This window comes from Prinia subflava, chromosome 2 (assembly GCF_021018805.1).
Source record: "Prinia subflava isolate CZ2003 ecotype Zambia chromosome 2, Cam_Psub_1.2, whole genome shotgun sequence".
Lineage (NCBI taxonomy): Eukaryota > Metazoa > Chordata > Aves > Passeriformes > Cisticolidae > Prinia > Prinia subflava.
This window is the reverse complement of record NC_086248.1, coordinates 63,460,309-63,583,229: the sequence shown is the minus strand read 5'-3', so window position 1 is coordinate 63,583,229 and position 122,921 is coordinate 63,460,309. Positions and strand designations below refer to the sequence as shown.

The following is a 122,921-nucleotide window of genomic DNA, read 5'->3' as shown; positions in this document are numbered from 1 at the left end:
TATTTTGACCCATGCACTTTGACTAGATTTCCAGAGCACAAATAGCTCAGGCATGATCTTGTCCTCTCAGCCACAGACAGCCACAGACCAGTAACATGACTGCTCAATTTCTTGCATGCCTGTGTACTTCTTCCTTAAGGGAGACATGGAAACCTAATCTCCAGGACCTGGATGTGAAGGAAAAAAATGTTTAAGTGCAAGGAAAAGCTTGCCAAGCTCAGAATAACAGCTCATCCAGGGAGCTTGTGCAATGTTCTTATGACAGGCTGCATTTTTTTATTCCCAAATTGGATAAGTTGGTAGGTACACCGTGAGCACACGGGCAGGTGACACCTATGAGCAGCGAGCGGCTGCTGGTCAGCCAGGAGAAGGCATGTCACGGGTGCTGCTGTTTTGTAGCTGACGGGCAGCATCTCGCGTCCCTGGCTGCAGGAACCCCGCGATTAGCGTCTACCAATTTTCCGCAGTGCCCCCCACCGAGCCAGGACTCCTGGAGAATGTGAGGCTGCTGCCCCTCGACAACGCCTCTATCGAGGCACGGTGCTTCCATCTCTGCTCCAGAGGACCAGTTTGAGTCTTCCTATAACTCATATCCTAAAGGTTCTTCCCTGCTGTCTGTCACCCACGGAGCTACCCCTATCAGGAACCACACGAGCTGTGAAATCCAAAGTCAGGGCTGTGCTGCTGTAATGCTTTGTGATCCCTAGCCCGCCCCTCCCTCCCCCACGAGGCCGCATTGTTTTGGTTTCCTTCATCCCCTTTTTATTTCTGCACGTTCAGGTGACATTTTCCAATGTTCCTCGCCGTTTGGATATTCACAGTGCCACAGACGCCGCGGCGGGAGCGCGGCCCTCGGCTCACGGCCGGGGCGAGGGGCGCGCACGGAGCCCCCGCCGCGGCTGCGGGGATACCGGCTGCGGCCCCCGTTCCCACTCCGGCTCCCGGCGGCAGAACCGAACCGCCCGTGCCAGCGGCAGCGGGGCTTTCCCTCTCGCGACAAGCCCTCCCGGCCCAGCCTCCCCCTCCTCCCAGCACACGCCGCTTCCCGCTGCCGCCCGCGCTTGCTCCGGCAGGAACAGGGGAGGCGGTAGCGGGCGGCCGAGAAGGGCCCCGCCTTTCACCCTCCCGGCCCGGCCCCCCGGGCCCCGCCGCCCAACGCGGGCGCGGCGCAGAGCAGCGCGGCCGCCGCCGCCCCGCCATGAGCCGGAGGTAGCGGCGGCGGCGCCTTCCGCAGCCGCCGCCGCCCGCCCGCCCCGCCGCGGCGGCGGCCGGGCCCGCGATGCCGAACCAGAAGGGCGGCAAGGGCAAGAAGAACAAGCGCGCCAACAGCAGCGGCGACGAGCAGGAGAACGGGGCGGCGGCGGGCGGCGGAGCCGCGGCGGCGGCGGGCGGCGGTGCCGCGGGTGGCGGCGGAGCCGGAGCGGCGGCCGCGGGCGGCGGCGGCGGAGCGGGCGGCGGAGCGGGCGGCGCGGCGGCCGCGGGCGGCTCGGCGCCCGGAGACGTCAAGAGCGGTGAGCGGCGGGCCGGGCCCCGCGGCCTCCCGCGGTGGCGCAGGCGGCGGCGGAGCCCGGGGGGGCGGCGCGGGGGGACCCGCGGGGCGGGGGCGCGCCCGGAGAGAGGGGCCGTGCGGGCGGGTGCCGGGGCGGCGGGTGCGTGTCGCCTGGGCCCTGCGCCGGCGGGATCTCCCCGAAACGCCCGGCGGGGCGGGGGCTGCGCGCCGGGGTGTCCCCGCCCGGTGACCCGCCGGAGGGCGGGGGCCGCCCGGCGGCGGTGCCGAGAGCGGCGGGAGCCCGCGGCAGCCGGTGCCGTGGCGGCGGGCGGCCCCGGAGCGCGGTCCGCGGGCAGAGCGCATCCCCGGCGGGCGGGAAGCGCAGCGCTCGCCGGCAGCGGCGGATTCGGAGCTCCGGTGAAAAATCCCCACTTTATTCCGTCACGAATAAAAATGGAGTCCTGCTTTTGGGTCAGTTTTGTTTGCCGTTGTACAGCAGTTGGGCTTGTCAGGGTAACGCGCTCACTTCGCATCAACCATTTTATGCTGCCTTTGGTCGGTGGGCTGGATTTTGGTTCGGAGCGGTTTTGGTAAGGTGGTGTCTTGCAGAAACTTGCATTGCTATTCGTGTTTGTTTTGCTGCAAAAGGATGTGTCAGGCTAAAACTAAAGGAAGGCAAAGACTTCATTACAGGTTTGCTAAGTCGAAAAGCCCCACCTGTTAGGTCTGCTGCTAGGTTTACTAACTGCGGTGCAGAGTCCCTACTCTTCATTTTTTTCCTCTCCCAAGTTGGATTTCAGCTTTTTACTCTCCGTGCTTTTCAAGAAGCAGGAGGGTGGCTTCTACTGCTGTTATGCTTTGTGGGGGTTGTTTTGCCTACTGATGTTGTAAAGGTAGTTCCAAGTGTCTTAGTTTGGTTTTCAAGATGTCTGATTACCATGCATTATTTAAAGAAAACTTTTCTTTGGAAATATCACCAATTAATTACGAATCACTTTAGCTCACAAGGTCTTTGCCAGACTGCTTTTCTAAGAGTATTACTCCAGAGAATCATGGAGAATGACTAGAATTTCCTTTCTGGGCTTATTTTGGGTTTTTTCTTTACTATTTGCTTTGAGTGAGTGAACAAGGGGAAAAAATAGAGGTTAACAGGAGTTAGAAATTGCTAGAGTATTTTTATCATGACTTCAGTATGGTAATGTAATAGCTCCAACAGCCACGTTGCAGTTGGCTTTTCTTTGGTTGAGGAGAAACAATATTTTGAATTTTTTCTTTTTGCTCAGGGACAAGTGGCAGCAGTGGTGCATTTCTGGTGTGGCTGTATTTCCTGTGGATGATGAGGTGGTGTTCCATCTGCAGATGCCACAGGAGGTGGTGCCAGGGAATATTGGTAGTGGTACAGCTCACTAGCCAGACAGGTTGTCAGTCTTCTTCAGCTGTGAGACTGTGCTTGACATACCCCTGCCCTGTGCTGGCCAGCTTCCTCAGAAGTTGCAGCTGCCTTTCTGACTTTCTGCCTTTCTAACCTGAGGTGCTCCTTTATTCCCTTTCTCTCTGCTTCCACATGACTTCAGTGGTCAGAAACATCCCTTGACTCTTTCACCAAATCCCTCACTTCCCCCTTTCTTACCCCTTCACAACAGAGGTACAACCTTGGCTTCAACATTTGCTGTACGGTGCCTGCTCAGCACACATGATCTTTGCCTTGACGGGATCATTGCATCTCGTCATACCTTTCTTTTCAGATGATTATAAAGGCTGGGGGGTAGCTGTGGTTGCTAGCTTTATTTTACACTGGCTACTGCCCATCAGATAATCCTGAGCTGTAAGTTTTTAAAATTGTATTCTCACTGGTAAGTGCAAAGCTTTCAACGGTTTTGGTTCAGGTTGTGCTGCAGAATTGGGAATCCGGCTCATGTGCAGGGAGAAGATTAGACCATGATAATAGATTCCCTCAGGTCTTCAAACCCAGTGAATCTGAAATGAAGCTCTGTAGTGTAGCCACGGCCCTGGAGGCAACTAGCCCATTACTAGACTCCAGACCTTTGTGAGAGGCTGTGCACTTGAGGGTTGCTTGATCACTAAGCAGTTTATGGAGGATGTGGCCTGCTGCAGTGGGCGGTGGGGTTAATAGAGTTCTGCTGTGCACAGTCAAGTCTTGACTGTTTGTGGGAGCCTATCTGGGTTGTGGATTGAGCCTGCTGGGTTGTGGGGAAGCTCCTAGCAGTGCTGCCTTTGGACTGTGCAGCCGCATGCCGTGACTCGTGCTGCCCGGGCTCACTGGTCCTGTGGGACCCGGGGCTCGCTGTTCTCCTCTGCGTTGTCACCATGTGCTGCCGTAGTGTAGTTTGTGTGTGTGTGCTATCACTGCTCTCCTACTGCACCTGTACCCTGGAAAAGCGGTGGATGATCCTAATGACATAACCTGCTTTCTTTCATTCATGTGACAGGACAGAAGTGTGCAGAGATGAAAGCAGCAGATTTAACAGTTGAAAATGTCTTTGCAGAGCCTGGCTTTGCATCATGATGTCAGTGTGATGGTCTAACTACACAGTCACATCAGGACCCTGCTTCACTCATGAAGAGATAGTGATTCAGATATGGGGGTTTTTTAAGTCTTCACAGTTTGTTGTGTGGGCCATATATTGTTTTTGCCTCTCATCCATGTGCCATAATGAAACAATTTTTAATTTCCTCTGGGCTTCTCTGTGCAGCCCTGACTAGCTGTTTTATTGGGAACTGCCATTACAGCATCCCTTTATTGCAGAAAGTTCTTGTTCACTTTTACATTTTGATAAATTTTGCCTCAATCCCTGCACAATTTTCCCTTTAAACAATCAGTCAGTTTTCAGCATGATGACTGAGAAATGTCAGCATGCTTTTCTCCTGCTCCAAGAGGGCATTTCTTTATGATTTTTTTTTGGTGGTGTTTCAGTTTTTGCATGTTCAGAGCTCAGACTGCTTGAATTGTTCTAGACTCCCACGGGGGAATAGGGAAGGCAGAGAACATAACCACTGACCAGATGTGGTGGCTTTTCTCACCTTGCACTCTCAGTTTCTCAGCAGGTACCGGGATGATGCCTACAAGGGTGATTCACATTCTCTAGCTGTGTCCTCCATTCCTATATCTTCCATCAGACCATATGATAGATAAATCTTTCTTGACCAAAGTGCATCCATTTTCTGCACTAAGTGATGCACAAGTCATGGAGAGGGGGTTATGGGAGGTGGGTGGACTAGTTTAACAGTATCACAGTGCACAGGAAAACTGAGATGTGCTGTCACAGAAAGGCTGATTTCTTAGATTACCTGTCTTCAGAGCGATTGAATGATGTTTCTTAAAAATTTTTATTTTCTAGCTAGTTTTCTGGGTTACTTTTCATAAAATCTGAGCTGTCATTAAGTAAAATTACACCAGCAACTGCATGGGATTCTGCATTTACCCCATTGGTGGCAGTGTTCCTGATGGCAGTAGTTGGTTATCTTCATCTAAAGACATAAACAAGTGTAACATTTTGTGGATACTTTGCCCCAATCATCAGAAGAGAAAATCCATGGGGTTTACTTTCTGAGGTTTGGAGGAACAAATCCCTATTCTGTCTCTGCCTTGCTGAGGCTGGACACTTTCAGACTCTCTGCTCCAGCTGTTTTATCCCATTATCTGCTAAACATCTTGCTCTAGTCTTGACATACAATTGTTTCTGACCATAATATTCTTTATTCTATCAATTTTCTTTGCCTTGTTTCCATTCTTCATCTCATTGTCCAGTAGAGCCAAGTCCTCTTCTTTGGCTTGGTGGTCCCTATCTTAACATCTTGCTGCTTCATCCCCTTGTCATTGTCACTCTGTTCTCTCCAGCACCAGTGCTGTGAGAAGACTAGGGAAAAGAAGAAGCTGTGTCTCCTTAGCTGTGCTTTTTGTCTTTACTATGGAATTCATTAAAGCTAGCCAAATTAAACTAAAAAACCCCCACAGCATAACTGTCTTTAAATCGCTGTCCTACAGTGTACTGGCCACATGTTTTAAGATCTTTTTTTTTCTCCCCATGCCATAGGTGAGCCCTTAAACTGCACAAGTGGCAGAGCTGGTGGGTTGGCAGGTGGAGCTGCTGACAGATTTGTGTGCTTTTGAACACTTCATCTGGGTTTCACAAATTTGTAAGACTGATTTACTTTCAAATAAAAATGTTAATGTAGGAAAAGAGAGGGAAATCACTTAGCACAGCAGTGACTAATGCGTTGAATGCTGTGACTGGCCAACAATTATAATTCACTAAAAAAAAATAATTATATCCTGGATGTGGGATAGTTAGAGGGACAGAATCAATCAATTGCTGTTTAATTTAAAAATATGCTTTCAGAGAATGAATTGTTGTAGTATTTAAGCCCGGATTAATATTTGCTGTCAAATGTTCCCTGCTGCATATAACATCCAGTTCCAGTTTGGCACTCTAGTCATGTTCAGTATTGGCATCTTCTGATCATCTAGCCTGAGGGAGTCCCATTGGTATCAGTGAGACCACCTGGAAAATTAAGTTTCTATTCTGTTGCAGTGACTACAAAATTTAATATCTGTTAATTTACTAAAGGGAAATCATCTTGCCTCATAATACCATAGTGTTCTTCTAACTGCAGAAATCAATTGAATGCAAATTTCGCTGTCTCTGTCAATGCAAATCAGGTTCAAAAGGGCTTTGATGTTAGTTTTAGGATTTTTAAAATGATGAAATTACATACTGTGGTAGCAAATGCAGTTCATGTTCTGCAAATCTTTGCAGACAGAATCATGTTTATGGTGTTACTGAGTAAAATAAATATTATCCATTCATGCAGATGAGCCCACACCCATTTAAGTTTGGGTTTAAGTTATTTGCTATCAAAATGGTTATCAGAGCCTGGACAGCATTCTATGTTCCTATGATGAGTTTTTGCTCAAGTGTAATGCTTTCATGTGTAAGGTTTAGGCTTGATGTTTGCTCTGTTTCAGACAAGGAAATGCAGTTTTTGAACCGATTGCTTTGCTTTTTCAGTACTCATCCCATATCTTACTACTGATCTAACAAGTAGCGACAAAATGATTTCTAGCCCTTGGAGACATTTGTAAATTTTCTTCAGCCTTGCTTACAGCCTTGCATATTGAGACATCCTTTGATATTAAAGTAGTCATGGCTGGCAGATGTCCATCCTTCTCTGCTTTTCTTCCTGCAGCATGTGTAAGGGAAAAAAAAAACAGAGGAAAACTGTGCATTCAGCTCAGATTAAAATACTACAGCTAATCTTCAAGGTGTCTAAATTATAACAGGATTAGTAGGGCATGGGTTTTCTTTAAACTGTTTTGATAGAAATCCAAATAATTTCAAAGAGGCCTCTTGAAGCAGTAATCTAGTCACTGGAGTGGGTAATTCCATTTTGAAAGCTTGTGGGATTTCGAGTGGAGTACTGGCATTTCCTGGTAGGCTTCAGTGACATTTATCTTGAGAGCATTCACTTCAGCCTTTATGTCTTTCCTCTGTCTCTCGCAGTCTGTCAGTCCTCCTTCCTGGGCTCGAGAGGGATGAGAGGGATGTCGTTCTGTCTCGGATGCCTGCTGGCAGAGGAGGTAGCTGCTGTGGGAGCCTGGCTATTGAGTGTGCCTGGCAGTCCCCATTTCCACTCCCGTGCTGCCGGTACCCGTGACAGGAGCGGTGTACAGCAGAGATCTGTGTGCCACACGGACGGTACATGACAGGGCTGGGAGCCATCGTGAGGGGCATGTCTGTGGGAACCAACAAATCCACATCAGGAGCAGCTGTCTTGAAGAGATGCTGGGTACTGCATCTCCTGTTTCCCACTGAGTTTCTACCAGTTTCTTTAGCCTTTAGCATGGAAAATAAAATACAGTCTGTTGCACTGAAACGTGGGAAGGATAGACCAATGGCACAAATATCCCTAGGTCTGAAAATATAAGAGGTGCTGATACCACTTGATTCAACCTGCTTTCCTTTCTCTCTTGCCTTCTTGCGCTTTTGGACTGGGTGTGGTGACTGGCTGGCCCTCAGTCTGAGCAAGTCCAGCCTGCAGTGTTTACATCTGTGCTTGGCATTAGGGCATCTACTGCATGCCACAGTTATCTCTCTTTCCAGCATGAGTTGGAGTTTGCCACTCAAAACTTGCTCGGGCAGGTGCAGTAGAGTCTGCTTTAGTTATTATTAGAATGACTGTTTCTTGAAGCACCAAAGTTAGTTCTCTGTAGCAGTTCAAGTTATTAAAAGATCTTGGAAGGCAAAAGTGAGAGAGTTTAATGGTGCAAGTGCTTTTCTATGGGGACAATGCATGTGCAGACTAAGCAACAGCCAATGTTCAAAACACATTAAGCCTCACCAGTCTTGAGATAGTCACTAATCTCTGCATTCACCATGATAGAATTGATCAGAAAGAGCATCACACGATGCTGAGGAGTCTTCCTAGCTGGGGCATGATTGCTTATGGCACAGGAAACCAATTGTCTTCTGACCTGGTTCAACCAATTCAGAGTCCACGTAACAGTATTGGGGTTGCATAGTTGTCCTGGTACGGATGCAGGTAGAGGCTTAGGAGTTTTCTCTGGGGATATTTCTAGTTAGATTCAGGTGTTACTGCACAAGCCAGGGCAAGATTTCTCCTATACAGAGAGGGTCTATACATCCCAAGCAAAAGCCAAAGCTTTTGTTTGTGATTGTTTTTCGTATTTGGACAACACATATTAAATGGAAAGAAACTGGCTAAGTTGGCTAGATGATAATTGTGCAGATTATGGTGTGATTTATGATTTCTACAAGACCATATTAATTCTTATGTTGGGTTTCAGCAGCGTAGGCAGTAGGTTCAGCTTGGAGCACAGATGGCTGTGTAAACAAGCTACAAAATTATTGTGCACATATAAGTCCCTGTCTTTCGTAGCTTGTATAGTTTCAGTCTTGATTTTCTGCCTTACTTTAGTGAGGTGATGGTTGAGCTGGGAGTGGGTGGTTGAATGAGAGCTGCAGATAACTGTATCACATGCTAGTTGCTGATTTCATAAACAGGCATTAGCTCAGACTGTGCTGTTATTTAGAAGGTGTTAATGTGGCAGGTATGAGTTAAGCCTTCATGATTTCCGTGATATTTTCCTGCTGCTGTGAAGTTGCTAGGTGGTTTTTTTTTAATTTATTTTTTTGTTGTTAAGAGATTGCCTTGGAGGTCAAGGTGTGAAGTGCGTAAGTGAAGTGCATGGAGATGCTTCTAGCAGCTACTGAGCCCTCTGGGAGTCCCATCACCTAAATTCTCAGCTGAACCAGGGTTTAGTGGCTCCAAATTACCTGAAAACTTTTCTAGGGGAAGGTGATCACTTCATGTTACTACTCACTTAATAGAACTAGTGACATCTTGCACATGGGGTAAAGCATGAAGGAGCCAGGCTGCTTATGGCTTTGTTCTCCTTAAATCCCTTCTGAGAGTAGGTGTTGCCTGCAACTGTGGGGTGCTTGGGGGCAGGATTGAGCTCTGGGTTGGCACCTACTGACAATGTCAGTATGTACGGGGCTAATAGACATAAAGCTATCAGCCAGACTGACTCCAGACAGCTCCTCATTGCAGTGGCAGAGGTTCTGTGTGTTGCTCACTGGGAATGGACTGCTGGCCTTGGCTTCTCTTTCCAAGAGCGTGAGGGAGTCCTGTGGCACAGAAGAAAGCCTGTGTTAAAAGTGGCTTACCAGGTACTGCGGGCTTGTTTTTGTCCCTTCCCTGCTGGAGAATCCTCCTGGAAGCTTTCATCGTGATCATTTGGCAAAGATAGTTTAAGAAGTTTTGAAGAGATATCAGTGATCATCACTGAGTGTTACCAGCGAAAGACCCGAGCTGAGCTGTTTTGAAAGACTTCTCTTACTGTTTGTCAGCTGTTTGTTGTTGTTGCTGCACTGAAGATCCAAGCCTGCCTTTTGGATCAACTTGTGAAACATTTTTTTCTCACTGCATTCTTCTGCTGCACTTACGGTCTTAGGAAAGTGGCCAATCATTTCTCTATTGCCATATTTTTTGTACTGTTTAACCAGTTCTATTTCGTCTCACCTTGGTAATCTTTGGAATATTAGATTTTATTACAAGGTTCAACAAAGCAATACATCAGACACTTAATTCAAATTTTCTCTTTCTGTCTGTTTTGTTGTGGTGGTAGTGGTTTATTTTCTACAGCTGCATTACGGTATTAGTGCAGTAATATTGTATCACTTCAATTAAAGTAAAGCTATGCTGATGGCAGAGGAAATTGAGAAGATTCATGCAGATGGTTGGTAGGGAGTGGCCTTCCCCAGGAATGACTCAGCTCTGCTTCAGGCTGGCAGAGTGAACAGTTCCTAGCTGTGTAAGGTTGTGAAGAGAGCAGCGTGTGGGGGAAAGCAGGGTAGAGGTTAAAGTGCCTGGTTTGCAAGGTATGTGTCCCACAGGAACCCTTCTGGCCTGGGTAATGGCAACTAGTGTGTCCTTGGCATAGATGGAGAGATGCTAGAGTAACAGTAGACCAAGAGCAAGCCATAGTAAGCGTCTTGCAATCAATCCGGTGCTAAGACCTTTCCCTTTTTTGTGGGATAATTTCTTTTTCCAGATCCATAACAACCTACTGTTGCCTGACAGTTTTTTAAGATGACAGTAGGGCCGTCTCGTCCAGCCGCCACCGCACTTCCCTCTCCCTCTGCCCCCAGCCTCACATGTTTAACACCTCCCTTGAGTTCTACCAGAGATGGCAAATCTGTGCAGTGAGCTGAAACCTGTGCCGACGAGTATGGGAAATAATTATCTGTTTCTGTTCACTGACTGAAAAATTCTGGTGCTTAACACAATGGATAATGTGGGAGCATAGCAGGGGAAGAGCGAATTTTGCTTTAGGCATCTGCATTGAGGACTTGGAACAAATGAGAGCAGTCACGAAACTGAAGCCATGGAATCATTGCATTTGGCTTGCTGGGTGCATCTTTGGTTTTATGATGGGTGTGTAAACACAAGTAAACAACATTCTCCTTAATATACTTCACCAGAGGGAAGTTCCTCAGGCAGCTGTTGTTCTGCTGCTTTCATTTGGGTCATAAAATGGGAAGGGTGGTCTTCATTTACTGCCTTTTTTATTAAAAGGTAGAACCACTTCACATGGGAGGATGTTTTTTTTGTTGAAAGAGGTATTTCTCAGATGTTCTGTTTCTATTCCTATTCCTGGCTTTTATGGATGTTTAAAAACCTGAACAGAAAAAATGAGAAAAAGCCAAACAAACCAATCCAGCTTCCTTGCAGTCTTCTGTCATATTCTCATTTTTGAAAGAAAAGTAATTTTATGGTGGCTCTGTCAAACATAAAACACAACCTTGTTTAAACAGTGAGCTATCTTTGCACAAATGTATGCGTGTTTGGAATACTGTATATTATTTCTGTTTCAGAAGACATTTATGTACTGCTTCTTCCAACTATTTTCAAAATCACTGTTCCAAATCACTACAGAGGAATGTAAGAAAACATTTATTTTTTTATGTGGAAACATAACATCTTGAAAGAAGCAGCATGCACTTGTAGTTGCAACTTGACAGCCTACGTTGAAGCTGTTCTGCCACACAGAACTGCACGCTGTCTTGTTTTGTTCTCTTAGGCTGTGAAACCTATCTTGAAACTGAGAGTTAAATAGAAATTCTTTTATCGTTATTTTGCCATTCTTTTGGAAGGGGCTGCTGAGAGATTGGATGTTGCTCTGATACCATGTAATCTTTCATTTTCTGAAGTTCAGTTCCATAGCTTTGAAAACCAGAAACTTGTTGAGCTGTTAGCTACTTGGAAGCAAATTATGTTTGGGTGACAAACCAGTTTGGGGCTATAGGTGTGGATGGGCAGTTTGGCCATGTAATTTCTATTTACTTCCCATCATAATCTCTCTTGGCAGTAATCATTAACACTGTCATCATAAAATGTTAGGACAATGATTCTAGCTCTGACTTCTTGAAGAATATCTCAAAATTTATTTCGAATTATGGGAAGTACAAGGGCTTGATAACAAGATTTTTTAAAGTTTTGTAATACTGAAAAAAGTGCTCTGTCTCATATACAGAATGGTGATTAAATAATCCAGACCACTTTTAAGGATGAGAATTGATGGGAAGAGCTCTTCACATTACCTAAAATGTAGCTCCCATACTGATCTGAATGAATCTCTTTTGCTTCTAAGGCATATCTGTTGCCATGAACTGCCATGAACTGGGAACATTGCACAGAAATGGCTGTTTTCTGTTTCTCATTTATTCTTTATGCAGGAACATGTGGCATGGTTATGTTTGGCAGCAGGCATGGGTACAGGGAAGTCTGCAAGGGATGTTTGGTCCTGTACAATCTGTTTTGTACAGATGCACCTGCTGGAACTTGAAATGTGTGGCAAACCCAAATGTTGGCTTAAGGATTTTGCATGCTTTTCAGGTAGTGGAATTTCTTAAATACTGAAGAACTACAGAAAGCAGTAGAACTTTCTACTGAGACCACTTAAATTAGCCATGCTGGGCTTCTCAGTTTCTATTGTGGAAATACTGCAGCAGTTTAATCAAGGCCTTCTCCAGACCAGCAGACTTGATAAAAACAAATCTGTGTCAAGGAAAGCAGGTGCATCGACTAGCTTGGCATGACCTGTGCTGTGAAGCACGGCAACATGGCAGAGAGACCTGTTTGTTTTCTGGAGTAGTTCCTCTGCAGCTGCAGTGACAGTAGTGAAATGTCAGATGAGTCCCCAGAAGAGGTGAGCAGAGACCGGCTTCTCCTCTTAGCAATGATGTTTTCCAAAGCCATCTCAGTGCTGCCATTTAACAGTTCATTGGAGTTTTTTGCATGATGGAAGGCTTTTGTTAATTCTGTTGTTGTCTTCCAGCTGCTCTACACCTGCTTTTGCTGTGGTGATTATGTGACCGGTCAATTCACACTGTGTAGATTGCAGATTAGATGAGGGAATGTGTGAAAACTCCGGAATCATCCACTTAGCTTAAATGTTGAAGAAGACATCGCTGTCCAGAACTTGCAGCTTTGCCTTTTCTTGCCTGTAGTTATGCTGTGTGGGAAGTTCCTCAGGTAATCTGGCATTTGTAAGTTCTTAAGGAGAAACTGGAGAAGATCTCATTCCACAGAACTTCCATTGACTGACTAGGAAAAGGGGAAAAAAAGTCTGTTGAAAGTTGCCTTTATTTTAGCCTCTAGACACCCAGTACATGATCATCATTAAGTAATTGCAGATGTATTCTTTGGAGTACATGGGCTGTGGTGATGGTTTTTGTATTTCAGTCACTTATTTTATTAATTTCATTTTTTGTCCACATAGTGAAGAGTCTGTAAACTTCTCAGGGAGCTAGAGATCATATGTTTTTGCATACAAACTCAAAAACGTGTTCAAAGGCTAATCAAGGAAACACTTTCCTTTTTTAGTCAGTTAACTATGCTGGTATGGATGAACAAACAAGTATAGTGTCTATATTCCATTCTAGACTTGTCTGTGGAGTACTTTCTCAGCTGTCAGCTATAATTATACCTGGAACTGTTAGAACATTTACTCTCTGAAACACAGTGAGAGCATAAGTGGATTTGTGGCATGTTCTTTTTTTTGCTGCCTTCTTGCTATGGTGGAAAGGAATGTGTACCAAAATGGACGCATAAAGGAAATGCATAGGTGAGAATTGTTCATACTGGTGCCTCCAGTACCTTGCCTCACATTTGACTTCTGATGATTTGCCTCTTGTGTGTTCAGTTTAACTGGCTTCTCTGAGGTCAACTGCACAAGGATGCTGTAACTCTGAACTGTACTTTCAGACCTTAAATATGATAAAGAAAGACTGGCAACAAAGAAAAGCGTTGCAGAGATGCTTGCTGTGGTAGTGTGACTTGAATCGAAGTCTGGGAGAATAGGTGGGAAAACTCTATGAAGTGGTAAACTGACAGATTTTGTTTCAGGGCAGGTAAGTTATCACTCACTTCTGGCTCTTGGCCAGCAACATTATAGTAAATAATAGCAACATTATACTTAATAACACACAGTAAAAGAGTGGACAAAAATTAGTCACTGGTAGCCAGTAAAATTGTTGCTTCTCAAAGACATCTCCAGACTTGTATGTTCTTAGTGGGCTTTTCAGAGATGCGAGACAACCAATAAAATATTTGTCACGTGTATAGAAGGAACTTCCACAGAGTCTCTAGGGAAAGCCTCTCTTGTCTCTGTTCTCTCCAGTTTACTGATTTGTTTTTAATGACCGAAAAGTCCATATTTTGAAATGAAATACGCTTTTTCTTCTTTAAAGGAAAGCTTTTGGGAATGTGTTTTACTTGCAATTTATAGGCCATTCCCTGAAGGAAAGGCATTGCAGAAGAGCTCTTCTTGCAAGTGTGCCACTTCTGGTATTAGAAACAGAGAAATTAAGTGAAGGTTGTGGCATCTTCCAGGGAATGGCTCAGGAAAGTTTTTCTGTGCTATTTGTGCCTCTTTCTTCAGTGTGAGTTTGTTTGAACAACTACAGTAATCTCAAATTACTGAAGGTAGCCTTGAACATTTTGTTTGTTTATAGCCTTTTCCAAAAACTTGCTGGGACCACTAGCACTGCAAAGATCTTGTTGTAGAGCATCTGATTTGTCTATTACTGCTGTAGGACAGGTGATGATGGATAGTGTGTCTCTTACTGAGAGTGGGAGTCAAAGTACAGCTAGCAGCATAAAACCTCTCATTCTGCTGCAAGTTATGTTGTGTTATTTGTGCAAGCAATGATAAGAATGGGATTAAAAACAATGCAACAGTGTGGGGTTTTATTTACCTGTTCATCAGATAGAAATTTTAGGTACTAAAAGACTTCAGTCATGGCAGTCTCTCTCCTCAAGCTCTGTGCGCCTCTGCCATAAGTCCTGGGGCTGTGGCTGAGACTTTAAGGGAACCTCAGGAAACCACCACACCTGCTGTGTTTTAGACAGAATGGGGCAGTGCTTGACCATGGAGGGCCCTGAAGAAGCCTGCTAATATTTGAAAGCAGCCATACAGAGGTTAAAAGGTGGCCTGACAGCTCTGTTGGAGCAGTACTTTCTGATGAAGTGGAAGAGTTAGGAAGACAGAAATACAGAGAAGAAATATTTGTAATACTTGAGTGGTGGAAGTCAACCCACTACAGCATCTAAAAAGTTCTTACAAGAACTCCAGTTGAGAATTTCCAATCCCTTTTGAGCCTCCCAGCTGCAACAGAGGATCCAGCATTGGGAGTCATATGTAGTCTGTGGTACTTTGGTGAGGAACTGGAAAACGTAATTGGTTCATAAATGCAGAACATTTTATTGTAGAGCATTTTTTTGTGTAGAAGCTGATATTGTTGCCATGAGATAATTGAAGTAAACTGTTCTTTGCTCAAGGATATAGCAAAGCTGCTACTTTGCTGAAAAAATACTGTGTTGCATTTGGATATTTTCACCTGTCTGTGCTGCAGAACTGTTTAGTTTGTGAAATTTAGCTATCCAGAAGGTGAGTGGTGGTGATATAGTCTGTATTTGCCTAAGCAATGTAATGAAGGCCCTCCTTTCTGTACTAGGAACGTAAGCTCTTTGTCTTGCTTTTCAAAGTTCTCTTCCTCCTCCTTGTCTCCCTAGGTGTTGTCTCTTACTTAGTCCCAAAAAAAAAGAATCAATTCCTGCCTCTCCCCATGATTGCGAAGATGAGCTTACTTGCTTACTTAGTTGTATTGCTTACTTGTTTTTCAAACAGACATCTCTGTGTGTTCTCTCCATGTTCTCAGACTTCAAAGCAGCCCTCCAGAAACATTCACAACACTTTCTCCTTGCTTCTTAAGGCCTTGCAGTGGTATCCACAAATGCTTGAGGAGGGCTAATGCTTCTGAGGTGCTTTGGTTGTGAATATTAAACAGACTGTAGTGTAATTTTGTTTCTTTATTCGTACATTTCCTTATCTCCTTTCACATGGTTACCTCTTTTTGGCAAATACTGCTCTTTGCACTGACCCAGAGCTAGTGCTTGTGGCCCTTTAATAATACAGGTTGCTAGTAAGAGCTTGCGTGTGTTTGTCACCGTGTTTAAAGAAAGTACTGCAATAAATGGGGTCATTAAGTTATTAATGTATCTGTTTTACCTTCCACAGAAGCCCCTTGTGCTACTCCACTGATCTGTAGCTTTGGAAGGCCAGTGGACCTGGAGAAGGATGACTACCAGAAGGTTATATGCAACAATGAGCATTGTCCCTACAGCACTTGGATGCACCTTCAGTGCTTCTACGAGTGGGAAAGCAGCATCCTCGTCCAGTTCAACTGCATTGGCAGAGCCCGGAGCTGGAACGAAAAGCAGTGTCGCCAGAACATGTGGACCAAGAAGGGATACGACCTGGCTTTTCGGTTTTGCTCCTGTCGGTGTGGGCAGGGTCATTTGAAGAAGGACACGGACTGGTACCAGGTGAAGCGAATGCAGGATGACAAGAAGAAGAAATCAGTGTTGGAGAAGAGTACGGGAAGGTCCGTGACAGAGTCAGCAGAGGAGGCCAAAAAAGGCAGGCCGGCCAACAAGCCGCAGAAAGGCTTGAGCAATGACGTCCAGCGGAGGCACTCCATGGACAGGCAGAACTCCCAGGAGAAGGGTGTCATGGGTGGCAGCTACGCCGTTCGCTCGCCTTGTGTCTCTCCTGGCCAGTCCCCGCCCACCGGCTACTCCATCCTCGCGCCCACGCATTTCAGCGGCCCTCGTTCCTCACGGTACTTGGGAGAGTTCTTGAAGAATGCCATTCACCTGGAGCCCCATAAGAAGAACATGGCTGGTGGGGGCATGTTCAGGAATGCACATTTTGATTACGGGGCAGCTGGCTTGCAAGCACATAGAGCGGGACACTTTGATAGCCCCGTGCAGTTCCTGAGAAGGCTCGATCTGTCTGAGCTGCTCACTCACATCCCCAGGCATAAGCTGAATACTTTCCACGTGCGGATGGAAGACGATGCCCAGGTGGGCCAGGGGGAGGACCTTCGGAAGTTCATCCTCGCTGCTCTCAGTGCCAGCCACAGGAACGTTGTAAACTGTGCTCTGTGCCACAGGGCGCTGCCCGTGTTTGAACAGTTTCCGCTGGTGGACGGGACGCTGTTCCTTAGCCCATCGAGACATGATGAGATTGAATATGATGTTCCCTGTCACCTTCAAGGTACAGGTTGTCTGTCAGTCATGCTAGGTTTCATTAAATGGTGGAACTGCCTTCTGTGCCCTGTCCCTGCCATTACAGGTTTTCATGCCGATTCTGCATTTTTAAGCAGTTCTGTAAAGCTTGAAGTAATGTCCAAAATACTCACGTGGATCAGATTGAAACACTTAGAAGGAATTACAAAAAGGTGCTGCATGGAAAGATCCATGCCTTATGTTTGGGCTTACAACTAAACAAGTTCTGATCTGATTTCTAGGTAGACCATGGGAAGGTTTTCCAGACAATCTGTTCTGGAGCCTATGCATGCTCGTTTATCTCTTGGAAACTTTACTCCAAGATGCACATCAACCTTTTAAACAACCTTTTCAATTTAAGCATGCTGTGCTGCAGCCTGGGTGAAAGTTGTACCACTGATGAGGGTGAGGTACCTCTCATCTGCTTCCAGGCTGGAGAGTATCAGTTTTGTTTTATAGCAAAGTATTATTTCTTTAGTATATTTTATTTCTTTAGGGAAAGGCTGCGTTAACACCAGCCTGGAGAGGTTGGATGTAGTACAAGTAAGCTTTTAATATGGTGTGTTAAAGCAGCAGTGTAGTAGTGAAGGTTTTAGACTTAATTTGGACTTTTGGATTTATTTCCAAACTTGCACATGCTTTGATTATGTCCTGGCTCTCAGATGAGTTGAGACCATAGCACGTGTTTCTTTTTTCCTCCTAGGGAAACAAATGAATGTGGGCCAGCATGAGCTTTAGCTCTGCCTGGAAGCTGTGGCCCAGATTTAAGTGATCATGGTGGTACATGGCTAGATGTGCCTGTCCTGCAGCCTGCTGGCAGCAAGCATGGCTAAAATAAGTCAGAGAAAGTATTCCTAGTCTGGTGGTCAAAAGCATAGAATTATTTGTTGAAAAGTGTGTTGGTAAGGGATTAACCAGAGGTGTTATAACATTAAAGTTTCTCACCTTTCAATAAAATACATCGTATCCCATGCATGGTCATAATATGTGTTATATAACATACCTTTGCTCGGTAAACTCTGTATTTTTTTTTTTTTCTTTCCTTAAATCACTAAGTCACTAAACTGTATTAATGCTAACATTATTGTTTCTGTCTTGCCTGATGTACTTTAAGGAGAAAAAGTGGTAGGAAAATATACAAGCCAGAAAAGTTCCAGGATAAGCAGAATATATGTATGTGAGATAACTGTGCTTATTTGCTTTGGTGGGGAGTCACACAATATGCTTGTAGTTTTATCAACACAAAAAGTAAAATTCAGTAATAGTGAAACTCATTGTTCTTTAACATTTGTCACTACAAATGAAACGGTGAAATTACTTTTTTTTACCTTAATTATTTCTTAACTGTTGGACAGTATATCTGAAAAACTTTTTCAGACAAGTTGCTGTGAATAATTAATTGTTAAAATTTTTGCTTCCTTGTCCTGGGTAAAATGGTTTATTACCAGAAGTACTCTTTGAAGCTTTGAAATTAAGCTGTAAGGTGCTATTTGAGGCTGTTATTTTCTTTTCAGTACATAAAATCACTTACTTTACTTCAAGGATGTTTAAGATACCAGGTGCCTCATTTCCTATGGAAGAAGTATCCTGAAAATTAAGTGGTGGGGGAATGTAGTATTTTGAAGTGCAGAAATACTGCAGAACGTCATGTGGGGATTATCGTCCTGCTCAACACAACTGCTTTCTGTGGAGTTGTTTGAACATCACCAATCTCAAGTGTTCACTTTAGGAACAGAGTTAATTATATATATTATCTGTATATTATATACACTTTAGTTTCATCCCATCATGTTTTCTAGAGCTGAACATGCCAGTGTAGAATAACTCAATTTTTACCAGCTCACACTAGCAAGTCTATTTTGTATTTATATTTTAAGAAGCATCTGTTTTTTCTTGTTTTTCTAAAATAGTTGGCTTAAAAACCAAAACAAGTAAAACCACAGACTATTAATTTTCAAAGTGTCTGGTATAGACTAATCATAAATTATTAATATTTTGTTCCCATTTTTGTAGAACAGTTACAAGATGTGTGTCTGTTGAATTAGTTGTGATGTGTTCAGTGCTTTGATGCTAAAGAGCACAAATTGCAATCCAAGGGGAACACATGTCCTGTTTCACTGCTGATCTGTAACTTCACTACTGCTTTGCTCTGTCTTACATAGCAGTGCTAAAATCTGATATGTTACAGGATTAGTACTCAGTGTCAGGCCACTTCCAATAGCCAACTATTAAATTGCAAATAAATTTAGTCACTACGAGTCAGGCATAATCTAGGTGCCAGATCTTTATTATTTATGTAGAAATTTTGTTTCTTTGTGAAAGTCGGTCTTAGATTTTGCATTGGTTAGTTTAATCATGTGTATGTAGTGAAAATACTTGATTTCCAAGTCTGAGCCACTTGTTTTTTATGGAAATAAATGTAACTCAGGTTTTGAAAGTCATTGTGCATACAGAGTCTAAGGTCATGATAGAGCTCAATATATTCTGAGTTTCTGAGTGATATGTTTAAGTCTTTGTGTGTGCAATGTATAATGTAAATATACTTGTTAATGAACAGTCAGAAGAAAGTACGTGAAAAAGTTTTGCTCTTCTGACTGTTGTTTTTTTCCTTTGGGGAATATTAGGTTGTTGGTTCCCTCTTTGCTGGAAGATACTGGCAAGTTGTTAAACGCATCTGTGCCAAGTTTGCTAATAAGCTTCAGCACTTCTCTACTTCTTACGTCAGGTGGGGATGAAGCTAGGACAATATTCTGGTTTTGGAAAAACAGCAGATGATCTTACAGCTTAACCTGGCATCTCTTCTTGGAGGTTTAGCAACTCCTTTTACAAAATATTTTGCTAAGACCTACCAGCGAATGATGTAAGGGAGAGTGGGCAGGGTGCTGACTAATTCCTGAGTTCTGCATAGCTTCAGTCAAGCCCTGTGTATTTCCTATAGAGAGGTATTTTTTGCTTTAACTTTCACTCTTTATAAAGAACAAAAAAACCCAAGATGTGATTTGTATCACTAAAGGTCAGATACCACATTGCAGAAAATGTCTGTTTTAATCTTCTCTTTTTGTCTCCTTAAGATGTGTCTTTTCTGTCCACAGGAAGGCTTATGCACCTCTATGCTGTTTGTGTAGACTGCTTAGAAGGGGTTCACAAAATTATCTGCATTAAGTGCAAGTCCCGATGGGATGGAAGCTGGCATCAGCTGGGAACTATGTATACCTACGATATTCTGGCAGCATCTCCTTGTTGTCAGGTTAGTACCACACATAAGACTCATAAGGTGAATTTCCAACTGATTAGATGAAGTCAAGGCTGTGTATCTTTTTTCCCTTTCCTCCTTCTGTCCTTCTTTTCCGGCCTGTACCTATGAGTACAATACAAGAGGGTTGATGGGTGTCTGTCCCTTTGTCTTAAGAGGTGTAATGGCCTCTAGCTCGACTAAAGTCATTGCAAGGGTCAGTGGTTAATACACTTCTGTTTTTAAATAAAGCCCCCTTTAAATTAATTGATAATTAAATCTGATGCTTCATCACTAGCTTCACTAGTGGCAGGTATAATTCCACATTTTGAGCCGATGTTTCATGTTTCCATTTTTTTTTAGTTCATAAATTGTGTTTTATCATAGTTGTAGTGAAAAGGCACCAAGGGAACAGAGAGATACAAAGTGTCTTTGTATCTCTTGGAAATTAGTCATCTCTCCTTAATCTTTGTTGTGGCTGACCCTGGTGATGGTACTGACCCACCACAGCCTGAAGCAACTTTGTGTTCATGCTCACCTAATCTGTGCCTTGAGAGAGGAAGATCCAAGGCCTGGGGCTTCTCCAGAGTAGACAGCAGGATTGTTTGCATTCCAGAGAATGGATTGTCCTTGTGATGGACAGAGCACTTCTGCTGTGCCAGGTAGGGGTAGGAGGCTGTGAAAAAAACATCTGTTTGGGAGTGACTCAGTGCTCGCTTCAGATGCTTGTATGCACAGGAGCATGCAGAGATGCACCCATGCAAACTGGGATCACTGCATGGTAATGTGCAAACTTTAAAGCCATCTGAGTACAAATACCATTTTGTCAATATGCAAAGTGACAGTTTATTTTAAATTTAACATATTTACCAAAACGTGTTGCTCAAAAGACAAGTGGTATTGCTGCTGGTGGTTAAGGTGACATTGGTAGCAATTATAACTACAGGCTGATTGATATATTACCTCCAAATTTAGTGTCTCTTGAGGCTGTACCTCTTTTTTTAAAATAGGAACTTCTAAAGGTAAAGAAAGCACTGATACTGACTTTTACTACCTTTGTAAAAGTCAGCAGCTCTAAATCTGAATTGCTTCTTTTGAATGTACAAAAAAAGATTTAAGAGCTCATTATACAAGAGCCTGAATTAGATGATTAATGGACAGTGTGACAGTACATGGTTTAAGAACTGACTACAAAAGCATTAGCTGCAGTGACTGTGATTGCCAGATAAGAAGCATTATTGTTTCACCATGATTGTTACAGATGATTCTTTGCATACAGAAGAATGACATTTAAATATGGTATATAATATAATTCCAAATTGACTTTCTGGATTTATTTTGAGTAATTTCGTGCCTTACTTCAAAATATTTAATTCTACATCACAAATTTGCATATAGAATAATGAACTGCAACCATTGTCACATTACTAATTCCTGGCTGATATGCTGGACAGTAGTAAAGGAGAAAATACTTTGGTTATGAATTCCATAAAAATTCATAACCTAGTAGATTGTATTTCTTAAAATTTCTGCTTTTCAAGCAGAGCAGATAGCAGTGAAGCTGTTGATTTGTTTCTTTTTGAGTGTGATCTCAACAGGGATAGTACTTTAATAATTTCCTACTCTCCTCATCCAGGAAAATCCCTTAAATCAAGATGGCTTGGACAATACTTTCTGTTCTTTTCAGTGGAGAGCTGAAGCTTTCATTAGTGTACTGGGCTGTGAAGTTAAACTACACTGCAGCTCAGGCCCTCGCTGCTCATTTGCCCTCCTTAACTTCTTTACAGTCTCAAATCCTTTGTGCTTCTCTTGAGTATTCCAGAGAGCTTGCTGAGCTTTCATGCTGCCTGTTGCTTTCTTTGTATCAGATAGGCTGTGTTTCTCAGCTAGATTTCTCCTGTAGTCTCACTTTTTTCTAACAGCTGAATATTAATATCTATGTCCTTCCTCACCTATGACCTTGAATTATTTGTCATATCCACCCAGTTGATATTGTTCCTTTCTCAGTTGGGTTTTGTAGAATAGTTTGTGTGTTGAAGTGATATTTAGTTTGTATAACCTGATATGTGCCATAAATGTTTAAATAGACACTTAAAGGGACACAATACTGTATTGTGCTGATAAAGTAGATCAAGTTATACATTTGTTAAGGCAAAAGATTAAAATGCTGATATATTTCATAGATGATGTTCAAACGTCAGCCTAAACATTGAATTGCATGGCGTAAAAATGAAATTTCTCTCATCACTTCAATACTTCATTAATGATTTATTGAGACAGCACTTCTTGTGCTGGAGATTGAGGAATTGATTCAGAGATTAAGCATCACAAAATAAACCTTGATATTCTCTCCTTCCGTCAGTCAAAGTGGGAGGTGACCCACTCCCCAGAATTTGGTGGTGGTCTTTAATCTGGAAGGCACGGTGTGTGCCTGCGAGTTCCCAGTCCAGGACTGTCCTTAGCAGCACATCCCATTACTGCTATTTTCCTGACTGACGCCTTCTCCTGCTTGGCAGGACAGGGGACTGCCTCTGGCACCTTCTTTTCCACAGGTGAGAAACTGAGGGGAGTGTGGTTATTTCAAAAAGGTTTTTTTGTTTGTTTCTTTGTTTTTCGCAGGCTCGACTGAACTGTAAGCACTGTGGGAAGCCAGTAATAGATGTGCGGATTGGCATGCAGTATTTCTCTGAATACAGCAACGTCCAGCAGTGTCCTCACTGTGGAAATCTAGACTACCACTTCGTGAAGCCATTTTCTTCATTTAAAGTTTTGGAGGCTTATTGACGAAAGCTTTGCTTTAGTAATAGCTATTTTATGGGTATTTCAACTTTATTACATATCTTTTTATAGGATTCATTCTGTGATGAAATCTAATTTCTTTTCTAACTGAAAGAGCAGCTTCTTTGTCAGTGTACATATTAATATGTATATATACATGTTGTTAAAACCAGAATCCTCCTGACAAGATCTCTGTGAAGGTTGGAGGCAAGCCAATTTAATGGCCTTTCAATATATCCCATGTGTGGGGTAAAGTTCAGCTAAAAATGATTTGGGTTTATTTTTTGTATAGTTGTAATACAGTTTATAGGAAGGGTGTGGGGAGACATAAAGGACAGAGAAATATGTCCAGTTGGAAAATGGGTAATTGCATAGGGTTGTTCCTCCAGCTTGGTGGAAATGGGAAATCCGTGGAAAGAAATTATTCTGTTACTGTTGAATTCATTCAGCCTTTTGCATTGGTTCCCAGTGGTGCAGGAGCTGGCCCTGTGTTGCCAGTCCCCTCAGCAAGCTTTCTTTCAGATTTCCCACGACCAGGGTAAACTAAGGTATCATGACAAGTGAATGTAAATGTGTGCCAGAAAATGCAATCTTGAATGAATTCTTTTGGCATCGCGTCTTCCTGCCATGTGTGTCTGATGTGCATTGCCCTCACTGAGTTATGGTGCAGGCAATAGTGCTGCTTCCAACAGGGCTGTCATGTGCCATCTGGGTCATCTGCTCATACCAAAACAAGCTGGAGATCTTAAAATGCTTTAAATAAAGGTGTTTCTTCACAGACGTTTTAGAGAAGGAGCTGGCTGAGCTGAGCGGGGGTGTTATTGTATGTGCCTGCTGGGACTGAGGCTTTGCTGCCTGCTGCAGGCTGGTGTGGAAGGAGAACCATGAAGTGGGATCTGGGCCCTCAGACCTGTATGAGCTGAGAGGTACTGAGTACAAAACATGTCATCACCTTTTAAAACAATTAATTGCTGCACCTTCATCTCACAAAATTGTGTTCAGTCTAGGATCTAAAAACAAGATGTTTTACGACAGCAAACTTAGTATATTTACTTTCTACATGCCTCTGTGCTGTACATAATAGACTGCATTAAGCAGTGAATTTGTATCAGAGCTTGGCCCTGTAGACTCTGCAGTTGTTTCTTGACTCCCATTTCTCCCTTCCTTAAATAAATTTTTTAAAATAGGTCATTAATCTTTTGCTTGGTTTCTCAAATCAATTGAGATTTAAGGGACATTTTGGTTTTTTTTCCTTTTCTCAATAGTGTATTTATGAAGTGTTTGTCCACTGGAGAAGTGTGGGTTTTGTTTCTGTTTACATGGTGGGATTATTTTTTGTTTCTTCTGAAGTCTTTTTTTTTTTTTCCAAACTAGAATCTTTTTAGAGTGTATCTGTTGAAATGGCAGTCTTGAAGATGACCCTGGTAGTCTGCCACCCTGGGAGAGAAAACAAAAAAGTCAGAAGCCAAACGAGTGGTTGGTCTCTGTTGGTCTGAGAATTACATTTTCTGCTGAATTAAGAAATTATCGTGCACATATAACTTAAGCTGAATATCCATGTTTCTTTGGGTGTAAAAATGCCGAGCTCAGAGTTTTATTTCCTGGCTGTCTCCACTGCAGAATTAACTCCTTTTAGCATTAGCTACCCTTCAGGTAACACCCAGGCCGCAGAGAGTGCTTGTGTTGGCACAGTTTGAGTGGCAGTGTCCTCAGGTGCCACCCAGCTCGTGTGGTCCAGCGCTGGTCCGAGCAGCCGTGTTAGCGGGCCGTGGTGGCCTTCACCACTGGGGCTCCTCTCCTTCTCTGCGAGTTCCTGGCTTGGTTTGGAGTCTGCAGCACGTTCTTGGTGTTTGGTGCAGTTGTCCCGTTTGCAACAGTTTTGGGAAAACCTATTTCTTCTTCTGGGAGAATTATGAGAAAGACATTGAGAGCCTTCCAAGACTTCCAAAGGTAGTCCTTTCATGGCTACCACAAAGTCACACCAAGCCCAGCTGCAGTGGGACCAACACTGCACGCGTTGTCCATAGGAGCAGGACCTAGCCTGGGCATGCCTGCAAGGAAGAGGGTTTCTAGCAGATAAAACCTAATTAGCTGTGCAGTGCAGACTTCCCTTGTGAAGAGCAATCAAATAATTTAGATTAACTCCCCCAGAAGGATGAGCCTTTCAGCTTTCATGATGTGTTGAGCAACCTGCTGCTGGTTAGGGTGGCAAACAAGGTTGGAGTTGTGTTGCCTGGCAGTACCATGAGAACCAAAGCAGACAGAAAACGGCGGCTGTTGCAGCGGCCTGAAGTCATGCAGCAAAGACAAAGCTCCTGTAATTAATTCAAGAGAGCAATAAAAGCATACATCTCTTACTGTAGGCTCGGTCTTGAGTGCCAGTCACACGTCATGAGTCTGGGGTGTCAATTGTCACATAGGATACATGGCATTGTGTGCCCACTTTTTTGTGCAGTGGTGGCAGGAGGTGTCACTGTACAATGCACATGGCAGAGGAGAAGAGGGATCTGGAGTTGTCCTAGATACTTGTTTGCTTGCTTCCCTTAGAGTAGCTTAGTTTATAATTCTGCCCTTTAAGTTCTTGGATGCCTCTCTAGACCCATATGTGTGACAATCAAAAATGAGTAGACATGCAATAAAGCAAATATGGTCAGCTTTAAAAACAAGTGTATGAGAGTGGATAATATATCCAAGTCAAAACCAGGAATGGAGCAGACTGAGAAAATGGGAAGGGATAAGCACATTTAAAGTCTTCACACTGACAAGGAATTACATACAAATCTATCTAAGAAAACACTTTAGTTCTTTGCCAGCTTTTCGTTTTAATTGTGTTGTTAAGTGAGTCTTATCTACTGCTTGAAGAAATGCCTTTTTTCTTGTAAAACACAACTCTCAACTGGAGTCTAGCAGCACATATAGCACTGTAAAAATGATCCTCTGTGGCAACCAGCTGAGCTACAGAAAGAACTTTCACTCCAAAGTTAATTATCCCTAATTTGTAGTGGCTTTCCCTGCTTCTTGTTGGTACTAAAAGCTGCTATTGGGTTCTGCAAAATGCGCGATTTTCTGTAACATGCAGATTCCAGTCAAGCAGTCAGCCCTCACCTTTGGCCATGACAGTTTCCTGGGCTCTGCAGAAGTAGAAGCGCAAATGCAACTTTTTTGGGACCTATGGTTACTTTGGAGGTTAAACTAGACCAACAGTTGCTCTGCTTTCTGTCTTGACAAGCACTGGAAGTAGTTATGAGCTTACAAATGCATCATAAGGGAAACTATCTCCCTAGCTAGGGAGCTGCTTGCTTTGCTTATTTGGCTAGTTTATTCTTCATTACCTTTCATATTTCTTGTGCTGTGTGTTCTTTTTAAGCTGGCCCATGGTCAGATTAAATCTGCCTGAAATATGTTTTATAAATGAGAATGCAGTCCTCTGAATTTGGAGGTTCATTCTACTCTTCTGAAGTGCACGATACTCCTTGTGATAATAATAGGAGTTGCATGTGCAAATGCTTTTCTTTCCAGTAGTTAACTCTCCTTTCCATAGGAGAGACTTGCATTTAGGTAGACTTCATATTTTGGGTGTATAAAACTGATTTCATCCATCAGTAAGATGTCTACAAAATAACCATAACTAACAAAATGGATGTCTTTTATATGCTGATGTGTAATTTGACATCTACCAACGTGAACAGCTTGAAATTGTTGTTCTGTCTAATGCTGCAGAGTCATTAAAACTACAGAGTTTTATAGCCAGACCATAGACTATCCTATAGTCTATTTACATTAACATCTCCAGTAATGAGCAGTGTATTCATAATGAGTTTAATTGGAAAAATAAGGAATATTCCTACAAGGGAGGCATCTAGCCCAATATTTTTCTTTTTTCCTTTTTTCCCCCCTTCCCATGTATTCCTCATTTTGCTGTACCAAGTAACCAAGGACAAACATGTTGTAAGGCCACTGGTGAGAAAACCCCTCAAAAATATATTTGTCCATAAAGGTTTCTTGTCGAGACATTCTTGGATTGCACTTTTGCAGATGGAAGAATATGTACATAGCAAATGAATGTTGATGAAATTAAAATAATGGGTTATGATATCATTTATGTGTGTTGTTAGAGAATATTTCGTTGTGAGTTCTCTGTATTAAAAAGTAATAAATACCAGACAGCTAATGGTGTGGGTTCTTTTTTCCCCATTCTCCGGAGTAGTTTCTTACACCTGCTCCTTATAGGATTACTCCAGTTGCCTGAACTTTAAAGGGCACAGTAAAGCCAGGTTTTGGTATCAGTTAAAAGGAAGCTTTGTTGTTGTTTTGAAGACTGTTGTACTGCAGGGGTAATGGTGGGGGGTATGTGATGTGTCACCTTGCCAAACTGAAGTCCTGTTCACTCCGTTGATGTCAGAAATGCTCCTGTAGCGCAGTCAGTCCTGCAGGAGCAGTTTTGGGAATGCCAGTCTGCTGTGCCAGCTGCTGCCAGTGGGGCTGAGTGGAGGACAGAGTGCTGAATCCTTCACTTCTGTTCGAGTCTGTTAATGGAAATGCACCCTCTGATGCCTGTGAAGTACCAGAAGAGCTTCTGGAGGGAAGAACACAACAGGGTAGCACCTAGGGCAAAAGGGTTTCCCACATTATGACAACACTTCATCACTGAAACCTGGCTGCAAATCTTTGCTTCCTGGCTAAGGCTTTTCAGCAGTCTAACTAATCATGAAATCATCCATTTTAGCAAACCTTGCTCCATATGCTTATAGCATGATTTTTCAGCCATTATATATTACCATAGAGAAGTTCTGGAAGGATGCAAGTGATCAAGGCCATCTGGACATATAAAGGGTAAAGCAAATACTGCTGGGAGGGAAGGAGTGCTTCAGTTCCAGAGGTGTAGGATGGGATTTGGAGGTTTGGGAACTCTCTGAAGAGCCCGCTGTAGCTGTGCAGGTTTAATTTTGGAAGCGAAGCAGATACTACGGCTGGTTTGAATAACCTTGGAACTGACAAGGTGTGTGTTAATGAGGAGCCTGCTGGATAGCTGCAGCATAAAATACGAGGATCTGCTCATAGGATGGGAATGTCAATAAGCTGCCATCAGCTAATTGCAAGTGACTGCAGTGATTCCATATTGATACTTTGCTGAAAAGATCTTAGGTCATGGTTTAAGCCTTAAGCCAATGTGGGAAGCTGAAATAAGACCTAGTATTTTGAAGAGACTAAACATAATTACTGCAGTATTTGGTACTGTGCACTAAACTGCAGAATTTGAGGTTTGATCTGCTGTGTTACTGTGTTGCTAAAAGAAACTGACTAGCATTGTGAGAATGTGGAGGAAGGAAAACATCACGGAAATAAAAAGCTTTTCAAGCCATTACATGATACAGTACGTAGTTAAAATAGGGGTGGCACAGGCAGAGTGGGTTAGGAGGGTGCCTGGGCTCATTTTCCTCTTGAAGGCATCCCTGATGGTGTCAGGGGACGGGAATGAACTATTCAGACTGCATATGTGTGTGGGTGTGTGCACCTAAAAATACATGCCCAGGTTTCACACAGATACATTTGTATTTGATTCCTATTCTGACAGTATTCTGTGAAACAATTTCTGTTCCTTGTGAACCTGGGTATATAAAACAAAACCTGCTTTCCAAAACAGCTGCTGCTGCAGTATTTTGTCATTGACTTGGTACGTGAATATTTTTTGGCCTTAAATACATCTGTAAGTTACTGAGCTTCCTGCATGTTTGCTTTTCATTCAGTAATGTCCAGCCAACATCAGTGGGATGGGAGGAGAAGCTAAAGCAGCTGGTTTAGCTCCTTAATCCACAGACTACCTGACCCGAAACACATGGGCTAGTTAGCAGAGCCAAACCAGCTGTGGTGGCATCCAGGAGGGACTCTCAAGTCATGTTTAAAGAAGAAATTTTCTCCTTCTTCACATGAAGAAAATACTTAACTTTTGTACCTTTCCTTATGTACCTCCCTGAGGTGCTGTGTATTCAAGAGTTTGCATTCAGCTCCATTATATAATGTAACCCTGAAGCTACTCCCTTTTGTTAAACATGCTCTGTGCTTGTTTTCTTGTGAGAAAAACACGTGTGCAGATCACATCCATCTTACAGTTTCTGTGTCCCATTTTCCTGGCTATGTACTCATTTAATAGGCAGCTGAAAAAAAGTAAAAGGCTCTGGCTGAGTCTTTTCAAAATAAATTCTCCCTGCTTATTTAGATAGAGTTACAGGATAACAAATCAATGCTGCCTTTGTGTGATGTCTGCATGCTCTTACTAATACAAGAGTCATAACTGTGGAATGGAGTCCGTGGAGATAGAAGATAATCCAGCCATAATATCAAGGGAACTTAATGTATATTGCCAGTTGCCAAATACTTCAGCCTTTTCCCCCTTATTTTCTTTTTTTTTTTTCAGTGCCTGAGCTTTTAAAGGAGTCTGGCTCCAACTGAAGTAATACTCTGTGTTTGCAATGTAATTAATGTGGGCTCAGTTTAATTGCCTGAGACTTGTTCTGAGAAACATCCCTGCTAGCTGATTACTTGTATCATGTTTGCAAACCTCCCAATCCCCACATGACAACCTGATCCTTTTGTATTTGTATATTTAGGAAGCATCATTCTATTGGCACAAGCTGAGGATACTTGGTGTCTCTGAGCCGAGCTCTTCCTATTCCATGTGTTTTACAAGACCTGGAGGCAGACAGCACCTCTGAGATCAGAAACGAGGAAGACTGAGAAACTGAGTCAGAGTCTAGAATCAATATTTTAATAACGAGGGAATATTTTCTTTAAAGCCTTGTTTAAGTGATTGCTATGGTTACAAGGATATTCCAGTTATACAAATAATTGAATTTAGCCTGCTTTTAAATCCGTTTTCTGCCAAAGAATATATTGAATTGTGCGGAAGTCTTTCCTGGCCTTTGGACAGCTTCTCCTTTAGGTGCAGTCATGGCTAGATGGGCTGCCAGGTTGATGGCAGAAGAGGATCAGGCTGCAGATCTCAGCATAGAGCTGGTGGAACATGGAAACCGAATGGCTGGGAGCACAGTAGCACACAAAGTGTAATCCACTGCTGCTAGCAGTGCAGCAGCGAGGTTGTTTGGAGTAAAAAGTGCAAAGTAAGGGCCATTTCCAGAAGTTTTATGGCAATTCTTCCTGTTGATTTTGTAAGCAGTTCCTCACTTAAAAATTGGCAATGCTTGTGCCTTGTTGAGTTTAACTTTTCCTCTGGCTGAAAGAGTCCCTGTTCCACTTCTTTACCTCTGCTGTCCCACCCATGCTGGAGTTGAAGGGATGCTCACAGCTGCGAGGATCATGGACCTGGCTCCCTGCAGACCCACTGGTCTGGCTCTGTGCACCTTAGCACTTGCAGGTACGAGATGCAGTGTGGAGAGCTGGGAGCCTTGGAGAGGGCCAGCATGGATAAGACTGAGCTGAATTATTTTGCTTCTGTGTTCTGCCTCTGTCATCTCTGATAGGCTTATCACCTTCTTCTGAGAACTATTTGTCTAAAAGACTGTCATGGAAAAGCGAGGCAAAGAGCAGCAGCACTTAGCTGCTCCTGTTGCTGCGTATGAATGGTGTGAGATGTGGTATGCAGGGAACCTAAAGCATCATGAGCCTGCTCAGGTTCCCTGCACCACGCAGACATCTGGAGAGAGTCCTTGCCTTGTTAGTCCTGCACTGGAAGACTGATGGGAGCACACTGTCACTACCACGGTGTGTGACTGCTTAGTGCTCATGCAGAGGGGGCGGCCCAGCTCCGCAGCAGGTGGGGCAGGATTGCCCACCCATCTTTCTGCTCTGTGGGAAGATCCTAATAGAAGTAGGTTTCAGCAGCTGCCTGTTTGTGGCTGGAAAAAGTGAGAAATGAGTAGTTTGCAGCCGATCTGGGAAACCAAGACAGGATTTTGGCAATGTAGTTGTCCTGTGTCTCCTGAACTCTGTGGAAATGGTGTTGTGCCTGTTTATGCCAGAAGATTTGTACTAGGGCTTTGGATAATTGATGGACATCAGAACTTCAGAGTACAGGTTATTGCTGAGAACAAGCACTGTACAAATTAGTCTAGTCATGTGTCTGGCAGATCTCTCATTAGCAAGGAATTCTTAATAAGAATTATAATATTAATTAGGTTTTATCAGCTAAATTGCTTTCACAGGAAGAAAAGAATCAGAAATCTGACTCATACGGTAAGGTGAGGACGTTTGGCTGAAGGCGTGAAAGAGGTGATGGGAGAATTAACACTGCTGTTCCTCTCTGGATCGTGAACGGCAGAGCAGGGCTGGAGGGAGAAATGTTCTGACTCAACAGACTGGGGGAGAGGTGGAATTAGTACTTTGGTGAGGACTAAGAGAGCTTCACTCAAGCTGTTTGATGACTCATTTAGTTTATTTGCAATATAAGTTTGGCTGGTGAGAAATCGTTGTTAAATAGAGAGGTTCTGGTCTTTGTCTTGTCATTAAGGTCACCAGAGCTGGTGGGAGTTACCACCCATAGCAGTGGTCACAGCCCAGTGCAAGGACACCGTGGGAGGGGAGTTTGTGGCTTGCAGCCAGCTTTTGCTGAGGATGGTGTCTGCATGCTGGCACTCTCTTCTGCAGTGTTGTCTTGGCCTTACTGGAGTTCTGTTATTTGGGTAGATTTTGATGTGCTTCGTGTCTGGCTTCTGGAGAAAATGCGCTGGCAGGAGAGGAGCGCAGGAGGGCCCAGCCCTGCTCTGCTCCTGGGTTGAGAGCAAGGCTGCCCTGGTGTCCCATGAGCACTCAGCTGCCACCTCTGCACAAACACACACCTACATGTAAAGCAGCTGGACTTTCCAGTTCAGATTACTGCTGAATCCTCTCTTCCCTCTGTGCTCAGCTGCTGAGTAGGGGAAATGTTGTTTTGTGAGGCAAGGCAGAGAGAATAAGCCAAGTTTTAAACAAGGTGTGTAAAATCTTCAGAAAAAAAATACCATGTGACAGTGAACTCTCATTTTTTTCTGATTACTTTGATGGATACCAAGGCATGATAAATGTGCATGTTGGAACTTACACTGGTTTGACTGTGTCAGTTTGAAAATGTACCAGAAATGTCAGTATTGCACTTCTGGAAACCTGTAGTGTGGCAGTGAGGACCCCAAAATAAGTCTCTGCAGTACTGTTGCTCCCTCTGACTGCTGCAGGTGCACACTGCAGCAGCACAGGGGAAGGTATTTCAGACTGGCTTTTTTGAGTCCTGGAGTGCTAGGGCACAGACATGTGAGAGCTTCATCATATTGACTTAAGCCTGCCTCTGTCTTTTGGGACCAAGCTGATGCCTCACAAGTCCTCACAGTTACACAGTTCATCAGCCATGACTGTTAGCCAAGTTGTTTCAGCAGTTTTCAAAATAAAACACATATCCAGCAGACTTCAAAAGGGTTCACACATATTTTGTTCAGACTTTGGTGGTTGGAGAACCTCTGGGAAATGCCCTGTAGGGTATGTCTCTTTAATGTACTTAAAATGATCTGTATGCAGCAGTGGAATGCCCTGTTGGCAGGTTTGCTGATAGTACTCAACTGGGAGGTGCTGATGACTCTGAAGGGAGGAGAGGCCTTGCAGAGGAATCTAGTTAGATTGGAGTACTTTGGCAATGGGATGAAATTCAACAAGGATTCTGCACCTGGGACAGTATACAGGTACAAGTATAAATTGGGAGAGGAGAATCTGGAGAGCAGCTGTGCTGAGAGGGATCTGGAGGTGTTGGTGGGCAGCAGCTCAGTGTGGGTCACCAGGCACGGCATCACCACCCTCATCTTGAGCACTGTGAGCAGCTCTGGGGCCCACAACTTAAGAGGATGTGAAGGTCCTTGAGTGCATCCAGAAGAGGGCAACAGAGCTGGTGGAAGGGCTGGAAGGCATGTCCTGTGAGGAGTGGAGGAGGACTTTGGGCTTGTCTAGTTTGGAGAAAAAAGAGGCTGGATTTTTATGTTGTTGTTCTCTGTAGCTGCCTGAGGAGGGAACATGGAGAGGGAGATGCTGATCTCTTCTCACTGGAATCCAGTGATAGGACACATGGGAATGGTTCAAAGATGCAACAGAGGAGGTTCAGACTGAGCATTAGAAAGCATTTTTTTGTTAGCAAGAGTGTAGTCAAACACTGGAACAGGCTTTCTTAGAGGGGTGCTTGATGATGTGAGGCTGTCTAAGAGGCATTTGGACAGTGCCACTAACAAAGTGCTTCAATTTTTGGTCATCCCTGAAGTGGTCAGACAGATGATCATTAGACTGATGATCATTGTAGGTCCCTTCCAACTGAACAGTTCTATTCTGTGCTATTGTAATCTAGCCTAGAGTGGCTTCTCAGTAATAGGCTGGTGTGACAAGACAAAATGTCTTTACAAGACTGACTTGAGCTTCTTAACCTTTAAGGATTAGAAAAGACTTTTGCTTGTTTTGCTTTCTCTGAACATAGCACACATGGGTGTGCTTTTAACCAAGTTGTTGTGCTGCTGCATTTTTCTTCTTCTTAATCCTTGGAGCATTTTGTTTGGCAAACAGGAACAGCGAGTGTGGAAAGTTCATACACCTGTGTAAATGTTATTGTTAACAATTAATGCTCTGCTGAGGACTCAGAAGGTTTTGACAAAACCTCAGGAGAAAAACTCTATCAAGCACAGGAACCCGAGCCTGTGGGAATTACTGCTCCAGTAGCTGCTGCTGTGCAACACATCCTGTGGGAGCTGCAGCCACAGAGGGATGAGGATTTTGCATTCCCAATGGACATGGATGAACCCACCTGTTGGCCAACAGTTTATTCTCTGCTCATCTGGCACAGCTGCCTACAAAGTCATCCCCTGAGCAAAGCCAGTTCAAAATGATTTGGTTTGCTGGAGCATTTTCATAACAATCTAAAGCTGCCTGAGGCATTTTCACCAGGTTGGGTTAGAAAATGATCATGTTGAGCTGCCATGCTGGAAAAATAGGTGAGGGTTTCCACTGTGATGGAGTTCATGGTGAAGTACTGGGAAGACTGGTGGATGAATGGGGAGTGGTGACTGCTCTACTTGGACAGCAGCAGTGTGAACAGGCAGGGAACAGGCAGGCAGTTAGACATGTATGTGGGCTCTCTTGTTATGAAATGAGAATGTCCCATGTCATCTCAAGGGCTGGTTTTGTCCAGCCTGGAGAAGGCTCAGAGGGGATCTTAAACTAATGATGGCTATGGAGAAGACAGTGTTGCATAATGGCGAGGAGAGAGGCCAAGGACATGGGCTGCACCAGGGAAGATTAGACAGAAGGAAAAATATTCTGAAAAAACCATGAAGAAAAATCAAATATGGGAACAAGTAGCCAGAGACATGCAGTCTCTATCCTTGGAAATACTCAAAACTGACAGGATCTGAGCAACCTGATGCAGCTTCAAAATGGTCCTGCTTCTCTTAGGAAGGGGAGGTGATCTCTGAAGTTCCCTACCAATATAAGATATTGCATGATTATAATTTTTAATGGCATCTTAAATTAGATGAAAGCAATTAGTCTTACTGAGCAGTAAATGTTACTTGCACTCAAAATAATTCACAACCACATTCACTACCCACATTTTACAAGCAGCAATATGAGGCAGAAAGATCATTTGTGTGAGACACAGGGTCCCAAGAACAGAGATCATAATGCAAAATTTGCAGGAGTTCCAGGTGCACACCAGTGGTGTCTGCATTCTCTGTCTCCCCCTGCTATCCACTGGTACCTGTGGGATTCCCCAGGGTGCACAAGAAACCCAGTTCCTCTCTGGAGTAGAAGGGCACCAAGCAGAGCAGCAGTGTCCTTGCAGCTGTGGTGTTGCAAAGCCTACACCACTAAAATGTCTTACAGCTCTGTAGGTCTGTAACAAAACACCTGCATCATTGGATGTGTTACATTAATACATAATTAGGATGTCAGTGTGGTGTATGTCAATTCACCAGTAACTGTGGCTTAAGCTGTGTTTCATAAGAATCTTTATTGTTATGTGTGTAACAGAGACATAGAAATAGATAACAGCAAACACAACAGACTGAAGTTGTGGAAGTCCTGGGTGGGTTGTCAGCATGCATGTTCTGCATGCACAAGGTCACTGTGATCTTTTATGGAAGGAGAAGTTCAATCTAATTTTGTCCTAGCTTTGTCTGGAAGAGGGTTCATTTTCTTCCTAGTAGCTGGTGCAGTGTCATGTTTTGGATTCAGTATGAAAATAATGTTGGTAATACACTGATGCTTTAGGTTTTGCTCTGTAGTTCTTACTTTAAGTCAAGGAATCCCCAGTTTTCCATGCTCTGTCAGTGAGCAGGTGCACAAGAAGCCGTGAGGGAACATGGCCAGGACAGCTGACATGAACTGTCCAAACGCTTATTTCACACCACAGAGTGAAATGTGCATTATATGAACTGTGGGGAGCTGGCCAGGAGCTGCTGATGCTGCTCAGGGACAGGCTGGGCATCAGTCAGTGGATGTGAGCAGCTAAATTGTGCATCACTCCTCTTTCTTGGGTTTTATTCCTCTCTCACTCTTTGTTATCTCCTGTTTTTATTACTATTACTATTACTATTACTATTACTATTACTATTACTATTACTATTACTATTACTATTACTATTACTATTACTATTACTGTTACTGTTACTGTTACTGTTACTGTTACTGTATTTTAATCTATTTCAGTTGTTAAACTGTTCTTACCTCAGTCCATGGGTTTTACCTTTTCTGGTTTTCCTCTCCATCCCACTGTGGGGATGTGGGTAATGAAGGGATGATTACATGTAGTGAATTGCCACCTGGGGCTAAACCATGACTCCTTTCTGAGGAGCCACCTGAACATACCATGCTGTTGCAAACCATGCTTGTAGACTGCAGGTATTTTCATCTAAAGTGTTATGGATGTATTTAATGATGCAGAAAATGACAGGTGAGATAAATGGCTTCACCAAGGCAAGTGCAGAGATCTGCTGCTAAGACATCTCTCGCAGTGGCAGGTCCATCTCTTTCTAACTCTGAGTCAAGCTGCTATTTCTGTCATCAAGACTTTTCTGAACAGACTCTCTAGCTGTGCAGAATAGCACCAGTTATAGGTGTGGGTTTGTGCAATGGCCTGGCAGTCTATCCACAGTCTAGAAGCACAAACTTAAACCCAAAACTGTCTCCAGTTGATGTAATTCAAATGTGACCCTGGATTTCAGAAGGTAGCACTGCATTACCAACCCACAAGTAGAGGCTGCTTCTAGTAAAAATGACATGGACTTCACTGGTTTTCTTCTTTCTGTGAAAAAAGCATCATTTTTTTGACATTACATTCAGCCTCCAGTGTAACAGAAGCTGAATCTTGTGTTCTGGGATGCTGTGGTCTGTAAACCTTGATTTAATAACATTTTGTAATAAGAAAAAAGAGAAAAAGAAAAAGAAAAGAAAAAGGAAAAAGAAAAAGAAAAAGAAAAAGAAAAAGAAAAAGAAAAAGAAAAAGAAAAAGAAAAAGAAAAAGAAAAAGAAAAAGAAAAAGAAAAAGAAAAAGAAAAAGAAAAAGAAAAAGAGAAAAAGAAGCTCAGTATATGCATATTGCTGAGTCTTTTTGCCAGTTAACCTCTACCACAGTGACTGGGACCAGAGCTGTGATCCTTGAAGTGTGAGCGATCACCCTGCTGCTGGCACTTGACCTGTTCTCCTGTATGAGATCCCAGGGTGTCTGCATGGAAGTGTGAGAGCTTGCTTTGTGTGCAGAAGATGTAACACACGGTTCCAAAGGCTGCGGCTGGTCATTATTGATGTGTGTTGGATATTGTGTCTTCCCTGTCTTTTGTGATGGGGGTCAGACTGAGATTTAAAATACAACTTTCCAAATTCTGTATTCAGTCCAGGGAATGTCTGTTAAAATAGTCAATGGAAAGGCTACCATTAACTCTGAGAACAGCATGATACTCCAGAGTTAACATCCAAATGTGTGGATTCCTTTATGTGCAAAGGATGGGTGGAGTTCAATTAGCAGTTATGGTGACCAGAACTGAGGTCATGTTTCCCTGGATACTGTCAGAACAAAACCCCAGTGGGATCACTGCAATGATCTCAGTTAAAATTAGCTCTTCTTGGTGATTGTGGTGGTGTATTTTTAACCTGAATTGTTTGAGTGGCCCAATTCAAATGCAGCCATGCACACTGGTGAGGGCAGCGGGTGCAGCGTCTGAGTGGGAGTGATGCCTTGAATGGGGGCACAGGGGACAAGCTGTAACTCATATTTCTGCCAGAGATGGCATTTTATTTTTATTTCTCTGGAAACTGGTGGGAAACACACGGGAAGAGATAGCACGGTGACTAGCAGCACTCGAGCCTTGGGACTTTTAAGCTCTTTTCTGTGTGGGCTTGGCTGTGACACCGAAAGTGTGTTCAGCTTGCAACTTTGTTTTTCAGAGCCTGAACTAGCTGGCAGTGTGCAGGCTGAAGGTTTCCCGTGTCAGCCATAGGGCACCTGGACCACCTAAACTCAGAAAAAAGAAATTCCAGAAACCAGATGAATGTCAGCAGATGCTGATTTTAAAAAAGCTATTGCTTCTTAGTAAGAAATAGCTACCATCACCATCTCTCCTCACCCCCAGATCTGTACCTGATGGTAAGGAAATAACAATGAAAGAAAAGCAAGACTGAAGGAGGCAATCGCAGATCACATCAGGACTGATGAGACTGCCAGATTAGTAGAACAATGATGATAACAATGAACACCAGGGAGGCAGGTCTCACTGCCACTTACAGCCTCCAAATGAGTCTTGAGACCCACAGAAATGTGGGTTTCTGTGCCTTGAGTGCAGAGGCACCTGAGGGAATTGCAGCAGAGCTGTTGTGCAGACTGCCATCCCAAGGGCTTTTCACAAGGATACTATGCACAGTCAGTTTTATATTGGGTACCAGTGGAAGAAAAGAGCAAGGGAGGCCAGGAATTAATGTTGAAGAAGAATGAGAGAATGTATGTTAGCACACAGAAACCTGTCATGATTTAATTCTTCCAGTCTGATGCAGCAGATGATGAAGAGGTGCTTGGTTAATTTTACAGATTTTCCACTTCTACTGAGGGTACTTCAGCTTTCCCCAGCTCTACAGGCCATGAAATTACACATAAACCATCTCCATAGTTTGACTCTAAATGCTCTGTGCAGCCTGGGATCAGCCAGAATTTTCCCTACAGTTCTCGACTCTTGTAAACATGTGAAGTCAGATCCTGAAATGAAAAGCTATGGAGCTTTTTCACTCTCCTGGGCTTTCAGTGTTGTATGCATGCATATACACTGAAAATGAGGAGGAAACTGCTGGGATAAAATGCAGTTGGTACATGGTATTAAAGAAGAGAATCAACAGGTAGGTGAGAGAAACTCACAGTAATAAGAGCTGCAAGTATCTGAATTCAGTGATAGAATTTCAAGGGCAAAAATGAGGAAGGTGGAATAGAGTGGGAGTAATTTTCCCAGAAGGCTGTGTATTTATTCATGAGGAATGATGCTGTAAGAATAAATCATAACTATGTAGGAAGTTTTTATCTGCAGGATCCTTGTCTCCCTGCTCGCTGAAGTTGGAAGGTATGAGACATCAATTACATAATTAAAGATGTGACCATAATGATTATGCAAAATGGAACCAACCTGAAGTTGCAAGGCCATTATTATTGCAGTGAATATTTGAATGTTTAAGAAAACACCAACAACTGAAGGCTATTTGAAGAAAAGGGTGTATTTAAAGAAAAATAAGTTGGTTTCATGCAGGTGGTTACTAAAATCGCAACAGAATCAAACAAGATCAAGAATTAAAATCCCCAAAACATTAGCAAGTATATAAATTGCATTCATTTTAAAATTCACCCTAATAACAAACAGAAGTTGTGATGGAAACTATATTTCTACAAACTTAAGCCAACAGAAACTAAAAAAAAAAAAAAAAGTGTATTGACTGAGTATAACTTTTTATCTTAGGATACAGATTTGTTAAGGATTAATGTTTTCACAGGCACATAACTGGCCTGGTTTTCAGAGATGGCCATTCACTTAGGGCTTTGAGTCTGAATATCTGATGGGATTCATGTTGCCTAATTTAGATACCTAACAATAGACATATTAAATTTAAATTAGTTGTCTTAGGCTGGATCTAGAATCTGAAGAGAAAGATCATCTTCGGAGAGAAAGTAATTCCTTCTGACTTGGATGCCAGTCTTATCATGGGATAACTTGTCCTCAAAAGATGCTTTTTCTTCTCCTCTGCTTATAAAAGAAGCTTAAGATAACTAAGACTCTAATTATCTACTTTCACATGATTAAAGACATGAGATAAATCCTGCAGGTCTTGTTATCTAACATAATGCATTCACATTTGAAAACTGTAGTCACAATAGCTGCAGGCCATATCCAAAAAGAGTTTTGCAGTTTATGCTCTGTATACTTCAAGGTATGGAAAAGGTAGGTCTGGAAAAGGCTGGAAAGCAGTTCACAGACACATTTAACCAGGGTACAGATCATGTTGGCAGTAAGCAAAGATTCAAAGCCCATTTTTGGAGGGTGGCATGCTGCTGCTCTGTGGCCACTGTTTCCCACAGTGTGTCAAAGATGACGTCTCCTCTTGGTTCACCTGAATTTCAACTTTGGCTTGAATGAATCGCTTTGTCTTCAGGGTCTTCTTGGGATTTGTCTATAAATATGGGTTTCTTTGATTGTAAGATTTGCCTTTCCAACCTCTAAACCTCTTGTTTAATTGTGCTTTTTAAATTCTTAAGCTATCCAGCTCAGACTCTGAAAGGCCTGGATGGAATTCAGAGGAAGGAGATGAGAAACAAGGACTGCCCACAGGATTGTTTTAGCCTTCTTTTAGAAAGCCTGCTTACTCTCCTTGCTTGAGACTGTAGGGCTGTCCGGGTAGGTACCCTACCTTGCCTCCTTCCTTCTTCATCTCTGTCCTTGGCACCAGAGTAAACCAGTTTCTGACAAGGTGGCTACATTATTAGGCAATAGTTGTTGGCAGGCAGATGGGAGGAGCTGGTTAGACAAGAAAGGGGATGAGAATGTAGCCAGCCCCTGCAGGTGTCTGTGAGAGGGGTTCCTGCTTTCCTGGTTCCTCTTTACTTGAGCTCTGCTTCCAGAATGGGGTGACAGGCGAGTGTCCTCATCCTTCTCCTGGGAGCATTAGCACATGCAGCAATGCCAGGAGGAAGCTGAGCTTCATGTGGCTGTAACTGGGAGGGACAGCATTGTCGAGAAGCATGACCTTAGGATTATTCTTCTGTATTCTTCTGGAATACATCCTGATACCTTCCACTCTGCTTTCTGCTCCCTGCCTAGAAACTGGGATCTGTAACCAATTTCTGAACTTCGAATCTCTTTTGTGAGCTGGAAACAGGCATGATCCCCACTGTTGGCCCACTGTGATTCCAAAGAGTGTGACAATAGAGCAGTTTACTGTTGGATGTAGAAAGAGAGTTGTGACCCTTACCTTGGGAATTGCCATCAGTTTGGAAATTGCTTTTGTTTTCAGTTATTTTATGTGAATCTAGAAAAGATCTTTTCCCTTTCCCTGTAGTTTTGTTGAAAACAAGACCTGCTCTAGAACACTGAGCAGAAAAGACCAATGGAAGATAAGGCTGAAAGCTTGTGGGTGTTGAGACTACAGTGCTGAGTGGTTACTTCCTTGCTGAAAAATTCACCTCTAGTTGTTGCACTGCTGCATGGATATGGCTGACCACATTTATGGTTTCACTGTTTTACTTTGTAATTACAGATTCCTTTCACCTCATTGATTAAAATCACTGTTAGTCCAAGTAGGCCACCTTTTATGCGATGTCAAAATAAATAGATAGAATTAATTATAGATCTTCAAATATATGCATGAGAATTGCAATGGTTTTTGAAACATGGAAGTGCAACACTAAAATTATTTTCCTGAATGAGATGACTCATCATGCTTGGGAAAAAAAGATCCTGTGATTTCATTGTATTTTCATGTCATTAAGAAAATATTATACTTCAAACATATGAAGGACTGCAAAATTTGCAGACCCATTATTACTGGATAGTGGTAGCAAAGAAGTGCATTACATTTGGATACAAATACATGAGTGTGTTTTAGGAACCAATTTTTGTTTCTTAACAAAAAAAAAAGGTCTCCGTTTAGAGGACAAAGCAGTGCTCTGGTTTGCAGAAGACAACCCTGGACACATGGTGTCTTCAATCCACTGCTTCCATGTCTGTGTCCCCTCTTTGCTCCACACACTGACCCTGGGCAGATCTATCTGCTGGGTCACCTTCCTGTTCTGCAGCTTTTGGTGGACACTGCACGGGTACTGGTGCATTCCCAAGGGAAATGGGTGTGTTTTGTGTGGGTGTTGGCACATTTTTGGGGCTTGCTGGCATGCTTTCAGTGGGTATCGGCATATTCCCAGTGGGTACAAGCACACACTCGGGAGGCATTGGCACACTTTCTGTGGGTGTTGGCACCCTGTCTGGAAGCGAGGGCGTGCTCTCGGTGGGCTTTGACACATTCTCAGTGGGCACTGCCACACTTTCAGTGGGTGCTGGTGTGTGTTCAGTGGGTGTTGGTGTGCTCATGCTGGGCTGCTCACAGTGATTCCCAGCCTCTGAATGTGGAATGAGGGGAGCAGGGGGTTCTGGCACCAGGGTCGCATTACACGTTTGAGTGTCACAGGTCTCTGGATTGCTGCTGTTGCTTGGGAGGGTCTCCTCTGCCTTGTGGGACACCCTGAAAGCTTCAGCCAGCTGCTTCAGCATCCTCTTGTCACTTTCATACAGCTCATCGCTCGCCTGCTCAGAGGAGGAAGGGGTCATTGCACTATCATCTTCTTCATCTTCTTCTTCTTCTAAGATGCCATTTCCATTCACCTCTTCTGGGAACTGTGCTTGCTTTATTTTTTTGTACAGTTCATTCCTCTCTTCCTGCAGAGCACGGCAAAGGTTCTCTAGTCTCTGGATTTTCAGCATGAAGCACTCATATTCCTTGGACCTCATGGCTTTCTGTAGTCAAAGACATCAGGCAAAGGTACAGGCTCAGTTTGGGTGCATGCAATTCATTAGTGGAACTGGCAATTAGGACATTATTTGAGATCTAAGCAGCCCTCAGAGCATGCTGCCGGGTGTCTGGCTTTCACCAACTGCTCTTTAATAACTATGGACCAAAGCTTCAAGAGAAAATTCATCCCTGTAACTACAGAGTATTAACATTCTGGATACATATTCAGATCAATTTCACTCAAATATATTTGCAGTAATACCTGCTGATGGTCTGGAGAGATGGAAAGCCATAGTGGATGTCCATACAGATAAGCAACCAAAAGCCTGCTTGAACTTTTGGTTGGTGTGGGTGTGAATTTGGAGGAAAACAAGCTGCTTTATATTTTTTGTTTATCTTGCTTCTGGGTTCTGTGAGAGCATCCTGAATTGGAACATTTTCTACACCCAGTGAGGAAACAAGAGATACAGAAATCCATAAAAATAGAAATACTAATAGCACAGAGCTACAAAGCTAACCAGAAAGATCTGGTCCAAGTTCAGCATATGTTTGGGGTGAAACTTCAGGCAGCCTCTTATCTTCTTTGAGTGAGTTCCAATGTGCTTATGAACTTCCTTTGCAATGCCCCTGGGACAGCACATCTAAAAGTATGGTGAGACACAGGACTTGCTTTTTACTCTCAGAGTTTGACTACACAGGAAGTTAATGAAAGGTGTGATTTTAAAGTTCATTAGCTAGAACATATTAATTCCCTGGGTGGATGCTCTTATGCAGAAAGCAGCATGAAATGAACTAATGCCAATTTTCTTCTATGGGAGAGCATTAAGAATCACCCATTTTTAGAGCACTTAAAATTCAGAGTTACATAATTCAGTTTCTCATGTATGTAGTGGATGCTGGCACAATCTAAAAGCCCTATCAGTTGGGATCGTCTTTTTCTCTAAAGACAACCAATTATCAAGGTAGCTTGACAGAAAGACCCTTAGATTCAAGAAAAATTTTTTCACTGACTTCTGGGATTTTTAGGTTATCTCATCTCCTAGTTAAAGCTCTATGTGTGGAAAAGAATGCATCTTGAGATGGGAAAGACTGCTCACCTCTTCAATCATGTCCAGTAATGCTCTGTTACAGTTCTCAAACCTGGATTTCCATGTAGCAGTATCCTTTTCCAACTTCTTCATCTTCTTTGTCATCTACAGAATCAGGAAGAAAAGCTGAATCACAAAGAAATTCCATCCTGAAGATGAAATTAGGGCAACGCTTTTATTCAAGTCTTTGGCCCTACTCATAACTCTGCTACCAGTGGCTGTAGTGTTTGTGCTAAGTAATAATTTACATAAAGGGGTGGATTTCATTTGAAGTAGCTGCTATATCACTTTCAGCCTCTAGTCTGTAGTCTCAAAAGTAGTACCAATTGATTATAGCCAAGTTCCAGCATACAAACTACCACAAAAACAAAAGGCAAAGAAATGGTGGAATCTGTTTGTCTCTTTACCAGACTACAGTGTTAGACTGCTGGGAAGTTAAAGATGGGCTCTTCTGAGCCCTCAAGGCCAGGTAAGTTCCCCCTGGACTAGTCACCCCTCTATACTACCCCCAGAACACACCACTAGCTAAACAGCACCATTTTTTCTGTTCATTTTCTGCAGGCAGAACTCTCTGTGAAGAATTACTAGATGCTGCCTGGATGAGGGCATGAGGAGTTTGAGCCTTGGTAGCAGAGCAGAACATTGTTTGTTATGAAAGCAGGTACAATATGTAGGCGTATTTGGTTTTTATCTCCCATTCAGTACAGGAAATAAGAACCTCAGCTGCAAGGAAACAAACTCTTGGACTGTTTCCTTGCAGTGCAAAGGGGTTGGTGGGCTTCAGATCTGCCTAAATACTCTAGTGGAAAGATGTGTAGCCTGTGTCAAACTCTTTGTACCAGTGTCAGTCACCCAGAAGGTTCTGGGCATTCCTGGGAACATGGTCTGATAAATGTGACTCCAGACTTCCCCTCTGGTATGTCTTAGGGATCTGCATCCAACCACCCCATTAGATTGTAGGTATATTATCTATTCTTCCAGGCTTTTTCAGTTTTAGCTGAAATGGAGAGCTTTCTACTCTCCTTTCTGCTGTTTAGCTTGCAGAGCTGAAATCTAAGCAGCTGTTGGTCGTGGCTGAGCGTGTTCTAAATCTCATTTGAATGTTGATGAAATTAATTCTTCAAAATGTGCAGAGATGGTCCCATCTCAGGTAGAATTATTAGAGTGAGAAATATCAAAATCTAAAAGGAAAGTATCAATTACAGAGTTCAGGCATGAGCCTGAACTTACTCACTTTTTCCATCTCCTGTTTGAATGTGGCAAACACTTCATTGCTCTTGGCCAATGTTTTCTGAAATTCTTCAAACCTTTCAGAGTAGAGAGTGATCTGTATTAACAGCAAAAAAAGAAAACAAACCCTCAGTAATTTCAGAACATCCAGGATGATGGATTTCTACTTCGGTAGAAGATAATAAAATAAGTATTGTGTTTGGACATGGAAATTAGCTTCTGTTTGGAGACCATGAAAAACAAACATCACGGAACAGAAACTCTAGCATCTTTTTGTGGTTGCAAACTGTTATGATTCCTCCACTGCAGAAAGATAAACTGAGTAAGACTAGAAAGAGCCAGGTGAGTGATTTTAAAAAGACTTGTGAGTAATGAATGCCGTATTCTCCTGAATGTTGCAGCTGTGATATCTCTGTACTGAGTGTCCAGAAGAAAAGTAATTCTGTAGATATCAAGACTTCTGAAAACATTTCCCTTGGTGTGATCCCTGGCCCATCTCCATGGGCAAGGACTAACCTGAGCTGGCCCAACCACTGCTGCTGTGCAGGACCATTCAGTGAGATTAACTCAAGGTGAGAGCCAGCGCCAGCAGAGCTGTGCCTGAGCTCTAAACCTTGTTTCCCCATGCAGGTGTCACCAAACCCCAGCTTTAGCCTGGGGGTCTCAGCCCTGACAGAGGGGGTCAATACTGCCTGGCTGCCCAGCTGTTCACCTGCCTTGTGGATTACTCAGAGCACTTCCCCAGGCGGGCTGGGACCTGGGTGCTGGCTATGATGCTCCTGATGTCCAAGTGAGCTGGGGGAGAGGCATCCCCACAACACGCTGCAGCCACGGTTCCCTCTCTTCCAGCTTTCCCCCTGGTGGCTCAGGCTGTGGCCAGGAGCTGCACAGGCAGTGCTTGATGTGCCTCACTGGACTCCCCTGTTGAAGAGGAGTCTCACTGCTCACTTTCTGTGTTACCTGGCATGTAAACAAAGCCCACCCTTCACTTTCACACTGCCATGACTCTGCACTGGATTCTTGCAAGATGCATCCCTCCACCACACTTTGATTGAGATGAGAGAGCACCTTGTCAGCTCTGTTTTGGACTGCAGCTTAGGCAAGGCCAACAAAGACAGAGCAAGCCATCCCCAGCCAACCTCTTCTGCCAGTTTCACTTCACTCTGTGAAGCAGAATGGAAGGAAGTTCTGTTGCAATGTGCCAGCATTTCAGACTACCAGGGCTCCATATTTTGCTATCAGTTTGTACCTGGCAGCCACGCAAAGTTTATCTGTGGCTGTATTTTGTTGTTATTACATTTTTTTGTATCTAAAATCATCAGATGGTTTTGGGGAAACAAATGTTCTAAAGATCTGAGGTTAGTTTTCTGTAAGATTTTTTTGGTTTTGGCTTCTTTTTGGATGGTTTGGGTTTTGTTATTGTTGTTTTGTTTGTTTGGTGGTTTTGGTTGTTTGTTTGTTGGTTTTTTTCCCTTTGGAAAAGATGTCCAGTTCAGCCTGTTCCATTCCTTCTGGTGCCAGAACATCCCTGGCAATGTTTAGGGCATCAGATATTTCATCTGTCCAGCCTGGCAGCTCTTAGGGAAAGTGATGGTGTCGCAGGTGATGGCTGAGGGAGGGTGGGTGCAGAGCCCTGGGAGGGTCGAGAGCAGCCTGCAGTATTCCAGTGTGTGGGTGGAAACTGGCTGCCCTCTCCTCTCTCTACCCCAGCTGGATAAAGGATTATCTAGGAGCTTTTCTTTAGTGTGGTACCAGCCAACTCACCCCCTCCCCTGACAGTACTGTGAAGTTACTGTGGAAAAGAACATTTAGAAAATGTTGCTAATAGTGGGTTGTATTTCGTTCTGATTTTGAAATCAGGTATGGTTATGTTACGTATCATGCTTGTTCATGCTAGTTGTTGTGGTGCCCTTTGCGACAGCCACGGATGCAGGGGTCCAGCCTAGTGTCACCTGGGCTGTAGGGGCCTCGGAGGCTGAGAGGAGGGCATGGGCTGCAGCCCTTCCCCACGGAGCTGCGTGGGGACATGGGAGGCTAAACCCCTACAGGGCACCCGTGGTGCCAACACCAGAGCTAGCTGACATGGAGCTTGTCTGTCTGTATTTATACAAGGCTGTGGCCAGAGCTGTGACCTAGGCACAAACAGAAACTCAGAGGGATTTGTTTTAGCAGCCCAAGTTCCACAGCCTGGGGGGACTCTGATACCAAGTGTATCAGTGGAACGCTGACATTTGGAAGAGACGTCACAGCTCTGAGGAGAAATGCCTTAGCAGCCCAAAGCCAGGTGACAGAGCAGGGGTGGGAGTCAGAGAACTGAGGCTCCTAGCCCAGATCTGTTTAAAAAAAGCTCACCTCAATTCTGTCTCCGCTTTCCCTTGCAATTTTTGCGTATTGTTTAATTAGGTCAAAAACATTTCACGTTTGAACAGGGTAAGCTCTGACCTCATCTGGGGCCCTAAGCAGCACCACAACACTAAGAATAGCTTCTGCAATTTAAACTGAATAATAAATGAATGTTTCCATAGTGGCTGGGAACAGGCTGTGAGAGATGTCATTCACCAGGAGCATGCACTTGTGCTCCAAGGTCAGGGAGATGAGGACCCCCTTGCTGCATCCAGCAGGACTGTGTGGGCAGGGAGGGTGGAGGCAGCACTGCTGTGAGAGCGAGGCCTTGGGAAGTGAGGGCTCCTCAGCACTGCCATGCTGAGGGGATGCTACGATGGGGACACCCCTTTGGCCTTGTTATGTTCTTGGTTGCCATGGCTTAGTGGTTGCACTGTGCTGGTTACCAAAACTGAAAGGTCTTGGCTGGCTTCTATCTTTTGATTTTGTTTCAGTGCATGAAGCTAAAATAGTCTGCCTAAGCCTCATGCCTGGGGAGAGCATGCAGCCTCCTGGGAAGCACCACCACAGTTTGGGTGTACCTCTTCAGCTGGTCCCAGATCCCTGTCAGCATTTGGAGTGCCGGATTTGACTGTCTCTGGCACATTGTGCCATCCAGAGACAAGCTGGCATGAACATGATGTCCCCAGTTCCTTCCAGCTCAAGGAAGAAGTGGGTGTTCATCACCTCCTCTGAAACAGAGTGATATCTCACTGTGAAGGTTATATTACGGCTTCTCCCTTTCTCACTGACCCAACAGCTTCTCATAAATTTCTATGCAGCTGTTCCTCTGTTAATCATAGAATCATAGAAAGACCCCAAAGACCACCCCTGCCATGGGCAGGGACACCTTCTGCTAGACCAGGTTGCTCAAAGTCCCATCCAACCTGTCCTGGAACACTTCCAGGGATGGGGCATAATATCTATTTATTGCTTTGTGTTGCTTGCATCAAGGACCTCTTTATGTTCTTTCTGTTCTGCACATGCACAACACCTTGCATGATGGCATCTGGTCCATAAGGAGGTCCTTTGGTGCTACCATACTGGGAATAATAAAAAAAAATTTAAAATAGTATTAATAATGTTGTTATTCCCTGTAATTCCAAGTGAAGGCTGATATGTAAGTGACAGAGCTCTCACACTTGAGCAACACGTTTCATTTCAGGAAGTGAATCACGTAATTTTTGTCTGCACAAGTCGACAAGGGGCACATATATTCTCAATGCCTTTACAGACTTGCTTGACTGGTGTTTTCTAAGAATACCTTTTCTGTTTCAAATGTTCTAGTTTTTAGCAATACCTCTGGCTTCATTAAACTGGCTACGGAGGTCTGCCTGCATAATTATTTTTTTCTTCTGGTTGAACATAAAAGTTTAATTAAAACCACTCTCAGAAAATTGGGAACAGGTTTGCAGTCGCGACAGACTCGGTTGGAGGCCTTTGAGGTTTGATTGCAGAACCTGTCAAACTATTGTCAGCAGCAGTTTATATGATGTTCTTGGGTGTGCCACTGGTTTATCTCAGTCTCTCAAAAAGCATGTGGAAAACTAAACCCCTCTTAGCATGTTTCCAAGTTATCAGTTTAATGCTGGCATTTCTTGACAGCTCAACAGGTAGAAATTAGAATATCTGCAAGAAAAAAGCTGGGACAACTTGCCTGTGTGATTAACTGTGAGCAAGGGCTAGGAGGGTGCATCCTGGTGGGTGAGAAGGTTGGCAGCTGCAAGAGGGGCTGACAGACTGACACCACCCCCCCCAAGGTTCTGCTTGGAGGGGAATCTGTCCCACAGACAGGTCAAAGAATCTACATAATTGTTTCTTAAATCTAGAAAAATCTACTGATACTCTCTCTTTTTGGTGTCATCTAGTGTTCTCACTCATTGATTCAAGGTCTCACTTGACTGTTCAAGGTGATTATTGCATTGCTCCCAAAGTGTAGTATATTCTGCCTATTTCTTGGTTTTACTGCCTTTCACTCCAGCTTGACTCCTGGTGTTATTTTGGTGAGTAATTTTATTTTATTGAAAGTTGCAAATTACAGTTAAGCACTGAAATCCTAGAGACCCCCCCTCTCTATAAGCCCTTAGCAGACAGAATTCCTGTTAAAGTTAATAAAGATGCTGCCCTTGCACCCCAGTCCAGAAAAGCACAAGGGCACAGCAGGTCCAGTTTGGTAAATTTGTTTCCTGAAATGTATGTGCTTCAGTGCTTTGCTGTATTAGAAACCTGCCTGAAGGGTAGTTATGGTGAATAGTCAAGGCACACATGCTGTTCTGTGGTTGAGCACTGTGAACATTCATAAACCAGCACTGTGGAATGATTAGGGTTGGAAGGGACTTTTAAAGATCACGAAGTCCAACCCTCCTGCCTTAGTCAGGGACACTTTCCACTGACCAGGTCGCTTCAAACCCCATCTAGTCAGTCTTGAACGCTACCAGGGATGGGGCATCCACAACTTCCTGGGCAACCTTTTCCTGTGTCTCACCATCCTCACAGCAAAGCATTTCTTCCTCATATGTAAAAGAAGTCTATCCTCTTTCACTTTAAAACGATTACCCTTTGTCCTATCACATGCCCTACCAAAACCAAAACCAAAACCAAAACCAAAACCAAAACCAAAACCAAAACCAAAACCAAAACCAAAACCAAAACCAAAACCAAAACCAAAACCAAAACCAAAACCCCACAAAAAAACCACAAAAAAACCCAAACCCACCAAAAAACTCTCTCCATCTTTATAACCTCTTTTAAATACCAAAAATTTGCAAAAGAGCCTTCTCTTCCTTAGACTAAACAACCCACATGTCAGAGTATGATTTGCAGTATGGGCATTACCTTACAGTTGGCTTGAAAATAACCTGCTTCCCTTGCAATAGTCTATGGGATGTAGAATGTGGCTAGAAGGAATACACAGAAAGTAGTTTGGATACTTTACCTGGATGTGCCTCATGGGTTAGAAACAGGCAAACAAAGGCACACCATGCAATCACCTGTGCCTGTAGGACAGTCTCTTGCTCCTTTAACATTTTGGCCTGGAGCTTCCATTCTGCAGCTTGGTTCAGGAGCTGTTTTGAGCAACAGAGAGAAAATTGTTAGGTCCCTAGATTATCAGTTAGAAATCCCCATCCTCCAGCTACTCATGTTACTGTGATAAGGAGTGATCTAACTTTCAGGTGAATACAGTTAGAGCAGCTAGGTAAGGCAGACTATTTAGTGTTATCCTGGAACATGGGACAAGCTGTTTGTGTTTCAAAGGCATATTTGAATAGGAGTTCAAAATCTACTTGGGATTAAGTGTACAGTACAGTGGACTATAAGAAGTGTGGCATTTAACCACATCTTCACCAGACTTCTGGAGAATGGTTATGATGCTTTCTGGCACATTCATTTCAGCACAGCTCCAGCCAAATTCCCGCTCTCCAGTGAATGGCAAACTTCCTTTTGCATTAATGACCATGAGTTAGCATGTGTGTATGGGCACAGTCAGATCTGCATCAAAAAATCTGTGAATTTTCAGAGAGCCAGTGCATAGTAAATGTCATACATTTACTGCTGTCTGTTGGGCTCTGTTTGCACTGACAATTGCACCCAATTCCAGCTCAGGGTGATAAATATCTCAGGTTAAGTGGGCAGCCCAGGAGGAGCTTGACTGCAGTTTCTTTCCTGGCTTCTCCTGGGAAGGTGTGCTTCCCTACTCCAAGGTGTTTGCCAAACTCACGTTCTGACGTGTGGGCTGCAGATAAAATGGGTGGAGGATTGGTCAAGGCTGAATGAATTAGGAATGAGATGTGCAGGGACCTTTCCTAGCTACAGTTCTGAGTCAGCACTTCCAAAGTATACAGTAACATTTTAGCAATTGGTTTAATCTGAAAGCAGGAAACATTCACGAGAGTGTTAAAGAAGTGTCCTTGACATCTACCAAACATTTATAAAGTGTTTTATTAGTCAGGCCAAACGTATTTTAGAAAAAGAAAGCTAATGATAGCTTGAAAAATGAGAATAAAGCAGTTATTTTACCACAGGATTTTGCTCTGTTGGATTAAATTGTACTGTAAATTGTATTTACAATAGCACAGCTGGGCTCTGAAAATATATTGAAAATTAAAAGAACTGTGTACATCAGTGGATTTTATACTCGAAGTGAAAGGCAAGTAGAAGAACATGCAGAAAATGTATTTGATCCCCAGTAAAAACTTTTATTCTAACCATTTTATTGGAAATAACACATGTAAACTATGCAAATAGTTGCACACCTTTACCACCTAGTAAAAGAGCTGAGGATGAACCCTAAAATGCTGACTGCCTCCAGCTGTTTGTGGCACAGGGACTATCTGAACAAGACTTGCTGCATATATAAACATATATATATTAGCTCTAGAAAAATATTTCTTCCATCAATTTGGCCATTTTATTTGGACCCACTGAATTTTTGCCCTAAAATGTTGCCTAGACAAGAATGTTTTACAGCTCAATTGTGAAGAAATGCTGTGTTGTACTTGTTTTATATCTGCCTCTTAATATTTATTTTGAGGGTTTAATTTGATGTTTGGTTCCATGGAGATAAATTAAGTTCTTGAATTGAGACCTTGTTCATTAAAATCTCAAATAAGTTGTGCCATGGCCAGTAGAAAGAGTTGGTATGGGTTAAATGAGCATCAGTTCGTGCATTTATTTACTCAGAAGAGGATATGCTTCACATGTTAAAAAAAAAAAAAAAAAAAAAAAAAAAAAAAAAAAAAAAAAAAAATATCCAATTTTTTAAAAGTTTGGGTGAAATCTGGATTTTTTCACCTTTCTTTGATATCTACTTTTTTAGAGTGTTTTTTAGAATTTATAGGGTTTGAATGATTTAATGAAAAGTGCTTTGAAAGCCTTCAGAGCTACACAGTCCTTAGGCCAGTCATTATTTCTAAGAATTGGACTTCCATCTGTATTGCTTTAATCTCAGCTAGGGTTACCTCCATACCCAGGGTGACTGGAATAACGAAAAGGTCCCACCTCCTGCACCCTGTCTTTGGCCACAGCACAACAGATGGACAGAGAAGGCAAAGAAAAGTTGCTTCTTTTGCCTCTTAATGAAATCCCTCTCTCTTATTGACCCATGTAACTCCAGCAGTCAGTAAAAATCCGAGAGTTAACAAACTCTTCTGTAATGGAGGTAAGCCACAGAGAGGCTTGATCAAATTAGCGCACGTTCTTATGCAGCCTGAGGTCAGCTGCAAACACCAAGCTGGGAGAAAAGGAATCAGAACTGATACATTTATTGAAAGATGATGATGTGGTAACAAGAAGGCTGAAGTATCAAGAAAGGAATAAATATTGCATGTGATGTTTACAGAGCAGCACTTTAGTAAAGGGTGGTGATGCTACACTCTATTATTAGAGCTATGATAGCTGCTGGAGGCCCAGACAGTCACAGGGGCTGACTTCGTGAAAATTAAGCTTCTCTTTTTGCTGTCAGACTTTGTAAATTCCAATGATGTAGAAATCTGACCAATACCTTCCAGTTATACACTTGAAAACCACAGATGCTTTACACTGCAATTAATTGCACATCAAAGTTTGTCTTACAAGTGCTAAAAATGCTTGCTATGGGGGAGAGGAAGTACAAGTAGTGTTGACCAGTTGTGGGATAGTGGTAAAACTGCATCCTTAGGTCAGGTTTGTCCCTTTGTGGAAGCCACACATAGCTGCTTCAATAGGGAATTGCATTCTTTGATGCATGTGTAGAGTGAACTGTGCAAGCAATGAGATTACCTCCTTTTGAGGTGTATGGGCTCTGCAAGAGGGAACGTCTCAGTGTCTGAGGTAAAGAAGTTTTGCATAGAGGCAAAGATTCCCACATGGAAGAAGTGCATGGGAAGGCATCAAAGTGAGCCTTCAAAGAGTAATCGAATAGATAAAAGGATACAATAATTTTAATTTAAGAACACCTGCAAAATCCTGCAGCAAAGGTCATGCACGGGGATGAGAAAATTATATGGAGGGAAAGGTTCTGAAAGCTGTTCTAACTTTGCACATTACTGAGCTGGAGAGAGTTACAGCTAAGTGAGAGAACTCCATCAAAAGCTTGATTTCATACATACATGTGTATACATTACTCCCACAGACACTAGCACAATAGCTGGGTGGGTGGGACTAAGAGCACATCAATAGGATGGAGGTGGGAGCCAAGTGTAGGCCAGCTCTCTGAGTGCTGGGCTACCAGTGATGAATCATGACATGCCTAATTATGCCTTGACTCATTGCATGGCTTTTGGCCTTAATTTCTGCAGCTAAATCTACCTTGCTTGGAGGTGATGTTATCCATACATCGCCAGCCTACCTCAAGGACAGGATTTTTAAGAATTCATTTGGACGATGGGAAAAATATTCTTTGTACACTGTGCATACCATTATACAGCCACTGCGTAAAGGCTTTGTAGCTCACTTTCAAACCTGATATTTCATACACACAGCAAAGCCCAAAAGAAAATCTTCCACTCCCAGCTGTGGACAGTGATGACTTTCAGTGCTTTAAAAGAAATGAAAATACCAAAACTGTGCATACTAATTCTGGATAATTCACACAGAGAAGTTTTGACTAAAACAGGGACAGTCACAGGTGACAAGAAGCTCCAAAACTCATGTTCTGAAAGCTTTAGCATGAAAGGTCATTGATACAAGGCTGTATCTTCTGTTTTGAGGGTTTTTTTTCCTTTCAGTATTTGAAATCTGGTACTCATTAGCAGAACTCCCAGTGACATCAGTAAAGGAAGCCCATATTTGCTTTACTATTGTAAGTGATTTCTTGGACATCTGGAGTTTTCTGGAGTTTAAATCTGCCGAGAATCAATGGTTATGAATGAAATTTTGGGGTTTGGCTTTATGTAGGTTTCAGAGTGAAAGGGAATAAGTCAGCTGGACTACAAATTGTCATTCTGATGTACAGATCTGCACAGATAAGCCCCAGCTCCATTTCACTCTCACTCTTCAGCTGGGAGTAAAGCTGAGAAGCAGTGTGTGTTCCAGCTGCAAGATCAGTGCAGAGAAAGAGGATAAGTGCTCTTATGGGCTGTTTTTGGTAAGAGGTGTATGCTGTACTCCCCTTGTGCTCTAACCACAAGTCTTAGAGCCCCATATTTTCATCTATTTTGAGTATTGAGAAATGTGTTAGAGCCATGCTTGTGCTGATATATCTGTTTCCAGATATGGGGAAGGGATAAATCTCCTCTCTTTATAGAAATCTCTCATGCTGCTCCTGAGTTAGCTGGAGGACTGGTGAAAACTAAAGCTTTCTTCCAGCTGATGAGAGCCTGTGACTCCCTCTGAGAGCTGCTGCCTCCACTGAGAAGAGGGACCACATGCCTGTGTTGAACTCTGATCTTTTGTAGATGTGAGGGTTGCTGTGAAAATACCAGGCAGTCTGAGAAAATTAATTTTAGTCTGACTGAGTCACAAAATGTGTGAGACTACAGATGGAGGAGTGTCCTCCTCCCATCCCAGCTGTCTGCAGAGGACATCCCTCCTGGACCTGCTTTTCCCTGTCCCCCTGCTAGAGATGTCCTCTCCTCCAGAAAGGGAGGAAGAGCAGACAAAGCTGCTAAATGGGTCCAGACCCTGCCTGAAAGAGGCACTGGCAAACCCATATAGGGAGAGAAACAGAAAGAGAGGCTTTGTAAGAGCAAGTGGCTCCTGTGGATTCCTCCACAGGCAAAAGTGGATCCATGGCAGGGTGCCTGGGGAGCCTTGGAACCTGGGGGAATGGCAGCCTTCAGCCATTTCACTTCAATCCCACATTCTTGGTCTCCTCTCTGATGGTTTAGATGTGTGCATTTATTGCATGGGGAGATGGAGGATCAAATACCAGAGACAATTGAAAACCAATGGCATCACCTGACCCCACATCACGATGCACCAACTGCACGGTAACAGTGAGTTAGCTGAAGCAGTCTGGACTCTAACCCACTGCTCTGCAGCATGCTTCTAAAACCGTAAATGCCAAGGAAAGCAGCCTTTCAGAGGCTGTTCCTTTGCACTGAGCATTGATGGGAGCTATAAAAACTTCTCTACCATACTCCAGACTGGACCTGAATATATTAGTGAAATAGCATGCAGAGTTTTTTTGGCCTAAAGTTAGATAAAAGACAGACAAATTAGAAAGATAGGTACATATTCCTTTTCTTTCTGGTGTCGCTCCTCAGCTTCCTTCATCATTTCCTGAGACTGTTCCAACTTGGCATCCACCAGTTTCTGTTGAAGTTCTCTGTGCTTAAATATTTTATCAAGGTGCTGTAAAAAAAAAATCTGCTGAATGTGCATGTTTAATTATCTACATAGACCTTCATGCTCGTACATGTACAGCTATTTACTAGAACACTTGACAAAATCATTGCAAAACAAGAAGACAACCTACTGCAATTACTAAAAAATTACAGCTCTGGTAAGAACAAACTGTGCCAAAATTAGCATGGGAAGGGAAACTGCTGTACATTATGAATTTTGATTTATTGTAAGGAACAAAAAAGAGGCTTTAGCATCTTTGCCAGTTCTGTGGTCTACATATGAAGTCATCAGTATAAACTAGTATGACTGAAGATCAAATAATTGCTCATCAATAATAAATATGCTGGGGACACACTTTTTTTTTAGCTGTTAAATGGCCAGTGGATCTAAGCCACAGTGTGGATGATGGTGCTGACACATTGCACCTGCAGTAGTAGGGAGCACGTGCACAGCCCACGACATCCTCTGTGTAAATGCAAGCCCAGCACAGCCCCTTTGGTCTGGCCACACCTGCACAACAGAGGGCCTGGGTGACAGCACATGAGTGGGGATCTAGAGAAAAGACCAAACAAACCAGAGGCCTCCTCTAGCCTGTAAAATGTCTGCCTCCATGGTGATTTTTAGGAGATGAATGTTGCTGAGAGCCTTCTTCACTCTTAATTCCCTTAGATAAAATTCATAGGAGCAATTATTCTGAGTGTGTCCCTCTGGTTTACATTTTCTTCTCATCGACACCACAAGAGAGGCGTGCACATTTCCTTCATTCAGTATGGGACTTCATACATGATTCAACAGATTTGGAAAAGCAGGTATTCTATCAGTCATTCCAGACTGTAAAGACAGATAACTTATGTTTAATTCAGTGTGATAATGTTGTCTGATTGCACTGAGGCTCACAGTAAATGTATTTAGAACTATAAAAAGACCCGTTGTGATATTTGTTGATGTTTGTTATAAAATAAAAAAAAATGGTAGTTTGGGATATTACTGGAAGATTTTTTCTGGTGTCAAAATTTTCTGGCCAATGCCAGTGTTTACAGAAAGAATAATTTCCCATCTGTCTACTATCTGCTAGATCTCCGTAAGCATTGTGCCTGCAAGAAAAAAGAATCTATTTCAATTCATAGGGTCTCTTTTATTGGTCATCCTAATTTTCTGCTTTTGGGAAAGGGTCAAATAGTTTACATCAGAGTCCGTCTCAGCAAGCTGCTTCTGGAGGGAACAAAATATATTTGTTGTCAACATGCAGAACAAGCCTGCAGAACAGGCTGTCTAAAGGAGTGGGAGCTGGGATGTACTCAGTGGGAGCTTGGTGGGGAGGAGGAAAGGGATGCTGGGGCGGTCCCCAGGGACTATGGGGAGCTGTGATTGTGGGGCAGTTCAGCAGTCAGCTGGCACGTCTCGCTTCTTGGGTGCCTCAGCCCCTCTCCCACAGCTGCAAGGCTGCCGCGGCTGCCAAGGGCAGGCGCTGTCCCAAACCATTCCAGACCCGCAGAGACCGGCGGGCTTGCTGGAGGCACTGTGCCGCTCAGAGGGCAAAGCATGGTGGAGGTTGCCCTTGTTACCCCTGTGAGGCACCCGATGGATGGCCGGGCTGCCGGCAGCGCCCCCGCCTCCCCTGGGACAGCCGGGTGTGCCCGGCAGCAGCCGGGGCAGCGCTCACCTCCTCCCGCAGCTCGTACTGGTCAATGATGCTCTTCAGCTTCTCCGCCAGCTCCGTGTTCTCCTGGCACAGCTTCATGTTCCTCTCACTTTGCTGCTCGATCTGAGCCTGGATCTCACTCAGTGTGCCCTGGAAGTGATTAGTTATTTCTTTCCTCTTCTCATCTTCCTCCCGTGCCCGCTGGATTGTTTCCTCCTGTTTAGTTAAACGGGAGAGAACGCAGTAAGTGAGAGGCATAACAAGCAGTTCCAGAAAAATACTGTTTCACAGTAGCATAAGGCTTCCCTTTGAAGGATTATACGTGTTTGCATTCCTCTTTGGAGATTTTCTTGCTTTCATCTGCTCCAGTATTAGGCATGATTCTAAATTTACAGAGCAAATTACACAGTGGCCTTGAAAAAGCAAGGGAACTAAGAATTTGCATTTATAAAGATGGATGTAGAGCAGAGCTTCAGGTCAAAGCAAGCCTGAAGGAGAGGACATACATGCATGTCTTGATTCATGATACTGCATCACAGCTTCTGATTCAGAAAAGGATATTTAGTGGAAGCAGTCAAAAGCCCTTTTATCAAAATTCTCATTGACTGAATTAAAAAATTACCCTTTACAATGCATCATTTTAACAAGAAATCTTCATATCAAATTCATGGCCTTTGGGATTCAAATTTTCAATAAAAATCCATCACTTGCTGAAGAATGCCTTCCAATTTATCAGTTTTCCATCCCTAACTTTATAACTGGCATGCACATTTGCACTAATTTACTAGCTAGTGAATTCAAGGAAAGCTTGTAAGTTGTTTCCTACAAAATCAAAGCAGACATTCAGATTTTTTTTCCTATTACAGAAGTTTTGTTTTAGATTTGTTTATATAAAAGACAATGCAGAAAGAATCTGGATTCATTGCTTTGGATCCAGAAATACAGATTATTTTTATTCCTTCCTCATTTTCTTCCAGGACAGTCTGCCCTTCTGGGGAATGTAATCCTGATATGGAATGGCTAGGACCATATCTGCTGTAGTCATGCCAGGACCATGTTAAAAACTCACTTCACAGCATGCAAATGGCATACTCTAATAAGGTTTCAACTAGCATAGTAATTTGCATAAAAATATCTGGTAACACTGCATATGGATATTTTCTATAAATATATTTGAATAAAGCCTTAGCTGACTCTAATAAGGTAAAATTCATATCATGAATGTGACATAGCAGGCATTGATTCAGGCCCTGCTCATAAAGAGAGGTGAATACCAAATGACCCAATATCTGCTCAGCATGCACGACAGGAGCCTGATCTAGGACAGCTGCTGTTCCAGGTAGGGCACATTTGTCCTTTGGCTGTCTGGGGAGCGATAGGGATGACAACGACTGGGATGATGGGAGGAAAGCAGTGGAGCCATTAAAAACACCCTGGTGCACAGAAGTCACCACGGAGCCCTGCCGTGCTCTGCAGTTCACACAAGAACCTGTGTGTGTGTTCATAAACAGAGTAATACCAAGCGGAATACAAATACAGAAGGACTCTCCCTCCCAAGAGGAAGGACAAATGTCATGTGGAGCTGGGCAAATGACTTAGGGGTTGGGTCCTGGTTCAGTACCTGGCGTGGAAATTGGACACACAGAAAATTTGCAGCAAGATGAAAGAGAAGCTCTCAAATTTTTTTTTTCTCAGTTCCTGCGAATGACTTTGAAACATTTTGCTTGAACAGCAATTGAGCTGTTTGTAGGTATTTTTTGTTTAAATCCTTTCAGCAGAAGAATTCTCTTCCAAAGCAGAGTTAAAAATGCAGCTCAGAAGATGTTTTAAATCTACTGCTTTAACATTATCAAAAGGAAGCATTTAATTTTCTTTTGAAAGGGCATGTTTGCAAACAATGTCATCCTTTTTATTTTTATTTGAAACTTTTTCCAAGTTTGACTTGAATTCCTAGGTAGTTTTGATTAAGCCAGAATTCCATTTTATCTCTAATGCACTCTTTAAAAAACTCCTCATGTCTCTTAGTTCTCCATTTCATAGGTGCAGACCTGAGCAGGAAGAGGAGTGACCAGGTGCTTCACTTCCAGAAGTCAGAGTGAAAAATTGAACTTGCATGTCTGAAGTCCCCTTTCTATGGCTTCAAAACATCCTTCCTCAAAAACATTCTATTGTTATAACACAGGTAGCATTTTAACATGTCACTACTGTGATTTAAAGCTCTCCAGAGTAATAAGTCCATATGAATATAAACCAAAAAAGGTGGATATGTCACAAAAAAAGATATGTCACACCAAACAGTTCTGTTACAAGGTGAAATGACACATCCTGAGACTACCAATCATGCAAATATAAAAAACACAACCCTCTGCATATGTGTTACTCAAAAGATGTTATTTCCTGCTCGTCTGAGGTAGAAAAATGATACAATACAGAGCACAGAGACAAGGCAAAGATTCGTGGTTCAAAACACTGAGCCAGCAAACATTTATTTGCAGGATGCAGGATCTCTCTGTATCTGTTCTGCTTTGGAGAAAAATATACTTGAGAAGGATATTTGCTTGGGGATGGGGGCTGGTATGAGTCCTGGGAGCTCCTCAGAGGCCCTCATTTGTTAAATCCTTGAGATTATGGGTGGGTGGGGGTGAGGGGAACTGGTGGAGCAGGACAGTGGTGTGGCTACAGCACTGTGCAGAGATCAGCCATAAACTATTGTTCTCTTTTCTCTGCCCTTTCTGAACCCTTGCACTCCATGGCTACCCTTTCAAACATATGTTCTTGTCCTAGTGCAATATTGCTTTTGCTCTCATGTTTTGCTGCCAAGAATGTAAGAATGCATTGAGAAAAACCTTGTTAAAATGAAGACAGGATATTTTGCAGTTTGGGATTTAGCACAGGAATGTGAGATCATTTGTAACAGAAGTGTGTGATTGATACTGGAATCGTTCTCGTGCCTCTGGGGCAGTTCCAGGAGACTATTGGTCTGCTGAAGCCATATCAGCTAAGATGATATGAGCGAGGAATCCTTTTTTCAATGAACTGTGCTCTTCATTCCCAGGCACCACAGTGTGAGCCAGCTTGGAGCTGAGCCCATAACGAAGCTGTTGACTTTTGTGACATTTGTATGAAAGTCATTGCTTAATGCCTGGTGGCAGGAAGGACGAGGGACCTGTGATGTTCATGTCACTACAAGATGCTAAGTAGCTACCAAACTGTCAGATAATTGGCACAACACGAACTCCATGCAGAGAAATGAGTTGCTGTTGCTCTTAGCAGAGCTGCTCTCTATCACAGTGGGAACACTTTCTGCTATTTCATGAGCCTTTATTCTGCTTTTCTTGGAGGGAGAATTAAACATCTGTGTAACTGCAAGGAAATAATCAGAATAGCTGGTCTGTACGTAAGTGAGAATTTGCTGCTGGTATCCAATACTAACCAGAAATTTTTCTTCTCTGATCTGCCCTGTGGAATTTCAATGCAGCTCTGCATTGCATATTCATCACCACTTGGCTGCACGGATCTGCAGTTAATGGGAATTCCACGCACCAGATGAGTGAAGATGACATTTACATGACGTGATGTGCATATAATGCACCACATGGTTAGTCAGAGGGGGTTTCTGGTCTGGGCAGGCCAGGTTTCTCCTTGGCTATTGAAATGACATAATCTCCTAGCTTCTATTTTCCACATTTTGAAACATAATCAGAACTGCTAATCCCAAGCACTAAAAAGTTCTGAATCTCTGTCCTGCCAAAACCAAAATAAAAACATTTAGGCATAAGATTTTAAAAATAACATTTGATGGATTTTCTGGTTTTGGGCCCTCTCAGGACAGTCATAAATGAAAGAAAATTGCACTCATTCAAATAAACAGAACATGAGTTTCTGGACATTCACAGATTTCCAGGAGCTAAAGTATAAAGGCAAATATTCCAAGAACTATGCTAACATTCTTAGAGAGACAAAACTGGATAAAGATAATGAATGTCTTTATTACTTTATTTCTCATGCATTCTGCAAGTGTATTTTGTCCTATTGTCTTATTTAATTTGGGCTTTTTTTTTTCTACACCGATAGCACGGGAACCAGAGGAAAGATAGTATTCTGGGTTTCTTAAAAGGTCTCAAAATTCTTAGAAAGAAGTGATGAAAATTTGAAACTTCTTCCTAATAACAGATCACCTCAGGTATCTTTCCTGGCTCACCTGGCAAAGATACAGGATAAAAATAAGAACTGAGTCTGAAATTCATAGATTTTTTTAGAGAATCTAGTCACAAAGTAAAGCAGTCCAACAGGTAAAAAGATGTTGGAAAGAGACTTTCCTAACTGTAAAGATGAAATGTGTAAAGAAGTATTTATATACAAAGAATGGAAAAATCATGCTTTCTAGTAGTAAGATTAATAAACATAAAGTAGCTGCAAAACTGTATGAGGAATTCAACAGCATTTTTTCCAAATATGTTTTCAAAATAGAAATCATTTTTCTAAATGGCCCAGTCTTCACTGATTTGTCCCACTGATATGATTTGCTTAGGAAAGTCATTTAAGGCTATGCAAAGAACTGTACACTGTATCCTTAATTCACTATAAAACTGGCTTGTATTTCTTTTGAAAGATTTTACCCACAGATGGCCTGGTAAATCACTGTGGATCAATACTGAGGAATAGCTCAGGTCTAATACAAATGACAGGCACAAATTTAATTTCCACTATCAGTTCTGCATGACTGTAACTAAGCACAGAGAGATTTGCTTCTAGCTTCCCTGTATGTTAAACTGCTTTTATCCTTCTGCTAGGGCACAGTTTGGGTGTATGTGTGACTATTCCCTCTCCCAGCTCTATTCTTACCAGCACACAACAAAAGTCAGAGCAAGACCCTGAAGGGCCACTCCTGAACTGGTGGAAATGAATGAAAATGCATTACCAGTAATAGAGGTTATATCAGCTGGAATTCTTGTTGCTGACAATTCCTATGTGTAATTCTATACATAGCTATATCCCCATAAAGGAAGGGTTTGAACAGATCAAAGCAGAGATCTTTTGTATACTAATACCAACACCATCACTAACATGCACTCAGAAAAAAAAAGGATGATCACAACAGAAATATTTTTCTTGAACATACATTTTTTCAGAGAGCATAATCATGTTATAATTTTCACATTTAAATGGCATGATGCACCAAGAAATTAGCAGACATGGTATGATCCCAACCTTTTGACACCCTTGAAAATTTTCCCTTTTAACTGATTCTAGTAATCCAAACAACTTCTAAAAACAATGTTGGCATTCTTCCTGTCTCGACATTTGGTGTCTTGAGGCAAATGTCCTGATTGACTGACCCTCACAAATCACTTGTAAAAGTCCAAGTGCTCGAATTACATGAAAACCCCCATCAGCCTCCTGTGAGCCCACTGGAGCAGAGCTGGTGCTCCTGTGGTTCTGTCCATGCACGTGCATTTGCATCTGCACTCTGAGGGACCTGGTGTGTCAGCACTGCTGCTCTTCTCTGCACTGAGCTCCCTAATAATGCAAGGAGGGCTTAGAGCTAGTGTGGGCAACCCAGTATCCAAAGGTGCTGGGATATTTCCAAAGAAGAAATAAAGGGGTCTTGGTGTAAATGGACCTCAAGATTAGAGAGTATATATAGCTATTATTGCATGTGCAGATACAAAAGTCCCTTTGATTTGGTACTAGAGGCGGATGGGAAGGTGCCAACACCATCTTTCCCCCAGTACACTGCTGGGTATGTGATAAGGCCCCCCTCACCTTGAGGTTCTTGTTGTGCCTCTGGAGCTCTCTGCACAGGCTCTCGAGCTTGCTGCGGGCCAGGATGGCTCGGCTGTGCTCACTCTGCAGCTGGTCCTTCTCCTTGGTGATCTGGGCCTGTCTCTTCTGGAGATACTTCAGCTTTTTCTGCTCAGCACGATGCTCTTCAAGCTGGGCAAAACAGGGATTAAAACAGGGAAATATTGATTAAAATGAAACAAAGAGTGATAGAAAATAAAATGAGCTTTTGTGGTTTGGGGAAAGTCTTCACACTTTCTTAAGCTCTTAGGAAATCTTTTGTGTTTACCAGCACTAATGTGAGAGGAGAGAGGAACCTGGAGATTCCCAAGCCCGCTTGCTGCAACTGTCCTAAGTGTGCTGTACTTAGTGTGTGGATGGGTGAACATAATTTTCAACAACCTTGTCACATCATTTTAGTTCTTCCTTCTTTGGTTTGAATTTCTTTGAAGGACATCTGTGAGATTTTTATTTTTGTTTCAACATTTGGAACTAGAGCAGTCAGTAGTGCTTTATGTGGTGAGATTTCTCCAGATCATCAGGTAATACAGTAGTTGCTAAAAAACTGTTTTACAGTTTCCTGAAAAAGAAGCAGTTTCCTAAATATCCAGGAACCTGCTGGAAAAAACAACAGAAGAGGTGCTGCAGACCAGGAATGTCATTCATGTGGGGGCTTTGTTGCTGATGCAGGAGAATTCTCTTCAGAGAAGAGTTTCCCAAAATGATGTGGCACCTCCTCTTGCCAGGCTCCTCTGGCTCACAGGACCATGTGACACCATCTGTCAGCTGTGCTTCTGGAGGTCCTGTCATCAATGGGGGTGGGTCATGGTGAATCAAACCTCTTTGGGGCTCTTTGTCTCCCTGTAATTCCTGGAGGAAACACAGACAGTCCCTTATGTTCCCTCGGGTGCCTGCTGTTCTGTGTGTGCATGGCTCCTGCCTATCCCTAGAAGGATGGTAGGGAGAGGACAAAGAGGGGGCAAAGAGGACCAGCAACAAAATTGCTAAAAGTAATCACTGCACAGTCTGGTCATTTCTTTTGACGTGTGTCTATCATTGGATGTTAGGAAAAAACTTCTTGTACTGTAAATTAACACCTTAACAGTCAGGTCAAAGAAGCCTTTCAGCTCTGAAGCTTTTAATGATTTAATCTCCCATTCCAACACACAATAACCCTCCTCACTGTACCACAGGTGTGCATACATTGCGAGGTATTTCTGAATTCCAGATGTTTTCTGATTGAAAAAGTGGCACATGAGCTTAAACATGCGAACCTTAATAATAAGTTGCTGTTAAGACTACATTATCTAATAATATAGTACCACTTGTACTAATTAACCCCAGTATAACTGGGAAAGTCTGTGAGCACTGGGGAATGATGTGCAGCTCAAACAAGACAGTCAAAAGCATCATATTTGACACTTTCATGTTTTCTGCAGATGTTCAGTAATTTATGCTTATCGTAGAGAGCTCTGTGTATTATTAATCAAATCACAGCTAAGTGTACCACAAAACAATGCTCTCACCAGCTTGGAGTATATTTACAGTTTATGTCTAGCTTTTAACATCTGCATTGTCTATTTTTGCTCCTCTAGATCACAATATGGGCTTTTGCATCTAATCTAGCTGCACTAGCTGAAATAATTTTTCTAGTATTGTAGGAAAATAATTTGGTTTTCTGTAATTAAGTCTGCGATCTTTTTCCTTTATAAGCTTGTTTTTGTCCCCTTCCCCTTTCCACTGAAAAACATAAAAAGTGTGCTTTTTGCTTCACATTTTGCATGCATAGCCTGTGCTTGGTGGAAAATGATTTATCCAAATTTCACGATTCACTCAAACTGTGTTTGAGATAAGGGGCTCTGAATAAAGTCGGTCTTAATCATGAGATGAGAAGTCTTCCAAGTATTTTTTGCCTTTTTTTCCCCACCACTACTATTACTTGGGCTAGAAACTTATATCTCAAAGTTCTCAGGAATATCTAAGACATAGTATTACTTTTGCAATGAAAAAAGCAATTCCGTGGTAAATAGGTATGACAAAAGGGCCCCCAGTGATATATTTTTAAGAATAGTTAATGAAATAGAAGCTAAAATTAACTGCAAGTAGAAGAAATTTTGATTTTTGAAAGCTGACCTAGAGAAATAAACAGTCAGTTTAGGAAAAAAAGTTTTATCTTGATCCCACTGCAGATAATGACTGAGCTCATATTTACTTATTAGCATACTGTTCTTGCACCCAGCACTTGTGAGACTCGTAGGACCTCTGAGAATAATCCAGTTACAAACAATTCTGCAACAGCTGTTTGTAAGCAGAAGCTGTTGTAAACCACAGTCTGCTTTACTAACCCAACAGACCAGATTTAGTGAGTGAAATGTCCTCTGTTGGCAAGTGGCGTGGCAGAGCTCGTTCCCAAATGGCTGCGCCGTCCTGCTTCCTCACCCACCTTCACCAGCCCATGCTCCAGCCCGCTGGGTACCCACAGCCCTGCAGACTGTGCCAGGGCATGGGCTGGCAGGGAAACACCACTGCTGGGTGACCTCTTCAGCTACAGCCAGCCCCAGCACTGCTTGACGCAGGGGAAGGCAGTGCCAGCACCCAGCTCTGTCTGTCACATGGCTACACCTTCCCCTGAGCTGTGCTGCAAGGAGTGTTCGTGCCTCCACATGGCTCACCAGACCAGGCAGCGGATCTGGCTGGAAAACAGCCAGCAAAAGCAAGATGTGATCCAAAGTGTGTGATGGGCATGGGCAAGAGGGAGCAGGGAGAGAGGTCACAGCTACAGCTAGCTGCTGACATGCCATTAATCACCATACGCCCCTCAGCCGCTCCCAGTGAGCAGGGTAAGGCTGTCTCCAACAAGGTTTTTGTTGTACTTACTGAATGATTTGTTTTAGCCACACTGCAGTATGGCAGAAACCAGTGTTCAGTATTATTGTTTTAGCACCTTTCTCCTGCATGGCAATACAGCCCCTGTTTTATACAGTGCTGCAATGCCATTTGAATGCAGTGGAGAGTACTTCTTAGAGGAAGAAGATTTTACAGAGGAAGAAGACCTATTTCTGTTAATCTGTGAGCATGAAGTCCCTTTTAGCATAAACTGTGAACAATCTGAGCCCAATTTATGAAATCAGAGGATTTTACATGAAAAAAGGGAAAGCTAAATTTCACTTCACATTATGATGAGACATGGACACATCTGTGCACAAAACCCATTACAAAGTCAATGTTCTGCTTCACACATTTTTCAGCACTCCACAAAGCGCAAAATGCTGCAGCTTGTCATTTGTAAGATTTCCACAGGTTATGGTCATACAATCCTTTGACTTCACAGGAAAAGAATCCCTTCTTCTGAAAATAACCCATCTTAAGTGTGGCAAGAACAGTCGGGTAGGTGGCATTATTACAGGGGTGACATTATTGTGGCAGGGGCCTTGACTCTTCATTTTATTGTGCTCTGGCTTCTCTTACTATTAATCTCAGTTGTCTATTATCTGATGCCTAATATAGGAACTTTTATACTAAGTCCTTTATTATTTTAATTTTGATGAAATCACCAGTGCATAATTTAAAGCAATAGCCACAACAGAAGCATGCAAAACTTCTTGCAGGAAGTGAAGGCAGGAGCCTAGATACCAGTCTCCAGTGTGGGTCTGTTTGGTAAATTTGCCTTTATATAGAAATATTCTGCCTCATCAACTTTTTGACCCAAAATTTGTTTTCCTCACTTTTTACTTTTTTCTCTTTTTTACCCATAATTATCTGACCATGACAATTATATTGGGATTCACTTATCAGGAATCACTTATCACTACTGGTATGTGAGGTTTGACCATACTGCATGTTATGTATTTTTTATATCCTCTTGTATAGGCAGTTTGTATAGAAAAGAGCCAACATTCTACTCACCAGCTCAGCATACTTCTTAAACAACAGGTCCAGCTTCTCTTCTGGAGTATTCAACTTATTCAGACTTTGCATCAGTAGGGTGGCTTCTTTTCCTTAGAAAAAGAGGAAGCAGAGATTTGATGTTAGAGGTAGTTTGTAGTTGATGTACGGTTATGAAATTGGTTTTTTGATGCATGGGTCTATAAAAACACTGGGTGAAATGAGGCATTTTGGAAGGAAAGGAATAATTTTTGCTATAAATTTCTGGGTTTTTCTTTGCTCCATAAGAACAAACATGCTAGGACTTTCGTCCATTTCAGACCTCAGTAATGCACTTTTTTCTAACAAAAGCATTGTCTGTGAAATGCTTTTGCCCTGTGTAATCTGATTTTCATTCAAGGTTTTTCCAACATGATTAGGTCAGACACATGGCATACTTGACTGAAATAGGACAGAAAGGTCCTGGACCCCAAAGGCTCAGGAGCAGATCTCTTTGCAAGTGAAAGTGGAACAAAACTGGTGTACTCAGCTCCTTTGCTGATCAACCCACACAAGACATCAGGAATATTAAGTCAGGTATAGAGACTACAGTGTGGAAGTAAACAATCAGAGAGTGGTAGGTGCTGCCAGCCAAGTCTGGGCTATGTGATACTTGTGTAAATCAGTTTTCCTGACTTGGTGAAGAAAGCTTGAACACCAGAGGTAGTCTAATAGCTCCCTGGGTGTACAGAACTGAATCACTGCACAGCCATTTACGTATTGCTTCTCCTCTGATACCTCTTGGTTTTAATTTCAGCCCCAGGTATGAGCTGGAGCTTGAACACTATATATTCATCAAATACAAACTATCCCTGAGGTCCCTGGAGACAAGGTTGCCTGTGGTCCCAGAGGCCTGGACATGCTTTTCCAAATGCTCCTCTTTCCTGAGGTTGTGAGACAAAATTTGCTTTCTGCTTTGGACTGGATGTTTTCTACTTCAAGTCTAGTGCAGTCCAGAAGTGCTGTCTCTGGAGAAAAAAAAATATTTCATACTAAATTCTCTCTATAGCATCAGCATAAATAAGTGCAAGTGAGCTAAAATCAAACCTTGGTGTGAACTGCCACAAGAGCAGATGGAGAACTATGTGTTGGTAGGTTTTCACTGATCTTGCTGAGGTACCAGTGACAGCACCAAAGCCAAGGCAGTAGAAACTGAGGAATTTTCTTCTGGACATTCAAAGAATTTTTAAGGAAAAAAATCCATGCTGTCTCCTATCCTTAGTCCCTTGTCTGTAAGAACGTCCTGTAGTGATTTCTTTACAGGCTTAGTCTGCATTTGATTTTGGGTTCTCATGCAAAAGAGAGGCTTGAAGATTGGCTGGAGTTAAATGTAGGAAGGGAAATAATTTACATCTATATTAGATTGGAATGTAACTACATTGCTCTCTAGTGGCTGCCCAGCAGAAAGTACATGTATACAAAAACTTGCCGAGACTTCTTTCTAGCTCAACTGACAACCCTGCCAGGGCTGAGGTGCTAGAGAACAAATGTATTGACTTATTTCATATATATTATATGATAAGTCCAGGGGTTTACTAAATGAAAAATAACCTGGGCATGACAGTAAATTTATTCTGTAGGTCCCCATGCCACATAGTAGTACTGTCATTACTGTTGTGACCAGTGAGTAGTCATACCTGAGCAGACAGGAGAGGAAAACATTCACTAAGGTACAAACAAGGGGCTAGGTTTTCCTTCCTCTAAGTGACTTTGTGCAGTGTGCCATTGGACTGACAGCTTTGGCTAACCAATGTGTGCGGCCCAGTAGTACGTCAGTGTTGTGTGATACAACTTTTTTTTAAAAGAACTAATATCTGATATAGCCTACATGTTGGGTAGTGCCAAAAATAATTATCAGTTATACAAAAGTTGTAATGGTCACTGTAATTTTCAGTGGTAGCTGGAGGTCCCTATCATCCATACCAGAAACTTAATAGGGTAAAGAGCAAGGATGAAGGATTTCTTACTTGTGTTTGCAGAAGGGCTGTGTGAGTATGTAAATACTTGCCTAATCCCTTCAGGATTTTCTTCTCCAGCTTCTGCTCCTTGTTGCCGCTGGGTTCCTTTGCTTTGGAAGTATCCCCAGGAGCCAGCTTCTCTTTCTCACTCTCTTCATTTGCATCCTCATACTCTGCATCCTCCAGGCTGCCTGGCTCTCCCTTCTCAGGCCTGTCGGTTCCTGCAGCAGTGTTTTCCTTCTCCATCAGGCTCGTGGCAGACCCGTAGGTTTTTATGATGTCCTCCAGCTGCCGGCTCAGCTCCTCTGAGATGTCGCACACGGCTGCCTCGGGCCAGGTGCTTGGCTGCTCCGTGGGGGCTGCAGCAGGGGACGGCAGGCCAGGGGCAGATTTGTCCCCACTCTGCCCCTGGATGTCCTGCCCAGGTGAGGTGGGAGACTGGTCATTCTCCATGCTTGGTGCAGCACCTGACAGAAAAACAAATGGAAGGTTAATTTAAAGGCATAGGATTGGCCACATAAAGAATTAGCCATCAAGCTATTCCCAAAGCTTGGCCAGCATGTGAGTGATTTTGTGTGAAATTTGGGATGGCAGCTTATCCGTTGGCTTTGGTTTGACAAATATGTCACACTTAGATAAATAACCAAGGTGATTTGCCTGCAAGGAAAAAGCAAATTATATACTTTCCAAGAGAAAAGCCTACCCAAATCTAACACTTAAAAATGAAAACCTCTTATTCCCACTGCCAGCAATGACACATGAGATGACACCCCAGTCACTTATACCATTTTCCTCCTTGACTAAAATATTGGCCGAATGTTTACTTTTCTTGATCTGTTTACCTGCAATACTGGCTATGGATATGGACAGCTTCACTTCAGAGCTGCATTAGTTTCATTTCCTGTTTGTCTCCTGTTGGCACATCTTAAGTCAATAATCATGAAAAATATTTTAAATGAAACTGGTGCACTGAAAATTGCACTGTGCCCTTGGAAAGCCCAGCATGATGCTTGATCTACAAGAGACGTGGTTTGGTACTGTCACAATAACAGCAAAGAATAAGATAAACAGCTCTAAACCACCCTTCTCTTGTACTTGCTGCATGCTGCTGACAGCTTCTTTGACAAAGTACAAACTACAGAATAAATCACAGTGAAATAAACCCAACCACACATAACATAGTTTGATAGTCCATGGTGCTTTGTGGACAGAATTTCAGCTTATTTATTCCCAGTTTCCAAAGGGAAGCTTTTGTTTTTTCACATTTTTTGAGCAGCTGCTCTCAGCCAGAAAAATTCAGAGCCCCCAACATGTCTGTGTTCCTGCTCTGGCTTACCCAGGACCTGGTAATGAGGTTATGAGAAAGAGCATCCTGGGCACCAGGAAAACTCAAGAGTGGTGAAGGCCCCAGCCCTCTCAGAGGGAGAGGCTGCTGGCACCTCTGCGTTGCCCTCATGAAGTAATGCAGAGGTGTGGGGTGCAAAGCTGGACCTTGATCTGCAACTAAACTAACTGATTTTTGTTCCTTCCCTTAATAATATGGTGCCAGTGGGGAAGGATGAGGGGAAGAAGCTTGCTTGGTTAGTTCTTTCCAGCATGTGAAGTGGTTTCTTTCTTGTTTTTTAGAAAACTTTGAAAACATGGAGCTAACTGGGAAGCATTTTGTTCCTTATTCAAACAGGCTGTAACATATATTTTCTATATTCTATATATTCTATATTTCTATTTTCTATAATGTCTAAATTTCTACAGCTTTCAAAATTGTAAACTAACATGACCAAAGGCATTACATGAGAAGAGAGATGTTATTTACTGTAATAAATTACTCAATGTTCCTAAACTCCCTCCAGTCAAAGTGATGTTTAAAAGTGCAGTGATGGCCATCACTAAGGCAACAATTTTTCAAGATTTGATTTTCTAGCTATATGACCAGGCTTGCAGATACGATAGTCAAATGAGTTATCATCTCTCAAGCAAATAACTGAAAGCTTTGACTGGGCTCAGGAAGCACTTGATAACTGTTAGCTATAAATCCATGTCCCTGCAGTCCACCCATAGATACAACTTGCCAGCAGAAATGGCTCAGGAATGCATCTGAACCTAGTCTCACAGACCTGTCACACAACTGCATCCCATTCTTTCCTTACCCCTTGTGGCATAGTCATTATATCACCAAAAAATTATTGTAAAGTTATATCTAACTGATTTGATGTCATATGGTGTTTAATTTACATTGAAAAATTAGACCCTATTATGTACAATTTAAGTAAATAATTCCAAATAGCACAAATGTTGGCCTACTGTTCGTGATCTTTTTAAACTAGAGTTAATTGACTGCCAACTAATTCAAGGTCAGTAAGAGTATTGTAAAAGCTAAGCTAGACACTCCACAAAATATGTGTTTATCTCTGACATGTTCAGGCTAGTGTTTATTGTTGCAATCATTAATTTGAGCTAATTGGCAGTTGGCAATCAATCAGCTAGAAAACCCAGGACTACTAGCTCTTATTTAGGCAGACTAAAGTTCTCAGAAAGTGTATCCCAATTTAAAATAGCTATTTTTGTAATATGTTCATCACAGAGGGAGAGCAGGACTGCAAAATGCTCCATTTCCAAATATTAATTTATTTTCTGACTATCTCCCCCTTTTTGTAAGAAGGCTCAAGTCAATGTTCTCTCTGTACCCTGACTCTCTCCCTTGGCTGCCTCCCAACTTCATCACTCATGTGGTAGCACTGTCTGGCTAAAGGTTTTCTCTTATGTGAATCACAAAGCATGTCTCCAAATACTGTAGGCTTTAAATCCACAGTGGCAATTGACCTGTGCATGTGTCTCAGTAACACGAGAAAAACATGGGTGAATGAAAGAGAAAACGGATAATTAAAATCAAGGGCACAAGATGTTTACAAGCTGGCTTGCAGGAAATCTTCCCTAACATACATTCCTGGCTAGAAAGGGATTAGTTATAATCAGTCTGAAACCATGGCAATTCACATCTGCTGAGTTTCCATCCACCAGCCCAGAATGGTGAGCAGGCAGGAACCCCAGAAATACACAGCAATGAACTTCTAACCCGAAGTTGCCCACCTGCTGGGTCATACTGGGGGTTGTATTTGCACATGCAAATAATATCCTAATGTTTTATTTTGTTAATCCTCAGGTTAAACCAGAGGTCTGATAACTGCTTTCCAGCACAAACACAGTCCCTGTGAAGAATTTTGTACCTTGTCTTGCACAGCAGCTTCCACAGCGCTGCAGTTTATGTTGAGGGAGTCACAGCATCTGAGAGTTGCCTGCTTACAGCCTTTAATAATGGGAGTTTCTCCTGCAGTTTGCCCCAGTTCTCCCTTGTACTCCAGCCTGCTTAACCTTGATGTACACAAGGAATTCTCCCTTATCAAGCCATAAAAGACTTTCAGTGTCAATTTCAGCAAGACCCAAAGTGCCTACATTATACTCTATCTTAAACACAGTAATGCCTAAAAATTAGGTGACTGAGTCCAGAAGAGGAATTCCTTGGTTTTTCAGACTTGCCCAACTTTCGACTAGCCACCTCTTCAGTTTTGCAACTCCTGCTACCATTACTGTTGCCTCCAGGCACCTGAATTTCCAACACAGACTTATCCTGTATTATGACAAGAGGAAGGACTGACCAGTCTGACTAAGCCTGAGCATTGCATATTGTTTACTCTTTTCTTCCTGCATTTTCAAATCCAGCTGTGTTCCACAGCTGTGAGATCAGCACCTTTCTTGGCCCTGGTGTTTTGGATGGAAACTTGACACTTGTGGTTGCTGCCTACAAATAGTCTCTGTGGTCCTCCTCTCCTTCAGTGGGAAACACCCCCAAAGAGCAAGAGGGTGCTGCTGCCTTCCCACTGTGAGAAAGACTCTCCTCCATTCTCCTTCTTCCTCTGTTAAGAACTTGGGATAACTCAGGACAGAAATGGAGCTGTCAGCATAGTTGAATACACAGCATAGCCACAGCTGCACCCAGAGGCAACAGCAAAAGGTGTACACCTGAGATCAGTCTGGTTACATGCTCAGTGTGTTTTTCTGCAACTATATCCATTCATATTTCACATTTACAACACAATTTGCCTTCACTGTGCTTTGTAAACAGCCAGTATTTCCAAAGCAAAAGGTCAGTAGGCAAGGGCCAATGACTGATTTAGCAGAGCTGCGATAGCCATCCCAGTGCTGCTGGAAAACTGTTCCTGTGCTGCCAGCCCACCTCTCGCACTGCTGGGAGCTGACACTGCTGCCCAGGCGCCCTCCTGGCATGAACAAAACACAAATTAAACGTCGTCTTCTTAGCTTGTCTTGCAGGCTGCCTTGAAGACTGTCACAGAGTTTTGTTTATCTTTTATAAACAGTGTGCTTCCCCTTCCTTCTCATGGGGTTTGCTTCCTGATTTCCTTCTTGCAGCTTGAACTTCCAGAGGCTTTACAGACCAGTCTATATTTAGCTTTTGCATCCCCATGTATTCAGCAGAAGGACACATGGCACCTGCTCTGCAGCCAGGAGCTATTTTAAGCTCTTCTAAAATGGGTGATGGTATTTAGCACTTTACACTCAAAGTTCTCATATACATACATTTCTCTAAAACAAAGCTTTACATATATTTGCACCAGCCAACACACGGTGATAAAATCTGATTTTTTTATCTTTATACAACACCAGATTGGCCTGCAGTGACACCTCAAAGCAGCAAACATCAAACTCTGGAATTGCCCCTGCTACTGTAGCTCAGATCACCCTCCAGAAAAATACAAGTATTTTCTTACAGTCTAGATAGACACTGCCCGGTGTGTTAGAAAGCAGAGGTAAAACCAGCTGTATCAGCTACCCACTGCACTGAATAGCTTTATGATTTATGAGCAATTTTCTAGTACAAAACTGAACAAAAATTTGGAGGTTTTGTGGCAGTTTTCCGTACAGACTCAGAACAAGACTTGGAGGCTTTCTGAAGCCTCCTGCCTCATCTCTCATGTCCACCTGAATCTTGACCACTGACTGTTGTAGCAGACCACCCACGGCCCCCAGTCTCAAGTCAACACAATCACTACCAAAGTAATCTTAAATTTCTCTGATCACTCTTAAGAGAAGCATTTCTTACTTTCACCAACAAGCTTGGATACCTCCCTGTTTTCCTCAGATGTCACCTGGTGCCCAGACTTTCCTAGGGTTGTTCCTAGCAAATGTGGGTTGATGCTCCCAAAGGGAAGTGCTTCCATTAAAGCTCTTGTGCCATGTCACCAAGCAGTGACGGCAATGAAGCTGTTCATCAGACTTACCGGAGCAAAGAGAAGAGCTGAGCAGAGGAAAAAAGCAGAAAGCTTTTCTGTCGGGCAGAAAGCTCAGACAAGGGCACGCCAGCAACAGGCCGCTGGTTCTGTAATCCTGCCACTGAGGGAAGCGGGACGGGAAGACCAAGTGAGGAGGGAAGGACAGAATGACACAGGAGGAGCAAACCGTGCAGGGACTGTGCAGGGACCGTCTCTGATAGGCGCAGGGGAAGCTGCCTGCTGGCTGGCAGCATGAGCCAGCTATGTTGGCTATTCCCTGCTCTGACAGAGATAGCAGAGAGATTAGAGACTTGGGCCCTCAGAAAGAGAAACTAAAGGAGGGATACTTACACAGCTGCTACCTTTCAAATTTAAATCCTTCAATGACTTGAGACGTTGTGCTGTGTGAAATTTGTCTGTAATTGACTATGGATTGGTCAAACGTGGTTGAAGTTTTCTGTGTCTACCCTAAAGACTGGGATGGATTTCCATAATGTGAACTCCCAGCTGTGACTGCCCTTTGCAGCCTGGGATTTGGGCAGGATTTGTTAAAAACAGACTGATTCTTAATCACTTTCTCACCGGCTGGAAGAGACCACAGGACATCTTTAGTTCAAACTCTGGCTTGAAGAAAGCTCAGCTGTGATCTCAGACTGGGTCTTTCAGGGCTTTAAATTAGTCTTTAAAACCTCCATGGATAGAGACTGCATGATCTCCCTGGGAAGTCTGTTATCTGGCTTGACTGTCATGGCACTGAAAAAGTTTCTCTTTCTACCTAGCTTTAACTTCCCTTCTTCCAGCTTGTGCCTATTGCCCCCTGTCTTCCCGCTTTACACTCCTATAAAGACCCTATCTCTATATTCTTGATCATCTCCTCCAAAGCTGTCCCTGCTCCAGGCTGAACATCCAACCTCTCCTCACAGGACAAGTGCTCCAGGTGCAAGCCACCAAGGTGCTCCTCTGTTGAACTGACCAACTTTTCCATTAAGGCAGCAAAGCTAAAAGAGGGGAGTGGTGTAGCTGCCCTCCCGATCCCAGCAGCTCCCAAACAGACATTACAACCAAGATAACCTGCCTAACCTACTTTCTGCATGTGACTGTGCCAGCTCATGTTGGCCCAAAGCTGTTGATTCAAACAAGCAGAGCGCTCCCCAGGGAGCTCAGCTGCACGCTGCTTATGCAGCAACCAACATTTCCCACTTCTGTGGCCCACAAGCCACTCAAGCACCGTCTTGAGATGCCATATCGCCCAAGCACCATCTGCTACCCACTCCCTAGAAGGAGATGTAGGTCAGTTTAACGCACAGATATGCAAACAGTGGAGAAACAATAGGCTGGTACTGGAAGTGGCAGCCAGGGCTATGACAAGAGAAACGGGACTTGGTCTCCAGCGAAAAACAGAGGCTCAGAACAAAAGGTGGCCAAACAAATGTATGCTATAATGATTTGGAGTAAGCCTTCAAACTGGTCCATGGCAACAGAAGAACCAGAAATGCTTTGTGCCTGATTTACAAGGGATGTCTGAGAAAGCAGTACTGGGCAGCTCAGTATCAAGAAGTACTAGCTTAGAAATAGTTATATGTTAGCAGCATCTCAGACTTTTTTTGGAGAGGACTAAAGATCTTGTTATATTTGTGGAGATGGTGGGGCAAAAAGTTCACACTTGAGGTGGTTTCTCATTAGTTTTATTTCTCTACTTGGAAAAGGCAGCTCCAATCATCTGGAGATCCATGGGCATTGTGGCCTCAGGGAAAATCAGTTCTTCCAGTTTTCTTCAGACACTGGTGGTGGCTTGATAGTATTCCTAAGGAAGTAACAGACTTAGAGGTAAGGAAAAGAGTGAGCTTGCAAGGTCAGGCGCTTCTGTAGAAAATCTTTTGGAGAGGGTTGGAAACTGGCTGGATGTGTTTTGCGAGAAGATAAAACTCTGGGGATGTTTGTGACAGGGCAGTGTGAGAGATCAGAATACCAGTGAAGATAACAGTGTTTGTATGGGCTCTTTGTGCTCCTTCTGATTTCTCTGAAGAATTCTCCTCTTCCAGTCTTCGTTCATTTTTATTTTGAAATAAAATCAGCTTTGAGACCAAAATGCACAACTGAGCTACCAAGTGACAGCTGAGCTGCAGAAACTTACTCTGGCATATGCTCACTCTTTGTCAAACGCAAGGCAAGACAGGCTCAGCTTTGCTGTTTTTCACTGGGGTAAAGCTATTACATGTCAGCTCCTTTTTGCAACAGCCTAACAGCATGCATGGGAACCCTTATCACAGCTCAAATGACATGATGGGATTCACTGGGCACTGGGAACTTGGTCACATCCCTGAGACATCAGAGTGTACAGATAACAGGAAATTAGTTGGGGTCATCATTTCAAAAATCAGCTACAAGTAGTACAAAGCTACATATTCTGAGTTGTTCCTAAATATGCAAGTAAATAAAACAGTGTGTGGTAGAGTCAGGAAATAGAAAGGCACAGATAAAATCAGTATTACTAAGTTTGTGGGGAGTATGTGGGTGTAGCTTCAGAAGATTAAAAGGAATCTGCTGGATTTTGGGCTGTGAATTGAAATAACCGTCTTAGCAAGGGAAAGGGAAACTCAGACAGAGCAATTTAAAGAAGTGTGTTGAAACTGCCATGCAGGCAATTTACATGCTGAGGACAACAAACTGACTGGCACTTTGCTGGGATGGTTACATCTGGCCAGCTCAGGAGAGACTGGACTCAAAACGCTTTCCGTGAAGCCTGCACAGGGTCTGAGGTTTCAGCTTTTGCAGTGTTTTAGGTATTTCATGTCCCTGTTTTGGGGAAGAGAAAGAAATCGTTCCCTATTACATGGGAAAGAGGAGAAATGTACCTTCCTCACATTAAAGCTAGATGACTCCTTGAGAATTTGCAGGAACAAAACTTTTCATTTTACAGGTTCATTTTACAGGTGTGTTCAGCTATGATCTGGATTGCATATCAATAACCCTACGCTCTCTTTTTTGCACAGTGGCATTTCCATGGAGGTCATAGGGAATATCACAAACAAACTGTCTATTTCTGGATTAAAGGTAATCATCATCAGCGTAAATCTACTGAAGGATAGACTTCCCAGGGGAGGGAAAAAATTTCTACCTGTATTTGTCATTTGCCCTGTATAATATTAAATGTGTTCACCCTTACCAAATGGAAAGACAAATTCATCATTAAATCAATGCTATTGAAGCTTTTGGGTTTCCTTCCTATCTTCTTCTGACATACCTTTTCCCTTCTTTGCCTAGGCCATTTTCCACAGCTGCAACATTCAGCTCTCACCTGCTGATGCTACCTGCTCTCCTCACTCCCTCCAGTGTGGGAGGAGCGCTAATGTTGCTTTTGTGAGTTTTTCGTGTTCTTTCTGTGTCCCATGGGATAATTTAGGTGAAAGACCAATGGTTCATGTTTAGAGTCTCTCTCTCAAATGCCCAAGGCCTTTAAAAAATGCCGACTCTGAAAGCAATACTGTGTTGGTTAAAACCAGTTGAAAAAGTTTTGAGGGTTTCTTTTTCACCACAAGCAATGGCAAGCTTTAGTTCTTCTTCCATCTAAATGAACACTTAGTTTCTGCAGAAGCCCTAATATCCCCTGGAAGCCATACAGTCTGATTTGTCCTGCAGACCAGTCATTTGACAGAAGGCAAAGAGGCTGCAGAGGTTCTCTCTTACCTTCTGTACTGGCAAGGAAAGGGCTGTCTGTACCCCTCTGCAACTTGCAGTTGCTCTGCTCCATGAGACCCCCCTTGCCAGCAGTAGAAGAAAATTTGGAGACTAGCATTCCCAGTCCTGTCACACACACGGATGCAGGCGTCAGTAGACTGCCATGGTCTGCTACTTCAGTGCCAGATCTGTATAATTTTGTTATTCTTGTGCAGGAACTTCTCTAAGAATCTGAATGAGTTTTTCATGGCTTTCCACCTGAACAGTTTTTGGTTTCTTTTTTGACAGATACAGGTTTTTTAAATTATAGTGTGCAGGGACAGAACCACTTGCTGTAATACCACTATTTCAGTCAATTATGTTATAAACATCATTGGAAGGCCAAACACATCCTGGGCTGCATCAAAAGCAGCAAGGCCAGCAGGTCAAGGAAGGTGATTCTCCTCCTCTATTCTGCCTTTGCAAGACCCCACCTGCCCAGGTGGGGTACAAAGAAGGTGTGGACCAGTTGGAGCAAGTCTAGATCAGGGCCACAAAAATGTGGGAGGACCTCTCCTGTGAAAAAAACACTGAGAGAGTTTGGGTTGTTCATCTTGGAGAAGGAAAGATCTGCGGAAACCTTATAGCAACCTTCCAGTACTTAAAGGGAGCTTTAAAAAATGAGAAAGAGCGACTTTTTACATGGACAGATAGTGATAGGACAAGGGGAAAATGCTTAAAACTCAGAGATGGTAGATTTAGATAAGATATGAGGAAGAAATTCTTTACCGTAATGTTGGTGAGGCAACGGAACAGGTTGCTCAGAGAAATTGTAAATGCCCCATTCCTGGAAGTGTTCAAGGTCTGGATGGTGGCCTAGTCCAGTAGAAGGTGTCCCTGCCTGTGGCAGGGAGGTTGGAAGTAGATGGTGCCTTCTGACCTGAGCCATTCTATGTTTCTATGATTCTGTGAGTCTAAGAAATAACACTGATCTGTTCTGTTTAAATATGACCATAATATACTTATGTCATGACATAATAATATACATATAACATGCTAATATAAGTAACAAGCAGGCATTTAAAATATATAATGCAAGTATAATGTTGATGAAGAATTTAGAAATGCCTACAAACTTAAAACACATAATTTGAATTTAGAAAGAGCCCTCATAGTGGATCTTGAGACACAGAGGCATAGTGATGTGAAGAGTGATCTAGAAGTTAGAAGGCTGCTGAATCTGGCAGTGTTTTTCTGCCACTGGCACCTATAACTAAACCAGTGTTGGGAGAGTCCTACGATTTTCCAGTGAAAAGTTTGTGTAGACCAGTCTCCACTGGGTTTAATTTACTTTGATAGAAGCTTTGTAAACACCAGGACCAATAGGACGTTTTCCATGATGGTCTCTTGGGAATCGTTTCTCTTCTGTTTGGTCCTGTGTTAATGTGAAAAAAAGGAGGGGAGGGGGAGTAATATATTTGCATTCCACACTGTATCAATTTTCTACAGATTTCCTAGCTCTACATCAATCTCAAAAGGGTTGGAAGGTTGTGATTTGCCTTCTAATAAGATTTTATGGCCTGAAGGGTTTGTCATATACCTAATGTTTGCACGTTTTTTTCTTCCAGAGCTCAAAGATCCTGGCTACCAATGGCACTTAATAATGCAGCCAAATTAGCTGACACAGAAAACCCCAATTGGCAACAGACTTAACTATTTTAAGCAAATAATTTAATTCTTAATCTACATCACTAAGAATATAATTTCTGCACTGTAGCAAGGAAACCACTCTAAGAATCTGGAGGGAATCCCCATGGTCTGCTACTGAACAGTTTTTGATTTATTCTTGGCAAGATTCAAGTCTTTTGAAACTTTAAGAGCTAGCAAAATCAATTATCAGGGTTTCAATTTTCTCCGGGCAATTTCCACCGCTTCAGCTTGCCCAAGAGACAGACTCTACATAAATACATTATACTGTGTGCTACTTGGAGAATTTGGCAGAGTTGAGAATAGCTCCACTTGAAAAATCACACAAAAGGTAAAGAAAACCCTCAGGTGAGGCATGCAGTCACACCTGAATGCATATCAGCAGTTTGAAAATAACTCTTCTCCAATATATAAAGGTAATTTATTGGGAAGGGAAAGAGCACTATTAGCTGTTTCTAGTTATTCTGGTACTGCAGTGAAGTTACTGCTGATTTACACCAGTATAAGCAAACACAAATCTAGCATGAAATTTCAAAAAGATACTGAATCCTGAAACAATCTATTTTTGTCATGTAATTTCATTTTAAAATGATACTCCTCTAGCTTGAAATGATCTTCAGTTAACACACGGTGGGAACAGAGTTGGGCCAAGTCAACCATCAACCTCAGACTTTCTGAACCTGCCAGGGGAAATCTCTGGGCCTAATTCAGATGTGATCATGCTGTAAATCACACATCAAATATAACTGGGAAGTTTTTAAAATGCCAGTAGTATGTTGGTCAAGGGTGAGTTATAGAGAAGAAATTATCTATTCTGGCATGAGAATGTAGACTGAACTACTTTGTAAAAAGTACTTGTCTTTGTCTTTTCTTTCCTTTTCTAATTCCATCTATTTGCTAGTAATGTTCACTTGCATCAGTTTCATTATCAATATGTATCATTTATTTTAGATTGCTGCTAGAACTGGCTTATAAAAATTAGAAATGGAAAAGACTCATTAAAGGCTCAGTCCTGCAGCTGCTTCTTGTGTGGAGCTGTCATTGATTTCCCAAGCAGCACCTGCTTGTGAGCAGCAGAGAGAATAAAGCAAATTAGAAATTGAAGGCTTGAATCTCTCATCTGTATAGGCTATACATGGGCAAGAAAGCATCTCATTATTAGAGCCAAGCATCTTTCTCTGGAAAGGTCCAAATTCTGCTGATAATCATAAGGAAGCTGAGGGGGGCAGGGAGCTGAACAACACAGAGGTTATGACTAACCTGTCTGGGAACACTGGAGGAAAGATTAGGGGCTGACACACTGAAAATTACACAGATTGAGATAAACAACGCTTGAAATCGGGGGAATATTTGTGGTGAAAGATAAAGATTTGTAGAAAGAAGTGGGAAAATAAGAGACAGTGATGGTGAAATAAGTCCTAATGAGGATCTTATTTTATAGGATAATGACAGGGCGGACAATGAACTGTTAGTTCAGATGGAATGATCCCGTGATCAGCAGAACTGGCAGCACTACTCTGTGATGTCTAAAACTGCTGCTGATGTAAACACCAATGACCTATTTTAAGGCATGCATGGAAGGAGAATCACTACATGGAAAATGCAAAAGGATGCAAGAGGTATATTGGCGCTGGCAGAACAGAACTGTGAAACAGTATCAATTGGACTTTTTAATAAGGGTTTTCTAGCTATGCAGAAGCACCTCATTAAACATAACATTTGTGGGACCAAATGAATAAAGATTAAAAGAGAACCCAAGACATGAAAGGGTGAATAAAGAAAAGATCAGGTGAGAGTGAGCTTTATATTTTACTAAGCTAAAAGACAAATACAAGAGGTGGCATCAATGTCCCCAACTTGTTAGAATATAGTAGATCTTCATTCCGTGTACATAAAAAGCCTGTGCAAGTCATATTTATTAAGAAAGGTAATTTGGTCTCTAATTTAGATTCTGGAATTGAATAGGAGTATTCAGACAGATATATACATAATATTTAGCTTTAGGTATCTTCAGATGTGTCTTCAAAACTCTATTAGTATGAATTTAAAGAGTTTTTTCCTCTAACAGCATTCTAAAGGAGAGGATGGGTCAGATCTCAGTGCTTTTCAATAGCCTCAGAGCAGTTATGTAATTTGAGACTCTCAAACTATTCGGAGTATGGGGAATTGCTGAACTAAGGGAAGAAAAGTAACCATTTAGCCCCCCACTTGGAATCAGAGAGAACAATTATAATTCACTTGGAAACTCATCATCAGGCAATCTGTAATATTATCTGTGTTTCTATAGCATTTCAAGATACATCACTAGTTACTCTTCTCTTGCTTCTGTGGCTTCTAGTGTTTTCCAGTTGTGTAGTAGCTTACATGCAAGATTATAATATAACCTATTAAGTAAATTCAACATCAAGCAGTAGTGAACTGCAAAAATCACATGGTACTCACTGTTTGAAAGGGTAAACTGGGACATAAAATGTTACATGTTAATGCACAATAAATAAGGACTTGCCCAAGGTCATGCAGATGAGAACAAGATGTGCTCAGATTCTTTCCTACTTTAATTGTGGCATGCTTGCTTAACACAGGAGGATCAGAGTTACATACTTAGAGTGAAAGGGAAGTCCACCTCACAAAAATGTTTAGTGTCTTTGTGTGCTTTATGTGCCTTCACTTACTGCAAAGGGTTTACATTGGTTGACAAATTCATGTGACCTGTTCAGTCAGCTTGAGCAAAGACGGTTTAAAACCCACACTGCTTTTAACAAAGGAGGGCTAAGTTAAGTAAATATAGAACTGGAGGGCCTAAATGTTAACCAATCTAATCTACAAAGGACCTGTAGTCCACATGACCAGGGAAATGTGTAATTCTAATTTTCATTAAATTCAGAAAACCTGTGAGATCTCCGAGAAATTTCAGAGGCTGTGGTTATGACAACCCACACAGGAAAATGGAAATAAAATCACAGGACTGTACTATCATTAGTCTAATAACTAATAAATATTACCTTTTCTTAGTTTGTTTTCCTATACCCCCCAATCATTTGGTCTCTCATCTGTCTTCTCTGTCTTGTAAGATAGACAGTAAGTAATTCAGAGCCATCATTCTGTTACATGATCGTGCTTTCCTCGTGCAGCAGGCTCCTACTGTCTGGTTGCACCTCCAGGCTTCTCAGTGTTGGCTTCTGTGCCATAATCTTTTCCCTCTAGGAGATCAGCTAGTAGAGCGGGCAAGAAGGATAGTCACAATTCATAAGACTGCGGACTGTTTTACCAACCACAAAATAGAAAAAAAAAAACCCAAACCAACCAGTCTTTAGTCCTATCCTTTCTCACTTATTTGCCAGTCACAAAGAGGAAAAGCTTTTGGAAGGCACACCAGTCAGTAAGGCCCAGGTACACCAGTCAGTAAGGTCCCCAGAAACCTCCTGTGTGCCAGCCAACAGCAAACAAGGATAAAATATAGTTATTTTAAGTCTGGTTTTCTCTGAATTTTCTTTCCATTTATGTCACCAATTAAGGTTTAACTAGCTGGGTCCTTGTGAAGCTCTATCAATTTCAAAGACCTGTTCCACGACCCAGTTCCTTCATAGACTGTCGGGTGTCAAGGATACCCACAGGTCATCAATCTTCCACATAACCTTTATCAACAAAGTGGAAGAAGAAAGTCACCCATTTCAGCATGATCGCCCATCTCAGGCAACAAACACTGAGGAGTCATGAATCCGGTAACTCTTGGCACAAGCAGGTGTAAGCTAGCAACTTGCCTTTCTAAAGGAAAGTACAAAATCTCCCTGATAACAATGGGTCCTTTACTGGCAGTGTGAATTGGTTTGGATGTTAAATATTACATACACCTATGTCTTTACTATTTTAGCAGAACCACCAGAAAACAAAAGTGTCTATAACCCGAAGATGTGACATACATGCAAGGATTCATGAATGTACTTAAGCTTCCTTAAAAAGCAGCATGCAATTTCCTCACGATGAAAGAGGCTGACCAAAGCCACTGACAAGCACTTTGGAGCTGCTCATTTATGTGGGGGAGAAAAAAAATAGGAAAATGTTAGTCAATCACATTTCCATCTACTTTCCTTTCCTTCTCAGTAGTTAAAGGCCACTTGCTACCAGGGTGACAGAAAACCCACAAAACTAGGAAAGAAGACATTTTCAAGTTATTTCACTTTAGGCTGAGGAAAAAAAGGTAATCAGGTCACAGTAATTTTTATCAGAATGATTTTAACAGTAATAAACCCCAATAAGTTAATGTCAGAGCAAAATATGGATCAGAATGTGCCCTAATCCATTCTTGACCCAAACACCACTTTAAGCTTCTACTGAAATATGTGACACTACATTTGAATTAAGTTAATGAGAACATCAGATAGACTCTCAGTCATCATAGTGATTGTGAACTCTGGTGTAATCCTATCTGAAATTACCACTGTCACACGAAGTATTGGAGTTAGAGAGGATGGTTCATGTCTGCATCTGCAGTGCTGTGCTCATTGAACACTTTAACTTGATCCAGCAGTGTCTCCAGCAACACCACTCCAGACTTTCAAGAATGATTTAAAAGACCCAAGACTAATTTACATCACTATGACATAACCTGACCAAGCAACATATAGTTCTTCTAAAATGCATAATGTGTTCTGAGCACTTTTAGGCTCACTGATTATGGTGGGGTGACTTTGGGGGAGCTGAAGTGATTGCATTAGACTCAGAATATGCTATGCAGCTTTGGTCTAGAGTACTGCCTGCAATCCCAAAAGGATCCCACATTTATGGCTATGCTGGATAAGCCATCAGTCAGGTCTTGATTTTTGACTGGGCTTCACTGACAAAGCAGTTACCTAGGTCAGAGCTGGACTCAGAGATCACTGATATAGATTTTGGTTATAAAGCATATCTGGAAAAAATCACAGGTGAATAATAAAGTTAAGTCCTGTCAATCTTTACAATTCAAGACCACTGTCTTTTGAAAGCTAACCATAAAAACCCCAAAGCCCAAAACCAACCACAAACAAACAAAAAACCCCACAAAAAACCCTACAAAAAATAAAACAAAACAAAACAAAAAACCAAACCCAAAAAACCCAACAAAACCCAAAAACAACCAAAAAAAACCAACCCAAAAGAGAGAGAATAGAATGTACCTCCTGAACTTTGCCTTATCTTCAATCACAGTTATAAGAATACTATTCAGGGCAAAGCTGTTATGTACAGTAAGAGCTGGAAAGATCTGAAGGAGAGGCAAGGAAGAAATGTAGTCTCCTTTCCTTCCTTAGGCCAAAATACTGAGAGCTCAGCTTTGGAATTTAGAAGTGCTCCGCTTCACTGATTCCTGTGGAGCCAATCCTGCCCTTTAAACACAGACCTTGGTATCAGAGCTTGGGGGAAAATAACACAGTCCTCTAATAAAGGACTTCATTGCTTGCAATATTTACGTGTAAAACAAACCATGTCAAAAAGGCCTCTGGAGTAAGAGGTTTAGGCCAGAGGAATCAGTCTAGTAGAGTCGCTGCGTGTATTAATCTAATTTTTGTGAAGGCGTTGTGGAACTGCCAAGAAGCAATTCTTGCATTAGGTAAAGGCTCTACTCCATAAGCATCCATCACTATTCATTCTGACTACATTCATTCAGTTAAAATGTATACGATAAATCAAATTAAAAGGCTGCTCTTTTAAATACCTTAATCAATAAGAAAGGCAGGGCTTCAGCTACACCTAGCTACAAGCTCCCAGTACTGCAGCCTCTGCGCAGCACTCTGATAGCGAAGCTTTGTCTGTCGTGGTAAATAACTACTGCTCTGCTTCAACTGTGAATTGAAACGAAGCACCTCCAATTAAGTAGCAACGATTTAAACAGCTCCTTGTAAAAATCTGTGTGATTATCTGTGCATTGGCATCTTTCATGTAAAGTGCTTAATTAAAATGTCAGGCAAGGTGTCAAAAGGCGACGGCTCAGAGGGAGACCAAGAAGTGAGGCGATGGGACGGCGGGCTGCCCTGCGGCAGGTCCCTCTCTGAGGAGCCAGAGGCGGGGCAAGGTGCTTGTCAGATGTTCCTCTTCTCCTTACAGGGCAAAGCCACAAGGTGACTTGTGACAGACCAGTTGTCACCCTCCCCTACCATCCCAGGGCACAGCTGCAATAATGCACCGCACTGGCGGACCGTGCATCCCAAAGCAAACACGCTGCTGCCCCGAATACTTTCAATGGTTACATTTGCCCTGATTAAACCCGAGTGAGGACATAAGGAAGCACAAGGCCTGTGGTGCTTCCTGGCCACTGAAAGAGTCCCACCAGACAAAGCTGAGACAATATATTACAAGGGATTTTAGAAGTGAGAAGGTGATTTTTAGAGGCAGCACTGAGCACAGGCTTCAAGCCCATGTTTTGGCTACAATGGTTTGCAGTGTGAAAACTGATGGGAATGGGACCTCTCCCTGCTCGCAGTCCAGGAGCAGGGAGTGTATCCTGTGCCCACCCTCAAGAGCAGAGAAGCTGGTGCTCAGAACTGCAGGCTTCATTGGCTCCATCCAGCAGCAGCTTTGCTCACTTACATTCACCTAGGAAAAATCAGTTTTTTCTTGTAAATAATGGTCCGTGAAGAAGCTTAACACCTCAGCACCTCATGTTTTCCCAAATTCTCCACTTTCCTGGCCTACAGTGTTTTGTGCCCTATCAGACATGATGAGTAAAACCAACCTGTCCTGACAACTCCATTGATAGGCCCCCATTCATAGTGCCTATCAGGTTAAGGATTTACTGGTCTTCAGATCTTTTCCCTAAAACTTTCTCTGTGACGGTCACTAATTTTTTTCTGCCTGCTACTTAGAAAGAATTTGTATTCATCCCCACACCTGCATTTCAACCTTGCCCTTCATCTCTTTGTTGGATCACACATTAGCCTTAGTGCAGCCTGCTGGTAAGCATCCAAAAATATAACTATATAACCCTTATAATTCTATAAGGAACCTAAAATATATTTAGTTTCTGTACAAAGCAGATGTTTGCAGAATCTTGGTGTCTTTCTCCATCACTGGGAAATCCTAGGAGTTCATTTCTGCCTTCAAATACATAGTTCATGTAAAGTTGATGGAGGGCACATAACTCTGTGAGTTTGTAGACAGAGATAATATCACTTATTAGACCAAATAATGTAACTTGAAGTAAATATAAAAGATTTTGAGTATCATGCCTTTAAATACATATCCTGGCAGAGAGAGTGAAATCTGAAATACTCTGTGTTACTTGTGTTTGAATAGCAGCAGATAAGACATTTTATACACTTTCAGAAATGTCTCCCTCTCCTGCACAGCGCACTAGTGCTAGCAAAGCAGAAAACTCACAGGGCAATTCTTAGGAGGCTTTTGGTCAGAACTGCCCTCAGTATCTTATTGCAACGAGCATCTGCTGAATAATTAACTTTTGAGCTTAAGAAATGCTGTGTAGTTGCACTAATAACTTCAGCCACAGTTTTAGGAACTTGACAATTCTGAAAGTTTATTTTATTTTACTTTATTGTTTATAAAATAGGTAATATGCTGCCAAATGAACACTCCAGTAGAGAAAGATAACAAAATGGCCCAGTGAAAGAAAAAGGCGTGAAAAGTGGTTAGCATTTCATGAAGCCTGATAAGGTGGAAAATGTCTTACTTGGTTTTAATATGGTAAATTAGTCTTTCAAAATCTGTTTCGGGCCTGTGATCAAATTGGCCCTCTGTAATTTTTTAAGAGGTGGAAAGGTGCAGCAGATGGAGAGGGACTGAACCAACTCTATTAAAAACCAGGAGTCGCAATTTTTTTCCAAACTGAGGCAAAGAGAATAACAGAGAACCTACCGTAACAGCAGCTCATCTGTTCAGTCATTTGATGTATCTCTTTATTGTTGCAGTTACTGAGACCCAGCTTTATCTTGCACGTGAGCACAATAGTGACACCATATTGAAATGTGTAAATATATTTTCATAAACTATGTAAAACACCTCCTCTTTACTGGCAAAATGATGCACTCAGAATACATGAAATCCAGAGAAAATGCTGCTGCCTTGCGTTCCAAATTCCTCTGATTCCTCATCTGAGTTTTATTGCACATGTACTGTTATCTGACAAATATATCTGCCAGACTATTTAAAAAATACTTTGTCTTATCATTTAAACAGCTCCTGTCAATGTTACCTAGTCCTTGTTCACACTGCTATTTCTATGAGTGATGATACAGAAATAGATCAGGTTAAGGTCGGTGTGTGTAGCCCAGATCCATAACATTGGCATTTCTTATTCCTGTCTGCAGTAAACCCAAAGTATTTTTGAAGAAATGAAGGCTTCAAAAGGGACAGCTGTAGGGTCAGGGACAAGAACTGCTTTTTGTGATTAAATTTCCCTCTGCTAAATGCTTGTGACCCACGATTTTGCTGGGGTTTCTGATACAAGGGTGTATTGTCCCCTTGGGTACCAGCTCACGTGTTAAGCTCTGGTGTGCCACACAGTCAGGAGGGAGCAGAGGCAGAGGGCAGGAGGAACAGGGCAGGAACAGGGTAGGAATAGGCTGACTGCTACAGCCAGCTGTTGATGCAGAAGTCACCTATGTCCTCATGAACTACTTCGGTGGGGCTCCACAGACACAAGCCTTTGGCTGAACACTAGCGATCCACAAGGCTTTGTATCCAACCGAGTGCGGAAAACATCTCCCTGGAGAAAAAGTAAAAAAAAAAAAAAAGAGTAACTAAAAAATGAAACAAATGAAAGGAACTCCACAAATCCAGATGCTGGAATTTTCCAATCCCCCTAGCAAGACAAGATAAGCAGGGGATAATCCTTGTTTATATAACTTTTCTTTTTACTTTTTTTTTTTTTTTTTTTTTTTAATAAAACCTGAGACCAACAGGCATGTTTTCACCAGGTTCGTGTGCTTCTTTTCTAAACCCGCGCCGAGAAATTTCGGGACGGGGCACAACCCCTCGGGCCGGGTGCTGGGGAGGCTGGCCGTCGGTGGGCTCGGCTCTCCCTCCACGGCTCTCCAGGGGTCCCTGGGGCAGGGCAGTGACGCGCACTCGGCCGGCTGCCCCGGCTGGGAGCCGTGTCCCTGCTGTGGCCCGGCACAGCCCGTGGCCGCTCCAGGACGGAGCTCCCCGGCCCGGGGGCGGCTCTGGGCCCCGCGCCCCTCAGCGGGCCCGCGGCAGGGCGCGCGGCCGCCGCCGGGGGGCGCGCTGGCGCCGCGGCCGCCCCGCGCAGGTGCCTGAGGGCCGGGCCGGGGCTCCCGCGGCGCCCCAGCCCCTCGGTGGGCGGGCGGCGCCCCAGCCCCTCGGTGGGCGGGCGGCTGCCGCTCCTGCGGCCTCCAACCCAGCGCCCACCCGGGGGTTCTTGGCTCCCGGCGAACAAGGACGAGGACGGCGTTAATGGGTGCCTGATTTTCCACCGAGCGCGCGTTGCGTGGCGGGCCGGCTTAGGGCTGATCTCCCTTCCAAATAAAGCAGCGCGTCTATTTATGGCCGTGGCTTAAAGAGGAGATCTCATGTACCATGTTGGAAGTTCTTGAAAAACAGCCAAAGTACAGAGGTCAAGTTTCCTGTACTGACAGCAACTTAGCGGGACGCGAGACGGCAGTGTCCTTCGTGAGGAGCTGGAGAACTGGGTCACTGTGCATCCTGCTCTAATCGCTGGGTTCCAATAATAAATTACTTCTGTCTATTTCGAAGCAGTGTGGAGGACAGAGGGAATCTGCTTGAAGGCCTGTTACTGCCTCAGCCATGGGAGCCAGTGGGACCACTGCCAAGGGGTTCATGTCAGCAAGATGAGGGTCAGGCCCCCAATATTGCTATTGATGATATAATGAATAAAAAAATACACTCTTGTGCTATCCACTGGGATCTGGCTCTTCATTAGAAATTAAGGGACAAGGCAGACAATATGATTGTTTGGCAAATTTCCCCAGGGTCTACTTTTAAGAAATCATAAAACCCCTTGGTGATGCCTTGCCCAAAGCCAGTGCTTTCAGTAGCTGCTGTTACCCAAGAGGCAGCAGCTCTCAGTTTTACATGGAGTTGTACCCAAATAGACTCTACCAGTGTGCTCATGGAACTGCCTACTCTTGGAAAAGCTTGCATGGAAGGATTTAATGTTGACAGACTTAAGTAGTGATGTCTCAACTGTGAAGAATCTGTTGTTTAACCAACTTTATGAAGCAGAAGTGCCTATCATTAAAGTGAGAGTATTCCCTTTGGTTTTAGAAGATCATCGAGGCTTTAAACATCTATGCAATTTGGTATGCACATAATTTGATAGTCTGTTTTACAAGAAGTTGATTAGAATCAGAAAAATCACCCTCCCTAACTCCCGCAGAAGAGGGCAATGAAACGTGCACAGATCAAACAGCCTTAAAATGGAAAAAGGATTTATATAGTGGCAAACTGGGCAATGGCTCTTAAAACTACAGCTTTATTCTTCTAAACACTCTTTTACGTTATTGGTGAGTTGGTAAGTTATGATTTACTGTCATTTGATGTAAGGTTTGCTGTCACAAAACGTTAGCAATCACTGGCTGAAACCAGAAGGCTGCTTTTTAAAAATTCTTGGTATTGAATTTTCTAGGAATGGACTGTCACTGCCTGCAGAGTGCGTTTTGTCATCTCAGTTTTTCCCAGAAGCATACACTTTCTTCTTTTTACCTTTGCTAATACTTTAATATTGACTTTTTTTTTTTTTTCTTTTTACATTCATAAACATGTTAGTTGCTTCATGTCTGCAAGGCAAAGAAGGACAAGTATCACTTTTCTCACCAGCTGGGACAATCTTAGAAATAGTAATCAGTTTAATTTCCCAGCTTGATTCAAAACACTGCTATTTACACTCCCATTGTGTGGTGATATCCTCCTGTTTACGTGACCAGGTTTAAAATTTAACTACATGCACCATGCTGTTTTTCTTCCTAATTCAGGAGACATCGATTAAAAGGTAAGCAAAAAGAAAGCTCAGTGGTACTGCTCCTCCATCGAACTTGGGAAGCATGGCTAAACAGGATTACGTGTGTTATTAGGGTCCTGATCCCACAGCCCTCACCAAAGTAATAACTTATGCAGGAGCTTTGCCAAAGGCCAGGTGAGGGCAGAAGGCAGCAACAGTTGGCACTAAATGTCAGCTGCCTTTAAATAATGGGCATTTTCCTCCAAAATATGTGAAGTAGACCTGTATGAATTTGTGTCAGTGGCTTCACTTGGCAGCAGTTTCTGGGAGAGAGGGGTCAGAGATGTCCCACTGTGGAATACTTCAGTGATATATTCCCCTTCTCCTAAGTCACTGGAAATGAAATGAAGCTGGTTCCAGAGTCACACAGATCTGGACTGATGCAGCAATCTCCTGTGTTACCTTGTGAGGTGAGAGCGGCAGAGGGTGACACCCACCACCCTCCCTTCCCTCATTACAAACACTTTTTACATAGCTCTTCCAGGTGAGACAATGAGTATACAAAAGAACAAAGTCTACTATATAAATGAAAGCAGATTTATAAAATTACAAGTTTAATAGATAAATATAATAAATACTTTATGCATCATAACTCTGGACAACTACATTTAAAGCAAGTATGTTGGCAAGTCACAAAAAAAGTTGCGCCCTCGGCAACTTTATTTTTCAGAAAACCACACTGACAGGCATATTACAATGTAACGCATGAGGCTTTATGCTGTAAGTATGTTCAAATCCTGCTCACCTACCGAGTTCACCATGACATATATATAGGTGTAGTGTACTTTCTATCTTGGAATGTCTTTTTGCACACCAACACGGTTGTACAGATAGATGTTATGTTCTACTTACCAGGGACAGTGGGGAAGAGTTTTGGAGAAAAATACGGGTAAATGACTTCTAGAAAAACTAAAGCATTTCTTAACTTTTTATTGACATTGGCAAATTAAAATAGAATAAATTAACAATATTTTCTCAAAAAAATGTTTTGTACAAAAATACTGTCAAAATTTCCTGAAAAGCTTTCAACACAGTAGTATCTTTTCATGTACTGAATAAACTATATTAGCACAGTGTCAAAACGCTGAAGACAGAAACAAAATAAAAAAAATCTGTGAAATGTTTGCCACTAGTCAACATTCCATCCACACCATATTATTGTCTGTACATATGGGGGAGGGGGAATGGGTAGCAGACTTTTTAAGTAACAGTATTACTTTTCCTGATCTGGAAAGGTTTGGCCCACATCTGTTAAGCTTCCAGTTTAGCGTATTCAGAAAAAAAAATAGTCTGTACTGCAATGCATAGTTAAAAATTAAGCAAGATGGCAGCTTTTGTGCAGTAGTATCTGCCCTTCAAAGTTCATGCAACCAACTAATGCAATTTTTTTCCCTGTTCTCTCAGAATTTGAATGCAGTTCAAGTCATTGGAAATCATAGTTTACAAAATCCACAAGATTAAGCAATTTGCCAAGATTAATATCTAACAGTCCGGCACTGTGGGAATTATGGGCACGTTACTGCGAGGAAATTAAGGTCGGGAGGGGGGCAACCAACTTAAAAAGGCAGAGTTCGCTAGATATTATTACTACAGGAGGGGAGGTGAGTGACAAAGCTACAAAAATAAAAAAAGAAAAAAGTGGCAGCGATTAAAAAAAAAAATTATACAAGCGCATAGTTGACTCTGCTTTCCAGATTCTCACCTTTTCAAGCCCTGAAAAGTGAGACACCGTGTCTAGGGGAATGTTTTCATTCGCACCGATAAAAGTCCTTTGTTTGTTTTAAATGAATCAGCAGCTCACCCTGCTGGGCTGCTGTTTGCAAACGAAGTCTGTCATGAAGTCAAACTCGTTCTGTCCCAACCACAGCTCAGGAAGCTCCTTGATGCGATCCAGCCCCATTTCGATGACTAAGGACATGAGGACCTCCTCGTCGATGAAGTCCGTGTCTATGACATTGGGCGGCAGCATTGCCGCGGGGACGTGGGGGACGGCGGGCGGCAAGCCGCTGCCGCCGCCGCCGCCGTGCTTGGGGTTGCAGTCCCTGAAATGCTGCTGGCTGCCGCCGTTCAGCTGGTGGCTACCGGGGTGCAAGTCCGGCATGTAGTGGCTGTGGGGGTAGGGGTGGTGGCTGAAGTACTGGTTGTTCAGCTTCTGGAGCTGCATGCTGGCGCTCAGCTGCCCTCCCGGGCTGGCGACGGGGGGGGCCATGAACTGGGAGCCGCTGAAGCGGGCGGGGGGCGGCATGCTGCCGGCCGGGTGCCCTCCGCTCACGCTGCCCGGCCCCATGGCGTGCCTCACCCCGCTGCTCGCGTTCATACTCCCAGCTCCGTAATGTATATGATCGCCCATCAGGGCGCTGAAGGCGTGCTGCTGCGGCGGCTGCTGCTGCTGGTGGTGGTGATGGGGGGTGGGAAACTGCCCCATGCCCATCCGATGCGCAGGGTGGTGGTGGAGCCCGCCGGATCCGTCGGGGAATCGCCCGTGGTTCATGGCCATCATGTGGTCTGCCATGGCTCACCTGGAAAGTTAGCGTGTGAATACATTAGGAAATACACCCTCCTCGGACATCCAGCCGCCCTCTCCCGGACCAGCTGCATCTGCCTGGCCCTGGCAGAAATTACTTGCTGGCCCTGCAGTCCTATGTCCTTCTCGGTGCAGGAAACAACAAAAAAACAAACCCCCCAAAACAAAAAAACCCCACAACCTAAAAAAATCTCCCAAAAATCTACAGTGGCTGCACCATGGAGTACAAAAGGAAAAATAAAAGGAGAGCCCGCAGAACGAAAATCCCGGTCCCCTCCGCTGATCCGGCGGGCAGCACGCCTTCCCACTCCAAGTGGCTCATACCTATCGGCGGGGAGCGGCGCATTCGGCCGCCACCGCCGCCTCCTCGCACGCTCCGGAGCCGCCCAAGCCCCCCGGCTTTGCCCGCGAAGGCAGCGGATTCCCACGGCACTCTGGCTAACTTGCGAGGAACAAGCCAAGAATCGGCAAGTCCTACCTAGCCGCTGACAGTAACTTTTGGAATTAAGTGCCAATTATTTTGGTGAAAATACGGTAATGCACAGATAAGGACATGAAGCCAGGCAGCTGAGAAACACCTTTCCTCGCGTGTTTATACAGTCACGTTTTTCCTGTTGCACACAAAAGGGACACCCGGCACCAGCCACGAGAACCGCCGCACTCACCTCCCGGCTCCTTTCTTCTTCTCCTTCAAAGGTGGCGGTGGAATCAGTCAGCGAGAGTCACCCAGCATAGAGAGGGCTTCTCCGGCTCCCTCTTCCCGGCGCTGACGTGACCGGCGCCGCGATCGCTGCCGCAGCCCCGGAGCTGGTTCTCGCCGCTCCGCGAGGCGCATCGGCACTTGCCAACAATGAGCTGTGTTCCTTACACGGCTTTGGCCGCGGCTAATATAGGATTTCAGAAGGGAGGAGCAAAACCCTTACAGGCAACCAGAAGTAAAACCTGGAGCAAGCGGGGCGGGAGGGGGGGGGGGTGGGGGGGAGGAGGGAGAAGGGGAGGAAGAAAAGGGAAAAAAACCACCCAAAGCCCCAACACCCAGCGCGCGCGCGCAGGCAGCGGGGCACACGCGTGTTCGGAGACACGCGGGAAAGGGACAGGCGTCGGCAAGGCACCCGTGCGCCCCGCGCTCGGCGCTCCCCCGGGAACAAAGCGGGGCACCCCGCGCACCCCGCGCCCGCTTCCCGCCGCCCACGGCCCCGGCCCGCCCCGCGCCCGGGCATCGCCGCTGCCCCTTTGCGCCCCGTCCGGTCGTGTCGCTGCAGCGCGGCGGCCGCCGACACGCGTGGGGCTGAGCGCTCCGGCAGCGCTGCCCGGGCAGGGCGAGGTGCGTCCCTCCGGCGCCGCCGCTGTGCAGGTGCCCGGATCCGCCGGCGTGAGGCCCCAGAACCCGCGTGGGCGTCCTTGGGGCCGGCCCCTCTCCCGGAGGCGAGATCCGAAATCCACCTTTTTCCACAAACACGGCGCCGTGTGCGGGAGGTGTATGTGGGGATACCGGCACGCTCCCCACTTCCCACGTCTCTGCATCTCCTGTTTGTTTTTTTTTTTTTTTCCTTCGCTGCCGCCCGGGCTATGCAGGGCGAGTGCCCACCCACTCTTGCCCTTGGCCGGTGTGGTGGGATTTATTACAGTTATTTACGATTGTTTTCATTGGAATGGCAAAGAAAACCAGAACATGCGGGCTGCGGGTGGGCACATGTTTTGCACGGGCAATCGCCCTGGCTGGGCACGTCCCCTATCGCTCCCCCTGCCCGGTAGAGCCCTGCCTCACTGCACAGCCCTGGCAAGGGCCACGCGAATCCAAGCCGTCCCCCCACCCCCGAGGCGCTCCTGCCTTTTGCTCCAGCTCCACCAGCTCCTCTCTGAAGGGCAGCCATGCTGAAGTAGCAGGGGAGAGCTGAGGGGCTGGGGGAGGCATGCCACAGGGAAGTGCTGGATGGTGGCCCACTTTTCCACAATTGACTGGCTTTCTGCTTCCGTGTTTGTTTTTCTTCTTGAAGCCGTCTACGGGCACACAGAGAGGACACTGATAGGCAGGACATTCTCCCCGGCACAAGAAATTGTGACTATGAGGTCAACACGGCCATCATGTAGGCTGAGATCAGGTTTCTGGTCTTCCACGTGCTTTGCAAGGATGCACCCACAGTGCAGGAGGGCCTCCCTGGGGAGGCACAGGTGAGGCAAATGGGATGCTTCGAGAGGCTCTCCATGTGGCAGCGTCTTCCCCCTGTGGGATGGGACAGGTTCTTACTTGGCTGCAGTGGCTTATGAAACCTAAAGGTTATCCCTGCCTTGTCTCTCCTTGAGATGGAGGCAGAGCTGGGCTCCTGGATGCACTGAGGTGTGATGGATGACTGTCTCTGTGTGGCTGGTGCAATCCTTTGGCAAAGCCATGTGGGCAGGTGGCAGTGGTTGGGCACACATGGGATACCAGGCAAATTCCTGGCTGAGGTCCCAGCTGTGAGGGACAAAAGGGGTGAAATCAAAGCACTGGGAGGACAGAAAGCTTTAAAAGTGTGAATTACTTCAAGGAAGTCACCTTATCCTGAAACTCCTTTTCCTGCAGCCGTTAAGTAGGGTGCCCATCATGATTTCACCTTCTGGTCTTCGAATGCTCGTGAGTAGATGGATGTGGGAATTGATCCTGAGGATCTCCAATACAGCCAGGGATGGTCAGAAAAGTGACAGTACCGTTCTGGAGTTTTTTCTTCACGTTTGTGTGCAGGATTAGCAGGACAAAACAATGAATAATAAGATCCTATTCCATTTGGCAAGTAGTCTGCTGTGTATCATGACAAGTGGTTTGTTTAATGTCACATATCCATGGTGATAGTGGTATGCCTTTTTGCTCTCCGCTGCTTTAAGTTTGCGATCCTTTTTAAAGCCAAGCACACATCGTATCACCACCCTGCAAATGCCCTTTCCTATTTTCAGCTTTCAGGTGCTGGAAGCTGCCAGCTTGCCAAAGTGAGTTATGAACAATTGGTGTGAGACTGCCAGAAGCAATAGTAGGGAAGTCGCAGCCTCCATGACACTTCACTCATGCAAAACATATCTTCAAATATTTACAGCCCACGTACAAAGAATTAGTGGGACCGTGCTTTCTCCATCGGGGACTGCAATGGGATGCAGATAAGGCTCAGCAGAGCAGTGCCAGACAAGGCAAGTCTGTCATTGTTTATGGCCATAGCAAAGTGGGAACACAGTCAGTGGGTTGCTTTCCAGGAAATGGCAGGAAGGCTTGTGACTGGCAACTCAGGGAATGCAGGACAAAGCATGAGTCCATCACCACTGAGCTCTTAGGAGATCCTGAATCTCATTTGTTTAGTGAGATGACCCTGATCCATAGTTATTTAAGGAAATCTTTTCACTCATATTCTTCAAAGTCTTTTGCATACAAGTTGGTTCTTCAGTCAGACAGCAAGAAAGCAGGGCACTGCGTATCAGGAGAAAGCTGGAGATGGCCAGGGGTGGGAATGAAAGCAGCAGGCTTCACAGAGTCGCTTCTCAAGTGAAGAATTGGAGTAGAGTTGAAAGCAGAATGTGACTGAAGGGCCCATCTAGGACAAATCACTGAGAAACATCAAACACGACAATGGAAAAGAAAGACAAAGATGGATCCTTGGTTGAATGTTAACATTTTGGATTGGAAGGCTGGCTTGCAGATGTGGCCCTGTTCACTCCTTCCAGAGTGGAATGTCTGCTGAGTATGGTGAAAGGAAGGAAAGGAAAATCACAAAGGAGAATCCCAGATGGTGTGTTTTCAGATATTTACTGGAAATGTTTAAGCTTGCTGAGTATTTGGGGTATGTCCCTGTAACAAGATACCCAGGACACCAAATTTCAGGGGGACTTGGATCTTCAAGTCCTTTTTTTTTTTCTTGCAAGTTTGAAAATGTAATCCCTAACTCTGTAACTTGTCTGTCCCAGATGATTGTGGAGGTGAGTTTCTGTGTGTTCCCTCCCACGCTGACACAAAGCAGTCAGGAAAATCCAGGTCAGGACAGCTGCTAGGGTTATCTGATAGGAAATTTTATATTAGAATGATATCCTGGAAGAAATGCCCTTTCTGTAGAAATGACACTCTGCTATTGAGAAGACAAGTCATGATTTTCTGGCTGCTCTCACGTCTGACCTCTTCAATGCTACCTTCAATCCCACCCTTCCCGGAGGCACCTGGCAGTTGGGATGAAGGAGGGAACTGTGGTTCAGGAGGTCCCCAGCTCTTTGCTGGACGTCTGTCCCTAATTTCACTGCCCACCCTGAAGAAAAATGACAAGTTTGTTCCAGATGGGCACCCAGGAAGCAGAGAAATCTGTTTTGGTCTCTCAACATGCCTGTTTATTACCCCCTAGAATTCCCTTTGTGAGAAGAACGGTTAGGTTTTTTTACTGATGGGGTTTTGATTAACAGGGAACTCTGTTTTATGTTGTTACTAAGAGACCTATTATTCTGATGGGATTGAGAGTAAATATTGGACACAAGACTAACCATGGGTCTAGTCATGAGATCCTCTGTGAATCCAGGTGGAATTACCATGGCAAGCTTGGCTGTTAGAACAGCCCCATAGTCCAGACTACGGCAGAAAACAGAGGATCAACTCCATTTACTTAGTTCAGAATCAGACACAAGCTTCCTCAATCCATCATAGCTCCCCTCTGTTGGTCCAGACACTAGTCAGGCTTTCCCCAGAGCTGAGCATCTAGCCTCCCTTTTCAGCAATCTACTGTCCCAGGGAAGGCCACTGTTCAGAGGTACTGTACCTGACATACAGGTGGGCAGCCCAAGTGTGGGTGAGGGGACCCACTGGGGATTTCTTTCAGTGGTGGCTTATGTTACCAGGAGTTACTGGAGTGATGTCAAAGCAAATCTGTGTTGTATTCCTAAGAGTTGGTTAGTGGAAATGCAGAAAGAGACATAGAATGTGCTATCTCAGTTAGTCTGTATGGGATTAATTTTTTCTTTGACAGGTTTCACAAGATAAACCATTGATGTGCTGGTTGCAAGTGGTTACTGTGCTGAGAATTGGGGTTACAGGTGTCCTTTATTAGCAGCAAATCATTCTGAAAGAAGTTACTCAGGGCAAGGAACTTGAAGCATTGGGGGATATGTTAGAGGGTTTCATGTGCTTGCATCTCTTGTTGATATGCCAGGAACCAAAGATGTACACATAAAATTGCTGGTCAAAATTAAGGAACACAGGCTATGCAAATTGTGCTACTCTCTTCCCACCCACATTTTTTTGTGTTTTGTTAGATGGATCAAGATAGTAATGTGCCAATGTATTTTATTTTGATAATAATGGATGTAGCTTTGCAACCTTTATCTGCATGATCTTATTCATATGTGAATGTCTTGGGGAGCATGGCAAGCTCCATTTTTTTACCCTTATATGCCCTCTTTGTGCAGTCTTTCAAACTTGTGTGCTCACAACTGAGAGCATTCCTTAAGTGTAATTTCACTGCAAGGTATCTTTTTTGAAAAAGTAACTCTGCAAAAATGGGAAAACTTATTAAGAACATTATTTCCCGAAGAGGCACGAGAGGATGTAAACATACTAAAATAAACACACACATAAGCAAATAATGGATCAAGCATCATTCCATTTGCACTTTGTTACACAGAACCCCAACACAGATCTTTTGACTACTCTTTATGTTTTGGTATCAGTGGGAAACAGAAATAACAAAAGGAAACATTCAGGTGCTTTTGAAAAAGCAGTGGCAGCTTCTGTAGTAAACTGAATAACACAAGCTTCAAACAGAACACAGAGGTGGAAAGCGGTCACCAGGGCTAGGATGTATGAACAAATGTTTTTTTCATTTGGAGATCAAGCCACGTACTAATAATTACTTGTTTGGCTCAAGAAAGACTTTAAATTTTTTTTAGGTAGAATAAGATGCTTTACTTAATTAAAAATTATTAGAAAGCAGTGTGCATACTTCTAAGTATGTATTAGATCTGGATGAGTACACCTAAAGCGTTTGTTGCATACATTCTGTAATTAATTGAACTGGTAGTTGACAAGTAATTTATTTGAAGTCCACTGAATAATTAAAACTTATTATTAGAATGAACTGGAATGCTAAAAAAAAATCTGTGATTAAAAATATGGGGCTCAATACAGATACATTTCTACACATGATCAACAGTTATGTTTTTTTTGACAGATCACTTCACACAGTACCCTACTCTCTCGTATCTGCATACAAACATTCTATTTTAAGTAGGTGAGACTATGCAGGAAGTAAGATTCTTCTCAGTATGAGTAAGGTTGACAAAATCTTAACTTCTCAGACTACCAGCTGTTCAAATTGACACAACTCAGGTCCAGCAACTGTCTGTACTTGGGATTGGATTTTCAGGTGATCACATCTTGGTAATACAACAGTCCACTTGTGACAGTGATCTGTGTGAGTGTCTGGCCTGGAATTTAATAATACCCAATTAAAAATATAATTATATTATTCTATTGATTAAATCCAGATTGTGTCTTTGCAATTTCAGTATTTCTGACTTGAAGAAAATGTTAGTAAAATCAATGTAATGGTTATTATATGAAAAACGTTTGGTTGCAATGCTGAACACCAATTTAGATGTGGTTAAGCACATACTTTGGATATGCTTATTGGACCTAACAGTGTCATATGCAGCAGATTCTCTCTAAATCACGTGAGAAAGACTTCCTTTCATGGGACTACAAGAGCTCCGTGTAGAGCAAACAAATGTGTGCAAAAATGTTGTAGTATGTATGAGTAGTTGTTCCATGTAATCGCTATGGTCATTAAGGCTTCTCCAGCAACTTCACCACTTTAAAGGTTTACTTAAGAAATAGGAAAGTAGTTAGTCCTCCTCTTGATGATAAAGGGTTACAAGCAGCTGTGGTGTTGGTGTCACGTATCATACATTGTCAGCAGAGAGTTGCATTTTCAGTTACATTTTCTCCTTTGATTTGATTATGTTCTTCTCCTAAATTAAATAATTATAATCTGTGTACTGTGTGGTAATGGCAGCACCATCCATTCCAGGCCTTTAGAAATATGCTGCAGGTTCAGGAGAATTTGTAAGCAGTAAACCTTCTCATCGTTTGTCATTTTAGGCAACTTACTTTGCATACACCTTCTCCAGTGGTTTATATTTTGCAAGGATGAGGATCTGGGAATCATTCCAGTCTGACCTGTCATATCAGTGGATTTTCACTGCCTTTATTTAGTTGAGAACCTTTTTACTGCAAAGCTGCATTTTGAGGCTTTGTATTTCAGATTTGGTCTCATCTCAATCCAGCACTTTACACTGTCTGTTCTCTGGAACACTGATAGGTTATCTTTGTTTTCTGTGGCAAGGGTTAATCTCGCTCAGACAGGCCATTCTCAGTGTAGAAGATGCCTATCTGTGCTTCTCCCTTCCTGAATGCTTGCTGCGAAGGAGCCTTGCTGCTATCCCTCTCAAGATTAGTTACACACTTTCTATGTGGATTACTTCCTGCTTTCCTTCAGCCTTTCATTTTGTTTGGCATCAGCAAAGGTTGTTCCCATTTGTGTAAGTAGCTGTTTTGTGGCCCTAGGATTTGGAAACGACAGACTCGATTCTAGTGTGTTTTAAGTTTTGCTCTGAAATATGTACAGTAGGTCAGTCAAACCCCTGAAAAATAATGACATATAAACAAAGAAATGTAAATATTAAAAATAGTTTCCATTTCTGAAAACTGCTCAAAATTCCAATTTAGTAGACCCTTATTCGGAAATACACACCCTGTTTTCTTATCAGACATATCTTTATAAGTGTTGGAAACTACACCATCAATTTTTTTCAATTGATTATTTTTGGTTTCAGTTGTTTTTAGGAAGGCACAGCAGATGTATGCAATTTTTCACAGCAGATGTGTGTAATTTTTCACACTTTGCTGTTCTTATGCGTCAGCCTGATGATATCATACTCAAGCACTAATAATACTACTACTCGTCTTTTACATAAATTAGCACTTCACAGCTTCAGCGCATAATACCAACATTACCTAATTACTCCAGAATTGAGCATGCACTCTTTTCCTTTTAGAGTAGAAGCTTAAATGGATTTAAATGGTCAAATGTAATCAGAAAGGAAAACAAGTCCTTTAATAGCTGTGCAGTGGTCTCATCAAAAGGCCAGGAGCCAGGGTATTTGTTCTCTCCTCTCTCCCAGCTCCAGCAGTGTAATTAAAATCAGACTTAAGTACCCGAATTCCTTTCTCCTTCTGAAAGTCCTACATAGACCTCAGTTTATCTCTCGGTAAAGTGGAAGAAAATGATACCTTTCCCCTAGAAAATGTCTAGCAGAAATCTTTTTGGGTTAATGCCTAAGAATCACTCCTGTGTCCACAGATATTTGACATTAAATCATTTTACAGCTATCTTAGTTTTCTGCGTTTATTTCAGATCATGAGTGGGGCTCCGGCCATCTTAATGTCAGTAGAAATGGTCATTACCATCACTGACTTCAGTGTAGGCAGGATCTGCTCTGGCATTTTTAATCTCATCCAAATGGTGACCCTTCCAATAACATTGTGTTCAGTCTCACCCAAGCAACAGGACAGAATTCTCTCCTCTCTTCTCTGCCTTCTCTGTGTCCTAAATATTCCACTCCCAGTGCCTCTTACCAATTACCTCTGCAAGACTCTTTGGAGGCTCTTGCTTCTATTCTGCTCCAGGATGAATTATCCCTGCAAATTTTCAATCCTCATAGTTCTTGTCCAGGAAGATCACTGCAATTTTGCTTCCAAATAGCCCATTTCCTGCAGCTATGTGCAACACCCCCCACCAAATCTCTCACAGGGTGAATGGCAGCAGTCCAGCAACATACTATCAATCACAGTGGAGTTACCTCCTTGACAACTTCTTTGCATAACCACATCCTCTCCCTCTTTCTTCCCTCCAGACTCTGATACCCCAATAACCAATTTCCATTAGTTTAGAAAATGTTAAATCCAACTTCCCTCGCTATAATGCCCATACATGATAAACCAAACATCATATAATTTGCTCTGGTATGAAAGATGTTCAGCGATAGTGCAAATATGTGTTAGGGCTCTTGCATCCGTCTGAAGTTGTCTTCAAGATCTTAAGAAAAATGTTTCCTCAAAGGGCGAAGGCTGACCTATACTTGTACTTCAATGAGGTTGTTCCCCTCCCCACCACAATTCCCATGCCAGGGTAGGAAGAGGATTATTACTACTAATGGACATGTACATACTGCTTTTACTCCTCCAAAAGTTTGAGAAATATCCACCACTCTGTATTTTCATTTACAGATTTTCTATAAGTCTTCATATTGAAGGGGAAAACTCCTGACAGTTTGCAATGTTTTGAACGTTTCATTCATTGTCTTTCATGTATAAATTCACCAGGCTAGTTGACTGCTCAAGAATAATTTATTTATTTGTTTATTTTTCTATTTATTATGCTCTTGAATATTATATTAGGTCTTGCAGAATAAACCAAAATGTTTTGTGACTAATACTGACTTAAATTCAGTCTATAGCTCTGATTAATGCTATTTTAAACTGTCATATTGCTTCTCATGTATTATGGCTAGTAACCCCCACTCAATTTTTTTTTTTTTTTTTTTTTTTTTTTTTTTTTTTATTTTTTTTTTTTTTTTTTTTGTGAATGGCACAAGGGAACTTGATTTCAGAAAGAACAAATACCTATAAGGGCATCAGAAATTCAGTCACATGTATTTTGCCTGAAGACAGGTATTCATAACACAGGAAAAGCTGGTGGTACACTAAGTTCAGTCTCTGCCTAACTAGCAATGCCAACATTAATGTCTTCTAGAGAACTTGTAATTCTTCTGGCATTCAACAATACCTGAGGAAGGATTCTCTTATGACTGTTACAACTGAGAGGACAAAACTTTAATATAAAGCAACTTGCAAGCTATATCATCACTGGTGGAGACATAAATCTGAGGGATTTCTGTCTTAACCCTGCTGACTCTTGAACACTGGAAACTGAAGGCTCTTGTCATTTTTATTTTCTGTACCACTGATGAAATGGTACCTCTGTGGCTTGTATAATCAGTTTGACTGATTACAACAGTTAATGGACTGACTCTGTTTACATGAGCGGAGAGGCTGTGTTTCCTTTCTTTTTTTATGTATGTTTAAGTCTCCTGGTTTTGGTGGTAAACAAAGCTATTTAGCACAGTAACAGTTTATGACCAGTTTTCTACAGATTAATTACAGGCTGCGTTGAGAGATTATGTCCTTTTACATGTTTCCTTATTAACAACTAGGTAAATAAGCATGCTATGTACCACATCCTTTCTATCCTTCATTGAATAAACTTTCATATACTCTTTCTTTAAAAGTCATCAATCTGCTCAGTTGAGGTGTTGAGATTCTAGGATGCACTGCAGTCAGTAGCTCAGGACATAAGCAGCACTTGGCAGGATTGACGTCTACAAGTTCATTTGGTTTATTCTCTAGGTAGGTTTCTCTTCTGCATCCCTCTGAAGTTGGATAACTGAAATTTTCTATGGATGTTTTTTATGTAATCATGTTACAATATCTTCTGTCATCCATTTTTTTATTACGGCTTATTTTCTGGGTTTGACCACTGCAGCACACTGAGCAGACATCTTCAGTAAACTGTCCGTGCTGATGCCTCAGTCTTTTTGTTGAAAGGTTACAATTAATTCAGAACCCATCTGTGTATATGAGTAGTTTAAATCATGCCTTCCAAGGTGTATTACTCTGTACTCATCTACACATTCCCTTTGCTGATGCATTACTCAGTTACTTTGTGTTGTCAAGGCTTACCAAGGTCCCTCACCACCCTTGTCTTGCCCACTGCTCTTAACGGATCCAGCTTTTCTAGTAGGACCTCAATAAGTACATTAAACAATGCCACTGTTTGTATTGATCCTAGAGGCACCCCACTACTTAAATGCTGAGAAGAGAACCAAACAATTATTCCTGCTCTGTCCCTGTGTGCTATCCCCTAACTGGATTTGCATCCATGACTGGCAGGGTGTTACTCACTCTTCTCCTAACAACTGGCTTTTAGTCAGTAGCCTTTTGTGAACACTCTTTATTCAAAGCCTTTGCACTGTTTAAGTAACATCCCCTGGTTCCCCATAACCACTTCACAAAATTGCTCAAAATCCAAAGAACAGACATCAAAGCCTTCTTTCTTTTCACAAACTTTTGTTTGTTGACCCAGAAGATTTTGCTGCTCTGAGTGTTGTTTTTTTGGTGTTCTGTACAGGTGACTTTCAGGTCTGTACTACTGCAGTGCTGCTGGGATGGGGAGCTACTTTATAAACTAAATCTATTTCAGCAGGCTGTTGTGTTTTGTACAAGTAGCAATCTCTGCAGAAGCAGTTCTCTTAGCCACTCAGGAGCTGAAGAAAAAAGGTAAAGAAATGAAGTTTCCTCAACAATGATGCTTGCACATACCCACACCCCAGTTAGGCGCTTGCTGAGGGTTCACTTTTAACCCTATGATCCCATGCTTGTGTGACTAAATTTGGTACTGACTGACCAGCAGCTGCCACCTTGTCCCTCTGGAAAATTCCCTAGGTTTCTGTTTTGCCTGCAGGAGATAGTTCTCTCAGACACCAGGTCTATCAGCTGCATGAGCTTCCCTTCCCCTCCAGGGCTCCTTTCTGCCTGCCACCCCACAGCTGCCTCACCCCAGCCTTGTTCATCCCTGGTGCCTCTTGTCAGGCCTCACAAAACAGCCTCCACAGCTCCTCAGTTCTCAAGTGGCTTGCCCTCCTTTCCCTGGCCACCACCTCAGCTAGCAGCACCTTCCCAAGTGCCCCTTGCTGCCGTGCCTGTTGGGGCAGGTGGCTGTTGCACATTTTGGGATTTGGAGCAGGCTTGTCTTGGTGTCCCCATGAGCTGGGAACTGTCAGCCTGGAGGAGAGTTGTGGTCCTGCATGGTGAGTCTCTTGGCTGGGCCCAGGGAACAAGCCAAAGCTGTGCACAGAGATCACCTAGCTTCAGGTGAATCACCTTTATTAAACTCTTCTTCATAGGTGTGACGAATGGAAAACTACTTAGAAAAAATAAAGAATTTGAGATCACCTGGTGCCAGAAAATAACGGCACCAAGTACTAGAGACTTGTGACAGTGTGTGGGAGGTGGTGCAGCACCCAAGAGCAGAGATGCTTTGAAATTGAGGCCTTTCACAGGAAGGGACACACTTTCTTCCTTAAGGGGATTTGATGTGGGTGGTTGTTTTTTTTTTTTTTTTTTTTTTTTTTTTAATTTTTATTTTTGTTTATTCACTGGCTGTGAAGCACTGGTAGAGCACAGCTCCTGTTTAACCTTTGGAACCTGGATGGAGTTGAAACAGTCTAGGGAGCTCCATCTGCAGCTGTGCACTGAGCATCCCTGATACTGATGGGGTTAGACCAGCCTTGTCAGTCCTCAGAGACTCCAGAAAAAAACACTGGTGCAGACAAAGCCACTGTGTCCCAAACAGCAGACACTGCAATTTTTGAAGGTTGCCTTGCTTACTATTTGTTGGCTTTTGCTGGTGAAAAATAACAGGTTTAAAAGTGGCAAGATGGGCTGTGATTCTGGTCAACATATGACCATCATGCCAGCCTGGGGCAGGAGGCAAAGATGGGATTCGGTAGTGTGGGGGAAAGGTTGGACCAGCTATTTTGCCAGCTTATACAACACAGACCAACTGCATGGCAGAACTGCAGATTCCTTCAAGAAACGTGGATACCTTTGTCACTATTCCGTGTGACAGAAGAAGAAGCAACAAGTCTTACCCTGAGCAACTTGCACCCCAATTCAGTTCCCTCAATGGAATATACTTTAGGGCGCTATAGTTATTGTGTGGCTGGTAGTGTTGGTACCACCTTGGTTTCCTAAAGGTGGTATCAACAGTATTCCTTTTTCATTTCATGGTATTCTGGTTTGGCAAATAAAAAGCTTAAAATATTTTTACACTCACTTTCACATTAACCTCAGAATAGACCTTCCAAATCTGACACACTTAAAATAAGTGACTCTCATTTTGGATTGATTTTAAGGCACACTTGAAAAGTATTACCTTCCCCCCTTCTGATAAAAGAATTTTGCAGTTAGTTTCAATGATCCATTTAAAATCTCATTCTGCTTTTAAGGTTTTTTTGTAATCTAATTTAAATTTCTACTCCTTGGAAGACCTGCTAAGAATTCTTAATTGGTATATGGAACAGTAAATATAAAAACAAATGGCAAAGAATAGTGGAAGAGAACAAAACAGTTGGAATGCAATAGAAACAAGGAATGACTTGATTGTCACTATTCTAGCAATGCAGAGTTTTAACAGCATGCTGAATGTAAATTCTCTTTCATAACTTTCTACCCTCTTCTTGTACGGGATTTTTCCTTTCTGAATTATTTTTGGAATCATGGCTCTGCAAAATTCGATTTCCTCTATTCCTCTACCAACTTCCTTGAAACCAAGAAATTAATTTCTTTCTCTAATAATTGCAGTGTGGAATGGAGATTATATCATAGAAATTAGAGATGCAAATGGGCAAGTTAGGTCATTCAGCAGTGCATCTGCACTGTGTATGCATGATGACTCCCTATACTGTAACACGTTCTCTAGTGTTTTGTCCAATCCAATTTTGTAAATTGGGTTGACTTCTATTTAAATTGTGAGGCTGTTCTATAATACAGAGAGATTACCAGGAGAAATGTCCTACATATGACCCAATTTAGGGATTTTATTTTCTTTTTAATCAAGCTTTTGCCATATAACTTTTTAAAACTTCTTACTAAAACCACATGGGAAAATACACAGAAACCATCTAAGATCACTGGAATGGTGATGCAGCGTGCAAACACTTTGAAGGAAAACTGAGGATTAATCTTGTCAATAAGTGCATTATGGGGACTGCTTCCACAGCAGTTCTTCCCACACAAGCACCCATTGCCCCAAATAGGAGCTGCTCAAGTGCAATAGCTGCAAAATCAATCCCCCTTTGCGTAACATCCCTTGAATAACAAAGTAAGAGTGCAGTGTATTATTAGTTTACCTACAGTCTGAAAGTCTCTCGGTTGTTTTTGCATTTGAAGTGAAGTGCAAAATTATTATATAACTGTCTGAGCAAAGATCCATTAATGTAACTCCAGAAATCTAAAGATTATTTGCCCTAGTTTATTTGGTGGAGAAGGAGACAGGAGGCACAATGTTATTTAGGCACCTCACTGTGCTTGAGTGATTTCAGTGTGAGCTGGCCATCTACACAGCTGCTTGGTGCCTTAGACCTTTGTAGCTTTTGGCCTGAATATTTGGTTTCCCATTCCCTGTTCTAAACACAGCTTAGGAGTTCTAATTCAGTAATTTATCGTACAAGGCATTCGAAAGAATAGACGAGACTTCAATATTTCTATTGTGTGGGACTTTAGAAAAATAATAAATTGGCCATTGTTATGTATCTTTATGTCATGTTTTTGTTTTGTAAGATAAACAGTAAGTGGGTACTCTTGGCACTTGGCTGCTTTGGAAATCAAGATTCTTTTTTTCAGGTGCCTGAGGCTGTGCATGGTATTCCAGGTTGGAGCAGCAATGCAGTTTTGAAGTTATTTCCCCAGTTGTCTCCACTTACAGAGCTCTGGTTTAGTTTGCAAAGTGTTTTTGGTATGAGCTTAACTAAATTTTCTTTCTTTTCAGGGAAACTTAACCAGAAGCTTTGCTCGGCTCATACACCAAAACCACTTTGACAGCTGGTGACGGTCCAAGCCCGTAATGCAGCCCTTGAATAACTTGGAAATGCCTGGGGCAACACACGCTCAGTTCAGGGGATTGGACTAAGTCTGAATTTTCCCCAAACTGCTCGAATTGGAAATAAAGGGGCCTCAATACCAATACTTTTGATTGATTTATCTGTGCTTATGATGTCAAATTAGTGGCTAACTGTAAACTTAGCCTGAGATTTTAGGAATACAGTGTTAGACCCCTCTGTCTGGCAGTTTGGACCCATGAGTGCATTAGTGACTCCCTACATGCCTTTTCCAATTCCCCTGGAAAAAAAAAATCAGCTTTCTCTCTGGCTTAATCACTTGGAAACTACATCATCTTGAATTAAAATTGCTTTTTCCTATTTACAAAACCAGGAATGGTTTCTAAGAGCTCTGCCCCTCCCACATCACTTTCTTTGCCTCTTTTCCAGCTGGGTCCAGCATGATTCCAGTGCTGAGATAACAAAGCACCATCAGCAGGGTGATGTGGGTGGAGGCACATTGAGAGGGTGTAACTGCCCACCACACATTTAGATATCTTTTCACTGAATCAGGTGAAAAAGACAATACTTAATGCCTTTAAGAAAAGGCTGCCTGTGTGACAAGTACAAATTATACTTCATGTTCCTGTAATTTGACCAGTCAACACCTGGTCTAAAACAAGTGATATACTGTTAAAAGAGAATTCCAAAGCCACATCTAACAACAGACATATCATTTTCCAGATGGAATAAACAGGCAGTTAAACCCCCATCTGCACTCACTCCTCCCTAGAAACCAGAAAAGCTAAACACTCAAAACTTAGCAAATAAGATTTAAAAAAATAAAGAAAATGTAGGTAATATCACAGTGTTTTATATTTACAGGTTTTTTATTATGATTATTAATGGCTGTAAAACTAAATGTTCAGGTTCTTAAGCATTATAAAAATAGAAATATTTTAAGATAAAACCTGGAAAATAAAGTTTCAGCAAAAGAGATCTCTATCAAAATATGTTTTATCTTGGTTAGAAAAATATAGGTACTTCTTTAGTTTTGTGTATATAAATAAGGAAACTGAAGTGCTGAGGTGACATTGGTTTAGTAATTTCTACTGGGAATTATTCTTTAAATTCTGTTCACTGACAGAACAGAGTGTAGGTGCTCAGCAGAAACAAAACCAGTAAATAATTGTTCAAGAAAGTACATTTGAATTGTGGCACTTGGAGTAATAACGGTTTGGCTCTCTGTAATAATATATAATTGAACCAACTTGGAGGGGAAACCAAACCAAACCAAAACTTGCTGAGAAAGAAGTATGTCTCTGTGCATCAGAAATATGTGGATAGAAGATAATTCAAGCGAGAATGAGAGCTTAAAACCACAGCAAAGAAGGAAGGAGTCTGCAAGATTCAGTGGCTACCAAGGAATAAAGGAGTTTGGGAGTTGGTGTGCAGGGAAGTGCAGCCTCGCCTGCTTCAGGCAGTCAGCTGAAGCCCCTTTCTTTGTTGCTTGGCCAAAATCAGCAAAGCTTGAACAAGTTTGGGACTAACTCCTATGGATCCTCCAGGTCTGTTAGGGCAGGGATGTCTGTCAGAACAGTGAATATTTAGTTGAGAGCATCCACCTACATCACTGGCTTTTAAAAAAGTACCTGGACTGTGCTTTACATCCTGTTAAGTGTATATTTTGAGGGTGTCTTGTGGCTGGAGCCTTTGACTGAGAAATGTCTTACACTGTGTTTCTTAAGAAGTGTCTGTCCCAAGAGGTGCTGGACACTGGCTGGGCCCTTCCTCCTGATCTTGTTAACACTCCTCCTGTGAATAAGGGCTCATTGACACGTAGAGATATTTCTGAGCAGTGCTGCATGTGGATGCAGTGGCCACACATGACATTAATCAAGAAAATTAATCAGGAACAACTCTGTGTGTAGACAAGACCAAGTTTAAGGTGAGGGTGGTCACAAGATGGTGTTCTCCACGTGGATTATAATGATCCTGGCAGGGAAAGAACAGACATTTGAGAATGATTTAATTTTTTGTGACCAGGCACACACTCATGCACCGCTGTTAACAGTCCCAGTCCCATGAACCCTGGAATATGGATCGTGAAGGTGAGCACCTCTTGCTGTTGCTGCCTGGTATGTGCAGCATGAGCCGTTCCATGTGTTAGAAGACACTAGTGAACTGGCACTGGGCCCTGCTGGCCAAAGGTGTAAGTGCATTTATTCCTTTATCTTAGGAAAGGTTAAGTGCAGAGAACCTAAGCCTTTGTTATTAAATGGTTTGTGTTGCTCAGGCCAAGCTTGGGTTAAATTTTCTTGTTTACAACCAGATTATTGCTAGTGGAAGGTGGCTGACAAGTTCTTCTTGTGTGGGCAGCTTTTAAAGACAGAGATGGTTCAGTGTACCACAAGATAACCTCTTCCTGTTGCAATCACAGGAGTTTCCTGAGCTGGGACTGGTAGAAAGTAAGATTATTCTGCAGGTGTGTTGGTGTGCTCAGAGGATATTTACCTGTACCTAAGGTGGCTCCCAAACTGGCTGTTACATTGTATGCAAGATCTTTTCAGTACTGTTTTGTGAAGAACTAATTGTCCATGCTTAGCTTGCTCAAGGTCTGACCAGTGCTTCTTTGTCCTTTTCTTCCCCCCTGTTTTTGGTGCTCAGACTAAGAAGTTGCTTCTCTGGTTGAGTGTGTAGTTTGGTTGGACCCCAGTTCCACAATGCTTGGATGACGTACTCTTTCTCCTCAGAATATTTAGTGGACTTCACTCTGTATATAATTTCCCATGAAGCAATATGAAATCCCTTGAAAACCAGTGTGTCACATGCTAGGAGAGAGATATTTTTATTTCATTTTATTTTTAGAGAATGCAAAATAGTGGGCAAGTATTTAGACCACGTTTGTATTAAGTCTGACTTGGAGCCATATATGAGCATACATTTCCAATATCTGCGGCCACAGCACATTTTTGTGCAAGTACCTCCTATTGACGTTACTCTTCCTCAATAGGAATAAGAGTCTGTGAAACTAAGCTGCTAGTTAAGGTAGTCATATGGGAGACTCAGATTCATTTGTGTGTTCCAAGAAATGTACAAAGTGAAGCAGCTGTAGTGGGACAGACTGAGACTGATTTTTTTTCAAAACGCTGAATGGCTTTGACATTTGACCAGTTCCTGGAGAAAGAGGAGAATAGGTTCAAGTTCCTTCAATGAATCAGGCAGAGAGGAGACTTCAGGATGTATTTCCCAATACACCTAATCCTGACAGATGTGTGCCCTGACCCTGCTGCACCCTCCTAACCTCCCCCACCAAATGCTGAATGTGAGACTTCCAGCAGAGAATGGGCATGAGGTAGGGCTGTGAGCAGCTTCACAGCCTAGCATGTGCCTACCTGTTGATCTCCTGCTCTGCCCCCAAATATAAGCAGGATCTGTGGGTTGCAGCCCTGCTGAAATGTTAACCTGAGGCACCTAAACTTGGAGTTAGGCACTCAATTAATTTGTAGATTTAGTTCATAAAACCTGAAGCGCTGTATAGCTTAATAATTCATTTCTATAATAAGTACTTTGTTTTGGCAATAAAAATGTATATTTCATGCTTGTATATATTTGGCATTTTTAATTACTCATTTTTCTAATACACTTGTGAGGAAGGTCTTTTCCAAACTAAACGATTCTCTGATTCTGTGATATAATTTATAGTGTAATGTCACATAACTAAAATGCAATTCTAGGAATAGCATTTTTGGTATGAATAGTTCTTTTTCTCGTTACATTTTTACTATGCTTAAATAAATAAACAAACTATATCATAAAGGGATACGGCCTTTAAAAATGTCAGATATGAAAAGTTACTGCAATTTTGTTCACTTAAATTCATGGAAGCGGCATTCAGATGACAGATACCCAAGGTTTTGCTGACCTTGTGAACATTACTGAGTAATCAGTCATTAAGTAATCATGAAGTGTTCATGAACAATGTAGTCAATGTTTTCAACACTTAACATATTTTCCCTTGGAAGCAGGAATTTCCTTGCTCTATCTTCTATTCTGGGATGCAAATTTGTCCTAATTTAAAGGGAACGCTGTTCTTTATTTTCTTTGTTTGCTTTTTCCTGTCACATCTCTTCTTAGTGGGAGTAACAACCTTCTGTTCAACTTTTGACTTTGCATGTGTCCCTTAAAAGCTATAATAACACTTGAGGTTTACGTCTTGACTGTGGAAGGGCTGAGTTCTGCCCTCAGGCAGACAGTATAATTCCCCTTGAAATAAATGAAACTCGAGCATATTTGTTGCAAAATTCTGCGAGAAAGGTGAGCAAAGCATAGTTATACCAGTCTTTGTGGATAATCTGAGACAAAGAGGATTAATGAATTGTCGGGATCCATTTAAAAAATCATTACTTAAAGCTACTACTGGCACTCAGGAATTTTCCGGGCTCCCAGTCGTGTGTGCAATCCACATGGCCATAATTCTAAAACCAAGACACCCCAGGGTGGTGGATAAATTACTCCTCCAAGAGGTTCCATGGCAGGTTTTTCAGATTCTCCAGCTTAGTGTGTGGACAACCAAATTGGCACTTGGACCAACATACTGCTTTGCAGTGTCTGGAAGCAAGTCAGCAGTGAAAGAAAGGCTCTGGACGCCATGGCTGAAGAAGAACTGCAATGTCTGGTGTATGGGGTGGCACTGCTGATGCTCAACACCCAGGAGGCAGGGCAAGGTCAGCAGAGGGGATGTGGAAGAGGGAACATCATGATGAGAGAGGATAGGGTGGGAGTGGAAGGAAAAGAAAATGTGAGGAGTATGAGAGGAAAAGCAGAATGTGAAGGAAATGGATTATAGAGCTACATTAGAGAAAAGCATATTAATTTATGTAATTTCTCATTGTTTGAAGAATGACCATCCGATATATCTAAATATCTACATCATGAGAGTGCTACTATGGGAGGTATTCCAGGAATTATTGATTGCTTCTGCAACACAAAGAAGTAACTGTTAACTTGATTTTCTGAGTTTAACAAAATTAGTGTTGTAGTTTGTGATAGATTGGAATCAGATTTGCCAAAGCACAATAAATTAAACTGGTTCCTGAAAAAATAACAGTTTGCACTTGCTCCTCTTCATATTAATATCAGATTTCAAAATGACTTATATTAAAGTAGGATTGTGCTTTTACATGAAAGCCCTGATTTCCTGAGCATTAAATTTTTTATTAGATGCAATGGGCATCCATTTAATGGCTAGGAATGGAATATATATGCCTGTATTTGTCACTAAAACTCCAGTGTAAAATCTACCTACAGCCACCTGCCTTTTTATTCTGAGCTACTGAAAAGGACCATCCTAACAATTTCTTGGTTAGAAATACACACATTCTGTTAAAATTCACTTAACTAATATACTTTGTATTATTAAAAACATTATGGGAGGTTTTAATTCATTGGTAAGATGCAGGAGATCATTGAGGAGGGGAGAAATGAGAGCTTGAACATGCAAAACATGCCTATACGAGCTTACTTAGGATGGGCACATAATCAAATGTCAGAGATACAGCTATATATTTCTTTGTTGTTTCTTTCAGTTTCAGTAGCCTTAAGTGTTATTTTCACTGTTGTGGATACCACATTTGATAGGCGTAACAAAAATGTGGTTTTCAAGCTGACCCTTTTAAGGCAGAATAGCCTGAAGGAAATGCACCCATTCTGCTTCAAAGACGATCTGTCTGTAGGAAGGAGAAATAATATGCATGCATAAGTAATTAATGATGATCTGAAGCTTTGATATTTTGTAAGGCCCAGAAAATTACATTTTTGCAGGATGTAATATATTGTTGGTTTAAAAACACATGGTTTAATTCCATATCCTGTGACAAAATTTCTGTTGAGATAAATAGGAACCAAGCTTGAATAAGGACAGAAGTATCAAAAGCACTGGTTTGAGTGCTGTGTGTGTCCTTTTATTACACCAGTGAATACAGTTGTGGTATGACTGCAATCCTTAATAGGATAATATGGATGAGAAAGATCTTCAATGCAGAGTATAATGAGGTGCTCAAATAGCCTGACTTTTCACTTAATTTAAAGAATTCATTCCCCTGAAAAGCTCAATTTCTACATACCTAATAGGACAACATGAAATTCAGAGGCCAAATCTCATTGACTAGATTTTGTTTGAATATGTTCTAAAACAGCTTCTTTGACTTCATTAGATGTCTTTAAATGTAGCCATTTGTAAGGTCCTTTTCTTGTATAATAGATTAACTTGCAGAGAGGAACTGGCTGATACAGCGATGCCTTCTGACAGTCCTATTTTTAGAATCAGAGGGAGGTACAGTCAAATAAAACATGCTGCAATTAATAAGCTAGAGATCAAGCGTGGATCATTTTGAGGGAACTTCCTCTGTATTTTAACAGTCTTCTAGGCCTTCCTGCCCATCTTATAACCACAGAGAGAATCCCACAGGCTATTTTTACCTGGTGAGAAAATGCCTGTGTGCTTATCCATCTGTAACATGTATATACATATATTTAGTTTTTACTTTTTTTTTGTTCAGTGGCAAAAGATGAGAACCTGATGATCAACTTCCACCATTCATTTTTCTCTCCTCTCGCATGTTGTTTCAGCAGGTCATAAGGAGACTGAACTAATACCCTAATATAATAGGGTAAACACCCTATTATATGCCATGGCTACAGCAATGCCACTCTGGTATTTTACACAGATCAAGGTTTGAAAACCTGGGGAAATATGTTATTATGATGTGTTCTGGGGAGTGGTTCAACTACTCAGGACTCAAACTGGTCAGCTAAATAGAAACACGGGAAGATTCAGGAGATTTCATAGTAACCCCCAAAAGTTGTAGTGAAAGGAAAATTGAAATTCTGAGATCAAAGGAAATGGACTGAGCATGGTTTGGCTTTTGGTGAGCTATTATCACGGGGAAAAGATCTTCCTGATGGCAGTCTGATACAGGTTAGTTTAATTCTGTACCTGAGATACGACTGGCAGAGTTTAGATGTTTCCTTAATTGAAACATTACGCCTTTAGAAATTTGAGTAGCAAGGTGATGGTGTTTGCAATTGAAAACATCTCTGTATTTTTGTATGGATAAACTTTCTTATATATGCAAATCAGGTGCTGGTTGATTTGATATTGCCAGATTATGGTTATTGCCCCAGAAAAAGCTTTTCACTGAACATCTCTACCCATTAAAGCTATTAGGAAAGGAAGCCTTCAAACCTAGGCTTCCCTGACTGGAAGCTTGGATTGGCAAGATGAGGTTGGTTAACCTAATTTAGGAATCCATTCCCTTTGGTGCATTGACAAGTTGTCTGGTGAGAAAGGCTGGAGAAAGGCTGAATCTATAAATGCAGCTTCCCTTCAGGTCAGCTATGCTGTGTCTCTGTTCTTCCAGTGTAGTGTACAATCCCCTTACCTTTTCCACAGATTCTTGGGCAAATTGCCTGTGCTTTCTCACTGAGCACTGGACAAGAATGTGCAAAGCAGCTGATGGTGAAGGGGATGAGCTCCCACAAGTCCATCTAATGCTTTTCTTGATGGCATTACCTCTGTCAATGCAGGTGCTTTAATGCTATGGCACATTCACTAAGTATATGAGGCATTCCTGTAATTTCCAGTTACCACATATTTTAGCCACATTCAGACAGCACATTTCAAGGTTATTAATCAGCAACAGAGAGCTAAACAGGCATTCCCATGGAGCCAAACCTGTTACTTCTGTCTTCTTCAATCTATTGTCAGCATATTGACTTTTGGTTTACTACTATTGGAACTGTTTGTTATCTAATTCTGTATACTTACACCCTGCAAACAAGTTATCTATTCTAATGCTCTGTCTAGACAAAGACTTAGAGGTGTGATAGTATGTGCAACCAACTTTAACCCATGCTAACCTGTTAGAACCTAGGCTCCCCATGATTCTTTAAGGCAGTCTATTCAGCATGTTTCTAAGGTAATGTGCCCTGTCTAAAGCTTAAGAAAAATACAGTTTGACAAAAGCTCTAAGAAGACAGCAATGTGCATCACTAGTCTCTTTGTGTAGCTGCTAGGTTCCATCCACCTCCCCCCCCTTCAAGTTGGCATAGTATTTTTTTGTAAAACAATGTGTCTTTGTTTTATTTATAAACCTGCCTATCACTTTTGCCTTTGTGGAAGACTCCATGGTTTTATCTAGGCTCTGTTCACAATGAATTTTTAACTGACGTATTTGCAGCCACGTTTAATCTTTACTGTGGACTTCTAGTTCTGCACTGAGCCAGACAGTTAACCCTCAGAGTAAACTGTACCACTAGTACCACCTTTTTCACTAAGGCAGCACATCTACTTTAGGTAGTGTTGTGAGAGTTGTCCTATATAATGCAAGTTGTCCTGAATTATGTGGTCAGAGTCAAGTGTCTTATAAGTTGAATTCAGTTTTTCCCAGGGCAGCCATCACAGTAAAGGAGATTTTCTGAATATAGAAATTACTTGTATATAATTTGTCTGATCTCTCATTTATTAGAACAGTTGATTGATGTGCAGAGTACTTCATTGTGAATCAACTCTCCAGTACTATCTTGAATTTTCATATTTAAAATCTGACAGCTGAAACATGAGGGATTTTTATCAGTGTGTAACCACTGCACAACCATAGTAATGCCAAAAAAAAAAAAAAAAAAGAAGAGAGAGAGAGAAAAAAAAGATTGTAATGACTATTGATAACAGCCAAAAATTCATCTCCCTGTACTGACTTGATCTTTCTTATTTGCTTTTTTTTTTTTTTCCAAGTAAGGCAAAAATAGGAGTCATTCTTTGATAAACACCCTATGTGTTTCTTCTTTGTGCTAACTTGTTTACTTGATCACTGAATATTTTCAGGTATCAACCCTTTAAGACCAATAGTATTCCAAGCTCTTATTGATTTAGATTAATTTTTTGTCTTTATTTACCATGATGATGGCAGATACCATACCACCATCTTTCTCTCTTACTCTCCAATACACAAACCATATTTTAGGACATATTCATTATCTACTTATTTTACTGCTGGCCTTTGTAAAAATCTATTTCAGATCCTCAGACATTCTTATGTCCTCTGTCAAGGTCTCTGCTAGTTCAGTTTTCTGTATTCCTACATCATATTATTTTGCACTGCTATGCCCTTTACACATTTTTTTCTCAGTGATTCTTCTTATACATGCCCTACATAACTCACTGAAATCAGTCTCCATTTCATTCTCTCACCTCGCTTTCAGTACTCTCCCACTTTTTATAGTGATTTTTTTTTAATAATATAATTTTGACCTCTCTGGTAAGCTGATTTGTGTTCCTTCTTGTGTTCTTAACAACCAGGACAAACCCGCTCTGAGTGATACATAGAACTAAATTCAGTATGTCCCCTCATAACTTTATTTTTCTGCAACTGAAATACTGCACTGTAGTTCCAGTTAAGCATTTTGAGTACATAAAGTAAGATCTTTGCTTTTATTTACATCTGAAGAGTTCTGTCTGGCCTGTTCAGCAGCCGGAGAGCCACATTGTACGAGCAGTGCTGGTGCTGCCAGCAGGTCCTCAAACTTCAGCATCCACAGCAGCTCTGCAGAATCAGTTAAGCAGCCCCAGGCTACCTGCTGACCTGCAAGGTAGTTCTTTTCTCACAGCTCAGTCAACTGGAAATGCTGTCTTTTTGTAATCCATACTCTGATAAATAGTATTCTTAATTAGCATTGGATTTATTCATGTAGTTGATTTCATTAGGCAGCAGGACGATGAACAATCATTCTGCTTCATAAATGTAAGTTGCTCTAGCTTAGTGTCACAAATCTGGTGTGAGTTACATGATCAGTGTTCTGAAAAACGTTCTTGGGGGAGAAAGCTGCATTTCAAACACAGACAAAAGAAATTTGACACCATTTTGACTTGATGAGAGAAGCATACAAGTGTCCTGTCATGGACTGGATGCTCTATGTTATCTTTTAGCAAGGAGATACCATTTCATCCATAATGCACACAAGCTGTTTCAAATGATAAGGCAGAATAAGAGGCTTGTTCAAGGATGGTCTGCTTTTGCCAAGGTGGGCATGAAGCTCTTGCCTCTGTATTGCCTGTCATTTCCCTGCCAATGTTACAGCAACGAGGTAGGAAAAACATTCCAGAACTTCATGTCATAAGATGGAGAATTTCAAGTGGTAATTCTTTGGACATTCACTTCCTTTTGTGGCTGAGGTTTTCTTTTAGGTGGGCAGTGAGTGTGAGCCCATGTACTGGTTTTGTAGGTCTTTGTCCCTTGCCCATAGGACCCTAGTATTCTTACAGAACAGCAGGAGTACAGGATGATCTGTGGAATAGAGCTTTATATTACTCATGCTGCAGCCCTGAGTAATATAACATCAAGGAATAATTTCTTTTAGGAAAAAATAGATCCATTAAAAAATTTCCCCTTTCTGCACAAAATGTGATGGTGTGATCAGTCCAAGGTTATAGGTGGCGATACCATCTAATTACTCTTGCTGTCTGTAAGGTTCTAAGAACACTTTTACATTCTTTCATTATTTTGAGACAGGTAGAAACACTGTTCATTAAAAATTTAGCGCTCTTCTCATTTATTCAGAATAGATTAACATAGTGGTGCACTACGATAGGTTGTTGCATATGAAACTGGTGGTGCTGTTACCCTTGAGCCAGACATGTGGCTCTTTCTTAAAAGGATGCTGTAAATGCACACAGTTCTCTATCAATCACAATAAATGCACAAGATTTTTCAGAAGTGTCTATTAGTTTCAGGTGCATCACTTCTGTGGTGCTTATCTTCATAGAGCTTAAGAGGAGTCTGATTTTCAAAGAGCAGGTGTCCATCATTTTGTAAAAATCCAGTTATATTAAAGTGTCAGTCAACGGGAGGTATCCAGATGCACTAAGCCATTTTTTGAAGTCTTGTTCAAACCAATGTCTTCTGCAAGACTTTGTAGTCTAATTCACCAAATATAATGTATAGAATGAAAACAAGATGAGGCTTGAGAAGAGAGAGACATCAAAGGGAACAGAATGAAAACACAGAATTTGTCATATCAGAGCAGACCGTTGATCTGAGGAGAACTGTATTCTGCTTCCAGCTGTGGCCAGTGCCCTGTGATTATAAAAAAGGGCCAAAAAATGTGATTCATAGCTCGCCATACTAAAATCCCCCCCAAGGTTTTTGCTTGTGTTGTTCACTGCAAATACACTGGTTAAGTAAGAATGAGGTGGAACAAGAAGCCACGCGTGGCACTTGATAGTACACATGAAGGAAATGTATCTGTGTCTAACATACAGAAAATGCTAAAATGCAAAATGCAAAATGCAAAATGCAAATGCAAAATGCTACAAGACTGGTTCATCCTTAGGAAGGTATTATTCCTGTAATGCTGCCACTTTCAATGCTTATGTGGGTTATGTCTGATTGAACAGATTGCCAAGTTTGCAAGGGGAAATTCTTTGGAATTATTTATCTTAATTTTTTCTGTTTGCTCAGAAAACTTTGTGATATGTCATTCACTTCTCCTTCATGCAGGAGCTGTTGCGTAAGCTGGAAAACAGCTCATCAGCTAAGGCATTGCTTCCTCAAAATGCAGATGTAAATTTGGGCACTGAAGGTCATCCTGTGTGTCATATCCTTCTTATTTTTGCATCACTTCCTAATTATTATAAGAAAGTCTGCGCAGAGTGGTGGAATGGGCAAGGATAGAGGGGATCTTTGGAACTTATCTGGTCAAACCTCCCCTGCTCAAAGCAGTGCTAACATTTGGTAAAATTGCTTAGGACCTTGTCCAGGAAAACTTTGAATATTACCAAAGATGGAAGTCTCATGACCTCTTTGTGTGCCGGTTCCTTTTTCTGCATATTCTTCTTATGTTTTGGGTTTTTTTTTCCTTTTTCATGTAATTGCAATTTCCTGTGATGCAAATTTTGAGCATTGCCTCTTGGCCTTTTGCTGTGCACTGCTGAGAAGCAGCTATCTCTATCTTCTGTCTGTCTCTTTTACCCTGTTTAGGAAGCAGAAAATAGAAACTAGGCTCTCCTTATGCCTTTTATCCAGGTTGAACAAATCCAGTTTCCTCAGCTTCTTGTCCTGTCATGCGCTTCACCAGAGTGATGGAACTTCTCTGTTTGCAAGCATCCACTTTGTCCTAGGGAACCCCAAACAACACACTGTGCTCCAGATGGGGTCCCTCAAGCACTAAACTGTCAGGAATAATTGCTTATTTATAGAATGGATCATGATTGTTTTTCTTCTCATCCCTCTACATTAATACAAAGGTAAAGACAAAGAAGAAAACCAAGATTTTGGGACTACTAGAAGGGAGAAAAGACTGTGATGCTGTGCTTAATTTTTCCTTCTGGTTCTTTCAGTTTTGCTTTTTTTTCCTGCATAGTGACACAACTTCAAAAGAAGGGGCAGATGGTGCTGCTACTGATCCCAGCTATCAAAGAAATACCCTCCTGGGAGGGACGCAGGAGATAGGGGTTTCAGATAGTTCCAGCATGGTCCTGTCACTTGTTTGGGAGGAATGTGCTATCTGTTCAGAGATGATTTGCTATCAACTTGAATATTCCCACAGAGATCTTTTTGCATGCAAAAATCTTATTTTGAATTTTGAGGCTTTTCTGCATTTGCAGACACTCTTCTTACCCCTACAACAAGTTGAAGTGTGAAACACCTCGGGCTGGATTTTTGTACCTTTAATATACTGCATGTATTACTTTGTTTGAGAAATGCAACACTTTGGTGGTTTAGACATAAGAATTACCTTTCTAGTTTCTAAGTTTCATTGCAGTTTAGAGCAGGGGAAAGCTCTGTGCTTGAGAAGCGAGGTACTTTCAGGACAAAATGAAAGCTGAGTCTGGCTGCTGTCAGGTGCATTGTCCAGGTACATATAAAGTCCCATTTAATTGTCAAAGTCCTCTTGTGGAAGGTCTAACCTCAAGAGCAAGTTTCTAGCAATGTTTAGGCAACTAAGTGAACAGATAAAAACATAATGTGATTCAAGGAATTTTCTGCCATTTCTCAATTTCCTGTTTTGACATAGACATATTCTCTTCTTGCAAGGGTGTTGTGGAGATGAAATTACATATTCAAGTCTACAGAGTTCTCAGACACTATGCTGTGTGCAGGACATAAAGCTATTTCACCAGGTACTATGACAGAGGGATTTAATGCTCCTCCTATCTCAGTCCAGTCAATCCTCTGCTTTCCTTCTGCTTGTTTGCCTTTCCCCTCCTGTTTTATTGTGATATACTTCTGTTCTTTGAGAAGCATATGTTGACGAATACTGATGGGTGAGTGAGTGCTGTGGAAGAGGTACACACTCGTCGATTTATTTTTTTTCCATGACAGTACTACAAAAAATAACTGCAAAGCCATTCATGAAAAAAACCCAGGCATTCAGTATCACTGTGCAGAGTATAAATCACCAAAGAGGCAGCCTTATGTTTGACTTTATAATATGCAACAGAAGTGCCTTCACATCATCAGATGTTGATGCTATGGCTGCCATTCCTAAGTTGTTCCCCCCACACCCCAAGCTGCTGCTAATAAATTACAAACACATTTGCTCTCATTAATCATTCTTTGGAATGGCAGAATAGTCTTTGCTGATTGAAAATAATTATTAGCTTCTCAAAAGGATTAAACAGCCTGTTTGGATTTTAATTTATATCACCATTTTGATGGAGTGATGTGGGGGTATGTACACAGCCTTTGTCTTAAAAGTAGTAATAATAATAATTAATGCTGTGTAACAAAGAGTTTCAGAAGGACTTCAGACAAAGAGAGAAAGAAAAGGGAGGCAAGGTGAGCTGTGGAATAAATGTAGGACACAGAACTGAGTATAAGCTTGCGTTGGGCAAGAAGCCTCCTACTGTAGCAGGGCAGTGATAAACACAAAGGAAACTGCAGCATTCTCTACATAGCAGTGGAGAGACTTGAAATTTCTGGGTAACATTACAATCTGAGCAGTGTAATTAATCTGGAATTGAAAGAATACCACAGATGTTTAAAATTATTTTTTCTACTGAGTCAGTATCCTGCACATTTACAAATTGTAGGTTGTGGATTAATAGCCTCTGAGGTTCATTACCCAATGGGCCTTGCTCCAAGCTTTGAATTTACACTCAGCAAAGTGTATTTGGTTTGAGACAATTTCCTGAAGTCATGTCCCAAGGCTTTAAAATGAAGTGTGTTTGCTCTTTAAGTGTTCTGTGGGCACTGGGATGGGAGTGCTTGCTGGAGTGTCAGGGGTATTAAAATTAAAAAAAAAACAACCTACGCCAGGTAAGATTTAACACACATATACTTCAGAATGGGATGCAATGTGGAGGTTTCCAAATTGTATAACCCTATTAATGTCTTATGCTCACACTGTAACACTGTTAATATGATATTATATTTGCCTGCTGAAGGGCAGGACTTGTTAACTAGATCTACATTCTACATTAATTTGATTGCACTGTTGTGGGACCTGAGTTGACACATCTGTGCAGCGCAATACACCTATCTGTGGAGGTACGAGCTCCTGAGGGTTCTTCACGTGATACAGGCAGGCTTTCTAAGAATCTGAGTGGTACAGAAACACTGTGGGTCATTTTTTGATTGGGTGAATTCCAGCGAAGTCCCTGTGCTTGATATTTCCTGTTGGTTCTCTGTAGGCTTCTCTCTGCCATGACCCTCATTTTAGTTCTTTAAGTCATTCCTTAGAATCTGTCATGGAACTTGGATGTAAATGGAGCTGTTAAAATAAATCCCTCTGTGACTGTTATGTTTCATTCACCCTCAGTGGCATGCTTGAAGTGAGACCTCAAACACTGGGAGGCCAATATTGGATTTTCTTCACCTGGGGGGCTGGGATATGTGGCATTCCAGTTTCTACTCAGAAATATTTACATAGATTTCACAAAATGAAAAAATCACATCAAGAGGGGTGGAGATTTCCTTGTTTGGAAATAATGATGGTCATGTAACAGCTGAGCTAAACCTGTGACGCCGAAAGGACTGCCACAGCTCTTAAGGAGCAGAGACTCCAGAATGGTTCTTTCATGTGCTGCTGTTTACTGATGTGGGCTCCTAAGAGAGAGGTGTAAGTACTGTGCCTTTTCCAATTCTTTCATGACCAAGAAATGAAAGGTTGGTCACTGTTTAGATGGTTGTGCGTCTATTCAACAGCACCTTTCTAACTTTAGCAGTGGAAGAAGGGGATATTTTAAACACTGAATGTTCAAATGCTGCTTTAAATGTTTGGCTAAAGGGTCAAGCAGGTATTTTGTAAATCTGACTCTGGTCAGCCCTAGAATTCATTTCCTGATGGTAATCTTTGGATATGACTTTCAACTAAAGGAGAAATTGTACACAGATGCACTGAAGTAGGGTATCTTGTGTTCCCTGTCACAGTTTGTACCAAGAATCACAATACAAAAGCTTATCTGAATTTATGGTTGGATAAATGATTTTTTGATACGGGTCAAGGAACCCTTGACCTAATTATTTAACTAGCCTCTGGAGCGTTATTTCTGACTGTGCAATGGGAATCTGAATTTCTCTTGGACTTTGCTATGCTTAATTTGTGTGCAAGGTCTTAGGCAGGTGTAATATCTGAAAATGTATGTAAGCACTTTAGGACCTGTGCACTGAGATCCCCGTTTCCACTGAGTGCTGCAGTTGAGACAGGTAATGAGTGGGCCGTGTGACAGGGTGCACAGCACAGGGTGCTCTCAACCAGAAAGTTAAAGACAGTGTGTACTCCAGACAGCTTGCAACCTAAATACTGGGGATTTGTTTTAGCAGCTGTTTACATAATTCTTGTATCAGTGTGAAAATTGTCTATGAAAATATTTAAAAGTAAATGCAATTTATTCTTCAGTATCCAGTTCCTAAATGTGTAGCTCCAGATGGATGTTTATTTACTAGTAGTGTGTCTTTAACATTATATGTGGAAGTATATTCTATTCCTTCCCTCTTTACAGGGTAATATTCCTATGCGAAAGTTCCATTTTGAACCAACTCCATACCAAACATTTTCTTTTTCAGTCATCTAGGAAGACATTTCTGAAAACTGCATATATTGAAATAGGTTAACAACTTGTTTTTCTCACAGATCACCTCAATA

The 122,921-nt window shown here is 42.5% G+C and overlaps 3 protein-coding genes across 3 annotated transcripts; 1 reads left to right on the top strand and 2 right to left on the bottom strand.

The window, feature by feature from the left end:
• Nucleotides 1–1,262: 1,262 nt before the first annotated feature.
• HECA (hdc homolog, cell cycle regulator) lies at nucleotides 1,263–26,847 on the top strand. The gene is made up of 4 exons (XM_063390258.1): nucleotides 1,263–1,511; nucleotides 15,615–16,655; nucleotides 19,759–19,913; nucleotides 22,518–26,847. The coding sequence occupies exons 1-4, from the start codon at nucleotides 1,280–1,282 to the stop codon at nucleotides 22,680–22,682; spliced, it is 1,593 nt and encodes a 530-aa protein (XP_063246328.1). The 5' UTR covers nucleotides 1,263–1,279; the 3' UTR covers nucleotides 22,683–26,847.
• A 5,300-nt stretch (nucleotides 26,848–32,147) lies between these two features.
• On the bottom strand, nucleotides 32,148–68,383 carry TXLNB (taxilin beta). Its single transcript, XM_063390257.1, has 9 exons — nucleotides 67,981–68,383; nucleotides 65,955–66,046; nucleotides 62,031–62,201; nucleotides 56,286–56,480; nucleotides 54,509–54,628; nucleotides 49,348–49,422; nucleotides 43,980–44,072; nucleotides 42,755–42,850; nucleotides 32,148–41,662 (listed from the first exon to the last, which is right to left on the bottom strand). Exons 1-9 carry the CDS (start codon nucleotides 68,381–68,383, stop codon nucleotides 40,859–40,861), a joined length of 2,049 nt encoding a protein of 682 aa, XP_063246327.1. The 3' UTR covers nucleotides 32,148–40,858.
• A 21,686-nt stretch (nucleotides 68,384–90,069) lies between these two features.
• CITED2 (Cbp/p300 interacting transactivator with Glu/Asp rich carboxy-terminal domain 2) lies at nucleotides 90,070–92,911 on the bottom strand. Its single transcript, XM_063390256.1, has 2 exons — nucleotides 92,732–92,911; nucleotides 90,070–92,061 (listed from the first exon to the last, which is right to left on the bottom strand). The coding sequence occupies exon 2, from the start codon at nucleotides 92,052–92,054 to the stop codon at nucleotides 91,332–91,334; it is 723 nt and encodes a 240-aa protein (XP_063246326.1). The 5' UTR covers nucleotides 92,055–92,061; nucleotides 92,732–92,911; the 3' UTR covers nucleotides 90,070–91,331.
• Nucleotides 92,912–122,921: the final 30,010 nt, after the last annotated feature.

Excerpts from the sequence above, each read along its gene's own strand:
- HECA (XM_063390258.1), top strand. The coding sequence starts at position 1,280 with ATGCCGAACCAGAAGGGCGGCAAGGGCAAGAAGAACAAGCGCGCCAAC. Across the intron at positions 1,512-15,614 it reads GCCCGGAGACGTCAAGAGCG|AAGCCCCTTGTGCTACTCCA; the intron begins GTGAGCGGCGGG and ends TACCTTCCACAG. Across the intron at positions 19,914-22,517 it reads CAGCATCTCCTTGTTGTCAG|GCTCGACTGAACTGTAAGCA; the intron begins GTTAGTACCACA and ends TGTTTTTCGCAG.
- TXLNB (XM_063390257.1), bottom strand. The coding sequence starts at position 68,383 with ATGGAGAATGACCAGTCTCCCACCTCACCTGGGCAGGACATCCAGGGG. Across the intron at positions 62,202-65,954 it reads TTAAGAAGTATGCTGAGCTG|CTTGAAGAGCATCGTGCTGA; the intron begins GTGAGTAGAATG and ends TGTTTTGCCCAG. Across the intron at positions 42,851-43,979 it reads TCAAACAGGAGATGGAAAAA|ATGACAAAGAAGATGAAGAA; the intron begins GTGAGTAAGTTC and ends CTGATTCTGTAG.
- CITED2 (XM_063390256.1), bottom strand. The coding sequence starts at position 92,054 with ATGGCAGACCACATGATGGCCATGAACCACGGGCGATTCCCCGACGGA.